The following is a 144,179-nucleotide window of genomic DNA, read 5'->3' on the forward strand; positions in this document are numbered from 1 at the left end:
ATTTGTTAAGACTTGTTTATCCCCTGGGGAAAGAAAAAGATTTGGAATAAAAATAGGAGGTGAAGCAGCGGCTGAAAAGAAGGAAAGTTCAACTCAATGACTTGTCACCCTCATTCTCAGCTGCCTGAGCCTTTCCTCTCTGAGCTATACTGCCTCTGCAGGTATTTTTCCTTTCAAAGGTTTGGCATCGTCCTTGAATTACAACACAGCTTTAAGGGGAGTCCCGTCTACCTGACGATGCGATAGGTCATTCTTGTGGATCTGAGCTCGATGATTGGCAGCCACATTCGTCAGCAGGGCGAAGGTTGGTCTAACCTGTTTGCTCACGTCAGCAAAGCAAGCAACAAGCAGGTAAAGGAGAGGAAGAGAGTCAAAAGAGGCAGGAGGTGAGATGGCTGAGTCTCAATTGATGTGTTTGGACGATAATCACATCAATGTTATCATTAATGAGAAGAATCCCCAATTCTTTTACTGTGAAACACAACGGTTAGCCTTAGAAGAATTCCTGAAGTCTGGAACAACAGATTTTCGCAAGATTATCAAGAAACAAGGAATCAAGGATTTTGTATCTGCCAAGGAAGTGAAGAAAATTTCCAAGAACTGGGAGAGGTATGAGATGGATAAGGCCATGTCGTCCCAAGGTAAGGCTGCAGAGAGTGATGGTTCTCTCACCTACTGGCCCGAACAGAGTGACATCCCGATACCTGATCTGGACCTCGGCTGGACGGAGCATGTGGTCTACCGAGGGATCACCCGGGCCACCGCCTACATGCACCCACCCAAAATCAACGACCCCTTCATCAGGGAGATCGTGCGAAAGATGATCCAAGAGGCGAGAAAGGTGAGTGAAGGGGAAGGGACTTCCCTCCGGACGAAGCCTGCCTTTCTGTAGTGCCATGGGCATGTTGGGGGACTTTGAAGGGCTCTGCATTGGGGCCCGGTTTGTTGTTGTAATATAGCAGTGGGCTTGTGCAGAGGAAGCTGCCACAAACAGCGATTTTATCAAGATTGAGGTCCCCGTGATGCAGGATTGGGGGTGGGGAGGGCTGGCTTCTGGGTACGGAGAAGGATTCTCCTGCTTCCTTCTTGAAAGAGTGAAATCAGGTCTTTGACATCCATCCATAGGGACAGATCTGGCTTTGATTTAATGTCCCAACTGGAAGATGGGACCTCCCACGGTCTCCAATCTCTGACAGTGAGCACTCCCCCAATACTGCCCCCCTGACAGTGCAGAACTCCCATTGTACTCCTCTGGGTACCAGGGAGAGTTCTGCTTCTGCACTGCCTCAGTACTAACACTGGGGTGACTCGTTTCCCCCCCCCCCCCCACCCCCACCACCACTGACACTCCCCCATGTCTCTTGCACATTCCCAAAGGCGTGGCCTTCAAATGCTGAAACAAGGCTGAACCACAGCTGGCATTAGACATTTGGGTTTTTCAGTCGCCCACAATCAGGCAGTGTCCTGAACCCCAGCACATCGTCCTGCCTGGACCTTCATGGTCGCACGCTGGACACTTTCACCATGTCGGTTTCACAAGTTCTCTCAGTCTAAGGTTTCAAGGCTCTGCAACATCTTGCTACCCTCCATGATTGTGAGTCTCAGCTATTGGTGGCTGAAGCCGAATTTTCAGGCCCTCTTTTCCTAATTCTCACTTGCCCTCTTGACTCTCTCCAGTTAAAAAGAACTTTATAGCTATTGGCACAATGAACTTTGCCAAATCTCCCACAGTGGCTCATCGATCAAGTGGGTGGTCTTGGTGGTGCGTTATTATGGAATTTGGGAAATAATCCTGTGGAACAGATTGAACAAAGCAAATCCCATCCAACCCATGTCGGAGACAGTTTGGAATAACATGTTGCCTGCGAAGAAGTGGGGGGAAGGATTGTCACAACCTTAAAACGGATTCTCGAAGGCAAGAAGAATGTCACCCACGTCTCATCCAGGTCCATATGTGACTCCAGTCCCACAGCAACTTTTTAATTATGTAAGTCCCTTGGTTACACTGAACCATGGTGATGAATGTAGCCCACCGGCTTAACAACATAAGAAATAGGAGCAGGAGCCATCCCGCCCATTGGTCATGGCTGATCTGATCATGCACCAATCTCTACTTCCCTGCCTTTTCCCCATATCCCTTAATTCCCCTGCTTTGTAAAAATCTGTCCAACCTTGTCATAAATATATTCACTGAGGTCGCCTCCACTGCTTCAATGGGCAATGAATGCCATAGATTCACCACCCTCTGGGAAAAGCAGTTCCTCCTCATCTCTGTCCTAAATCTACTGCCCTGAATCTTTAGGCTATGACCCCTAGTTTTGGTCTCCCCCCCCCACCGATGGGAACAACTTCCCCACCTCTATCTTATAGATTTACAACATTCTTCTCAAGAGTCACAAAGAACTGGGCAATAAATCTTGCCCTACTTCCCCGTGAGGCCCTGAGAGCAAACAGGATTTGAGGAAAAGTCTACAGATTTTATTTTAAAGGCACTTCCTTATGTGAAGTGAATCGGGCAGTTTTCCGAAGTGATATAAATATTTTGTACAAGAAAAAGACACGTTTACATGCCTGTGCAAGTGTCGAGAAAAGTCGTCATGGTAACCAGAGCTCTAGTGATCTCTGCTGGTTGAGATTGTTGGTCTTAAGACGTTCTTTTAACACACAGCCTGCTGGAACCTGAGGCCGCAGAGCACAAAGCTGGTGGAACTCAGCAGGTCGAGAGGCATCCGTGGGAAAGAAAGACTGGCAGGTGTCTGGCCCGAGACCCCGGCCAATCTATTTTCCCTACTGACCCTGCCAAGTTGTCTTCCGCAACTGGGTTTTGCCTCAGGAATTGAGGAGCCCCGAAATTTGAAGGTGGCGCCACCATACCCATTCCCCCTTCCTCCGAGTGTTCAAAAGGAATGTGGGGAGAATGGATCACTGGAAAATGAACAGGGATTATTTTGATCTGGTGTGGACTTGAGAGGCAAAATATATTATCATAGACATTGAAATCTACAGTACTGAATAGGCCCTTCAGCCCACAATATTGTGCTGACCTAATAACCAACTCTAACAACTGCCTAGCATTTCCCTACTCCATTTCTCTCAGTTCCATGTACCTTTTGAATAGTCTCTTAAAAGATCCTATCGTCCCTGCCTCCACCACCATTGCCAGCAGCACATTCCATGCACCCACCCTTTCTGGGTAAAGAACATCCCCCCTGTACTTATTCCCAAGCACCTTAAAACTATGCCCCCCTCGTGTTAACCATTTCAGCTCCGGGGGAGAAGCCTCTGGCCGTCAACACGATCAATACCTCTTGTCATCTTGCACACTTACCCGTCCCCTTCCTCTGAGCTGATTTGCCAGGCCATTTCAAAGGACATTTATGGGTCAACTATATTAATCAAGGTCTGGAGTCACGTTAAACCCAGTACTGGTACTTGAACATAGCGTCCAGTAACATAGCCAACATGCTCCTGCAGCCCCTCCTGCCCCCTCCCTCCCCACCCCACTCCTCCCTTCCCAGATTTAAAGGGGCCCCTTGATTTCATTTGCTCTCACCTGGATCAGCTCAATGGACCCAAATGGTTGAGTTAGAGCCATGTCTGCTTGGAAAGGAATTACAACCCTTCTAGCTCAGGTCAGGAAGCTATTTGGAGTTACAAAGAACACTAGGTGCAGGAGGAGGTCTTGTTCCCTCAACCCTGCCATCCAATGTGACCATGGTTGATCTGCGGTGCATTCAAGTCCTGCGTGCCATTCCCCCGTAACCCTCACCTTACCAAGCACATGATTTCTAGGCTGGGTCTACCCAAGGGAGAAGAAGTAGATGGGTGACCTTATAAAGGTTTATAAATGAAGAACATGGATGAAGTAAACGCATATTTGTAGTGTATATCTTCGTGGAACTAGAGGGTATCAGTTAAAAGTGAGAGGGCAGTGATTTCAAAAGGATTTGAGGGGCAACTTTTTCACTTAGAGAGTGGTCCGTATCTGGAATGAGTTGATGGGGGAAACTGGGGAAGTTGGCATTATTTCAATGTTCAAAAGATAGGAAGGTTTTGAAGGGTGATTTTGACATACAGCATGATAACAGGCCCTTTCCGCTCACAATCCTATGCCGCCCAATTATAGCTGATTGACCTACAAACCCCTGGTATGTTTTGGGGTGGGGGGAAACCGTAGTACCCAGAGAAAACTCACACAGACACGGGGAGAGCATGCAAACTCCTTACAGGCGGTGCGGGATTCAAACCCCGGCTGCCGGTGCTATAACGGCTTTGCACTGACCGGACCACCCTGTGACGTAGACCAAATTCAAGGAAATGGGGTAGCAGCTCATAGTGGACATTGGACTGAAGGGCTTGTTCCGTGCTGTAAAACCTTATGATAGCGTGAATGAGGCCTTTGGACCCATCAAGTCTGTTGGCTCTCTGAGAGATCTTGACAATCCTGATTATTTCCCTGTAATTTATTGCCTACATTATTTAGCAGCTACCCAGAATGGTCTTACCATCTGTCCACACAAGGTTAGTCCAATATCTTCCCAGCCTGCGCACACTCGGAACGTGGGAGGAAACTGGACCTCCCAAAATCCCCAATTTTGATTTACTTAGAATCTGAATTTATTGAACGTGTCATGAAATTCGTTGTTTTGCAGCAGCGTCACATTTATAGAAACCACCTTACAAAATAAATAAAAATAGTGCAAGATAAAGTCAAAGTCAGGCAGTCCAAGTACTAAAGTTATGGGGAGCGAGCACTTAAAAAAGCAGCGTGATGCTTACCAAAGATTTTTAAATTCATTATACATTTTTAATGCTACCTTTTTTAATGCGACAGGCCAGATGGTGAGTCAGTGGTTGAATGGACCGGGATCGGGGGTGGGGGGGAAGGTAGGGTTGGGTTGGCAGCATCATCAGATCGGGCGGGGGGGGGTGCAGTGTCGGACCAGGGGGGACACCACTGACTGTGATACATTGATCATTCAGGAATCTGATGGCGGAGGGGAAGAAGCTGTCCTTGTGTCGCTGAACGCTTGTCTTGAGGCTCCTATACCTTTTCACTGATGGTAGCAGAGTGAAGAGGGCCTGGCCTGGGTGGTGGGGGTCTTTAAGGATAGAGGCTGCCTTTTTAAGACTTCGCCTCACGTAAATGTCCTCGATGGAGTGAGGTCTGGAGCCTGTGATGTTGCAGGTCGAGTTAACAACTCTCTGGAGTTTATTCTTGCCCTCATTAATTTTCAAACTGCTTTTATGATGTCTACAGTCTGTAAAAGGCTCCTTAGAAATGGAGGCCATCTATTTGTTTGCCACCTCACATATTACCTATGAAATTTGATATGCACTCCGCATGCCAAAGTGCAGGCCACTGATAGGGCAGTTCCTTTCAATGCTTCCTGGAGCAGGATGTAATACACAGAGATGCTGGAGAAACTCAGCAGGCACTTTTAAACTGCAGCAGCCAGATAGACATGCTGGGACCCGGGTGCAATTACTGGGGCAAAGTTGCTTCCAGCACCTTTTAAACTGCAGGGAGATCAACCCATTAAATCACCAACCCGGGGATTTAAGGGGGAATCCCGCCCTCGCGCGATGACACGTTGAATGACGCGCCACGTTCTCACTGGAAGTGACAAATTGAAGTCCAAATGGGGAACGGGAACGATTTTCAGATGCTGGCTAAGAATTCTGCTGCGCTCCCATCCAGCAGGCAACTGTTGTGACCACCGCTGTCGGGAAAAGGCTGCGGTCATTGGAGGAGCGGCAGGATGTAAGCACCGCGCATTTCAGGAGATGCGGCCCGGTGACGCACGCACGCAGGTGCTGACATTACCAGAACAAGCAGGTCGGCCATTTTTGTTTTCAAGGCGCCGGTGGACACGACCTTGGTAAGTTTAACTGGGTTCCCTGACTTCCTCTGAGGTTGGTTAGGGACCCAGTTGGATTTGGACCACAGTGACTGGGTTTCAAGCTGCTGTGAGGTGTTAACTGGCAGGTTATGCAGGAAGTAGAGGGTAGGATCTGGCTACACCCTGACGAAGGGCCTATGAATGCTGTGTGACCTGCTGAATTTCTCCAGCACATTTGTGTACAGCACTCGACCCCCAACGACTGCAGACTTCCCTGGTCATGGATGTCACATGGGCTTGTGGCACCAACTGCTACCTCGGCCTATCGGTTCAATCTTCAAAGACTCCTCTGACACTCAGGGAACTCGATAGGAGAAGGGGTGGGGGCAGTTGGAGGTGTTGGGAGTATTCTTGCTGCAGTGGGGGGATGTATGGTGCCCACTGCAATGTGGTGCCTTGGAATTCCAGTAGCAAAATACAAATGTCTGCAGACAATATGATCGAAGTATAAACCCAACGCTGGAGAAACTCAGCTGACCAAGCAGTATCTCTCGAGCAAGGATAAGGTTTCAAGCACAAAACATTGGGTATGTGTATTTATCAAGTACACTGTTTGACCTGCTGAGTTTCTTTATTTTTTTAATCCTGAATGTCAGGGAGATGCCTGAGGGGGGATGATGGCACCTCATTCATCCAGGCAAACGGGGTCTTTGGGTGCCAGTCACTCCCCTCTGGTCTCAGACCTGCTCCCAGAGTCAAGGTTTTTAAAAGTCACTGTTCCAGGCAGATTTCTGGTTTCCCGGGACTTGGTGGGTGTCAAAGGGAGGTAGAATCACGCAGACACGCTGAAGGAACTCAGCTGGTCTCGCAGCATCTGTCGGAGGTAAAGCTATATTACCAACGTTTTGGGCCTGAGCCCTTCTTCAAGGTACAAGTGAAAAGCAGGAAGGAGTCAGAATAAAAACTGGACCCGGGGGAGGGTGGGGGGGGATGAGTCCAGACCAATATTGGACCTGATAAGAGGAGAGGTGAGAATTGATTTTGGCTCTGTAAAAGGAGAGAGAGAGAGTGAGAGAGAGTGAGAGAGAGAGAGAGAGAGAGAGAGAATGTGACAGGGTAAGAAGATTTTTTACATTAATAATGCCAGTCATATCGCTATATTTTCAGTGGACATTTTACATACACCGTTACCACTTTGTCGTTTTTACACATTGTCTAGAAAAAAATTATTTTCTAACAAGAAGTTTTTTTAACCTTCATAATGCCAGTCAATGTACGTTGTTACATTTGTTCTCTCCACACCCCATTACCACCCTTGTGGTACCTTGTCATTTCTCTCCCCCCCCCACCCGCCCTCGTTAGTAGAGGGGCTTTCCCTTGGTCTTACCCCCTGCAAGACAGTCAGCATCACAGGACGGTGGAGTCGGTGTAACACTCCACCCCACAACCCCCACTGAAATGTGCTTCTTATCTGAATCTTAACCTCTGCGATACACCTCACAGCGACAGAAATAACTACTCATCTCTTCCCTTCCTTCCTCTGCTCTCCTCCCACATTTCCTCTTCGTGGCCTCCTTATCTTCTCTATTACCCACTCACTTCCTGACTGCCCAGCTGCTTCTCTTGCTCTTTCCCATCTCTATCCCTCTCCTTCATTCCTCACTTCGTGTCTTGCCTATAGCACTCTCCCTCCCACGCCCCCCCGTTCCCCTCCCCCTTCAACACTGAAGGCTTAATTTTTCCCCTCCATTTGTTAGTCCCTCCTTTCTGCCCCCATATCTTCCCCTTCCTCCCGCTCCTGCTTTAATCCCCCCTCAGCTTCTCATATCTCCCTCCGCTCTACCTTCTGCTCCCAATTTCTCTTCTCTCCCCTCTTCTCACTCTCAGGCCCCTCCTCTCCCCCACTCCCCGTCTCATCTTCGGAGGGCAGCAGGCGTGGGGGGAGGGAAGCCTTGTGTTTCTGACTTGTGGTCTCCTCTTCGTCGGAAAGACTGGACGATGGCTGGGAGATCGCTTTGTTGAGGACCTCGGCTCTGTCGGCCGCAACAGGTGGATCTCCCAGTGGCCACCCATTCCCTTGCTGACATGCCTGTCCACAGTTTCATGTACTGCCAGACTGAGACCACCTGCAAATTGGAGGAACAGCACCTCATCTTCCAACTGGGCACCTTCCAACTGGGCACCCTCCAACCGTTCGGCATTAATATCGACTTCTCTGGCTTTCGTTAAAATTCCCATCACCTTCCCCCAGTTCTGTCTCTCCCTTCCCTGTTTTCTTTCACACAAACATTATAAGTTCTCACCTCTTATCATAACCAATCTTTGGTCTGGATTCCTCCCCCAGCCGGCACTGTCTGAATTCTGAGACTTACTGAGATTTCCTGTTTCTGGCTCAATCTCCTTGTTCCTTGAAGAAGGCCTCAGACCCGCGATTTATCTTTGCTTTTTATGGACGCTGAAAAGACCAGCTGAGTTCCCCCAGCATTTCAGTGTGTGTTTTCTGGACGCGAGTGACCTGTGCTGTCCCACTGAGTGCAGGTGGTGGCCGTGGTGATGGACGACTTCACGGATCGGAACATCTTCCAGGACCTGCTGGAGGCCAGTTATTGGCGCCAAGTGGCGGTTTACATTGTGCTGGACCATGGCAACCTGCAGTACTTCCTGGAAATGTGCCGTGGGATCGAGCTGAACAAGTTGAAGATCCGAGTGAGTGGTGGTGATGTGGAAGGGGGGGGAGGGAGAGAGGCATAGTGAGGGGTTGGCTCTGGGGAGGAGGAGGGAGGGATTGGGGAGGTAGTGAGGGGATTGTCCTTGGGGAGGAAGAGGAGGGAGGGGATGGTTGGGACATAGTGAGGGGTTGGCCCTGGGGAGGAGGAGGAGGGGGAAGGAGGTAGTGAGGGGATTGTCCTTGGGGAGGAAGAGGAGGGAGGGATTGGGGAGGTAGTGAGGGGATTGTCGGAGAGGAAGAGGAGGGAGGGGATGGAGGGGGCATAGTGAAGGGTTGGCCCTGGGGAGGAGGAGGAGGGGAGGGAGGTAGTGAGGGGATTGTCCTTGGGGAGGGAGGGAAGGGAGGGGATGGATGGGACATAATGAGGGGTTGGCCCTGGGGAGGAGGAGATGGGGGGAGGGAGGTAGTGAGGGGATTGTCCTTGGGGAGGAAGAGGAGGGAGGGGAGTGAGGGGTTTGGCCCTGGGTAGGAGGAGGGAGGGATTGGGGAGGTAATGAAGGGATTGTCGGAGAGGAAGAGGAGGGAGGGGATGGAGGGGGCATAGTGAAGGGTTGGCCCTGGGGAGGAGGTGGAGGGGAGGGAGGTAGTGAGGGGATTGACCTTGAGGAGGGAGGGAAGGGAGTGAGGGGGTTGGCCCTGGGGAGGAGGAGGGAGGGATTGGGGAGGTGAGGGGATTGTCCTTGGGGAGGGAGGAGATGGAGGGGACATAGTGAGGGGTTGGCCCTGGGGAGGATGAGGAGGGGGGAGGGAGGTAGTGAGGGGATTGTCGGGGAGGAAGAGGAGGGAGGGTAGTGAGGGGATTGGCCTTAGGGGAGGGGATGGAGGGGGCATAGAGAGAGGTTGGCCCTGGGGAGGGAGTAGGGTGTAGTGAGGGGTTGGCCCTGCAGATACCTCTTCTCCTTCCCAGACACTTCTACAGACACTGCCTCCGCCTCCTTGTCCTCCATCAGACTTTCCCTCAGGCACCCTCCTCCTCCCCCCAGACCCTCCATCCTCCTCCCTCCCAATCATTCCCACTCCCCTTTGGAAATCCCCCTCCCCACAACGCTCCCCAATAGTGGGTTTAGACAGCAGAAGCCGTGGGGGGCCCTATATCTCTGGTCAAGGCCTGAGACTGGGGAAAGCATTTACCTCCATTATCTATTAGAACCAAGGAACATTACAGCACAGAAACAGGCCTGTCTCGACTGTGCTTTCCCACTGAACTGAACCTAGTGCATAGCCCTCTGTACCCCTTCAACCCTTGTACCTGTTGAAATTCCCCTTAAATGTCAATATTGAAACCTCAGCTGGCAGCTCATTCCACACTCCCACCACTCTCTGTGTGAAGTCGTTCCCCTGAATGTTTCCCTTTAATCGTCCAAAGATCCCAATCCCAATGCACCGAGCTGACCAAGCACGGGGCTTGCCCACAAAGCCTCCTAATGCCTGATTGCCCTCTCAGGCTGATTAGAGGTGGAGCCGATATGCTGGGAGTAAGGGGGACTCAATCCCAGCAGCTCGAGGGAGGTTGCGGTGAAACAGCCTTGACTGTAGCCCTGATGTCTTGCCTTCTGCTGCAGAACATCCGTGTCCGTTCCATTGGAGGAACCGACCTCTACCTGTCCACGGGACGTGTGAAAGGAATTCTAAACCAGAAGTTTATGATTGTGGATGGCGATAAAGCCCTTTCAGGGTCCTACAGGTAAACGGCCCTGAATCCTACCCCACTTACTTCCCCCACTCCGCCAATCATGGCAATCATGGCAAACCAGAGGGCATGGGCTGAGGGTGAAAGAAGAAACATTTGGGGGGAGGGTGGGAGTGTGGAATGAGCTGAGGTGGTGAATGCAGGCTCAACTTTGACATTTTGGACAGGTGTATGGATGGGAGGGGTATGGACTGGGTGCAGGTCAGTGGGACGAGGCAGAGTAATAATAATTGTTCAGCACACACTAGAAAGGCCGAAGGGCCTGTTTCTGTGCGGTAGTGTCCTATGGGTTCTGAAAGTGAGTACAAAGGGAAGCAACGGAGGCCAGTTGGGACCACTGGAAATTGCCCCTTACGTGCCGGTGAGTGGTAGAATATTGTGGGCTGTTGAAGAGAATGTGGGGAAAATAAATCAATGGGGGGGTGAACGAACACAGTGGGCCAAAGGGCCTGTTTGGTTGTTGCATGTCCCTGTAACTATTTGTTTCCATTGTAACAGTGAGAGCATGATTCAGAAATGGGGAATGTTTACTGCTCGTAGAAAGGAGTAGTCATTCCCTTGACAGAGACAGCTCTTTGCAGGGAATCCCAGCGTAGAACAGGGTCATTTAGATTGGCCAAACACCAGTCACACCAAAACAAATATAAAGTATAAACACGATACTGGAGAAACTCAGCTGGTCAAACAGTGCTCTTTATAGAGCAAAGATAAAGATCCAGAACCACCATTTCGGGCTTGAGCCCTTCATCAGGTTTTAAACAAAATGGTAGGGGGAGGGGGCAGGTCCCACAGGTAATAGGTGGGTAAGGGAGGTAGGGCACATCAGAGAATGGGGAGGGGGGAATGGCTCAGAGAATGGAGAGGGAGAAGAGTGGAGAGCTAGAGGGAGGTCAAAAACGTATCAGGGTGGAGGTGGTTGTAGGTCAACTGGGTGTAATTGGCAGCACGGGCTCGTGAGCCATAAGGGCCTGTTAAAAATTAAATTTCCAAAAATGAAACACAAAGGGAAATGGAAGGGAGGGAGAACGGGGAGCCGTCTAGCAGAAACCGGAGAAGTCGATGTTAATGCCATCTGGTTGGAGAGGGCCCAGACAGAAATTGCCCCTCCAATTTACAGGTGGTCTTAGTCTGACAGTGCCCGAGGCCGTGGACAGACATGCGAGCTGGGGAGTGGGACGCAGAATTGAACTGGTTGGCCGCTGGGAGATCCCTATCACTGATGCGGGCAGAGTGAGGTTGCCCAGTGTCTCCCATGTAGAGGGGGTCGCACCAAAGCAAAAGGTATTGGAAACCAGAAGTGTTCCCCACCTCCCAATTTTAGCTGTGAGCCATGAGGTCAACAGACAAGAGGAGAAAGAGGCAAAACATCTCCATTTAAAACAAAATGCTACATGTGCCCAACCCCTGGTGCTTCAACGGAGAGGAGAAGCATTTAGAATGGCAGTGAGTCCAGAAACTGAGACTCAGTGCAAACAGGAGAGGGAGCGAACAATCCATAAAGCGCCCTCCCACCCTGCAGAAGGATCCTACATTGGCCTCATCAGCCCCCTCACATCCCACAAAATGAGAGGGGAAGTAAGTGGTCCCCCATCCTGAGTGACCATCACGTATTTTTAAATTTTCATCTTTAAAAATTTTCAAATTTAGACATTCTGCATGGCAACAGGCCCTTTTGACCCACGAGCTCACGTCGCCCAATTGCACCCAAGTGACCTACATCCCCAGTTCATTTTTAAAGGGTGGAAGAAACCCAGAGCCCCTGGGGAAAACCCACACAGACACGGGAAGAACATGAAAACTCCTTACAGACAGCGCAGGATTCAAACCCACGTCCCGATCACTGGTACTGTAGAGGCGTTGCGCGAACAACTACTCTAACCGCGTTGCACCACACGACAGTGGCTTACCTTTGTGGTTGAATTAACCAAAATGGGGGAAAGTGGTACAGTGGCCAAAGCTCTCCTTAGATCTTGCATTATTGTCCCATTAGGGGAGCCAACAGAGAGACCAGCAAACAGGATTCTGGGGTGATTGAACCATGGGAGCCATGAGGGATAGCGGGCACAGAGGCCGATGCAGTAAAATATTCTTGGACTCGACCGTGTCGGTCGATGCTCGGTTTTATTGGGGGGGGAGGAACAGGGCTGACCACTGGTGGGTGTGGAGATATGTGGCTGGGGGAGTCCTCCAACGTGAATCAGTGTCACGGGATCTTTTTTAGACACCTGAACAGGGAAGTGGGGGCTTTGGTGTATCCTTATCTCTCATTCTCTCTGGCACAATTTTGATTTTAAAAATTCACGTAAAGCCATGTGGTAAAATTAAACTAACAATGGCCATAAACAAAAAAAAAATTATGCAGACACTGTGATTGTAATTTAATACACAAAAATGCAGAAGAAAACTCATCAGGTCACACAGTGCACATGGATACAGGTCGAGTACCCCATATCCGAAACACTTGGGACCAGATGTTTTTCAGAGTTTGGGGTTTTCGGATTTTGGGAGAATGGAACTAAGTAGCTCAGTAGCACCAGCAGAAAACTTATATCAGTGGTTAAACAGCAGCAACAAATAACAGGAGGCTTTTTGAGCGCCGACATGATGCCACAAGTGGAAAATTCACATGAAATAATGTTTAGTGTTTACCAAAAAAAACACAATCTCTGCTTACAAAAGAAGTCCACCTCCCCAATACATCCCCACTGCTGCCACCGGTCCCTGACACCTCCTCACCTCTGCCGCTGGGCCCCGACTCGCTGCCACCCCAACACCTTCCCACAGCCATCATCAGTCCCCAACACCTTCCCACCACCGCCGCTGATTCCCCAACTACAGTCCCCGCTCCTGCCCGGGAGCCCAAGGATGTGGACGGCATCGCACCTGATGTTGAGAGTGGAGTCGCTGTCACCAACTCCGGCTGCACCCGATGATGAAAACTTGGACTCAGCTCCATTTGGCGTCTTCCGGCCAGAAGCAAGAATTTCAATTTTTCTTACTGTTATTGTAATCCAAACGGCGTCAACAGAGTCAGATCTTCACATGGGCAAGTCAAGAGTTGAATGTTTTTCCACTTGTGACATCATGTCAGCGCTAAAATAAATCTTGGTGTTTGGATCTTTTCGCTCTTCGGATCTTCAGATAAGGGGTACTCGACCTATAGCATAGTCGAGCTATAATTAATTAATATAATTAATCCTTCCTGTCCCATAACCCACTATTTTTCTTTCATCCATGTGTCTGTCTAAGAGTCTCTTGTAGATGCCCCTAATGTTTCGGCCTCCACCACCACTCCTGGCAATGCATTCCAGGCCCCCACAACTCTCTGTGTTCAAAAACATACCTGACATCTCTACTAAACTTTCCTCTCTTCACTTTGTACAGATGTCTTCTGATGTTCGCTGTTCCTGCCCTGGGAAACAGGCACTGGTTGTCCACCCTATCTATGTCTTCTAGAATCTTTACCTCTATTAAGTCTCTTCTCATCCTTCTCTGCTCCAAAGAGAAAAGTCCCAGCTCTGCTAACCTTGCCTCACAAGACTTATTTTTCAAAAATATTCAAAGTTCACTCCACTATTTAAAAAGGAGGGAGGCAGCAGAAAGGAAATTATAGATCTGTTCGCCTAACAACAGTGGTTGGAAGTTGTTAAGAGTTGATTGAGGATGGAGTACGTGGAGGTGCGCGACAAGATGGGCCAGAGTCAACATGGTTTCCTTAAGGGAAAACCTTACCTGAAATCTACAATGATTGTTTGAAGGAACCACAAGCGTGGAGCGGATGTTGTATGTTTGGACTTTTAAATGGCCTTTGACGAGGTGTCGCACATGAGGCTGCTTCACAAACCGAGAGCCTGTGGTGGATCGCGCCACTTAGTTCTCAAACTGTCATTCAGAGGTTGGGCTCTCGCGAGACTGGGTGCTCGATGCGCGATGAGGTCGAGGCTGGGCAGTTGTTGTTTTCCTCTCTCGAGACGGCAGGTCGGCTTGCATTTTTGACCGTGGATAACGACATTTGAACTGCTGAATTATTAAAACAATGTTTGACTGAATTGTTAAGCAATTAAACTCAGTGTTTGTACATCCCACAAATGACTAGAAGCCCTAAAAGGAAAGATATTAGTATGGGTAGAGCATTGGCTGATCAACAGGAAACAGAGTGGGAATAAAGGGATCCTTCTCTGGTTGGCGGCTGGTTAGCAGTGGTGTACCACAGGGTCAGTATTGAGGTCAATTTTAGGTTTAGATTGTGCTTTGTGCCTAAGTTTTCAGCTGATACAAAGACAGGTGGAGAGGAGGAAACAAAGAGGCTGCAGAGAGATTAGGAGAACGGGCAGAGATGGCAAATGAAATAGTGTTGGAAAGTGTACAGTCATGCACTTTGGTAGAAGGAATAATAGGGCAGATTATTATTTGCATGGGGAGAAATCTCTAAATTTGCCTGTGCAAAGGGCCTTGGGAGTTCTTGTGCAGGACACTCTAAAGGTTAGCCTCCAGGTTGAGGTGGTGGTGAAGAAGGCAAATTCCTTGAGGAATGGGATACAAGAGCAGGGCCTTCAAAGGGCACTGGTGAGAGCTCACTTGAAGCATGGGGTACAGTTTGGGGCTCCTTATTTAAAGAAGGACGTGTTGGCTTTGGAGAGGGTTCAGAAAAAATTCACAAGAATGATTCCTGGAACGAAGGGAGCATTTTGAAAGTTGAAAGGCCTGGACAGAGGAGATGTGGCAAAGTTGTTTCCCTTGGTAGAGGAGTCAAGGACAAGAGGGCACCACTTCAGGATTGATGGGTTTCCATTTGAAACAGACATGAGGAGGAATTTCTTTAGCTAGAGTGGTGTACCTCTGGAATTTGCTATCATGGGCGGTAGTTGGTCGGTGTATTTAAGGCAGAGATTGATGGTTATCTGAAGAGTCAGGGTATCAAAAGTTATGAGGAGAAGGTAGATTAGGGATGAATGGGATCACTTCATGATGGAATGGGAGGGTAGAAGAGGAAAATGCTGAGAAGTGATAGAGGGAGGGGGGTAGTTCTCTGAATGAGGGGAAGGGATGAGGTGATGTAGGGAAAGAGAGGTTATGGGGAGCGCTAAATGAAAACTGGAGAAGTTGATATTAATGCCGTCCAGATGGAGAGTGCCTAGTCATAGAATGAGGTATTCTTCCTCCAATTTGTGTATTGCACCATTCATAGGAAGTAAAAAGTAACTGTATATGTGTGTACATATGACGTGTGTGTACATGTGATTTGTGTACAAATGATGTGTGTGTATGTGATATGAATATGTGTGCATGTATACATGATGTATGTACAAGTGATGTGTGTGTACATGTGATATAAATGTGTGTGCATGTACATGTGATGTGTGTACATGTGATATGTGATGTGCATATGATGTGTGTACAAGTGATGTGTGTGCATGTGATATGAATATTTGTGCATGTACATATGAAATGTATGTGTACGTATGATGTGTGTATTCATGTGATGTGCAGGTACATTTGATGATTTGATGTGTGTGTGTGTGTGTGTGTGTGTGTGTGTGTGTGTGTGTGTGTGTGTGGTGTGTGTGTGTGTGTGTGTGTGTGTGTGTGTGAGGCACAGGGTCTGCAGGAACCCTCCCTTTCTGAGTGTGGGAAGGTTGGGGTTGGGGGTGCAGGGTGGATCATTCTCCCACTTCCCGCCTACTGACTCCATCCTCTCTCCTCTTCTCTTCCCCGACAGTTTCACCTGGAGCTGTGCACGCCTGCACCGCAGCACATTCACCCTGTTCAGCGGGCAGATCTTGGAGGCGTTTGACATGGAGTTCCGTCAGCTCTACGCCAGCTCGGACGCTGTGAGCTTGGATAGCCTCCTTGGCCTCAGGCCAGATGAGGAGCAGCCCGGCAAAGACTTGAACACCGGCCTCATCTCCACGCCCCAATCCATCGAGCTCGACCGCAAGGTCAACAATCCCAAGTACCTCCTGGTACTGGAGGGGATGCGCCGGGCGGCTTTGGACAACCAGCTGCCAGCCGATGACAAGGCCCCGCAGCGCATCCTGAGGCGCCGGGAGAGCAGAGGGACCATGCGGGGCAGCCGGAGAGAGGACGAGAGCAAGAGCCACCAGGTCGTCCGCGAGTGGCTGCACAAGTACAACGTCAGTGGGATCGACCAGCCAGAGCCTCTGGAGGACCTGGTACCGCCCAGCAGGATGCCCAATGGTGGCAAGGTGGCCAGTAGCAAGTTCAAGTTGCCCGAGTGGGGCTGGGCTGGGTCGAAGAGGGATCGGGTGGATGGAGAGAGCGTGGAAGTGGCCAGACGAGGGGCTGGGGCTGAGGACGCAGTCACTACAGTCCCCAGGAAGAGCATGAAGAGCAAGAGGAAGAGAGATGATCCAGCCAAAGGCAACAGGCAAACGGTGGAGGGAGAGGCTCAGGACAAAGGCAATGCAGGTGATGGGTTCAAACCAGGACCAGCTGCGCAGGTCTTGGGGGGGAGTCAGTGTCAGGGAAGGGGGTCTGTTGGGGGGGGCCAGTTTCAGCAGGACTGTGTTTGGGTTAGTGTTGTGGGGGTCAGTGTCGGGGTGTCAGTCTCAGGAGTCAATGATGGGGGGGGGGGGGTCAGAGTCAAGGGTGTCAGTGTTGGTGGGATCAGTGTCAGGGGGTTTATGGGGGGGTCAAAATATAGAGGTCAATGTCGGGGTCTATGTGGGGTCAGTGTCGGGGTGTCAATGCCTGAGGGGGTCAGTGTTGGGGATCTGTGGGGGGGGTCTGTGTCAGGGGTCAGTGTTGGGGGGCCAGTGGGTGGGTCAGTGTCAGAGAGTCTGGGAGGTCAGTGTTGGGGTGGGCAGTGTTGGGGGTCGGAGTTGGAGGGTCACTGTCTGGTGGGTCAGTATTGGGGGGGTCAGTGTCGGGTGGTCTGTGGTTAGGTTAGTGTTGTGGGGGTCAATGTCGGGGGTTATTGTTAGGAGGGTCAGTGTTGGGGGCCAGTGTCAGGGGTTCTGCGTCGGTGGTCATTGATGGGGGTCAGTGTTGGGGGCCAGTGTCAGGGGGTCTGCGTTGATGGTCAGTGACGGGGAGGGGGGGGTCAGTGTTGTGAGGTGTCTGTGGAGGCGCGGGGGGGGGGGGGGCGATTATTCCCCTTGGCAGCCTGGAACCTGAAGGCATGAACGATGTGTTTCTGCCTAAACCCAACTCTGACCCTGCCCTTTACCTGCTTCTGTCTCCACTTTATTTGTCAGATGTACATTAGAGTAACAAGCCATTTCGGCCCATGAGCCCGTGCCGCCTAATTTACACCCCATTAAACTACACCCCCAGTACGTTTCGAATGGTGGGAGGAAACTGGAGCCCCCGGGAAAAACCCACGCAGACACGAGGAGAACGTACAAACTCCTTACAGACAGCGCGGGATTCGAACCCTGGTCGCTGGCACTGGAACAGCATTGAGTTCACTGTGCCACCCCTCCACCCTAACCCCCACCGGTTGGTCTTCTCTCTCGCCTGTCTCTCTTGCTTTGTCTGCAATCAGTCCTGTTTCAGAGTCTTGACCTGAAACATCAACTTGCCCGTTTTTATTTTTGCCTCCACATATGATGAGTTACACAGCATCCTGTCCTCCTTCGGTTCCCTACCCCGCTACCCCGGTTCCTACCAAGTCCTGGCACCCCCGGACCAGCCTGCAGAGCGACATGCTCTCAGTGTGATGAAGGGGATGACCCACTCACAGGTACCTTGCCGTTGGGCGAGGGCCATCATGTCTCTCCATCTGTCACGATCTCTGACCCTCTGAATTGGAGTTGTTGCCTCCCCCTGTTCTGCTTCGGTGAAGTCTCTGCTTTCGAGCTGAGACCGTGGTCAATATTGATTGTACAAGGGGATAAAACACTGGTGGTTTCCTGTCACTGTCTTCAGTTGCAGTGTCTGTACTGGATGGGTCACCCTGGCCATTGATCAGCAGATTCATCTGCCCAGCGTTTTTAGTTTTACAAACATAAATTGCAATTTGTAGAATCTGCTTGTAAAAACCTTCCACCATCTGCAATCCATGGCATCAGGTGACCCTGATTGGGAGGCTAAACAGGTCCTACACCTTGCCCAAGGGTGACCTGTAGTTTATCGGACGGAAGGAGCACCTTACACCTCCTTTTACTCTGCAAATGCACAGCGCCACCACTGACCCATTCATTCATAAAACTCAAAAGTCTGCAGACACCATGGTTGTAGTAAAAACACAACGCTTTAGAAACTCAGCAGGTCAAACAGCGTCCTTTATATAGCAAAGATACATCGGACTTCAGCCCTTCCATCAAAGTCATATAGTTGCATGGTGAAAAGGACCAGGATTTGAAAACCCCAGCAAAATCTGTTAGTTTGAGATCATTGCTCCTGTAAAGAGCCTTTCTGTTACCTCATTAAAGTGTCTTGTTGTTGTTGCTTTGCTCAGCCTGTACCTCTCCCATTTTACAGGGAAGTTCCAGGATCGGCAAGCCAGCACTTCCATCACCTCCAAGAGCAAAAAGGAGAAATGCCGTGTTTCCTGAGGAGCTGAAGGGAGGGACGTGCTGCACGGAATAAGGCCCTTTGGCCCATCTGGTCTATGCTGACCATTGGCCAGGCATTTGCACGGATCCTATTTTTTATTCCTCCCACATTCCCCTCACATTCCCCACTTGCACCCTGTAACCAGCCGCATGCACCGTCCCAGCAACGTGTTCATCTTTGGGATGGGAGAGGAAAAAGGTGCACCCGGAGGAGGGCTGCGCACTCACAGGCAGGACATGCAAACTCCACACAGACAGCAAAGGATTGAACCCGAGTCTCTGGAACTATAGGAGGTGGAGAAGGGGACACATTTGGGGGAGAGTTCACCGATGGATTTGCTTCTTTAAACTGGAGCACCTGTTTGAATTTTTTCCCTTCTGGATGTCACTGTGTCAGTAGTGACTTAACTCCACTGTGCATCACACGCATATATGTGTTTGTGTGAGTATGTGGAAGTGTGTTTGTGTATGTGTGTGTGCGCATGCACGCATATGTGCTCATGAAGGTGTGGGTGCTTGTATATCTGTGTGTATGTGTATGTGGGTCTGTGTGAGTGTGTGTGCATGTAAGTATATATGAGTGTGTGCATGCGGGAGTGTGTGCATGTGTTTATGTCTGTGTTTGCATATGCACACAAGTGTGTGATTGTGTGCATTAGTCTGCATGCTTGTATGTGTGAGCACAAGTGTGTGTGGTGTGTATGCATGGGCTGTGTGTGTTTGCATGGGTGGAGTTTGCATACATATGTGATATGTGCACATGGAGTGTGTGTGTGTGTGTGCTTGCATGCATGTATGTATTTGAGTGTGTGTCACAAGCGATGAAGGGGTTGCTGTTTTATGGACAACAGCACCCCACTGTGGCCAGGCAAAGTACTGCATGCTTCAAAGAGGGCATTTGAGAAGCTGGTGGGACTCAACAAGTCAACGTCTCGAAGAAAGGGCCCCGTCCAGAAACGTTAACTGTCCTTTTCTCCCACTGGATACTGCCAGACCTGCTGATCCCTTCCAGCCTCTCATTGTTTGCTCAGGGTGGTCCCTCTTGCTTGTCCAGCCTGGGTTGCAGGTGCACGTCCAGACACATGCCACGACGTGACCCTTGGGTTGAGCATGGGGGCAGGGAGAGGGTGGAGCAAAGTTTAGCGAACAGAACGCTTCCTTCTGACACCTCCCCCCCACTTCCGACGTGGACTGCTGGCAAGCAGGCAACACAAGAGTTTTGGATGGGTTTGGGTTTCCAGGGAGGAAGGGGGAGGCTATGTACATAGAGGGGTCTATTTTGAGCAGGTTGGCACCTGGGGTGGTGTATGAGGTACTGGGCAGCTCGGTCAGGGAACGATCACTCAACCAGGACCCATTGAACTAGGACTCGGAGAGAGCCAACACCATTGAGTCTAGGAGTGGTGCGTTGAGAAGAGGTTGACTGTGATCCTCTTGCTTGGGGGGAAAAGTTCACAGCTCAAGGACTTACACCTGCTTGCGTTCCCCATGGAATATGGACCCACAAAAGGCCAGCTTCCAATTCATCACCGACAGTCAGGCACCCCCCCCCCCCACCCAGAAGGAATGGGGTACAAGCAAAGTCGGCACCCTCAAGTGCTGGTTCAGACCCAGCACCAAGAGAACCAGTGAGGCTGCCACAACCAGCACCATGGGTCCTAGGGTGCAGTCGGAGCTAGCACGCACAGCAGCTGGAACACGTCACATTTGCTTTCAGCCAATGGTTACCATCAGTATTTAAATTCAGAGGCTTAAAATCATTAATGACCTCAATCATGGGAATAATTGTCCAAAATTTAAAATTTAGATATACAGCACTGTAACAGACCCTAACGGCCCATGAGCCCATGCCGCCCAATTACACCCAATCAGCCCACAACAGTGGGACAAAACAGGGGTCCCTGGGGGAAATCCACCCAGACACGGGGGAACATACAGACTCTTTGCAGACAGCGTTGGATTCGAACCCTGGTCCCGATTGCTGGTGTTGTAACAGTGTTGAGCTAAATGTGTGGCCTTCGTTGATATTTTTTCTAAATGCTGCTTGCTTGGGTCTGATACGGGATAAAGTTACCCATAGTTAAAGGAGACCCAGGACTGTTACATGAAGTATGTACACTGGATTTGAGTGGTTTTTAGTAAAATTTTAAAAAAACATGACTGTATATATGTCACATAAAGGAGCAACAAATATTTTGTACATTTCTGTAATTTAATTTAGTTTAATAAAGTTTATTCCAAATTAATTTGACTCAAATGATTTGACTTTGGCTGTTTTCATAAGATCACAAGAGTAGGCCCATTGAGTCTGCTCCACCATTTTATCATGAGCTGATCCACCCCCCCCCCCCCCACCCCACTCCCCGTCAGTGGGAAGGAAGCCACATTTCTTGAAGAAAATAGACATATAAGACAGGACCCTACCAAAAATCAAACCACTATCTCTGAACTTATCACTTCCTGTCATCCCCCTGGAGCTGCCTCCAACTTTATTGTTTCCAACCTCACACTGCCCAGATCTGCCTCCAACCCAAGATCCACAAACCTGACTGTCCTGGCAGACCCATCATGTCTGTGTGCTCCTGCCCCACCAAAGTGGTATCAGATCTCCCCAACTCCGTTTTGTCTCCCCCTGGTACAATGCTGCAAGATCCCTCAACTCTTCCTCCATCACATCGATGACTACTTTGTTGCTGCCTTGTGAACCCATGATGAGCTTATTGGCTTCATCCACTCTGCTGCCAACTTCTATCCTGTCCTCAAATTCATTTGGTCCATCTCTAGCAAAACTCTCCCTTTCCTCAATCTCTCTATCTCCATCTCAGGAGACAGGGCCTCGACGGACATCTTCTACAACCCTACCAATCCCCACAGGTACCTCGACTACCTCTTCCCACCCTATCCCCTGTAAGGATTCCATTCCATTCTCTCAATTCCTCCATCTCTGTTCTAACTGTACCCAGGATGAGGACTTCCATGCCAGATCATCAGAGATGTCTTCCTCCTTCAAACAACGTGGCTTTCCTTCTACCCTCATCAACTCGGCCCTCACCCACATATCTTCCATTCCTTCCACATCTGCTCTGGTCCCCTCCACCCTCACATGAAACAAGGACAGGATTCCTTGTCCTCACCTACCACCCCACCAGCACATTCTCCTCCATCATTTCCACAACTACTACATGATCCCCTTCACCAGACACATGTTCCTCTCTCCGCCCCCCCCCCCCCCCCCCCCCCCCCCCCCCCCCCCCCCCCCCCCCCCCCCCCTTCCCCCCCCACAGGGACCACTGCTTCCATGACTCAATTGTACACTCTTTCCTCCCCACCAGATCAAACTCTTGGCGCCTACCCTGTGACCACAGGAGATGCTTCACTTGCACACACACCTCCTCCCTCACCAGCATTCAGGGCGACAAGCAGTCCTTCCAAGTGAAGCAACATTTCATCTGTGAATCTGCAGGGGTTGTCTACTGCATCCGGTGCTCCCATTGTGGTCTCCTCTACATCAGAGACTGGACACAGACTGGGAGATCACGTCGTTGACCACCTTGGCTCTGTCTGCTGCAATAATCTCCCAGTGGCCACCCATTTCAATTCCCCTCCCATTCCCTTGCCGACATGTCTTGTTCATGGTCTCATGCGCTGCCTACAGGGAACGCTGCTGTCAGAGAGCAGCAGCGATCCTCAAGGATCCACACCACCCAGCACACGCTCTGTTCTCGCTGCTGCCCTCAGGAAAGAGGTCTCGGTGCCACAAGACTCGCACCACCAAGTTCAGGAACAGCTGCTCCCCCTCCGCTATCAGACTCCTCAATGACAAATTCAATCAGGGACTCTTACATTTGCACTTCCTTGATTCTTTTTCTCTCTTCATTGCAGTCCATTTGTTTATTTGCTTGCAGGTGTATATTGAGTCCAGTTTTTTTTTGCACTACCAAAAAGCGGGAATTCTGCCTGGCCCACAGAATGAAGAATCACAATCCCATGTGATGTCATGTGCAGCACGGTAACAGGTCCTTTCGGTCCACGAGTCCATGAAGCCCAATTGCACCAAATCTACCTGGAACCCCCAGTGCAATTTGAAGGGTGGGAGGAGACTGGAGCACCCGGAGGAAACCCACGCAGACATGGGAAGAACGTACAAGCTCCTTACAGAGATTGCGGGACTCCAACCCCGGCCGCTGGCGCTGTAACAGCGTTGCGCGAGCCTCTATGCTAATTGTATGGCCCAACCCTGACAATAAATTTCAATCTGAAGGACTCTGTTTGACCTGCTGAGTTTCTCCAGGATTGTGTTTGCATTTGAATTATGTACTCCGATAGATCTATGGTTCGAGCACCGTTCTTGTAAACCAGGGGTTGAAAGTTCGACCCTCACTAGGGTCTCATTTCTGAGGGGCGCTGGACAAAGTGGCAACTCTCTGTGTTCCTTACGGTAGACAAAGTTAAAGAATCTCATGTATGCTATATTCTAAATGTAGTATTATGCAATGATAATGGACAGCCGTTGAAAGATGGGAATTAACCGCCTTTTTAGCTGTTTCACTTAACTGTGTAAATAAAATGAATGCAGGATGGAGGAGGGGGGGGGGTGGGGTTCATTTTCATCCTGTGTGTGATCAGGTGGCAGAGCCGGGCCGGGTTGCTGTACAAAATGTCGCACGGACCTGGCTTTTCTTGGGTCCGTGAGAACGACCCAACTTCAGAGATGCCAATGAAGTGGGATTTCTGTGCCGGGGGGGGGGTTGTGGAGTCTGCATCAATGAGGGACCTGCATTGGAACCCAACATCTGCAGTTGGACCCTCTCTTGGGGAGGGAGGGAGAGTGAGAGTGAGTGTGAGAGAGAGAGAGAAAGATTGATTGCCGTGACGCCTCCCGGCCACCTGGCACCCCCGACGCAGGCAGCCCGGAGCCATCTTATCCCGATTCCCGCTCTGGCCGCAATTACGACACCGCCTGCCTTCTTTACGGCAGCGGGGCGGCTCCGCCCTCCGATTTACGGCAGAGGGGTGGCCCCGCGCTCTGTTTTACGGCGGTCCCCGCCCTCCAATTTACGACAGTCCCCGCCCTCCGGTTTACGGCAGCATCGTGGCGGACATCTTTGCTCCCCTTCCCCAGTGTGCGGATCGGCCGCCATTGGGTCGGTTTGAGTGCGGATACCAGGTAAAGTGGGCGAGCAGGGCGGCTGGGGTTGGCGGCTCCAGGGGGCAGGGAGAGGGTGAGAGAGCGGGTTTCCCCCGGTGTGGGGCGGAGCGGGGCCCGGGTCGGGTCGGGGTGGAGCGGGGCCCGGGTCGGGTCGGGGTGGAGCGGAGCGGGGCCCGGTCCGGGTCGGGTCGGGGTGGAGCGGAGCGGGGCCCGGTCCGGGTCGGGTCGTGGTGGAGCGGAGCGGGGCCCGGCCCGGGTCGGGTCGGGGTGGAGCGGAGCGGGGTCCGGGTCGGGTCGTGGTGGAGCGGAGCGGAGCGGGGCCCGGGTCGGGTCGGGGTGGACGTTCCTGCCCCACTCTCGCCCTTCCTGTGGGAGTAAGGAGCCACTGTGCCCCTGCCCGAGTTAAACCATTCAGACGTATTGTTCCTCCAGTAAAAAAAAACAAAGCTGGAGAAACTCAACAGGTCAAACAGAGCAAAGATAAAGATATAGGAACAATGTCTCCTGCTCAAGGAGACCAGTTACACACAGGTACTCCTCTGACAGGAGGAACATTCAAGATTCTTTTATCGTCATGTAATAAAACAAGATGTGAAATTGTAGCGTAGGCACTACAATGAGTGTGGAAGGAAGGGACACAGATGAGGAGTCAAAATCGAAGATTGCACTGGTATTTCTGCTTATATTGGCCCCTGGCACTGACGTCAGGGGCCTATGTCATCTGATGCCTTATGGAAGGCGAAGGCCAGTGGCTTATGGTCGGTGAACACCCTGAATTGTCGGCCTTCCAAAAAGTAATGGAAATGCCAGGTACAGCACCAACAGCTGCTGGTCAAAAGCCCTATATTTGAGTTCTGGGGGGCGGAGGAGCCTGCTGAAAAAGGCCAGCGGTTGCCGCTGGCCCTCGATGAGCTTCTCCGTGCTGGAAGCGTCGACATTTAGAGAGTAGGTCTCACCAGACTGGGGTGGACCAGGAGGTTGACGTTGGCCCGTGTGTCTTTGGCACTCTGGAATACCCTGGAGGATTCCTTGTCCCAAGCAATGCCTTTTGCCATGCTGGTCATCAGTGCAAAGATGCATGTTGCTGCCGATATGAACCTGTGTTAAAACCTTATCATATTGTCAAATTACTGCTGTCCTTTCACCAAGTGTGGCTTAGAGAAGTGCGGGAGAGGTGTAGCCTCGTGCTGGTTAATTCTGCTCCCCAGGAAGTAGATGGCGTCCAGTCCAAACTGACACTTAACGGGATTGGTCAGCCCGAACTTGTAAAGCTGGGTGCACAGCTGCCTCAGGTGGGTCGGTGTGGTCCTTGAGGCTGCGGTTGGCGATTAACGCAAATGGGAGGGTCCGGCCCACTGTGTCTGTCAGCCGCTGGAAAGTTTGTGCCTCATTCTTTAGACTGAAGGGCATGCAGAGGAATTCAAACCAAAGGGGATTATTATTTACAGTCTTGGGGACGTCCTGGGATTTGGTGGTACCCCTGGATGAGGTCCACCTTGGAGAACACCAGTGAATGGGATATCTGTTGAATTTGATAGTTCCCACATGGTTTCCAACCCCCTGATGATTTGGGGAGAGGCCCAGGGGCTGTCACAGTATCACATAATCTGAAGGTCCATCTTTTTGAACTCCTCCTTCACTTGGCTGAGCTTTTTTGGGAGGGAGTCGGTGTGTAGTGGGGGGCACCCTCGGTCAGTATGTGGTGCTTTACCCTGTGCTTTGGCTCAGCCACGGAGAACTGGCGCCACTATCAAGGGGAACCGCTAGGATCTGGGAGATTTCGTGTCCAAGAGTGTTATAGAGTCTAGGTGGGGGTGGTTAGCTTGGCTTCCCCCAGAGGCAGAGTTTGAAAGGTTTGACATGCACCAACTGCCGTCTCTTGAGGTCAACCAGCAAGCAATGGGCCCGAAGGAAGTCTGCCCCAGGAGGTGTTACTGCTGCAAGGGTAAGGGTCCATGTAAAATGCCTGTTAGCGAAACAAAGGGGGATGGTGCAAGTCCCAAAAGTTCAAATGGAGGAGCTGTTGGCTACTCTCACTGCTGAGCCCTGCTTGTCGTTGCAGGTGTTGAGGCCTGCAGGGGGTAGGAGGCTTATCTCAGATCCTGTGTTGACCAGGAAATGCCTGCCCGACAGTGAGACCAGACGTAGAAGAGGTTATGTGGACCAACCACTGTACCCATCAATGACGGTTAGCCAAGGCATTTCCTGAAAACCCATAGGGTGGGCGGCATCGACAGGAATCCGCACCCCATCGCTGTCCTAGGGTGTTCATTTGCCTTTCTGCTGTCCTTGATCTCACCGGGAGCTGTTCATGGGGTTTTCTGATGTGGTCTACGATGGCGCTGGTATCCTTCGCTCTCCAGAGCATGTCCAGCCAGACGGTGACCCTTTGAGGGTCGCTGAAGTCCTCATCTGTGATTAAGAGCCATATATCCTCGGGCAGCTGTTCCAGGAAAATCTGCTTGAAGAGCAGGCAAGGCTTGTAGCCTTTGGTTAACGTAAGCATCTCGCTCATTAGGGTAGACAGGGCCCTGTCCCCCAATCTGTCCATATGTAGCAATCAGGAGACACAAAAACCCAAAAGTGTGGGTTCGTAGCTCTTTGAGGGCCGCATATTTGCCTTGCTCCAGAAGCTGTCTAGGGAATCTGCGACCCTTGCTGCTGTGTCCTGATTGAGAGTGCTTGTGTCCTAGAGGTAGTGTGTGTTGTCGGCGGTGATGCAGTGAAGCTGAAACTGAATCCTGCTTAAACCGCACATGTGGCTTCGACACCCAGAACATCGGAAGCCTGAGGGAGATCATGTGGATGATCGCTGGCTTCGCTTGATCCGTCATCTTCTGGTCCAACTGCCAGTTGGGTCTGTCGGGGTCACCAATGTAGCATATGTGCCATGATGGGTGTGATGACTTTTACTGACATCACAGTGTCTGAAGACTTTCGTGTTTCAATCTGTTAGCTTTGTACATGGTTTTAAATTAATTTTAAATTTGGTCATTGAGCATGGTAACAGGCTATTTCATCCCACGAGTCAGTGTTGCCCAATTAACCTACATCCCCAGTACATTTTATTTTGAATGGTGGGAGGAAACTGGAGCCCCCGGGGAAAACCCATGCAGTCTGGGAGACAGCGCAGGATTCAAATCTCGGTCCTGATTGCTAGCACTGTAAAGGTATTGTGCTAACAGCTACGTCAGCCATGCCACTTTGGTTATTGAGATGTTAGCAAGTTATTCTGTCCGTTAGCACTGAAGTCCAGAATTCTGCTGCAGCAGACCTGTGCACACCAGTACTATACAGGAGTGTCACAAAGGAACTAAGATTCATCTAGGATTGTATTCCCTTGAGTTCAGAAGAATGAGAGGAGATCTTATAGAAACATATAGGATTATGAAGGGTATGGATAGGATAGATGTAGGAAGGTTTTTTGAGCTGGCCGGGGAAACTAAAACCAGAGGACACAGTCTCAAGATTTGGAGGAGTAGATTTCGGACAGAGATGAGGAAAAATAGTTTTTCACAGAGAGTAGTGAATGTCTGGAATTCTCTAACCAGGGAAGTGGTTGAGACTGCCTCATTAAACAAATTTAAAATTTGGATAGATAAATTTTTACATGATAGAGGAATTAGGGGGTATGGGGAGAAGGCAGGTAGGTGGAGTTAGGTCATAAATTAGATCAGCCATGATAATATTGAATGGCGGAGCAGGCTCGATGGGCCATTTTTGGCCAACTCCTGTTCCTACTTCCTATGTTCCTATGAACAGCGGTCCACTGGTGTTATTGCAGTGACAGACACATTCTCAGCACTACCATAGCCAGTGTCTAGCCCTGGACAGGTTTTGGGCCTGGAAAATGAGACGAGATCCAAGGCCCGAAAACAGATGGCAGTGGGTGGCCAGTGAGAGGTGGCTGGGATGAGCCATCTTGTTCAGGCCTCCACTGTAGCTCCCCTGTTTGCATCTGCTTCCTGGTGAGGTCATGGTGGCTCCTGATAAGGAGTTACGCAACGCAGCTGAAACTGCTGGTGAACCTAGTTTCCAGTCGGTTGGTCACTGCCTAGATGTCATTGATTTCATTAATCGTCTTTGAAATCCTGGACACTAAAGTTTGGGGCAGCATGGCTGGTACCGGTTAGCACAATGCCAGTGATCGGGACCAGACCGGAGTTTGAACCCCACAAGGAGTTTATTGTTCTCCCTGTGTCTGCATGGGTTTCCTCCGACCACTCAAAAAATGTACCGGGGATGTTGGTTATAGGGTGTAAATTGGGCAGCAAGGACTCGTAGGCTGAAATGGTCTGTTACTGTGCTGTATGTCTAAATTTAAAAATTTTTAATTCAATGTATATTTGGTGCACTGTTTCTTCTAAGCCCCACACTTGGGATGGAGGACTTGCTCCCAGTTTTGCAGATTCTGAAGTGGGCAACCAGTCTTTCACACATAGGAAAGGATCTGACTAACTGGGCTTACGGCTTGTATAGTATACGATCTGCAAGTCCTCTCCACTCCTGCTGCATGACCACAATTTTCTCCATGCCATTCCAAATGCACTTTCAGCAAATGTCGGCCTGATATTCACAGGAGTCTGTGAGAATATTGGATTTTTTTTCAGGTAAGTTTTGAGAACATCCTTGAATCTTATTTTGCATCTGTCTGGTAATCTGCTCCCACAACAAGACATAACAAATAGGAGCAGGAGTAGGCTATCTCGCCTCTCAAACCTGCTCCACCATTCAATGAGATCGTGGCTGACCTGATGATTGGCTCATCTCCACCTACCTGCCTTTTCCCCATATCCCTTATCCCCTACTATGTAAAAATCAATCCAACCTTGTCTTACTGAGGTTAGCTGCTGCTGCTTCAATGGGCAGTGAATTCCATAGATTCACCCCCCTCTGGGAAAAACAGTTCCACCTCATCTCCATCCTAAATCTACTACCCTGAATATTGAGGCCTTGTCCCCTAGTTCTAGACTCTCCCAATAAAGCAAACAACTTGCCTACCTCTATCTTAATGCCTTTCATAATTTATACGTTTCTTTTTTTTATAAACTATTTATTCGTTCAAAAAACAAATAATATGACGTATACAGCAATTAAACATGAACTTTTTTTATATATATATATATAAAAAAAAATAATTTATACATTTCTGTAAGATCCCCTCTCATTTTTTTAAATTTCAGTGAGTACAGTCCCAATCTCTCCTCATTCATGGAGCATGACATTCGTCCAAACAATTGTGGCTAAGTCGGGCCTCAATGCTGTGGATGTTAGCTTGGGTGTTCACATTTTTCCAACGAAGAGATAGGATTGGTGGTATCATCTAGTGCAGACCTCTTTCCACTCACATACCACTTTAAGTTTTCTCTATGCCATAGGGATTGCTTAAGGTGGGATGTGGGTAGAAAGAAAAAGTTTGAAAGCTACTGCTTTAATGATCTCTAATTGACTCATTACAATCATGGTTTCATAACCCCAAAGGAAATGGGCCAATGACAATTTTTCTCAAGTAAAATATTTCAGTAACAATTGGGTCTCAAGCAGTCCCTTCTCATGCTTTGAGATACTTGCTGCAGGTAGCCCAAGGCTCAGAAGCATACAGGAGGACAAGGATCCCTGCGTCCCATAGACTATATGATTTTGATCAGGCAATGAATTTGACCATCCAATACCCTTTACCTCAATGGACCAAGAAGAAGTTCATTATAAGGCATGCTATCCAACATTTCTAGGCATTCCAAGAATCAGACTTTTTGTGACCAGATTTGAGCGTAGACAAAATTAATTGGACTAAGGGTCTTGGGAAATTTAAGCCCAAGGTTTTTAACCAGAACTGGGGTTTGGAGAACCTCTTAACAATGCTCTTTTTTAAAATCCATCTTGTCCCTTTTTACCTCCTTGACACCCTTTCACCTTCACTTCTCTGTGCACCCATCCTCCTGTGACCCAGACCTGTCCCCGTCCCCAGGAGCAATTTACAGGAGGAAAATGCAGGAGCACTCGGTGAGCAAGTTTCCCAGGTGCTCGGCATCTTTGTCTCCAGTTCATTAAGTGTTGCTTTGCCCATCTTTGTTGCAGGACTGTAGAAGATGGCACACTTCCTGACTCCGGTGATCCAGGATAATCCTTTCGGATGGGGGCCATGCGCTGTACCAGAGCAATTCAAAGACATGCCCTATCAGCCCTTCAGTAAAGGTGATCGACTGGGAAAGGTGAGTCTGTTCACTTTTATTAAAAAACAATTTAAACATGCTACACAAAAACAGGCCCTTTTGGCCCAAGAGCCTGTACCACCCGATTAACCTACAACTCCCCAGTATGTTTTGAATGGTGGAGGAAACCCACGCAGACATGGGGAAAATGTACAAACTCCTTACAGACAGCGCGGGATTTGAACCCAGGTGGCTGGTGCTGCAATAGTGTTGCGCCAACCATGCTGCCCCCTTGAGGCAATACTATGGATATATGGGTTTCAGAGGGAGTCATTGTGGCTTAGAAGGAGCCTGTTTGTGCAGAGCAATTCAGCCAATCATCTTTTCCTTTATTGATCCATGTTCTCTACACAATAATTCACCTAAGGTGCCATTTAATTTCTTTCTGAACTCATTGATCTTATCTGTTTCCGCTGGTGGAGGGAGGGAATTCTAATCACTGCAGAAAGGAGATGTTCCTTAAATGCCCTTGAATCTCAACATACTCTCTCTGTATCCTTCAGCCTGTGAACTATTAATGAACGGAAAAGGGTTTACTTTTTCTTCACCTGTTATACTCGTGTACATTTCCATCAAATCCTCAATCTCAGCTTCTCCAACCAAAGCTGGAAACTAAAATTTGTTATTCCTGGAACCATGTCCTCTGCGCCCTCTTAAGGGACTTGCACATTCTTCATGAAGCAAGGTGACCAGAATTAAATGCAAAGCTCTACATGTTTCTTTGTAAATGTTCGGCATAACTCCCCAGTTTTATATGGAAAACCCCCTTGCTTTGCTCTTATTATAGTTTTCTATTTAAAGCCAATTCTGGCCATTTAAACCCATACCCTACAATTACATCTAAATTAACCTACAACCCCGTACGTTTTGGATGGTGAGAGGAAACCCCCCACCGCAGACACACGGGGTGAACCTACAAACTCCTTACAGACAGCGGTGGATTTAGAACCCTGGTCGCTGTGGCACTGACCATGCCGTCCCCACCACCCACTACCTTCCCATTCCTGGACCCATTTTCCCTGCATAACAGTTTCATCATGTCTCTATTGCCTCACCCCAAGACATTGCCTCGCACCTCTCTCTATTAAATTCTATTTGCCGCTTGTCCACCCATTCTCGACTTCAGATGAGTTATTTTCTGCACTTCCATCAACAAGCTATGGCTCCCATTCCATAAGCTTCAGTTTTGTTGACCAGCCTTTTATGTGGTACTTTACCAAATGCTTCCTTGAAATCCATCTGGGGAAAAAAATGCCTGTTATCTTGAATTCAAGCAACTGGTTACAGAAGAATACACAGAATATAAATAGGTAAAATTACGAAAGCGGTCAGATCGCCAATCCACGCAATTGGCAAATTTACTTACCTGACATCTACCATTCCCCATAGGTGCCGGAGACAGGTGGTATCGTCTTCTGTGTGACTTTTTAATGCAAATGTTGATTTAGATTATTTGAGTGTCACCTTTTAAGAAAGACATGCTGGATATCCTTAATTCAACCTCTAAAAATAACTTCTTTTCTATAATAATTATTTATAAATCTTTGTTCACTGCCATTGTTAAACTGACTTCTGCTGTTTCTACGTACGTTCTTAAACACCCCTTTGAAGAAAGATGTTACATTTGCCACTTTCTAGTCTTTTGGCACATTCCCAATCAGAGGTTGTGTACAGGATGGGAGTCAGGTTGGGTTTATGGCAAACCCTTCCAGTATCGCCCCCAACTCCCCTTATCCCATGGCAACCTGTGACACAAGCTGCACATTCCAGACAACATTCATTGTCATATAGCCAGCATTTCTTGCTTCTTACCTTGGCTTTAACTGTTACCTCTGTCACCCTCATAAGAAATAGGAGCAGGGGTCGGGCATCCAGCCCTTTGAGCCGGCCCGCCTCTCAATGAGATTGTGGCTGCTCCGATGATCGGCTCATCTCCACCTACCTTTTTGCCATATCCCTTAATTCCCCTACTATGTAAAAAATGTATTCAACCTTGTCTTTTTTTATTTTATTTTTCATTTGCATCAAAACATATACAGTATTTATCCATAACATAAGAATAATAAAAATTACTGCACAAAAAGAATACAGTTTTTATGTATTTTCCAATCTTGTCTTAAATATATTCACAGAGGTGCCTCCACTGCTTTAATGGACAGCAAATTCCAGAGATTTTCCACCCTCTGGGGAAAGGCAGCTCCTCCTTATTTCCGTCCTATATTTACTACCCCGAACCCTGAGGCTATGTTCCCTAGTTCTAGTCTCCCCCACCAATGGGAATATCTCTATTATTTTAATAATTTTATACATTTCTGTAAGATCCCTTCTCATTTGTCTAAATTCCAGTGAGTATAGTCTCTAACGACTCAATCGCTCCTCATAGGCTAACCTCCTCATCTCTGGAATCAACTTGGTGAACTTCTCTGCACCACCTACAAAGCCTGTATATTCTTCTCAAGTAAGGAGTCCAGAACTGCATGCAGGACTCCAGAGGCAGTCTCACCAGTTCCTTGTACAGTTGCAACATAACCTCCCTGCTCTTAATCTAGCAATGAAGGCCAACATTCCATTTGCCTTCACTTTTGTCCACATCTTCTTCAGTAAATTAATGTCCAGATAACCACTGAACTTTTATAAAGTGTTAGCAGTTTCAGGTTAAATGTTGCTCGTTGTAAAAGTTAGCTCCACTTCATTAAAGATTAAAACATCCTTTTTTGTGCTTCTTGATTTGTACACTCCAATTTATGTCGTCTTTTCTCATTCTTCCACCAAAACATGTATTCTTCATCATCTAATTTTATTTGCCACCCATCTGCTTGCTCCACCAGTCTGACTCCTACTCCTTGAAGTCTATAACTGTCCTCCTTCCTCACAGTAAATGCTGGAGTAACTTAGCCGGTCTCTTGAGAGAAGTTAGTGAGGAATTAGCGGCTCTGACAGTGATTTTTCAAATGTCGTTAGAGATGGGTATAGTGCCGGAGGATTGCTAATGTGGTTCCTTTGTTTAAAAAGGGTTCGAGGAGTAAGCCTAGCAATTATAGGTCTGTAAGTTAATGGAAAGCGTTCTTAGAGAAAATATATAAGTGTCTGGAGGGACAGGGTCTGATCAGGGACACTCAACATGGGTTTGTGCGTGGAAGGTCATGTTTGACCAATCTTGTTGAATTTTTGGTGACTAGAAATGTAGATGAAGGGAAAGCAGTGGATGTTGTCTATATGGACTTCAGTAAAGCCTTCGATAAGGTTCCACATGGAAGGTTAGTTAAGAAGGTTCAAGCACTAGGTATTAACTTTGAGGTACTCAAATGGATTCAACAGTGGCTGGAAGGGAGATGCCAGAGAGTCGTAGTAGTAGATAACGGTTTGTCAGGCTGGAGGCTGGTAACAAGCTGAGTGCCTCAGGGTTTGGTATTGGGTCCCTTGCTGTTTGTCATTTGCATTAATGATCTGGACGATGAGCTGGTAAATTGGATAAGTAAATATGCGAATGATACTCAAGTAGGTGGAAATGTGGATAATGAAGGTTTTCAAAGATTGCAAAAGGATTTGGACTGCTTAGAAGAGTGGGCTGAAAGATGGCAGATGGAGTTTTAGTGCTGAGAAATGTGAAGTGCTTCATTTTGGAAGGAATAATTAAAACAGGACATAAGTAGGAGGGTATTGAGGAATGCAGTGGAGCAGAAAGATCTCATGTGAATGAGGTGGTGAAGAAGGCTTTTAGTACGCAGGCCTTTATAAATCAAAGCATAGAATACAGGAGTTGGAGGTGATGTTGGGACTGTTCAAGGCATTGGTGAGGCCAAATTTGGGATAGGCAGTTCTGGTCATTGAATTGTAGGAAGGATATCAACAAGGTAAAGAGATTTACAAAAATGTTACCTGGGTTTCAGAATCTAGATTACAAAGAAAGATTGAGCAGGTTAGGTCTTTATTCCTTGGAGCGTAGAAGATTGGTGGGGGTGGGGGGTGGGATTTAATAAAGGCATTTAAGATTATGAGGGGGATAGATAGAGTTGATGTGTTTAGGCTTTTTCAACTGAGAATAGGAAAGATTGAAACAAGAGGTCATGAGTTGAGAATTAAGGGGCAAAAGTTTAGAAGTAACATGAGGGGGAGCTTCTCCACTCAGAGAGTGGTGGCATATGGAATGAGCATCCAGGAAAAGTAGTGGCGGCAGGGTCCATTTTGTAATTTAAGGAAAAATTGGATAGGTATATGGATGGGAAGGGAATAAGGGTTATGGGCAAGGTGCAGGTAAATTGGACTACAGGAGAGGACTTGGTTCGGTGCAGGCAAGAAGGGCTGAGATTACCTGTTTCCGTGCTGTAATTGTTATGTTATATATTTACTGTATGTGTTTTACAGCAATCACAGCATCTGCAGACTTCTAACACTATGTGCATCCCCATTGTGCACACCTTTTATTCCATCAATTTTGTGTTCTATCACCTGTCCTTCATGGCGCTGACACCAGTTCGAAATATCCATGAAATATGATGTAGAAGATTCCTGGTTTCCATTTACATCAAAGCCATTTTATTTTCCATTTCTCTCTTTGATAGAATTATTCTCCTCTGGAGGGAGGAGAGAGAGACAGTAGCCTGACTCGGGTGGAGGAGATGTATCTAATTGCTCAAATAGAAAGTGTGAACTTTGCTGTGGTTTATAATCCCACTTGCTGGTTGAATGTGAGTGGGCTGACTAATCCAACGAAACTGGTGAATCCCCTGCATAAGACAGAAAATACTGGAAATACTCAGGAGATCAAGTAGCATCTGTGGATACAAGAGAAATTTAATTAATACTTTGGACCAATGAAGTAAGGACTTCAGACTGAATTCCTTTAAATTCTGTGTTAACAGTACAGGCACACAATCCTTTATCTGGACATCTAAAATCTAGAAAGCTCCAAAAACCGACATTTTTTAACTGGTGCTGGTATAGTGGAGGGAGAGAGAGACGGCAGCGCGACTTGGGTGGGTGGGCAGGGCGAGGAGAGAGTCGGCAGCGTGACTCAGATGGGTGGGGGGAGAGAGACGGCAGCACGACTTGGGTGGGTGGGGGAGGAGAGAGAGAGTAGCACGACTCGGGTGGGCGAGGGGGAAAGAAAAGGCAGCACTACTTGGGTGGGCGGGGGAGACACGGCAGCACGACTAAGTTGGGCGGGGGGAGGAAAGAGACAGCAGCGTGACTTGGGTGGGCGGGGAAAGGAAAGACGGCAGCACCACGCGGGCGGGCGGGGAGAGACGGCACCATGACTCAGGTGGGCGGAGGGAAGAGACAGCAGCATGACTCGGGTGGGCGAGGAGGAGAGAGACGGCAGCACGACTCGGTTGGGCGAGGTGGGAGAGAGACGGCAGCGGGACTCAGGTGGGCGAGGGGAGGAAAGAGACGGCAGCGCGACTAGGTTAGGTTGGGGGAGAGAGATGGCAGTGCAACTTGGGTGGGCGGGGGAGGACAGACGACAGTACGACTTGGGTGGGGGGGGAAGAGATGGCAGCGCGACTCAGTTGGGCGGTGGGGGAGAGAGAGAGAGAGATATCGCAGCACAGCTCAGGTGGGTGGGGGGAGAGAGACTCCAGTGCGACTGGAAGGAGGTGAATACGGCAGCACAATTCGGGTGGGCTTAAATCTGGGGCAGCTAGCTTTTGTTCTGAAATCCAGAAAAATCTGAAATTCGGATAAAGGATTGTGTACCTGCACTGATTTTACTAAAATTTGAGTATAGTTGGATACATGAACATGGGGTGAACTGATTTTAGTTTAAATTTCTTGTCTGAACCCTTCCATAACCTTGTTTCTCCCCCCCCCCCCCCAACTATGTTTCAACAATGAATGTTTTCAAAAGTTTATTCCCTCAGAGAAGAAATTCTCCCTGATTTCCCTTTATTTGGAGACCTTGCCTCCCAATTTTATGTTCACCCACCATTTTCAGGGCATCCACCTCAGAAGCCCCCTAAGAAGCATTTGAGTTGCAGTCAGACCACCCCTCGTTCCATAAACCGGCCCAACCTATTCCCTAATTGTTAAAGGACTCCTCCATCCCAGGAATCAGCTTGGTGAACCTTCTCTGAACTCCCTCCACTGCAAGTAAATTCTTTGTAAAATGAGTACAAAGTGCTCCAGGTGTGGTTTCTGCAAAGCCTTCTACCAGTGGTTCTCAGCCTCTTTTCTTTCTCTTCCCCCCCCCCCCCACCCCCCACTCAGATGCCACCTTAAGTAAACCCTTAATAACCACGAACCACCTTTGGCATAGGATGTAGGTGAATGGGGGGAGGGGAAAGAAAATTTGAGAATCACTGCTCTATATAATTGCAGCAAGACCTTCCTACATTTGAACATAGCCCACTTTGCAAAAAAATTCATACAGACTATATAATACTCTGTGTAACTCAGATGTTGAAGAGTTCATTCTAAGCAGGAGGAACAATTTATCTTTGCAGGTTGCTGATTGGACGGGAGCCACCTATCAAGATAAGAGATACACCAGTAAGTGCCAGTGTGTGATATTTCCCTTGCCCAAAGTCTGTTGTCCTTCCTTTCTGGAGCACAGATGCTGGAGAACATTTTATAACTGCTGCATGCCTACATATGTATTCATGTGAGCCCAGGTATTTGAGCTATTTAGAAGACATCACAACAGAATCTTATCGTGACCAGTCTTCCATCTGCCCTCTTTTTAAACAAAACTTAGGTGACTTGATTAGTCAGAGCATCAAAGGTTATAGGGAGACAACCGGGCAGTGAGGCTGAGTGGGGAAAATGGATCAGCTCATGTTTAAATGCCGGGGCAGACACGATAGGCTGAGAGTGTGGGGTGATTAGCAGCGGTCTCCAGGGCCCCTGAGAGAGCCAAGTCCCTGATGGAAACGGTGTCCTTCTGGATATGCTCGTGGCAATGCCTCTGGCCAACAGGTACAGCTTGTCAACTCTTAAAGGAAGGCCCCAGTCACTGTAGATATAACTGGAGAAGCCAAATAGAGCGAAGAGACTGCAGGGCTTTGATGACTGTGGCAGCGGTTATGTCCGAGCAGAGGGTGGCAAACGGGAGTATTCATCAATGATGTTAAGGAAGTTTATGTTACAGTTGGTGGAGGGCAGGGGTCATTTAAAGTCGACACTGAGTTGCTCAAAGGGGTGAGTGGCTTTAATAAATTGTGCCTTGTCTGGCTGGTAGAAGTGCGTCTTGCACTCAGCACAGATCTGACGGCTCTTTGTCATGGTCCCGATCTCATCGATGGGGTACGGCAGGTTGCGCGCTTTAACAAAGTGAAAGAACCTGATGACTCCGGGGTGACAGAAATCATTGTGGGGGTTTTGTAGTTGGTCAATCTGGGCGCTGGCATGTCCCACAGGACAGGGCATCTGTTGGTTCGTTATGTTTCCCTGCTATAGTTATAGGTGGATAATTCTATTCTCCACTGCAGTATTTCATCGTTTTTGATTTCACCCCGCTGATTGTTGAACATGAATGCGACAGCATGTTGATGTTGATCAGTCAGCAAAGTGAATCTCTTACTGGCCATTACTGCACTGCCTCAACAATGGCTTGGGCCTTTAAATGTTGGGGTCCTGCAGGGTACTTGGGGAAAAAAAAAGCACAGGCCTGCCAGCCTGATTAAGGATGGGTGCCAGGGCGAAGTCTGACACATCACTTTCCACCTGAAAAGGGGTGGATTTGTCTACAGCATGCATTGTGACCTTGGCGATGTCAGATTTGATGGGGTTGAAGGCTGCACAAGCCTCCTCTGCCAGAGGGAAGAACGTAGATTTGATTAGAGGGTGGGTGTTGCCCGCATAATTGGGGACCCACTGAGCATAATAGTAGAAGAAACAGGGCTTTCAAGTCGTGTGGAAGGGGAAGCTCCAGGAATGGTCGCATACGGTCTGGGCCAATGACACCATTCTCCACAACACAGCCAAGGGTGGCCATACGAATTGTGTGTAACACGCACTTGGCCTTGTACGTCAGATTAAGAGCTGTCTCGAGAAATTGTTAGAGATTAGCATCATGTTCCTGCAGGTCGTGGCCACAGATGGTGACATTATCAAGATATGTGAAAGTGGCCCGCAACTTGTACTGATCCCCATACAGTCCTTCTCCCGCTGGAAGACTGAGATGCCGTTCGTGACACCAAAGGGGAGCAGTAGGAAGTGTTAGAGGCAGCCATCCACCTTGAACGTTGTATACTGGCAGTTCTCTGGGTGGATAACTGGCGACTTTAGGTTGAGATGACCGACACTGGGCAATTTGGTTGACCATGTCAGTGATTTGCAGAAGGGGGTATGCTTCCAGTTAAGTATATTTATTGATAGCTTGACTGTAGTCATGACCATTTTATTCTTTTCCTTGTTCCTTACTACGTGCACCCTCCAAGGATTGGTCCTGACTTCAATAACTTTTGCCTGGTTGAAGGCCCTTTCCCCAGTGCTGTACCATCTGCTTTTAGTGGCGACGGGTTTGTAGTTGGCGAATAGCGGCGGAGGGGGGACTTTGAGTATGGAGAGCTCACATACTCACTAGTATGGTGAGTGGTTTGGTTGGAGGACATGGACAGCGGGAGGTTGGCTATCAAATTGCTGGTTATGAATGGTAAGGGATGGATGGGTCCCATCAAGTGCAATAGTCACGCTTTTAAGGTGACATTGAAAATCAAGCCCCAACAGTACAGCAACGCAGAGCTGGGACATAACCATCAGTCTAAAGTTGTCATATACAGTACCCCGCACTGTTAAAGTCAAAATACAGAAACCTCGAATGTCCGCTATAAACAACATAGATGCTAGGGAGACCTGGTCTGTGAGGGAGAGGTGCCGCACCGAGTCCGGATGTATAAAACTCTCCGAGCTTCTGCTATTGAACAAGCAAATTGACATGTGGCTGTTTACCTTGATGTCCATCATCGACCTGGTGAGTTGGTACAGACTATCCTGGTTGAGGATAATGGAGGCTAGAGTCAGGGTGCTGTGCATTGCCAAAGTAGAAAGTGGCAGCGTCAAAGATTGTGGCCCCCAGGGCCCTGCACGTAGTGTTGTCAGATCCTGAAGATGGCGGCCCCCATGGATCTCACATGGTGTTGTTGGCCCTGGGTTATAGTGGTGTTATAGATGGCCCCACAATCTGCATGTGGCACTGCTAGGAAGGACTTATTCACTTTGGCCCTTCTTCCCACAGCTGGAGCAGATTGAATCTTTCGCTGGGCAGCGTTTCCTCTGATGCTTGCCCAGGCCTCAGAAATAGCACTTTGGGGGTTCCCGGAATACCACACTTGTGGTCAGGTCGTTACCACAGCCGGTCGAGAGCATCGGGAGGCTTTTGTGGAGCACTGCTGCTGTAATCTGGTTGTTAGAGGGGCGGGGGTTGTGACGTGTCCCAGGATGGGGGTGACCACGAGGTGGCTGCATTTGCGGTCAAGTAGGCCTCCATGTTCTGAAGAGTCACCTCTAGAGCACCTGCCAGCTTGACTGCTCTCCAAAGACTGAGTTCCCATTGCTCCAAAAATCTCTGTTGGATGTAATTCGACCTGATCCCGTGATGTAGGCATCCCAGAACAGGTCCTCTGTATACTCTGCGGTGGATGTGACTTTGCATTTGTAGGCCCTGCTGAGTGCTCGCAGGGCCCGAAGACAACCTCCGGGTTGTTGTTGAGATGCTACTCCTGGTCATGGAGATCACCTGGGTTGGAGTGCAGTACGTGCAGTTTGTTGGTCTCTGATCAGACAGTGGTAGAGGAGGCCTGCAGAAATGCTTGAAAACAGCACAGCCAGAGCGCGAAGCTGGGAGACGCCTCGGGTGATGGAGGGTCGATTCTCAGCTTTTCTGGTTTGAGAATCTGCTCTGTGGTAGAAAACTTCAATCACTCGGGGGACTTGTGGAGAAACCAATAGGCTTTAATTCACTTGAGAACAGAGCATATCCTGACTGGTTGTCCTGCACTGAGTTGCAGGGGGCTGTGGAACAGTCACCTTTATACAGGAGCCTATGGGGAGGGGCCACAGGTGCAACCAGCCAATAGACATGCTTGACCAGATAATTACAGTGGTTTACCAAGAGGGCATTGTTGAATGGATCTTTGCTAAACATCGACCCTGTTCATAACATTAATTTCATTGCTGTGTAGGGGACAACTTGTATACATCTTCTTTGTGGCACTTCCCATACAACATCACGATTACCCTTCAACTGTATTTATCAAAATTATGAGTGTATATGCAAGTAGGCTTTTTCCACCAAGGTTAGGAGAGATTTAAAAAAGGGTTATGGGTTAAAATGGGAAACTTAAAGGAAACCTTAGGGTGAACTTCATTCAGAGAGTGGTTAGTTGCCAGCTGAAGTGGTGAATCCCGATTCAATTTTGACATTTAAGAAAAGTTTGGAGAGGTACGTGGATGGGAGGACTATGGTCCATGTGCACGTCAGTGGGACGATGCTGAATAATAGTTTGGCACAGACAAGAAGTGTGGAAGGCCCTGTGTCTGTGCCGTGCAGTTCTATGGCCTGTGGAGCACTCGGAATGTCCTGGGGTTGAATGACACTAGAAATTAAATTCTTTCCAGAATTCAAAGATAATTCACCATTATTGAAATATTGTCCCTCCCTCTCTTCCCTTCCCTCCCGCAGATAAGTACTCCTCCCAGTTCGGTGGTGGGAGTCAGTATGCCTACTTCCATGAGGAAGATGAGACCAGCTTCCAGCTTGTCGATACTGCTCGCACACAGAAGACTGCGTACCAGAGGAACCGCATGAGATTCGCTCAGGTAAAGTGGCCTTGATGGGGGAGAGGAAGGTTGTCGAAGATTGCATGGTGCAGTACAGTTAGTGTAACCCTGTTACAGCGCCAGCGACTGGGGTTCTAATCCAGCGCTCTCTGTAAGGAATTTGTATGTCTCTCCTGCATAGGTTTCTTCCGTGTGCTCAAAACGTAACAGGGTTGTAGGTCAATTGGGCGGCACAGACTTGTGGGCCAAAAGGGTCTGTTACCTTGCTGTATGTCTAAATTCAAAAAAAGTTAGGAGCTGATGATAGGTCCAGAGATGTCAGACTCCAAAATGGTGGCAAAGTTGTCAAGTTACCAGGCTGGTATCGTGGGGGAGAAACACAAAATGCGGACGTTGGAATCTTGTGAGGAAACGGTGAAAAGCTGGGGGGGACTAGGCATCTAATGGTGTGCTTGAGCTCCACTGGACTTGTGCAGTGTGTTCCTGTGGGCTTGGAGCATTATAGGGTTTAAGTGGCGATCCACTTGCTTCAACACGACAAGGCTGGTTGTTTTGTTCCAAGTCAAACAGTCACCGAGGCAGGCCTTTCAGCCCACTGTCAAGCACCTACGACACTTATCCCATTTATTTATTCATTCCCATCAATGCCCTGCAGATTCTACACACTAGCGACAATCCATAGTGGCCAACTGTACATATTTGGATATGGGATGAATCTGGAGCACAGGGAAACCCACAAAGTCACAGGGAAAAAGTGTAAACTCCATACAGACCGCTCAGAAGGAGCTGTGGGCAACATCTTTACCATTTAAGCCACTGTGTTGCCCATGTAGTAAGCGTGAGGTTAACTGGAAGATTGTGTGTGTGGAAAAGGCTGGATGTCCATCAGTAAAATGGAATTATCCCATGTTGTTCGTTCAATGCAGAACTGACACTTGTTTTAACATTTACAGCAAAGAAACATGAGGCGGGAGAAAGATCGCCGGCAGTTGCTGCAGTTCAACATGCAAACTCTTCCGAAGAGTGCCAAGCAGAAAGAGAGGTGAGCAGACTGTCCACTCGGCATTCCCTGACCACCCATCCCAAATGTTTCAAGCCCCTTGCTTTGGTTCACTCTCTTGCTCTCTTGACTACTGTTTCCTGCACACAGAGGGCGAATTTAGTGCTGTTGGTCTGTCTAACATTTGCATCAATTTCATAGTGGGGGACTAGGATGAAGCAGGACTTCAGATGTTTGGGTCAAGATGAACAACCCCTCAATCTCTTTCAACCTAATAACCTTTTCCCTTGTTAGATAGAACTTGCATTCTCTCCTCAGTTTGGTGAGAAAGGAAGAATAGGTTCGTATGAATTGGGTTGCTAATTAAAGAAACAGTGGCAGTGTGTCACCATAATGTATACTCAGCTCTTTTTGGCTGTTGGATGTTGCATCTGGTAAAATTGATCTCGAAGGTGTCCCCTTCCTGCCGATCTCCAATCCTGCTCGTGGTCCCACCCTGGGGCTGGGGCTGAAAGTAATGGAGTGTTCTCGGCTGGCCATGAGGTGGCGCTGTATAAACCTGGAGGATTCGCTGCTTGACTGCCCCCTTGTGTTTAGTTTCTGAACAAACGTGTGGGAAGGGAAATAAGTTTGGCAGGTTCAAAGAACAGTCTGGGCACAGGAAGGATCTTTATTAAAACATTCATGAGGGGATTGCAACAGGGATAACACACACTAGTACTCTCAATCACACAACACAGACTCATCACTACCAATACTAGCAACTGTTTATACAGACTTCTCACAACCAAGGACCACCCGCCGTCATTGTCTAACGTGGGCATGGCTCAGATGCTATCTACAACACTTGTATACAACGGGCCCGATCCCTATGACACCTTACCAATGACTCCTCCAGCGTTGTCCACAGTACGTGACCTGGAGTGGAGCAAGGTTCTTATTAGGGCTGGAGGAAAAGCTTCTCCACGTGGTGGACTTTATAAGCTGGAGGGTCTGGCCCAGGTAATCAATAGGTGATTAAAGGGGCCAATGGTCATATAGGCAGAGTCTAACCTCCATTGGCAGGTGATGCGACTTCCATCCAGATACTCGCCGGTAGATCACGTGGCAGATGAGATTCTCCACTCGACCACAACCAGAGCTGTTTCCTTGTTCACTAAAATCATCTCAATGCATTGCATACTTGATATCATTTTCAGAGATCGTTTGCGACTGCAGAAGAAATTTCAGAAGCAATTTGGTGTGCGGCAAAAGTGGGACCAGAAAAACCAGGTGATGTTTCAAAATGTACAGATCTATTAGGGAGGGAAAGAAAGTCTGAGATTTAGAAAGAATTTGGGGGTGAATTAGTCCAACCCATTGCTGAGTCAGTCCAACATTTCTGTGGATGCTCGAGAACTCAACAGCAAATAACCAGCCTTTGCTTCCTGCTAACGAGCTGCTTTAACAAATTTTCTGCACATTAAAATGTACGAGCCATCTGTGTACAAGAAGATCATTGTGTAATGACTGGAAAATACAAATAATAATGGGATGGAATAGGTGGGCAAGAGCCTAATTTGTGGACATTTGGTTTCACACCCATGGCCCCTAATTCAAGGCTGACATAATGATTTTTGGAGTTTTATTTATAATACAGTAAAACCCCTGGTATCTGACACCTATGGGGATTGGTAAATGGTGGATTTGTATTTCCCGGTTAATGAGACCTAATGCACCTACATTAAGAATAAATAGTTTAAAAGACAAAAATACTACACTGAACAAACTTCACTTGAATGAATATATAAAGTATTTTTTTTAGTCACATTCTTTGAAATCATTCAACTGTCACCTGCATCTGCAGGTTCCTCCCCCTCCACAGAGCCACCTGAAAGATGAACAATAACATTATAGATCATTAAACCCCTCCCCCCCCTTTCCACAAGTTTAAAGATAAAGCCACTGACCGGTGCAACTCTTACTAAGCGGGGATAAGGAGACACTTTAAGAGAGTCGCCCCAACGGCGAGCGACGTCAACCAGCTCTTCATCCTGGGCGACGCCATTGCTGTTTCACACAACTTTATTCAAACAGCTTCGACAAAGAAAGCCTGACCAAGGCCTTCCTCTGCTGGTTAAATATTGGCTCCCACCTTCACTAAAGGTTAATGAGTTACTTCAGAGAACATTTATTTTCACAGTTTTAAACTTGCGTATTTTTTTTTAACCTATTATTATTTATTTTGATTTTAAAATGTATTTTCCTGGGGTTTTTTTTGCTGGCTCTTGAGGGTGCCAGTTACTTGAATTCCAGATACCAGGGGTCCTACTGTATGTCTATTCTCTTAATCTTCCCTTTCCTCCTTTTTGTCTTGGGTGGGATTGTAACTGGGAGGCCCCGTTCTATAATTAAAGATTCCCACTTTGTCAGGAGGCGGGGTGACTGGGGGATGCAGTGAATTCCCCAGTGCATCCACAGGCTTTCACTTTTAGCTGGGTGGCCAGAGACATTTTATATTTTCTGAAACTGGGCTTCCCAGTTAAGTTGTGCCTAATTTCAACATTTGTTGCTTTTGGTGATTGGGATAACATTGTCCTTGAGAACAAAGCTGAGAGATTTTCCTCCCCCTGCTGTGTTTGAAACCTTTAATCTGATGTGAGTAAATGCACCTCCTTGCGAATCCTGAAATTGTGCTCATTCTCAGACTTAACCCACTCCTCTGACTGTGTCTTGGATCTTAACCTTGGAACGACCTCCGTAATGCTTTAACATTTTCATGGCGGCACGGTTAGCGCAATGCTGTTACAGCGCCAGTGACCTGAGTTTGAATCCGGTGCTGTCTTTACATTCTCCCGTGTCTGTTTTCCCCAGGGGCTCCAGTTTACTCCCACCATTCAAAATGTACCAGGGGTTGTAGGCCAATTGGGTGGAATTGGTCAGCACAGGCTTGTGGTCCGAAAGAGCCTATTACTGATCTGTGTGTCTAAATTTAAATTTAATTTAAAACAAATAACATTTAAAATGCTCCATAGAGCTTTACCTGTGACTAATTATTTGTGATTCCATGATTTTTCATGAGCGTTTGGAATAACGTTCCTTGAACCTTGCAATACTTCTGTCACTTAAAAGGTTCTATGTAGGCAGTAGTTGTTGTAGTCCGGTTTGTTGATGCATTCTTTTTTTGTGACGGATGCAGCTGAAGCCAAGAGATTCTTCCGTCGAGGTGCGTAGTGACTGGGAGGTGAAGGAGGAGATGGACTTCCCACGGCTGATGAAGATGAGATACATGGAAGTGGCCGATCCCAATGACATGTGAGTATTTTTGATGTGAAATTCATTTCCTATCTTTTTTTACTCCCATCAGCCCTGCCCTGATTAAACAAAGCGGACTAGAAAACCTCTCCAGTCCAGAATTATTACTTGCTGACTCGGGCAGATGAAGTTTGCAGTGTAATTCCGACGAACATTGGAATGTCTCTGTAACTCTGAGCTCCAGTCTTATTAGGAACCACGTGATTGCACAGAGCAGCCTGTTGTTGGTGTTTTACCCTGCTGGTAGTTTGGCTGAATTAAATACAACACGGTAGAAGCTCATTCTGACCATGAAATGTGCCGTCTAATTACACCCAGTACATTTTGGAGAGGATTACACACAGGCTGAGGTCATAACCATAACAATGTCCTCTGCACAATCTACAGGTGCACCAAAATTGTTGGCTGCTGCAGCCAAAAAGGCAGCTTGTTAAAAATAAACCAAAATGATCATCCACAGCAGAATCCGGTTTATTGTTGTGAAGATGTGTAACTCAATTTGTTGTTTTTACAGCACAGTGTTGTGCAGAACAAGGTGCAAAATTACAAATACCTATATTTAAGATTTCTTTTAAATAGTGCCAAAAAAAATGAGGTTGTGTCCGTTCAGAAACTTGATGGCGGATGGGGAAGAAGCTGTTTTTATACTGTTGGTTGTGTATCCTGTTTGTCCTTCCTGATGGTAGCAATGAGAAAAAGGCATGGGTGGTGAGGACCTTGATGATGGAGGCTGCTTTTTTGAGGTACCATCTCTTAAAGATGTCCTTAATGGAGTGAAGACAAACGCCCATGATGGTGCTGGCCGAGTTTACAACTCTCTGTAGCCTATTGCTGTCCTGTGCATTTAGAACGGGTGATCTGTCCAGTAGCTGATCTCTGTGGTGCCCTTCTCCTCCTCAGAGAGTGCTGTGGCACGCTGGAGTACTATGACAAGGCCTTTGACCGGATTACCACACGGAATGAGAAACAGCTAAGAAGCATCAAGAGGATTTTCCACACTGTTACTACCACTGATGATCCTGTAATTCGCAAGGTTAGCTCACAGATCAGATGCTGTTCACTGTATCCGGGAGGGAAGGAACATCTCTTAATCTGACAAAGGGCTGCGCAGGATGACACCGCAAGTCTGAGTCCGGCTGTAGACGGGTGGATGAATTCCTCTTGTCAGTCACGCCTGGAGGTTGTGCTGCTGTAGATGACTGGGATTGATTTATAGTGGTAATTGTTTGGAAGGCAGTAGAAGTTGCCTGTCTCAAACCTGGGGTCTCTGGTTGCTGCAGCTTTTGCCACCTTCACAGGTTGTTTGCTGTAGTTTTGAGATTTTTAGTTATCCCCTCATCCACAAATCAGTAGTTTATTGGCTGCTTTTCTGCAGGCCCCTGTTCCCCATCCCAACCATTGAGGAGCAGGAAGGTAGTCATCCCTCTACATCCGGGTTGGGACATGGTGGGAATCAGAAGTACAGGTAGACCCCGACTTACAATGGGATTCAGTTCTGGGACTCGCATTGTAAATTGAAATTGGGCCAAAAAAAACGTGGGATTTTCCTGGGGAAAAAACCCCACGAGATTTGCCGGGAGGAAAGATGCGAGATTTGCCAGGGGATAGAAAAACAGCGAGATTTGCCAGGGTTAAAAACTGAGGTTTGCCGGGGGGGGGGGGGGGGGGGGGGGGGAGGGGAGATGCGAGATTTGCCCAAGAACGTGAGATTTTTCTGAAAAAAGTCAAGATTTGCCAGGAAATATGATTTGGTTGAAATAAAACGTGAAATTTTGCCCAAAAAAACCTAAAGATTTGCCTAAAAGTGAGAGAACAGAACCAATGTAACTAAAATTTTGTATGTTGGGACATCATAAGTAGGGGTCTGTCTGTACTGATGTTCCTGTCCTTTTCTGTGTGCAGTTGAGCAGGAACATTAATCCTAAAATTCTCGGGGTGTGGTATTGGAATTGTCGCCTGCTGCGGTAGTCTAGTGGAGGCTGGGGTGGTTTGTCTGTTGCCATTTGATTGAAGGCAAGTGTGTACTGCCTGCTGTGCAGTTCTGAGCCTGCGTTTGTTTGCAGCTGGCCAAGACTCAGGGAAATGTATTTGCGACTGATGCCATCCTGGCCACACTGATGTGCTGCACCAGATCCGTGTACTCCTGGGATATCATCGTGCAGCGAGTCGGTTCCAAACTCTTCTTCGACAAACGTGACCACTCTGACTTTGGTAAGGCCAACGTGTTGACAGTGCTTCCCCACGTACTGTCTCCCTCAGCCTTTCTTCACATGCCACAATTTAAAACTCTCGTTAAATAGAAATAGAAATTTCCTTTACTTCCTGTGCGTTGATGGGATCTTCTGGTTGGAGTTGAGGTTAAATTGTTACTTTGATCATTCAGACCTCCTCACAGTCAGCGAGACTGCGAATGAACCCCCTCAGGATGAAGGGAATTCTTTCAACTCTCCCCGGAATCTGGCCATGGAGGCCACCTACATCAACCACAACTTCTCCCAGCAATGTCTGAAGATGGTGAGGAAAGGCACGCCTAGTGAGGTAAGTGTCCTTTCCCCAAGCTTGTGCCTTCACTGAGAGCCACCCAGGGCAGCATGTTTAGTGTAGCGGTTGGCGCAACGCTGTTACAGCACCAGTGACTGGGGCTTGAACTCGCCGCTGTCTTGTCAGGAGTTTGTACATCCTCCCCATGTTTGCGTGAGTTTCCTCCGGGTGCTCCCGGTTTCCTCCCACCCTTCAAAACGTACATGGCTTTAGATTAATTGGGGTATTTCGGGCTTGTGGTCCAGAAGGGCCTGTTTCTGTGCTGTACGTCTAAAAACAACTGTTCAGGTCAGAGCTAGTGGGTCTTCAATTCTGACCTAAGAATGTGTGCTGTGGGCTTGGAGTGGATGCAGAAAAGTTTCACTGGACAGATCGCAGGAGTGAGGGAACATCTCTTGTGGGAAAACTCGAGAAGCATCGAAAGCTAAAGGGAAATTTGACATCGGTGTTCTAAATTATTATTTGTTATTAACATACATCAAGATCTGTATCCAGTTGCCAAGGGATTTGCAACTCTGAAAAATGCAGAGGAGAAATGACTCAACCTTCCCATGTAGTGAGTTGTATGTAGAACAGCACAGGCCCTTCAGCCCACGATGTTATGCCAACCTCTGTAAACTTCCTCCGCCACAATCTAATCCTTTCTGACCTCGCACACACAACCCTCTACTTTTCTTACATCCATGTGCCCAATTTGAATGTTCCTTTTGTACCAGCCTTCCACCACCACCAGTCACTTTTGTTTAAAAACTTACATCTCCCTTAAACAGATACCTTCTGGCATTTGCTATTATCGCCCTGGGAAAACAGAGCTGGCTGTCTGCTCTATTCAGGCCCCTCATAATCTTCCACACCTTTATTAAGTCACCCTTCGTGGGTTGTCGCTCCAAAGGGGAAAGTCCTTCTGTCAACCTTGATTCATAAGACATGTCTCCTTTCACGGAGCCAAAATCAATTCCTCGCCTTTCCCCTCGTCATTTTCAACTAACACCTTTTGGCTTTTTCTCTCCAGTCTTTATTCAAATACCTTCCTGCTTTTTTGCTTGTATTCTTGAAGAAGGGCTCAGGCCTGTAATGTCGGTAATATGTCTCTGTTGGGCGCTGCGAGACCGGCTGAGCTCCAGCATTACTACAATCACAGCATCTGCAGACTTTTGTGTTTTATTTCATAATCTAGGTAACATCTCGGTCAATCTCCTCTGCACCCTCTCCAGCGTCATCCTTCCTGTAGTGAGGCAACTACAATTGAACCCAATGCCCCAAGTGCGGTCTAACCAGCGTTTTATAGAGCCGCAACGTTACCTCTGTGATATACTGTCTGAAATAGTGGAGGCAGATTGGGTAAATAACTGAAATACAATTGCATGTCACAAAATAAAAGAAAGTGAAGGCTCTGGCAATTTGAGTGGGGAGAAGGATTAAATGGAGAGCTAGCATGGGAATGAAAGGCTAAATGGTCTCATTTGCTGCAGTGTCATTCTGCGACTGGGATGTGGTTTCAACCTGCTGCTTCTGGGGGAGGATTAATTGGTTAATTATAAGGCATCTACTTGTTTAATAATTCAATGCAGCTTGTATAGTGCTCAAGACATAATAAAACCACCTCCCCACCTCTCTGAAGTCCTGCTGATGTAATCCAGTGGGTTGAGAGTAGCCGTAGTGCCTCACTTGTGAATAGAGGCATTGAAGCTGTAGAGATCGTGATGCTCCCACAGAGCAATGCTGTCAATGTCAGCCTCCCACCCACTTCTCCAACTTCTGGTTAGTGTGCCCGATGACCTGGCCTCCACCGCCCTATGGGCAGAGACTTCCAGAGAATTCGACTAAATTAATTGTAAGAAAGCAGGTGTTTAAGTGTGAGGTGTTAATTAGTTTGTGATGAAGTCGCTTGTAAACTTCAAAGATGTTCATTCCTCCTCTCCACAATCTAATTTGGGGCCGAATGTTAACCCCTGGTCTTCTCTGGGATGGAAGGGATATTATTGGAAACACTTAATACATTAAAAATCTGTGTTATCTGGGACTCACAAAACCGGCAAGAAAATTTATGTAAAATAAATACATTAAAAAAATACTGGTTTAAAATTGGCACACCTTGCCGTTAATTCACCAATCAGGCAACACGCAATCTCAGGCAGCTGGAAAATACATTTAGCAGTCATCTCCAATCCCCATAGATGCCGGATACCTGGGGTCTGACTGTACTGCAGTTAAGTAAAGGTACTGGAGTCCCACAGGTGACAGCAGATGCTGGAACCTGGAGCAATAATATGCTGGAGGAACTTAGAATTGCCAACATTCCCTTCATCAAGACAGTATCAATGTACTGGCTGTCATGAAGCATTGACTAATGACTCCCGAGTTTAAATCCCACTGCTGTGGCAAAGTAATCTACATTCATTTAATGAAATAGGATCAGAGCTGGCTCTCACAGCGGCTGGTTGATGAATTGTTCGTTAGGATCCAGACCTCCGCGAGTATTTGCTGCTGAACACAGACTTTACGGTTTCTTTCTGCTGCAGGGCGTTGAGAAGTACAAGTTCCCAAACCCAAACCCTTTCGTGGAGGATGATGTGGACAAGAATGAGGTGGCTTCGGTGGGATACAGGTAGGGAATGCAGGAACCAGGAGCAGACCAAGTGGCTCCTAGCGCTCAGTCTGTGTACAGCAAAGAAACAGGCCCTTCAGCCCATCACATCTGCGCTGACCTTTTCGTTAATCTGCACTCCTCCCATTTCCCCACAATAAAACTATCCTACGCTGTGCCTATTTAAATTTCTGTCTGATATGGTGATTGTCCGATGCCACCAAGTTCTGAGCCAGCACATTCCAGGTATAACCACTCTGAACAAAACTATTAGATCCCCTCAAACTCCTTCCATTCACCTTAACCCCATGCTCACTTGTTTTTGATATGCCTACTATGGGTCCTGTCCATCCACCCGCCCATCCAAGCTCCTGATGCCTCAAACGACACAGGTACTTACCATAGTCAAAAGTAGTATGCGTGTAATATTTAATCCTATAAATTTTACCCTAAAATTTGGTCCACAAAATAAAACTATTTTCTTCTTTGGCTTGGCTTCGCGGACGAAGATTTATGGAGGGGGTAAAAAGTCCACGTCAGCTGCAGGCTCGTTTGTGGCTGACAAGTCCGATGTGGGACAGGCAGACACGGTTGCAGGGGAAAATTGGTTGGTTGGGGTTGGGTGTTGGGTTTTTCCTCCTTTGCCTTTTGTCAGTGAGGTGGGCTCTGCGGTCTTCTTCAAAGGAGGTTGCTGCCCGCCAAACTGTGAGGCGCCAAGATGCACGGTTTGAGGCGTTATCAGCCCACTGGCGGTGGTCAATGTGGCAGGCACCAAGAGATTTCTTTAGGCAGTCCTTGTACCTTTTCTTTGGTGCACCTCTGTCACGGTGGCCAGTGGAGAGCTCGCCATATAACACGATCTTGGGAAGGCGATGGTCCTCCATTCTGGAGACGTGACCCATCCAGTGCAGCTGGATCTTCAGCAGCGTGGACTCGATGCTGTCGACCTCTGCCATCTCGAGTACTTCGACGTTAGGGATGTAAGCGCTCCAATGGATGTTGAGGATGGAGCGGAGACAACGCTGGTGGAAGCGTTCTAGGAGCCGTAGGTGGTGCCGGTAGAGGACCCATGATTCGGAGCCGAACAGGAGTGTGGGTATGACAACGGCTCTGTATACGCTTATCTTAACACGCGTGTATATGGTATGCCTCTTGCGATTTAATATCTATAAAAGCAGACGCCGTAGCGAGGTAACATTTTGCAACCTCCTCCCAGCAGAGATTTTTCTCCAAATAAATGCTAATGTTACCCTTTTAAATCTTCCAGGTTTGGGACTCATGCTGCCCTTGCCATGTACCAACTGATCTTTTCACTGTGACACCACACTGCATTGTGCTCTTGCTCTTCTGCTTTATCCTGCCCCATGTGTGTTAGAGTTGACTTGCTAGCTAGACTGCTCACATATCCACCCTTCTTATTGAACTGGGTATAATATCACTTAAATAGCAACCAGTTCTGTTGGGTCACCCTCGTTTGCGTCGGGATAAACAAGACCAGCCTCTCCACACTGTCTGATTTTCCATAATTCTGCCTGGCCCGCAGGAAAAAGAAACCCAAAGTGGTATGTGTACCATGCATGTACTCTTGACAATAAACCTGAACTTTGAAGTCGTTCCTCTATGGGTGTACCCCGCTTTACGAATACTCGAATTACAAAAATTTGCTTTTACAAAAAGATTTGAACGAGTTTGCGCTTATACGAAAATAGCCTCCAATCATAGTGAAGTGGGTCTTCGCTTTACACCATTTTGGCTTACAAAAGGTTACATAGGAATGCTCTAGTTTTGTAAAGCGGGGTAGACCTGTACACAATTCTAAAATGTGTGACCCCACCCCTCCCCTATTAATTCTGTAACCGTGGGAACTGACAAGAAAGCTGGCATAGATGGGGTTGAAGAAAGCACCGGAGGTCCGCAGCACAGTTGCCAGCAGAAACAGTTTAGTTATGACTCGGCAACACAGATTTGTTTCCAAATGACTGGTTTACCTTCCCAAAGGAATGTCAGTGAATGGGTCAGGAATACAAACAACTGGACAGCTTTATGCTCATGTTTCCTAATCCCATTTTTATTTCCGGATGTAAAATCCCTGGTATCCATCATCTATGGGGGATTGGTAGATGCTGGATAAGTGAAATTTCCGGTTGCCTGGGGATTGGGGAACTGAAGACTAAAGGGGTGCCAATTTTTAAATTTCTTATTTTTTACCTGTTTATTTTCTGCTATTTTATTTTGCCGGTTACTTGAATTCCGGATAACAAAATATTACTGTATGTAAATTAAAGCCAATTGTGTTCAAATTATGAAACAGGTGGGGTTTGAGCACTGGGTTCTTTGTCTTCAGTAAACTGTAATTCTACTGGGCATCCTTTTAAATGAACCATTTTGGTTCCAGAAGCAACAAACAATCTGCTAGAGTCAGGCAGCATCAGTGAGAGAAAAGTTTCCAGCAGAAGTCATTACAGGTGCAGCAGGCTATCAAGAAGGCAACTGGAATGTTGGCCTTCATTGCCAGCGGAATTGAATTTAGGAGCAGGGAGGTTAAGCTGCAAATTTACCTGTTGAGGCTGCATCAGGAGTACAGCATGCAGTTCTGGTTTCCTTTGAGGAAGAATGTACTGGCTTTGGAGGCGCTGCAAAAGAGGTTCACCAGGTTGATTCCAGGGATGAGGGGGGTTACCCTATGAGGAGAGATTGAGACATCTGGGACTGTACTCACTGGAATTTAGAAGAATGAGAGGGGATCTCATAGAAGCATATAAAAATAATGAGAAGCATAGTTAAGATAAGATAGTAAGTAAGTTGTTCCCATTGGTGGGGGGGGGGGGGACTAGAACTCGGGGACATAGCCTCAAGATTCAGGTGAGTAGATTTAGGACGGAGATGAGGAGGAACTGCTTTTCCCAGAGGGGGGTGAATCTATGGAATTCTCTGCCCATTGAAGCAGTGGAAGTGACCTCAGTGAATATATTTAAGACAAAGTTGGATCAATTTTTTACATAGTCGGGGAATTAAAGGATATGGGGAAAAGGCAGGTAGGTGGAGAAGAGCCGATCATCAGATCAGCCATGATCTCATTGAATGGTGGAGCAGGTTTGACAGGCTCCTATTTGTTGTGTTCTTATTCAGTCCTGATGAAGGTTTCTGATCTGAAACCATTCTCTCTCTCCCACTAATGCTACTCAAGCCTCTTTCCTTCAGCAGATTGATTGTTGCTCCAGATTCCAATGTCTTAGTCTCCCCCGTGTCTCCAGTTTTGGCTTCACGTTTCTATTGCTGCTCCCTCTTGATTCCTGTGACTCTTCCTGCAGGTACCGGAGGTGGAAGCTGGGGGAAGACATTGATCTGATCGTGCGTTGTGAACACGATGGTGTCATGACGGGGGCCAATGGCGAAGTGTCGTTCATCAACATCAAGACGCTGAACGAGTGGGATTCGAGGGTAAGCACCAGAAGCAGCCTGGTCATGAGACTGGAATATAGGTCCCTGGAGACTGATAGTCCATCGATTCCCAGCAGAGAAGATGCACCCCTGTGACTGCAGTGCAAGCTCCCCCCACCCCTTATTGAAAAGATTCCCTTCTTTCAATAACTCCATATAACCATATAACCACTTACAGCACAGAACAGGCCAGTTCGGCCCTACTAGTCCATGCCGTAACAAATCCCCACCCTCCTAGTCCCACTGACCAGCACCCGGTCCATACCCCTCTAGTCCCCTCCTATCCATGTAACGATCCAGTCTTTCCTTAAATGTAACCAATGATCCCGCCTCGACCACGTCTGCCGGAAGCTCATTCCACATCCCCACCACCCTCTGCGTAAAGAAATTTCCCCTCATGTTCCCCTTATAATTTTCCCCCTTCAATCTTAAACCATGTCCTCTAGTTTGAATCTCCCCCTTAATTGAAAAAGCCTATCCACATTTACTCTGTCTGTCCCTTTTAAAATCTTAAACATGGTCCCTATCCTGGGTAGCCTTTGTGAAGTTAAACAGGAATGTCTGCAGACGCTGTGATTATAGTTTAATATACAAAAATGGTGGAGGAAACTTAGCAAGTCATGCAGTGTTCTTTATGGAAAAGATACATAACCAACATTTAGGGGCTGAGCCCTTCGTCAAGGACTGAGCAAAACGCAGGACTGAATAAAACGGTGGGTGGGAGGGGCACAGGTCAGAAGTCAGGCCCTACGTAAAGAATCAGAATTTATTGTTGCAGCGTCACAGTGCAAACATTCATTATAGCCGTCTTATTTTTAAAAATATATAAAATAATAATCGTGCACAAAAATTAAGGCAGTGTCTTTGGTTCATTGATCATTCAGGAATCTGATGGCAGCAGGGAAGAAGCTGTCCTTGTGCCGCTGAATTTTGAGGCCCCTGTACATTTTCCCCAATGGTAGCAGAGTGAAGAGGGCATGTTCTTGGTGGTGGGGAGTCTTTGAGGATAGAGGATGTTTTTCTAAGACACTGCCTTATGTCCTCAATGGAGTGAAGTTTGGTGCCTGTGATGTTGCAGGTCGAGTTAACCTTCTTGCCCTGAGAGTTGGCGCCTCCACAACAGGCAGTGATGCAACCAGCCAGGATGCTCTTCGCGGTCCACCTGTAGAGGTTTACGAGAGTCTTCAGTGACGTATCAAATCTCCTCAAACACTTCACAAAGTATAGCCGCTGGCGAGCCTTCTTTTTGAATGCATCAACGAGGAGACTTCAGGACCGATTCTCACACCATTCAACAAGCTCTCTCCCCTCTGTACACTTCCTCATTTGCCATTTGTGATTCTGCCGACAACTGTGGTGTCATCAGCAAATGTAGATGGCGTCGGAATTGTGTTTGGCCACACGGTCATGGGTATATAATGAGTAGAGCAGTGGGATAAGCCCGCATCCTTGGTGTTGATGATCATTGAAGAGGAGATTGATACTGACTGTGATCTTCCAATGAGAAAATCAAGGATCCAGTTGCCGGAGTGGGTAAGGTTCAGAGGCCTAGAGTTTGTAGCTTCTTGACCAGCACTGAGGGAATAAAAGTGTTGAAGCCCAAGCTGTAGTCAATGAAGAGCAGCCATATGAATGAGCTGCTGTTTTCGAGGTGTCCCAGTGCTGAGTGGAGAGACAGCAATACTGCATCTGCTGTGGAGCGATTGTGACAATAGGTGAATTACAGCGGGTCTTTGCTTAGGTCCGTGTTCATTCTGGCCATGACCAACCTCTCAAAAGGATTTCATCACAGTAGAGGTTAGTGCTACTGGGCGATATTCATTGAGGCAGCTCATACAGCTCTTCTTGGGTACCGGGATGATGGATGCCCTTTTGAAGCTGGTGGGAACCTCTGACTTCAGCAGTGAGAGATTGAAAATGTCCGTGAATACTCCGGCTAGTTGGTTGGCGCAAACTTTCAGTACCTTGCCAAGGCCTGATGCCTTGTGAGGGTTCACCCTCTTGAATTATGTTCTGATGTCGACCCCAGAGACGGTATCACAGGGTCCTCAGCATTTTTGGGTTCTTCTTCTCAAAGTGGGTATAGAAGGTGTTCAGATCATCAGGTAGTGAAGCATCACAGCCATCAAGAGTGTTTGACCTCACTTTGTAATGGCCTGTACTCCCTGCCATAGCTGGCATGTATCTCTCTCTCTCTCTTCTCTCTCTTTTCTCTCTCTCTCTCTCTCTCTCTCTCTCTCTCTCTCTCTTCCTTCCTCCGGAATTGCCACTTTGCTTCAAAGATGGCCTTCCGCAAGTCATACCTGGACTACTTGTAAAGATCGAGATCCCCAGCCTTAAACACCCTTGTTCACACCCTCAGCGGGTTTCGGAGAACATCCAGTATTTGCGCGTGGACACACACTCGTTCACGCAGATCTTGATGAAGTCAGTGACACCTGTTGCATATTCAGTCAAGTTTATGGATGAGTTCTTGAATATGTTCCAGTTCACTGATTCAAAGCAGTCCTGTAGATGCTCCTCCGCCTCCCTCCCACTGGTGAACGCTGCATGGCCTGCTGAATTTATCCAGCACTTTAGTGGATTTAGCCTCCTTTCTGGATGCTTTTGGGGATGGGTGGGGTCATCGCTGCTGTAAGTGAATCTGCTCTGGAGGTTTCACGTTCTCTTACAGAATAGGACTCTGCCCAGCCCATCATTTCTGGTCACCTCCTCACAGGAAGGATGTGGAAGCTGTGGAGAGGCTGGCAGAGGAGATTTACAAAGATGTCTCCAGAATGGAGGACCATCGCCTTCCCAAGATCGTGTTATATGGCGAGCTCTCCACTGGCCACCGTGACAGAGGTGCACCAAAGAAAAGGTACAAGGACTGCCTAAAGAAATCTCTTGGTGCCTGCCACATTGACCACCGCCAGTGGGCTGATACGCCTCAAACCGTGCATCTTGGCGCCTCACAGTTTGGCGGGCAGCAACCTCCTTTGAAGAAGACCGCAGAGCCCACCTCACTGACAAAAGGCAAAGGAGAAAAAACCCAACACCCAATCCCAACCAACCAATTTTCCCCTGCAACCGCTGCAATCGTGTCTGCCTGTCCCGCATCGGACTTGTCAGCCACAAACGAGCCTGCAGCTGACGTGGACTTTTTACCCCCTCCATAAATCTTCGTCCGCGAAGCCAAGCCAAAGAAGAAAGAACCTGGATTAGAAAATATTTCTTATGAGGCAATGTTAGCAGGAGCTGGGGCTTTTCTCCTTGGCGTGAAGAGAGATCTGTAAGATTCTAAGAGCATAGATAAGGTAGACGGCCAGTGTCTTTTTCCCAGGGTAGGAATAGCCAACTCCAGAGGGCATCTGTACAAAGTGAGGGGAGGAAAGTTTAGGGGAGACATCAAGGGTGAGTTGTTTTTTTTTTACACAAGATTCTGGGTGCCTGGAATGCCTTGCCAGGGGTCATGGTGGAGGCTGAAACATTAGGGGTATTTAAGAGACTTAAATGACAAAGACAGTTAAGAGACAGGCACATGGATGAAAGAAAATTAGGTTACAAGGTTGGGGGGGGGGTTACTTTTTTTGTAAGAATATACAGGGTCAGTAAGTTCTATATTCATTCCTATCTGTCCTTTCACCTATACTCTCCCATGTGCTTATCCTTTGACTCTCTTACTACCCACCTTTCGGAGGAGTAATGTACAGGCCCATTTGCAGGATATGGGGGGAAATAAGAGCTCCTGGGAGAAACCCAGACAGTACTCAACACCGACAGCGACCAGGTCAGGACTGAACTCGGGGGAGGGGAGGGGTCACTGTACCTGCTTGTTCGTGCTGATGAGATGCTGAACAGCGCCTAAGAATTAGAAACCCTGCTTGTACCTTCCTCCTTTCCCTTCCATGCCTCCAAACCCATGCTCAAGAGCCCCAGGTACAGAGACGGGTTTATGTATCCCTTGGCAAATCAGACCTGGCCACCTGGTTCAATTTGCCCAATGGTGACGATTGCTGCTGTTTGTGGCTTCAGCTGGGTCTTGAGAAGGAAGGGATGGGGCAGAGGGTGAATTTCCATCTGAGAGACGACCCAAGGTAACTCGTTGCTTTGCATCCTTTTGTGTATTCACACAACACCCCAACCTATTCAATTTGAGTATCGGTGCTTTCAGGAGTTTCTGGTGAAATAAGTGCCAGGGGAGTTGGTAGTTTGAAGAGGGGTCTCTCATAATAGGTCCCTAAGACAGTCTGCACACATACAGGGGTTCTCCTAACTAGGTGCAGATTGGAAATTGAGCCAGTTCGGTGTGAGTGAAATAGTTTATCGCTGCTGTTTCTCCAGCCCCAGGTAGTCCTTTAGCTGAGTATTTTTACTAATTTCTTTAGACATACAGCATGTGGGCTAATTCGGCCCACGAACCTGTGCTGCCCAATTAACCTACAACCCTGGTTTGTTTTAGGGTGGGAGGCCTCCTGGGGAAACCCACTCAGACACGGGGAGAATGTACGAACTCCTTGCAGACAGCGCAGGATTTTAATCCAGTCGCTGGCACTGTAACAACGTTGCAGTAACATCCGCAGTTTAATAAAGCTGTCATCTCATTTTTGTGATTGTTATACGAGGCTTATTGGGGTGTAAAATAATGCTCTGTATATGCACATTGAATTTCTGCTCCTGGGCAGTACTGCAATGGCGTGGACTGGAGACAGAAGCTGGACTCGCAGAGGGGAGCTGTCCTCGCCACCGAGCTGAAGAACAACAGCTACAAGCTGGCACGATGGACCTGCTGTGCGCTGCTGGCTGGGTCGGAATATCTCAAACTAGGGTAAGAATGTTGGGCTTGCGAAGCTGAAGGTGGTGGTGGGGGGGGGGGAGGCGGGGGTGGGGGGGGGGGGTTGAATCCGACTGAATAAAAAGGCAGAGATCTGCAAGGACGTTCAAAGGTGAGAGGGGCCCAGATTCGGGAAGTGAATGGAGATACTGAGTGGTTCTCCTTGGATCAGAAAAGGTTTCTCAGCTCCAGCCACTCAGGTTCGGTCCTGTCTGATGTCTGCACCTTCTCCCTGTGACTGGGTTTTTGCTCAGGTGAAAGTTCAATGCTAGTGCAGGTCAAACACTGTACTTTATGTAACAGGTGCATAACCAACGTTTCACCCTTGAGCCCCTCATCAAAATGTAGGCAGATCCCCAACAAGATGGTGTGGGGGGAGGCGGGGGAAGGAGCAATTCCTACAGGCAGGAGGTAACAAAGTGGGGGGATGGCTCTGTGAATGGAGAGGGAAGAGGGTGGAGAGCTGGAGGAAAGAAGACAGAGAGATGGGGAAGAGAGGGAGAACGGGGAGTGGGCTGGCAGAGACCGGAGAAGTCAATATTAATGCCGTTAGGTTAGAGATGGCCCAGACAGAATATGAGGTGTTGCTCCTTCAGTTTACAGGTGTTCTTGGTTTGGCAGCACGAGGCCATGTTCAGATATATCAGTACAGGAGTGGGGCATAGAACAACACCTCATTTGCTACCTATTAATCCTGCCCAGTGGGACGGTGCTCCTCCCCCGGCCTCTCCCCACCCCCACCATTTTGTTCAGATGCCAGCCCACGTTTTGCTCATAACTTTATGCAAGGGCTTGACCCCGATCGCTGGCGCTGTAAAGGTTGAGTCTGCCACTGTTAGTACCAACTCCTTACAGACTCAAACCCTGGTGCCAATTGAGGCAGATTCATCCTTCACAGCACCAGTGATCAGGACTGGGGTTCAAGTTCTGTGCTGTATGTAAGGAGTTTGTACTAATGTTCCGATCACCGGTGCTGTAAAGGTTAACTACTACACTAACTGTGCCACCCCACAGTATGATTTCTTGTTTTAAACTTTGTTCTACTTTTGATTTGTTTACGTAGGGGGTTCCCTCAGGGGTCAGTTTCTGTTTTCTGGCATTTTCTGTGGTCTGGCAATGGCCAAGTCCTGATATCACAGGATTAGATACTGAACGTGTAGAGGATTTACAATAGAACAAATGAAAACTGACCCAGTTACAGGATGGTCTAATCAAACACTGAGGACTGGCAAATGAAACAGGGGATGTTTGGAAACTGGGTGAATTGTGATTTGTACAGTAAAAACCCTGGTATCCAGCACCTATAGGAATTGGTAGAAGCCGGATAAGTGAATTTTCTGGTTGCTTGAGATTGCCTGATAGGCAAACTAATGGCGAGGGGGCGGTAATTTTAAACCCATATTTTAAAGATATTTTCTGCTTTTTTTTTTTGCTGGTTTCTGAGGCCGCAGGTTGCTTGAATTCCAAATAATGGGTTTTACTGCAGTTTGTTGCCTGTGGGCACAATTTCAATTGGAGCATTGAAAGGGGGATTGGATAAGTATTCAAGAGGAAAATAGTTTGCAAAATGTATGGAATAATTGTGGGATTAAGAGATTACCTGAGGGGAGTTTAGGCCAATTGGCTGATGCTGCTGTCCTGCACCTCTCTGTGAAGCATGTGTCGGATTTGATCCAATTCGACTCCTAAGCCTCACCTGATTGGTTGTTATGACTTCTTCACAGCTCCACTGACTCCAGCATGATTGCAGACCATAAAACATAGGAGCAGAAGTATGCTATTCAGCCCATCGAGTCGGCCCTGCCATTCTCCCCATATCCTTTGATGCCCTGACTAATCAAGAACCTATCAATCTCTGCTTTAAATACACCCACTGACCCGGCCTCCACAACCGCCTGTGGCAACAAATTCCACAGATTTTACACCTTCTGTCTCGTGTCCAGGGTCGGTGCTGAGGAAGTGCTGTTCTCTGAGAGGGGCTGCACTTGGGCGACAAAACTGGGGGAATGTTGTACTTCTTGAGGCTTGATTTTTTTTTAAATGTTTATTTAATTTCACGTATGCAGGAAAGCTTCTATATAATTTCTTGAGGCTCAATCTGACCTTTCGGGTAGATTAAAAAGATCCCATGACCTGATGTTTTACCTCATTCGACGTCGCTGAAACAGATAATCCCATCCACCTCCCTTTCTCCCTTTGCTCTTTGACGTGGTTTATCTTTCTCTGAACTTCCTAATTTCCTTTAAGCTACGAATGTCCAGTTCCAGCATCTCTTTAGGTGGATCATTCTGAGGTTCTGTCTCTTCACTTTTTGTTACAGTTCAAAGCCTCTTAAATCTGACAGAAGCGTGGTCCTGAAGCTGCTGGCCTATGTTGTCCTGCGGCCATGCCTGCTTTGCAGTAAAATGCCTGATGGTGTATGAATAACTGGCCAGGTGGCTCTGTTACGAGCCCAGAGGACCCATAAACCCAGCAGCAGTAGATATTCACCAAGACAAATGGTTACTTAAACAAAAGTTGCTTTTAATTATCTTTATACATGAAAATAGACTCATACTTTAACTTAAGTTAACTAACCTAACTTAACCGCCTTCTAATTCTAAGCAGACATATGCAATGTGTGTGTAAGTTATTTGGTTCACAGTCCAATCTCACTTCTCATTTCTCCAAGTTCACTGGTTGCAGGCAATTCTTATACTGTGCACAGAATTTAACATTTATAAAGTTCACCAGCTTTCATGCTTAAAAGATAAATGGTTTCCGCTCAGGAAGGTTCTTGTCGGTTTTCAGAGAGAGATTTGTTGTTCTAGGGCATCCACAACTGAGGTACTTCCATCAGTCACCTCAGCGTCTTGCTGACGAAACTTGCCCCATCAGGATTCTCCAGATGATAACCTCTTTCTTTCAGGTCACCACAGAGTGCCTTTTTGTATCTCTTATTCCAAGTGAAACATTAGACAGCCAGTCCTCTCCTCTTGCATGAACCACAAGGGCTTTGACCAGGCTTTCTTCCAAAAGGGGGCTTTCCATAAGCTTTCCAGCTTGTCCTGTTCCAATCCCAGCTGCTCTCTGCTGGCTGTAACACTGCAGAACTGACTCTGAGAGAAAGCCTGTTTGACTCTCTCTGCTTGCAAAACTACATGACCCTCTCAGAACAGCAAGTTAGAACGGTTTTTGTAAGGCGAAATGGCAGCGCGTCTGCGGGAGCCCGGCTTTGACTGGGCGTTTACATCAAGGAAAAGGGGGGGGGGGAACTCTCTACCGAGTAAGGTAATCGTATTTTGTCTTAACGCTATTTTTGAAAGAAAAAAAAAGAACAGCAAGTTCTCTTCCAGACGATATGCGGCTCCAGTGAGATCTTTCACTTGTTGCCTTTTATAAACAACAATCCATTAAAGTCTCTTGAGCACTCTTCAAAGCTCTTGAAAAAGCTCTGAGGCCCTAATATGTCTAGCATTAACAGAGCTCCAGTATTTCAAATAAGATCTGTTTTAAAGTATTTGTATATGACCTACTCCAACAAACCTTGCCCCAATTTATCTCCCAAAACGTAGCTATATACTCTGTCACAACACCCTTGTCCTGTGTCTCTGTTTGAAGGTACGTGTCCCGGTTCCATATCAAGGACTCCTCTCGACACGTGGTCCTGGGGACACAGCAGTTCAAGCCTAACGAGTTTGCCAGTCAGATTAACCTCAGCATGGAGAATGCGTGGGGAATCCTGCGCTGCGTCATTGACATCTGCATGAAGCTGGACGAGGGCAAATATCTCATCCTGAAGGATCCCAACAAGGTGAGGTCTCGGGGGTAGCAGAGGGGAAACTGCACACTCACAATAATCTCAGGGTTGGGGAACACGACGACTGCTTCACACAGATTCACTTGAGAGGAGGTTGGCTACTTAGTTGAGAGCTGTTGATGGGGTAGAAGTTTGGAGAAAAGCACAAGGTAATTGAGCCGAATGGGCTTTTTCTCTGCTGTAATGCAACTCTTCCCCCACCCCCGAATTAATTAGAAATTATGCGGAGTTGGACGTAGAAAAGTCCCGTGTGACACATACACCTGAGGATTGAACATAAAGTAGGATTTGGGTGTGATTGTCCACAGTAGGCAGAGCAGAGAGGAGAGCCGAGTTAAATCCTAGCCCCTCGTGGTGCCTTGGTGAAGTCTGACCCTTCCCTCCCACATCCCAGTGTGTAGGTGAGTGGTAGAATCTTGTGGGGTGGGATTAACATGGGGTTAATGTAGCGTGAATGGGTGGCTGATGTTTAGCATGGTCGGACCTAGTGGGACATTTCTGTGCTGAATCTCTCCATGACTACATCTGTTGTGCATTTTGCTGTCAGTTCTCCATATCCTTCTCCACTGGAATTGCTAAGACGTCACGGCCACATACTAGCGCCGGCCTTGAGTAAGTTGCTCATGGCAGCTCTACTCAAAAGGCCCATGTTGGTACGCGGCCCCGACGAGCTCTTTTAAAAAGAAATGGAAATCTGGGGAATCTGGAGCAGGTTCAAGGGACCAGAGCTAAATTTCTTGAGCAGTTAAAAGTATGGGAGTCTTGATGAAAGCTGAAGGGATGGGTGGGCTTTAGTCTCTGGATTGCAGCGAGGAGTGGGTTACTCTCCACAGGTCCATGTGCCTCTTGCCCTGGGGGGGTTCCTTCAGCTGACTATTTGCTGGCAATCACACCCTTCCCCTCTCTGCCCTCCTTCTGCAGCAAGTCATCCGTGTCTACAGCCTGCCCGACGGCACCTTCAGCTCTGAGGAGGAAGAGGACGAGGATGATGAAGAAGATGAGGAGGAGGAGGACGGAGCACAGTGAGGGGGGGTCTTCTCAGTTCAGCAAGCCTTTGATACTCACTGTTGTAGGGTACAGTCGCTCAAAATAAAACTGCAACGCTTTCCACTAACAGATGTTCTCCTGGAGTTGGTGATTTATTCTCTCACTGGGTGCAGTAACTCAACACCAGACCAGAGTATGAGCCTGGGGTCACTGTTCCCTGTGAGGGCATGCAGCTGAGCACAGCTTTGTTCTGTGTGAATTGTCACATGGCCCCCTTTCACTAGGGAGTGCACTTGCACCAATTTCCATCACCAACTCTCCCAGCGAATCCCGTTCTTACAGAGGGGAGAGAATCTGGACCACAGCGGATGACACCAAAATGGCTGTCGATAATATAAATTTTTGTGCAGTTTCAGCAGAAATGTTTTTTTAATCAAAATTATCCCTGTAGTTCCATAGGGAGGTTATGATTAACTTGTACAATGCATTGGTGAGGCCAAATTTGGCATGCTGTGTACAGTTTTGGTCACCAAATTATAGGAAAGATATAAACAAAATAGAGAGAGTACAGAGAAGGTTCACAAAAATGTTGACAGGATTTCAAGGTTTGAGTTACAGGGAAAGGTTGTGCAGACTAGGGCTTTTTTCTCTGGAGTGTAGAAGATTGAGGGGGGACTTGATAGAGGTATTTAAGATTTTAAAGGGGACAGAGAGTAAATGTGGATAGGCTTTTTTCAATTAAGAGTGGGGGAGATTCAAACTAGAGGGCATGGTTTAAGATTGAAGGGGGAAAATTATAAGGGGAACATGAGGGGAAATTTCTTTACACAAAGGGTGGTAGGGATGTGGAATGAGCTTCCGACAGACTTGGTCGAGGCGGGATCATTGGTTACATTTAAGGAAAGACTGGATAGTTACATGGATAGGAGAGGACTGGACCGGGTGCTGGTCAGTGGGACTAGGAGGGTGGGGATTTGTTACGGCATGGACTAGTAGGGCCGAACTGGCCTGTTCTGTGCTGTAAGTGTTATATGGTTATAAGCCCGGCTCACACACATCACTGTGCCTACGAGGTTAAAACTTGATGCTCGTTTATTTTTTTAACTTTCTAGCGCACTCCAGTCCGAGATGTCGTTATTCCCCAATGACAGCAACGCTTTGAATCACGTCTTTCCGTCTGCTCGCGCTCTTGTTGCTGGTGCTTCTATAATTGCTGCTTTTGTCAAATTTTCTCACCACTCTCACCGTTGCATTCATTGATTTACAGTAATTATGATTTACGAGTAACATGAAATACAAAAAAAAAATTACCAAGGATTCTAGATGGGTCTGGTACAGGAGGAGGTTTATTGGGACATATCAGGACTGATTTGCTGGGCACGTCCCACAGCCCTGCTACTTGCAGCACAAGAGGGGAGGAAATCACCCTCTTCCTGCCCCCAACAACCTTTTTCAACTGGCCTCACTCTATATATCCTGCCAATCCCTGCCTTTGCAAATAAAAAATCCTTTCTCCCTTCTCCCCCCCCACCCCCGATACCACCAGGTAAAATTTTGTATTTATTTCAGATTTCCAATGTCTTGTACATACTTCATTCAAAGTGACCAGGAAGCAGTTTTACTACCTCAAATATTTTTTATTGAGAATCACACTTTTACAGTTAAATATTTGCTATCGTCTCAACATACCACAAACAGGCTGCACTGCGAGGGGGACACACAGAGGCAATGATATTTAAAGCCACAAAGGCTTTATACACACCATGAAGTTTATACACAGAATGCTACACTTGTTCGGCAATAAGTTAGTGGTTCGTACAGTGCTCTCTGGCGGCTGGCGTCATTCCAATCTGCACCTGGTGGTGTCAGGGATGGGTGTTTGGAGGTGGTGAGAGAGTTCACACCTCACTGGTACATTCCTGACACCAGGATGGATCACCACCTCCCCCTCACCAGTCAGGTCTTGTGCTCCCCCTGGCTGGCTGAGTCATTCACCACCCCGCCTTCTCTTTCTATAGCACCTTCCCCATCCCTTTCACAAGGTCCCAAGGCTCTGCAACCAATCACGTGGTAACAAAGCAGCGTACATCAAGTGCCCACAGGCAGGAGAATTAGCAATCGGCAGATAATGGGCATTAGTTGAAGCAATGTGGAGAACTCTGCTCCTATCTGACATGACATCCATAGGATATTTTCTCTGCACCTGACAGGGAAAATGCTGTTCTTACACTAGAGCAATCCTGCTGGGAAATTGGCCTCTTGTACACGCGGGAGCCTCTGGAGAGGGGTTAAAAAGCCTCTTGCCTGGGAGATGAGAGCACAAAAGAACCGGGTCAGGGCCAGTGGGTGACTCTTCTCCCCCGCACAGAAGAAGAGGTGAGGCTCAGAACAAATTTATCCAATCCACCTATCTTCCTTGGGGTGGGGGGGGGGGGTGGTGAGTGAGGGTTTCACTGCTGTTTGTCTCCTTGGACCCAGAACTTTGCTCTCATAGTGGCCGACAATGACAGCCTTTAGACCATCTGCCCAAATCCATTTGACACCCCATTTCAGCAGCAGCTCTCACCTCAACCTCCGATGCCCCTTCTCTACCCCTCAGCCTTGTCACCTTAACAGATAAAACATCAGCTGCAGTCTTATTTGCAATGGTTTTCAATGGATTACCTTTTATAAATAGAAGATTCTGATGCCTGCACTCACCAATATTACCTCAGAAAGCCTGGGTCTAGCCCATGTACATGACACAAAAAATGTTTTTTTTTTTAAATACAACAGTAAAATACTATATGAAATACAGATTTATACACTTTTAAGGATCTGTTATTTAAAGTTGCTATTGTTCCTGGTCTGTACACAGAATACTAGGCAATCTGTAGAACGTAGTTAAATAAGACAGCAGATTTAGGCAGGCAGTTTCCACCCTCTTCCCCCCACCCCCAGACCTTGGCATCAAGCCACAATCTTCCAAGTTGTCCTGTTTGTAAGCGGTCTTAAGAGTGCACAGGCTTTGTACCACATAGGGGTCCCAACAACCTGACCATATGCCTACTACAGTAGCTGATTCTCCCTCACCATTGACGGATGACCATTTAGTTCAATGTCTCGCCCCCACGTGATATTGAACACCATGGAATCATGCTCTCAACCTGGTACTAGGTATGAGAGCTTTGATCCATGGGCAACTCTACACTGACTGCCTGACTGCTAGGTTGATGGTTCTAAAGTGGCTGGAACCCTGGACAACTTCCTCTCCATCATAGAGGTCCTACTGTCATTTCCTGCCTGGGTTCAAGTCCACTTTGTTCCCCCACAGCCCAGAAATCATAAGGATGGGATGTCTTCTTCCGATCTGTGCTGGATGGTTTAACCTCTGACCTCGCTTCAGAACACTGGAAGTATCAAAGACCCTGACCAAGGATTAGCTGGATCTTGGGGGGGGGGGGGGGTGGGGGGAGGGGAATGGTTTATCCTCAAAGCTGACAGAGAACCAAGCTGTGATTGAAATGGATGTCACAGCTGACCTTGTGTGGTGCCAGGGCCTGTCCTGGAAAGCCTGGCTTCCAACAGTGTCCCCACTCATACACACAACTGACCACGGGGCACAAAACAGGACCAAGATCGCAAGCCGTCCCGAGAGATGGCTCCCCAATCCTGCACACAGGACAAAGCAGTGATCTGGCCGAGGTGCTTCAGGGGTGAAATAAGACAGAGAGAAAACTACTTCCTCGGGTGTTGGGCTGGAGGAGGGGCAATGTTAAGAATGACAGCAAGGATGATGTCAGGAATCTTGGAGGTCGGGAGAAATCAGGATCTCATCCACACCCTCATCCCCTATATTTCAAAACTAAGACTTTTGTTGGGTAAACAGATTAGGGGCTCTGCACCAGGTGTGTGAATGGAGCCAAGGTGATCTAACAGAGGGGTTGACGACCTTATCTAGACAGCAGCTCTCCTGGAGCAGAACATACAGCCAGGCCATTCCCCGTCAACAGTGGGTGGTGACCAATAGCAAAAGGGTGGTCCCGGAAAGTGGTTTCATCCACAGAGTCTCGAGAGGGTCAACAAACAAAAGAATTCCCTACTGCTCAGGTGCGTCAATTTCTCCATTTGGCACTGCTATCCCCAGAGCCCACTATGGACCCAATTGGAATTCGAGGCCAGATCTGCACCAGGGAAATACCTGGGTCAATAGGGTAATGGGTGTCCCTGACCACTCTCTTGGGAGCTCCTTTGACAGAACAAGCCCATCTGAAATTCAAACAGTGCTGTGGAACTGAGATGCTCCCACCCTCCTATCTCCATGGGATCAGGTGTAGATTCCCACCCAAGTCCTGTAGTCCTCTTTCACCGTTCGCCCACCTTCCACGATGTGGGAGAAAGGCAGGCTGAGCCGCAGTGTAGGGCTGTGCTTCCCTCCCCGCGTTCAGAGGGCTTGGTGACAAAGGGCCAATTCCTTGTCCCTCAATGCTCTGGGCCCTGAAAAGGTGAGGGTTGATGGAGAGTGGGGGCAGAAACTTCCGGGAAGGGCTTTTCCACGAGAAAGAGGCTCTACTTCCATCCCATCCCCACCCAACTGGCCTATTGCAACTCTGTGCTTTTAAAAGAGATAATCTCACTTATTCCCCCACCCCTCACCTCAAAATGCTTTGTGTCTACCTCCCTTGATCAGGGGAGATTCCCAATTTCCACACACACATCCCATTGAAGGTACAAGGGTGTGTGCATGCACGAATGTCTGTGCTACATTTACACGCTGATGCACAAGGGGAGTAGGGGCTGCATGCATCCATTTGGCTCCATTAGCCATCAAGAAAAAGGGCTCGGTAAACAGAGACCCTTAGAGGGAGCTACTGAGAGAGGGGCACAGGTTTTTAAACTGGCTGCCCACTAGCCACAAAGCAATAATCATTATAAATTGTGATAACCATTTCCAACCATCTGCTGTCAGCTGGCCCATCCGATCAGTGCAGGAGGTCAGGAAATCAGAAATTAGTCCGTTTGCCGAGGTCAAAGATTCATAAAGTGCGACTCACAACACAAGGAGATTGGCTGCCCTAACCACTTCAGACACACTGATGGCCCGCACGCAATGGGGCTTCTTCCTGCCTGGATCAAGAGTTGCCCAGTAAAATGTGTATCTGCCCTGTGTGAGGGCCTCGCTTCCTCGAGCTCACTGTGGACCCGCTCAGTAGCCCTGCGACTGGTATCCTTCTGAGCTCGTGCTGTAGGGGCCTGTGGGCAGTGGTTGCTGATAGGGCCCCGGGGGTTCCATCTCATTGCTGGAGACGTACGGTGCATAAGGAACGGAGGCGTCCTGGCTCGGATCGGTGTAGTCTTGGGAGAAAAGGGCAGAGTCGGCTCCAAGTCGGTACCGCTGGTATCCTAGGAATGCCTGGCCAGCCTGTTCAACATGGGGGGGGGGGGGGGGGGGGAAAAGAGGGCATTCAAGGGATGAGGATGGAAGGGGGGTGTGAAGAAGGGCCAAATAGTGGCAGAGTGGGAAAGAGGTAGAGAAAAAAGGGGGGAAGGTGAAGAGGCAGAGAAAAGGGGAGAAGGGAAGGCAGTAAGATAGACAGAGGGTGCGGGAAAGACAGCGTGAGCAAGAGAGAGGACACTACTGTTAGTGTTGTTAAAATACAACCGGAGAGCAAAGCAGTTTGTGTTAGACCAGAGCTTGAAGTTAACAAATTATGAAGCAGCCGACTGGTGCACTCCAGCGGTAAATCTTTCTGCCTTACAGATTACAAAGGTGCAGCGATTGTTACTACAGGATCATGCACGGACTCAGCTGGTAACAGTTGCTGGCATCTCCTCAGGGCACAGGCTCACAGAGTCTGCAGCCCACTGCTCAAGGAAGCAGGAAAAGACATTTGCTTCAACTCCACCGGCCTCTGGACTGGACTGGGCTGGGCTTGGATCGTCTTTACATGGTGTTCACATGATCAAAATCTCACCTGCTTTCAAATCACAGCACTGCTTGCCCGCTCCACATCTCAGCCCCCTGGCTCCAATCTTGGCCCTGTCCCTATATCTCATTCTCCCTCTCTCCTCCCAAATTGCATCAGCTGCTGAGCCTCCAGTTACACAATTCCGTCCCTAAACCTCCCCAGTAAAAAGCATGATGTTGCTGCCAGTCACTGTTAAATGTGAAAGTGGGAAGACAGGCACGACAGAGGGACAGGAACTCGTTTCCCTGTCCCCCATCCCCCCACCAACCTGGATCTCACAACAGTACCAGAATTTATAGTCCATCTCCAACTGCCTCCTGATCAGAGGTAGTTAAGGATCAACTCTGGTCCTGCCATCTCAGAGGGGCTAATCGGGGTATGGGGGTCAGATTCGCATCCCCCAATACCACAGTGGTTCATTGTTATGGAGATGAGCCTTGTTAAGAAATGAAGTCTGGATTATGGATTTAAATTCCGCAGCCAGAGATGGGATTTGAACGTGGGTCCCAGGAAGCTGTGTGATGAAGAACTGCTGCCTCTTGGACCTGGGACCTCTGCCTCTTGGAGGTGGCAAGGCCCTGCAGAAAGGGAAGTTTCCAATCCCCAGTGGGGTTATCCAGAGGAATCTTCTGGGTCCTCACAACAGGTTTCATTCAGAACCTCCCATGGCCAAATGAAGGTACTGAATTGCTGCAGTGCCTCTCTCATCTCTTAGGATCAACCAAAACCTCAACAAGTTGGAAGTTGGATCGTTGCTACAATGTAAGAGATGGAGCCCATCTGTGCACAGCCAATGGGAGGGTGACCAAATTGTTCTGCTTTTTAATTTTATTTTAAAGAATAAATGTTGACACCAGAACCTGCCTCAGCTGCTTTTCATTTAAAATACCCCCTTGGAATGTTTTATATCCAGGTGAGGGGGAATTCTCTACAGTGCAGCACTCCCTCAGTACTGCACTGGAGTTGGACTTGAAGCTACGCTGCTGTCTGAGAGGGGAGAGAGGGCTGGGGGGGTGGGGGGGGGAGGGGCGGGAAGATGATATTGATGCAAGCTCATACCCCAGTACAGGGCAGGAGATGGAGGTGAAGGGGAAAGAGGGGTTATTGATAGGATGAAGGACATCACCAGCTGACCTCTCACTCAACCTTTCCCACACCTGTGTCTCACTGTCAATGTGTTGGTGGTGGTGAGAGAGAGTGTGCACGTGGGAACTACTCGCAAAACCACACTTCCATCTAGTCCATAGAGCACTGGCGATAAATACTGCCTGTCGTCACCCGCATTGGCCTGATCTGGTGGGCGATCGTGGTCCTTCGGAAAGGAGCAGAGATTCCAGGCAAGCTGTCAACTCACACACCCTGTGACCCCCCCCCCCCAACCCCATCCAGAACTTGTGCCAGTGAGTGAAAGCTGGAGGAGAAGGGTGGGTGGGTGAGGAAAGATGGAGTGTAGGGAGCAGTTAAGCAAGAGTGGAGGTTTGCTGTGGTGGGAACAGTTTATTGTATTCTTCAGTGAAGGTGATGTCCTTGAGGCGTTCCATTGCAAACAACACCAGGTAGCCCTGTAATAGGAAGGCGCAGGAACATGCAGCTAAGATCAGGTAGGCAACGCTGCTCCATTGCACAAAGCAGACAGAGTCAATCTTCCAGCAATGGGGGGGGGGGGTGGTTTGTGCTCCCAAGCAGGAGCTTTGTGATGTCATCGGGTGGCGTGGTTAGCGCAATGCTGTTGCAGCGCCAGTGACCCAGGTTCAAATCCGCCACTGCGTGCAAGGAGTTTGCACGTTCTCCCCATGACCGCATGGGTTTCCTCTGGGTGCTCTGGTTTCCTCCCAGCCTCTAAAGTCGTATTGGGTTAGCAAGTTAATTGGACGTATGGCAGCGGACTGGAAGGGCTTATTACTGCGCTGTGTCATCGTAAAAAATTTATCTATGTCTCCTTGGTTTATTTCACTCCTGAGGTGCCACAGACATGTTCTACAGACACTAACCACATTCCAGCATCTCGTCTGTGGAACCAGATGGGGCATTTAACTGCACAACACTGCAACGAAACTCAATTGTGCCGGCATCCCAGAATTCACCTGATTTTCCAGGGAACATGTCATTCCCTGACAAGACTGGATGGATTCACTCCTAGCAGCCGTAGGTTATTCAAGAGCAAAAAAAAAAGCTCTGAAGGGAACTCAGCGGTTTGTGGAGGGGAACGAAAAGCCGATATCGACCCAAAACATCAACTGTCCATCTCGCTCCACGGATGCTGTCTAAACCGCTGAGTTCCTCCAATAGCTCATTCTTTTCTTTGCATCTTGTGGTTGATCATCAGCATGGCTTAGGGGTCTGAAGGGCTTTTGGATTTACCCCCCCCCCTCCCCCTTAAGCAAGCTTTACAAAGAGCTTAAGAGCAATGTCAGCAAAAGAACAAAGCTCTCTCTGCACTATCCCATCAAACACTCCCAGAGCACAGGATCAAAACAGGGTCTCACCAAAGATTCTCAGGAGAAGCAGGGCATAGGTTCGATATGGAATCAAGTTCCCTCTATACTGCCTCATCATGCACTCCCAAAGCCAGGCTCAACATAGAACCATGGAATGCTACAGCACAGAAACAGGCCACTTCAGCCCTTCTGGAATGAGCCGAACCATTTTTTTTTTGCCTAGTCCTACTGACCTGCACCCAGCCATACCCCTCCTATCCATGTATCTGTCCAAATTCTTCTTAAAGTCACAATTTCAGTTGGCAGCTCATTCCACACTGCCACCACTCTGAGTGTGAAGAAGTTCCCCCTAAACTTTTCCCCTTTCACCCTTAACCCATGTCCTCTAGTTTATATCTTACCTCCCCTCACTGGTAAAAGCCGACCTACATTTACTCTGTCTACCCCCCCTCATAATTTCAAAAGTCCTAACCTGGTTAACCTTTCCCTGTAACTCAGTTCCTGAAGACCAGGCAACATCCTAGTAAATCTTCTCTACACTCTTTCCATCTTATCTTTCCTATAGTTAGGTGACCAAAACTGCACACAGTACCCCAAATTTGGCCTCAACATTGTCTTATACAACTTTACCATAACATCCCAACTCCTGTACTCAATACTTTGATTTATGAAGGCCAATAGGCCAAAAGCTCTCTTTATAACCCTGTCTACCTGTGACACCACTTTCAAAGAATTATGTATCTGGATTCCCAGATCCCTCTGTTCCACCACACTCCTCGGTGCCCGACCATTCACCATGTACGTCCCTTCTTGGTTTGTTCTTCCACAATGCAACACATCACTCTTGTCTGCATTAAATTCCATCTGCCATTTATCAGCCCATTTTTACGGCTGGTCCAGATCCCTCTGCAAGTTTTGAAAACCTTCTTCGCTGTCCACAACACCTCCAATCTGCCAGCTTGCTGATCCAATTTCCCGCATTATCAGCCAGATCATTGATATAGATGACAGCAGGCTTCTCCCATCCAGCCATTGTCAAATTCAGTTCACTACTTCACCATAAATATAAACCTTCCTGACTAATCTCCCGTGTGAGACCTTGTCAAAGTCCACAAAGACAATACCCACAGCCATTTCTTCGTCAACTTTCCTGGTAACCTCCTCGAAAAACTCTATAACATGGTTCAATACAGAGTACACTGCCCTGTCACATATTCTCAAGTACAGGTTAGACCACAAGATATAGGAACAAAAATAGGCTATTCAGCCCTTCATTTAATTTTGAACTGATCCATTTTCCAACTTATTCCCACTGCCTGGCCTTCTCCCCATACATAACCTCTGATGCCCTAGCTCATCAAGAACCTATCAATCTCTGCCTTAAATACATCCGATTACCTGGCATCCACAACCACCTATGGCAACAGATTCACTACCCTCTGGCTGAAGAAATCCCTCCACATCTCTAAGCCCTTCAGTCTTGAAGCTGTGCCCTCTTGTCCTGGACTCTCTCCTTTCTACATCTACTCAGTTCACGTCTTTCAACATTTGAAATGTTTCAGTGAGATTCCCTTCATTCTCCTAAATTTCATCGAGTACAGGCTGTCAAACATTCCTCATAGGATAACCTCCTCATGCCTGGAATCATCCTAGCGAATCTCCTCTGAACCCTCTTCAACGTCAGCACCTCCTTTCTTAAATGAGGATCCCCCTAGGAGTTAGTGTAACACCTTTATAGCACAAGCGATTGGGCCCGGACCGGGATTTGAATCCTGGGCTGTTTGTAAGGAGTTTGTACATTCTCTCCGTGTCCGTGTGGGGTTCCTCCAACCCCCTCAAAAACGTACCACAGGTGTAGGTTAATTGGGTGGCATGGGCTTTTGGGCCGAAATGGCCTCCTATTACCATGCTGTATGTCTAAATAAATAAATAAATAAAAGCTGCTCACAGTTCTCCAAGTGAAGTCTCACCAGGGCCTTATAAACCATCAACATCACATCCCTGCTCTTCTATTCGATTCCTCTCAAAATGAATGCCAGCAGTACATTTTCCTTCTTCGCCACTGTCAGCGTTTACCCGCAGGCCGTCCTGTAAGAGGACTCCCAGGTCCCTTTGCCTCTGGGAATTTTCAATTTTCTCCCCATTTCAAAAATAGTCTGCCCGTTGATCTTTTTGAACCACAGTGTAAATAGTCTGACATGACATTTCATCTGCCCATCCTCCTCATCTGTCTCCGTCCTTCCGCAGCCTCCTTGTTTCCTCCACACGACCCGCTCCTCCACCGACCTTCCTGTCATCTGCAAACTTGGCCACAAAGCCGTTCATTCCATCATCCAAATTATGGAACCTAAAAGAAAGTGTCCCCAACACCGACCCCTGTGGGACACCACTAGCAACTGGCAGCCAATCAAAATATGATCCTCGTAGTCCAACTCTCTACTTCCTGCCAATCAGCCAATGCTCTACTCACACTAGTATGTTTCCCGTTATACAACAGCTTCCAATCTTAAGTAGCCTCCCTCTACACTGCCCCATCACACAGTCCCGAGCACTGGGCCAGCACAAGTTAGATATGGAGTAAAGCCTCCTCTACACTGCCCTGTCATACATTCCTGAGCTCTGGGCTAGCACGGGTTAGATATGGAGTAAAGCATCCTCTACACTGCCCTGTCACATGTTCTGAGAGCCAGGATCAGCAAGGATTCTAATTATTTCATATCCCTAGTACTGAGGCACCAACCTACCACTCTGTCCACCCAGGGAGATTCCACTCATGCCCAGATGTTGGAACACTCGATCTGGAGGAACTCCCTTGTGGGGCGAGGAAAAGCAAGACTCTGCAGCCTAGCCTGCAGCTACAGGCTACAGAAGAGACCCAAGCTCGTACGGTTGGTTCTAACACCGGCTCGCTCTACAGACAGGCGCTGGTAGGTGATGGTCTTCCAGTGTCCAGTACCTACCCAGGTGAAGATCGAGAAGAAGGAGAAAGTGATGGCAGCTCGGGCAGCGTCTGCCCCTTCCTTCAGTGGGTTGTCTTCCACCAGATTCGTGACCTGCCACTGGTTGGTGAGGAAGCAGAATCCCACAAACCACAGGAAGGACCAGCAGGCTGCAGAGGGAGGACGACAAAACAAAAACTGTAACTGACCCCGGCACACATTATCATCTGTCCTTCCACTCAGAGAAGGGAAGGATCTCACCTGAAAATCCTATATCCCCCAAGACCACCTTCTTGCGGTCCTTGACGCTGCTGATCTGCGGGAAGTAGGCATCAAGGCCGAGGAAAGCCAGGCACCCAAGGAAGGCCAGCACGCCGATGGTGATGCCATAGTTACAAGCGTTAGCGTTCCGATTGAAGACGCAATGCTCCTCAATCTCGTTCGGTCGGTTCACGTATCCTTCGTTGACAATTGATCCAAAAACGACTATCGAGAAAAGCTGCAGCAGGCGAGAGTGTTGCCCGCAAGAGGCAGGGAGAAGAGAAAGAATGAGAGAGAGAGGGATTAGAATTCAATTTATTCCAACATTTAAATGTGAAGCACTTTCAATGGCAAATAGTCCTAAGGCACTGAACAGGCTACGGGGAAACACAATTTGATGCACAGGGACATGTCGATAAAATACAGATGACCAATACCTTAGCGAAAGAGGCACTTGTTAACCCTCAAGGCTCTGTGTTCCTGTTTTCAGAGATACCAACAAGCCCCCCTGCTCTACTCACTTTACACCTATGACTGTGTGGCTCGAAACAACAATAACACCATCTACAAATTTGTCCACGATTATATGCGTTCAGGAGGGAGATTGGAAACCTGGCTGAATGGGGCACCCACAGCAACCTCTCACTCAATGTCACCAAAACTAAGGAGTTGATTGTTAACTTCAGGAAGGGAAAACCAGAGCGGCTCCCCCTCCACCATCAGACTCCTCAATGACAAACTCAATCAGGGACTCATTTAAGGACTCTTACTTGTGCACTTTACTGGTTTTTTTTCTTCTCTCTGTATTGCATAGTTTGTTTCCATTTCTTTATCTGCTTACATGTGTATATTGAGTACAGTTTTTTTGCACTACCAATAAGTGGTAATTCTGCCTCACCCACAGGATAAAGAATCTTAGGGTTGAATGTGATGTTGTAACTTAATTTTTATTTTAATTTAGACATACAGCACAGTAACAGGCCGATTCAGCCCACGAGTCCGTGTTGCCTAATTTACACTCCATTAACCTACACCCTGGTATGTTTTGAACAGTGGGAGGAAACCAGAGCCCCCTGGAGAAAATCACACAGATACAAGAAGAACGTATAAACTCATTATAGACAGCGTGGGATTCGAACTCAGGTCTGTGTACGTACTCGGACAATAAATCTGAATATACTCAGTGTCCTGGTTTTCAAGGACTACCAGCAAGTGTTTAGACTTGGTGTTCCTCCCCTCCATCTACATCTCCCACTGCCTAAGAACCTAAGAAAAGGCAGCGGACACACTGAAGGATGTGTCACATCCCTTACTCCTCGTCTCATTGGGGACAAAGTTCGAGAGTGTGAAAGCGTTCACTAACAGACATTTACTTCCCAGGTGCCATCAGGCTCCTGGTCAAACCCCACAACAGTGCTCTCAAGCTGCCCTTGCTTGCTACCAATTGAATCAAAACACTATACCAGGCAAATTCTGCTCTTCTATTTTATATGTATGTTCAAAAGAAAAGTAAAAGCACAATGCTGGAGAAACTCATCAGGTCAAACAGTGTTCTTTATATAGCAAAGATACTGAACCAATAAACCAGGCTTGAGCCCTTCATCAAGGTTTAGACAAAATGTCAGCAGGCACCCAAACAAAATAGTAGGGAGGGGCACGGTTCCACGGGCAGGAGGTAATAGGTAGATAAGGGAGGGAGGGCACGCCAGAAAATGAGGAGGGGGAGATGGGGGTGGAGAGCTAGAGGAAAGAAGGCCCTACATCGAAGAGACTGGACACAGACTGAGAGATCACTTCTCTGAGCACCTTTGCTCTGTCCACATCAATGTCTCCCGGTGGCCAACTATTTTTCTTCTGCGCCCCACTCCCGCACTGACGTGGCCTCGGGCACTGTCAAACCAAGGCCACCCATAAATTAGAGGAGCAACACTTAATATTCTGTCTGGGCACTCGCCAACCAAGTGGCATTAATGAGGACTTCAATGTCTTCTGTTTGGGCACCTGCCTACATTCTGCTCATATTCTGATGAAGGGGCTCAAGCCCAAAACATTGCTTCCTCAGGAGTTGGCAGAGGTTCGGTTTGACACCAGAAACCCTGGCAAATTTCTACAGAGATGTGGTGGAAACTGGTGCTGACTGGCTGCATCACAGTCTGGTGTGGGGACACCAATATCCCTGAGTGCAAAGCCTTGCAAAAGGTAGTGGACACAGCCCAGGACATTACAGGCAAAAACTTCCCCACTACTGAACATCTCTGCAGGGTATGGTGCCATCCGAGAGCAGCAGCGATCGTCAAGGACCCACACCACCCGCACTGTTCTCGCTGCTGCCATCAGGAAAGAGGTATCGGTGCCACAAGACTTGCACTACCAGGTTCAGGAACAGCTGCTCCCCCTCCACCACCAGACTCCTCAACAACAAACTCAATCAGGGACCCATTTAAGGACTCTTACTTGTGCACTTTATTGATTTTTCATTCTCTCTGTATTGTACAGTTAGTTTACATCCAATAACTGTGTACATTTTTTTATTTGTTTAAATGTTTATGCTGTGTACAGTTTTTTTTGGCACTACCAATAAGTGCTAATTCTGCCTCGCCCAGGAATAAAAGAATCTCAGGGTTTTATGTAATGTATGTTCTCTGACAATAAATCTGAATCTGAATAAAGATCATTGACCTGTTGAGTTTCTCCAGCAGGTTTTGTGTTTTATTACTATATGTTAGAGTTAACCTGTTAAGACTGCTTGCAGAAGAACCTTTCTCACTGTACTAGGTGATAAAGTGGCAAAAATTTAACCTGGCATCTATATCACGTCTACCACCTTGGTTCTCATCAATATTCATCACAACCTCCTCAAAAATCAGATGTGTGATCCACAACGTCCCATGTGCTGAACCCCCTCACCCCACATCAGTTGCTGCATTTCCAAATGATCGCAGATCCTAACCCCATTGATTTTTACCAACTATCTAGGAGAGGTCCAATACAAACGCAAAATACCACAAAGTCTAAAATTCAGAAATAAAAACAAGCTGGAAATTCTCGCCAGGTTGGGCAGATCAAGTTTTTTTTTTAGCCTGAACCATGATTTCTGCTTTGGTTTTCAGATGCTGGCTTACCTTCTTGTTATTTAGAAGGCAAATATTTATAGAATCTTAAGAGTCTCGATAAAGGGCCCTGCCTTGAAGTTTTTAATTCATTTAGAGATACAGCACCGTAACAGGCCTTTCTGGCCCATGAGCCCGCGCCGCCCAAATACATCATCGGCAGGTGGGAGGAAACCCTTGTAGGTCATGGGGAGAACCTTCCAGAGGCAGATCAAAGCCGGGTCACTGAACGCTGTAAAAGCGTTAGCCAAGGCTAACGTCAACCAATCATTTCTCTCCAGGGCTGCTGTCTGACCCCCCTCCCATCTCCTCTTTCTTCTTCTTCAAAATTCCAGCATTTGCAGTTTTTCATTCTCCGAAAGACTGGGTTTAACAGCCACGTAAGAAAGCAGTTTGCCACCAAGTACACGAGAGTGGTGGTTAAGATGGGCAGATGAGTAGAGGAATATGAATCATGTGGAGCAGAGGTTTAATTTAGCATCAGATTCAGTGCAGGCGGAGGGCCAAAGGGCCTGTTTCTGTCCTGTATCCATGTTCAAAAATTCTGCCTTTCTGGTAGCCCCATAGTTCTTTGCTACCACTCCTGACAGTGAGCTAGAATAACTTCAAGTTGGAGTTTTAAAATTTTTAAATTTTACAACATGGTAACAAGGCCCTCGGGCCCACGCTGCTCAATCACACCCAATTGACCGACAAACTCAGTACGTTTTGAAGGGTGGGAGGAAACCCATGCAGACACGGGGAGACCATACAAACTCCTTACAGATCGTGTGGAATTCAAAACCCGGTCGCTGACATTATAATAGTGTTGGGCCAATCTCATGTTACAGGATCAAGTTCCACCGTTTGAAACCAGTACACAGAGAGGCCTAGTGTCTAACACAAAGAACAAGGGCTAGTCACATGAAACACTCATGTGGGAATTGCCTCAATGTTGCTTTGTCATTCCCTTGGTCTGTGGAGCTCCCAGGCAAACCTCAGGCAGGATCTAAATATAGGTTTGTCTGCTCTATTGCCACTTTGTTCTCTGAGGCAATGCGGAAGGCACGAGGGGAGTGATGAAAGCCGGGAATTTTGCACAGTGTAATTGGTGTGAACCGGGGCGTGAAACTCCTGATGCACATTAATAATCTCACAGATTCTCTCATAGAATGGACGTCACTGACGGAATTATGGTGAGAAGACTCCTTGTATCATCTGATGAAGACACTCCCATGCAAGTTCCTGGATTTAGATCGAGGACACAACTCGATCAAGTAACAGACACTCAACATGGAAACTAAATCAGCCCAAGGTGTAATTTTAAAGAAAACGCCCCAGTTCAACCTTCTACTCATTTGCCCTTTTCAAGATTTAGAATTTCTTTATTGTATATTACAATATTAGTAACGCTATTAGTGTCACCTGGAGCCCCTTACAGTACAAGAGAATGAGAAGCAAAAGAGTCCCTTCAGTCACTGAGGGTCTGAGGATTCACCTCCAGGGCTCCCACAGCCTCTGAAGCTGCACAGAACTCCTGTCCGATCTACTGGCAACCTGAGCTCCTGATCCAAGCCTCCGACGTGATCAGCGCACAAGGACCATAGAGAACACTTCATACCCTCAGCACCCTCTCAAATCTCAGCTCTGATACCAGGATCCTGTGAACCAGTCTCTAGCAGCCCCACAGCCCGGGCAGGATCCCCCCACCCCCCCGCCCCCAGACTGCAAGTCGCCTACAGCCAGTGTGGGTCCAATAGCTGCCAAGCCCCTTGCTTGTTCATGGACCTTCCCTGTAGGGTCGCCTTATCTGCTTCTCCTTAGTGACAGGAAGGTGTGGGGGGGGGGGGGGTGTGTGTGTTTGGGGAGCTCCCGAGGCTGCAGTTCAAACAAGGTGTCATATTTCTCCATCATCTCCCAATGAATGGTTCGAGGGTCTGGCAAACAGATTTTAAAAGCTTGTGCAAAATATATGACGTGCAAACCTTTCGTCTCATCTTGAACCCCAGGTCGGCAATGTACAAACAGAATCAACTGGGATTCTGGGGAGAGGACATTGATAGTGAGCTAGCACAGAACTCATGGACCTTTCTGTACCATGATAATTCTATAACTGCCTGCCAAAGACATTTGAAGATACATATTCTCCTCCACAATCTCCATCAGTATCAGAACACTACAGGGCCATGTTCTTAACCCCATGCTCTACTCACTTTACACCTGTGACTGTATTGCTCAGTACAACAATAAACATTCTCTACAAATTTGCTGATTCTACCACGGTAGTGGGTTGTAGAAAGGGGATGAGTCAGCGTTGAAAACTTGGCTGAATGGTGCACCAACAACAACCTCACACTCAGTCACTCCAACTAAGGAGCTGATTGTTGACTTCAGGAAAGGAAACACAGAGGTGGTCGACAATCCAGTGATCAGAGATGGAGAAGTTGAGCACATTTCAGTTCTTGGGCGTCACTATCTCGGTGGATCTTTACTGGACCCAACACACCAATGACACCGTGAAGAAAGCACGTCGGGGAAGTCACGTGATGGAGTAGTGGCCGGACGGTGAACTCCAGCCCTCTCCAGAAAAGTTGAAAAAATAAAGGAAAGCACAAAGGCACAAAAATAAAAATTAAAGTAAAATGAGTATAAAGGTGGAAAGAAGATGGCGACGAAAAAAGAAAAATCGAAACCAACGGTAAGAAGAGAGGAAGAGAAGACAATGGAAGAAGAAGGAGAAGGCCTTACCTGTTCGAAGAGGCCCGCGGTGGAGAGAGAAGCCCGCTCCCTCAGGTCGGTAGAAAGTGGACTACAAAAATGGGTCGCTGAGCCGAGTAAAAGTGCGCAACCACGCATGCGCGAGGAGTCGCGCATGCGCGATGCGCATGCAAAAAAACACACCGGCGGGAGGGGCGACCAGCTGGGGAGTCGATCTCCACACCCGGCAATGACAGCTACAGAACAGCAGCAGCAAGAGGAGAACATAGAAGACAAAGAAAACAAGAAAGAAGAGAAGAAAAAGAAAACAAAGAAACAACAGATGGTCAACCCAGAGGAAGAAGAAGAGGAAGAGTACAGTAAAATGGAAGAAGAAGGGAAAGGCAAGACAATGGATATACTTTCTCTTATTAAAGAATACATGGATTCATTTAAAGAATGGCAAGCACAAGAATTTAGTGATTTAAGAAGAAGAATAAACAGTACAGAAGAGAAAGTGAATAAAATAGATATGACCATATCAGAAATAGGAAAAAGAATGGACAAGGTGGAAGAACGAGAAGCAGCAGTAGAAATGGAGGTAGAGGACTTAAAAAAGAAATTAGAAGAATCTAATAAAAAAGTTAAAGAGACACAAGAGCTGTTAGCTCAGAAAATAGATATAATGGAAAATTATAACAGAAGAAATAATATAAAGATAGTGGGCCTTAAGGAAGATGAAGAAGGCAAGAATATGAGAGAGTTTATAAAAGATTGGATCCCCAAGATCTTAGGATGTCCAGAACTACAGCAAGAAATGGAGATAGAAAGGGCACATAGAGCATTAGCCTTTAAACCACAACCACAACAAAAGCCAAGATCCATTTTAGTAAAATTCCTAAGATATACTACAAGAGAAAAGATACTGGAGAAAACAATGGAGAAAGTAAGAGAGGACAACAAGCCACTGGAGTACAAAGGGCAAAAAAATTTTATTTATCCAGATATAAGTTTTGAACACCTGAAGAAGAGAAAGGAGTTCAATACAGCAAAGGCGATTTTATGGAAGAAAGGGTATAAATTTATACTAAAGCATCCAGCGGTATTGAAAATATTTATTCCAGGACAGCAAAACAGACTATTCTCGGATCCAGAGGAAGCACGAAAATTTGCAGAACAATTACAAAATAGACTGAAAGATGAAGACGTATAACGAGAGTACAAAAGACTGCGAACTAAAAAGGACACATAAGTTTTGAACTCCTGAAGAAGAGGAAGGAGTTCAATACAGCGAAAACGATCTTATGGAAAAAAGGATAAAAATTTATGTTAAGGTACCCAGCGGTACTTAAAATAATTATTCCAGGGTAACAAAACAGACTATTCTTGGATCCAGAGGAAGCAAGGAAATTTGCAGAACAACTACAAAACAAGCAGAGAGATGAAGATATGTAATAAGAGTAAAAATGACCATGATCTATATGTATGTGTGTAAAGGGGTATATGTGTGTGTATATATAGTGTGCATACATGAATGTATCCGTATTTAGAGGAAAATATATAGAGTATAGACAAGAATTAATAAGGGAGGGAAATGGAATAGAGGGAATAAGGAGGGAATTAAAAGAGTGACCTTTGTTACATATGAAAAGTGAAATCTTTTCTGGGGGGGCTGGGTGGGGAGGAGTTACGGTCACTGCAAAATCAGCTGATGTTTGCGAGTGAATTCGCAAATCCAAATGGAGAGGGGAGATGTGGTTGTCCGACAAGGGATAAAGGACAACTCAGGAGGGGGAGGGGAGATTGGGGTTAAAGAAGTTTTAAATAGGAGAAGAGGGAAAATGTTTGATGTTTTAGAAATGTTGTCTTATAAAGTGTTCAAAACAAGAAAGCAGAAATGGATAAGAAGGAAAAGTAATGATGGAGAAACGGAAAGGGAAGATAAACAAAGTATAAAATTGCTACGCTGAATTATATGACTTTAAATATTAATGGAATACATAACCAAATTAAAAGGAAGAAACTGCTAAATTTACTGAAAAAAGAAAAAATTGATATAGCATTTGTGCAAGAAACACATTTAACTGAATTGGAGCACAAGAAATTAAAGAGAGATTGGGTAGGACACATAACAGCAGCGTCGTATAATTCAAAAGCAAGAGGAGTAGCTATATTAATTAGTAAAAATGTGCCAATTAAAATAGAAGAGGAAATAATAGATCCAGCAGGGAGATATGTAATGATAAAATGTCAGATATATTCGGAGTTTTGGAATCTACTCAATGTATATTCACCTAACGAAGAAGATCAAAAGTTTATGCAAGATATTTTTTTGAAGATAGCAGATACACAAGGGAACATATTAATAGGAGGGGATTTCAACCTGTATTTGGATTCAAATATGGACAAAACTGGGAAAAAAATTAACAGAAAGAACAAAGTAACCAAATTTATAATTAAATCGATGGAAGGAATGCAATTTTTGGATATATGGAGGAAACAACACCCAAAGGAAAAGGAATATTCATATTACTCGGCTAGACATAAAACATACTCAAGAATAGACCTATTTTTGTTATCAGCTCGTATGCAAGATAGAGTAAGAAAAACAGAATGTAAAGCTAGAATATTATCGGACCATTCACCCTTAATATTGACAATAAAGTTAGAGGACATCCCTCCAAGAATGTATAGATGGAGATTAAACTCCATGTTACTCAAAAGGCAGGATTTTAGAGAATTTATTGAAAGACAAATTAAAATGTATTTTGAAATAAATACGGAATCACTGAAAGATAAGTTTATACTATGGGATGCAATGAAAGCGTTCATTAGAGGACAAATAAGTTATGTAACCAAGATGAAGGACTACAATCAGGAAACAGAGCAGTTGGAAAGGGAAATAGTAAATATAGAAAAAGAATTAGCAATGAAGGAAGATACAACTAAAAGAAGAGAATTGGCAGATAAAAAAATAAAATATGAAACACTGCAAACATATAAGGTGGAGAAGAATATAATGAAGAAAAAACAGAAATATTATGAACTAGGGGAAAAAACGCACAAAATTCTAGCATGGCAGCTTAAGACAGAACAAGCTAAGAAAATGGTATTGGCATCAAGGAAAAAAGACAAACAAATCACATATAATCCAAAGGAGATCAAGGAAAACTTTAGAGAATTCTATGAACAATTATACCAAACTGAAAACGAAGGGAAAGAAGGGAAAATAGATGAATTTCTAACTAAAATTGAACTACCAAAACTACAAATAGAGGAACAAAATAAATTAACAGAACCATTTGGAATAGTAGAAATACAAGAGATAATTAAAAAATTACCAAATAATAAGACACCAGGAGAGGATGGATTCCCAATAGAATTCTACAAAACATTTAAAGATTTATTAATTCCTCCCCTCCTGGAAGTAATCAACCAGATTGATAAAACACAAAGCTTACCAGATTCATGTAAAACAGCAATAATTACAGTAATACTAAAGCAAGGGAAAGATCCACTCACACCAGCGTCATATAGACCAATATCTTTACTTAACACAGATTATAAGATAATAGCTAAACTATTAGCAAACAGATTAGCAGAGTATGTACCGAAAATGGTAAATCTAGACCAAACTGGATTTATTAAAAAAAGACGCACAACAGATAATATTTGTAAATTTATTAACTTAATTCATGCAGTAGAAGGGAGTAAAGCGCCAACAGTAGCAGTTGCTCTAGACGCAGAGAAGGCCTTTGACAGAGCAGAATGGAATTATTTATTCAAAGTATTGCAAAAATTCAGTTTACCAGAGAAGTATATTAATTGGATTAAAGCATTATATAAGGGACAATTGGCGAAAGTGATAGTAAATGGATATGTATCAAAACAATTTAACTTAAGTAGGTCAACACGGCAGGGATGCCCACTATCACCTTTATTGTTCGCGTTAGCTATAGAACCACTAGCAGAATTGATAAGAACAGAAAATAATATAAAAGGGATAAAAATAAAAGACAAGGAATATAAATCAGTTTATTTGCAGATGATGTTATAGTATACTTAACAGAACCAGAACTATCAATAAAAGAATTATATAAGAAATTGAAGGAATATGGAGAAGTGTCAGGTTACAAGATCAACGTAAATAAAAGTGAAGCAATGCCTATGAATAATGCGGATTTCTCAAAATTTAAGAAGGAATCACCATTTAGATGGCAAATGCAAGCAATAAGATACCTAGGTATACAAATAAATAAAAATCTCGGCCAACTATATAAACTCAATTATTATCCACTAATGAAAAAATTACAGGACGATTTAGAGCATTGGAAAGATTTACCACTAACACTAATAGGAAGGATAAACTGTATTAAAATGAACATTTTTCCAAGGATATTATACCTATTTCAGGCATTGCCAATACACCTGACAGAGAAATTCTTCAAGGAGTTAAAGAAAATAATAAGGAAATTTTTATGGAAAGGGGGGAAACCGAGGATAGCACTAGATAAATTAACAGAATGGTATAAACAAGGAGGCTTACAACTGCCAAACTTTAAAAATTATTAGAGAGCCGCACAATTAAGATACCTGTCAGATTTTTATCAAACAAGGGAAAAGCCAGATTGGACCAGATTAGAATTAGATAAAATAGGGGAAAAGATACCTGAACACATATTATATAAATGGGATGAAAAATTGGTACAACATAGAAGTTCTCCAGTATTACATCATCTACTCAATATTTGGAAGAAGATTCATGTACAAAGAAATAAAACAAATTATCAATTACCAAAACTAATATTGACGCAAAATAAGTTACTCCCTTTTACAATAGATAACCTTTCCTTTAGAGAATGGGAGAAAAAAGGGATCAAAAGAATAGTAAATTGTTTTTCAGGAAATAGATTCTTATCCTTTGAACAAATGAAAGATAAATGCAATATAACTCAAGATACAGTGCTGGCATATTACCAATTGAGATCCTATTTGAAGGACAAATTAGGAAGCAGTCTGAGGTTACCAGAGAGAAGTAACTTTGAATATGTAATTACAGATACAATGATAATCAAAAGATTTATAACAAATATGTATATTAAACTGCAAGAAAAGGAGAATGAGGAAACAAATGGTAAAACTAAACAAAAATGGGAACAAGATTTAAATATAAAGATAAAAAAGGAAACATGGGAGAAGTTATGTTCTGGAACGATGAGAAATACAATAAATACGAGGTTACATATGATACAATATAACTGGATACACAGGCTATACATTACACCTCAAAAATTAAATAAATGGGACCCAACAGTATCTGATAGATGTTTTCGATGTAAAAAAGAAATGGGAACAACAATTCATGCAATCTGGACATGTGAGAAAGAAGAAAAATTTTGGGAAGATCTAAGCCAAATATTAAATAAAATTACAGAAAACAATATACCAAAGAATCCAGAGATCTTCCTCCTAAGTAACATAAAAAACAAAGAATTTGGAATTGATTTGGAGGATGCACAAAAAAGATTTGTTAAGATAGCTCTAGCCGTAGCAAAAAAAATGTATTATGTCAACCTGGAAATCGGAAGATAATTTGAAAATACAACAATGGTATATAGAAATGAATAAATGTATTCCATTAGAAAAAATAACATATAGTTTAAGAAATAATATTGAAATATTTGAACAAATATGGGAGCCTTACATGAAACACAATAGCGAAAACCTACCGGGGACATTCACTACCTAAATTAATGAAAGGAGAAGGAAATGAAAAGAATAGACTCAGTGGAATTTCTTGTTTATTTTTATTGAATGACAACATTGTTTGACTGGTTTAATGTATCCTAGATTTTGTACTTTAAATGGACGGGAGGGGGAAGGTAGGGAGGGTGGGATGGGAGGAGGGAGGAGGGGGAGAAAATAGCACTGTATATATTTGAAAAGGAAAAAGTATGTATCATGGTTAATGTGGTTTATGGTGTGAAAAATAAAAAAAAAATTTAAAAAAAGAAAGCACGTCAGCGTTTCTACTTCCTCAGGAGTTTGGAGAGGCTTGGTTTGACACCAGAAACCCTGGCAAATATCTACAGAGGAGTGGTGGAAAGTGTGCTGACCAACTGCATCACGGTCTGGTAGTGGAACACCAATACCCCCCCCCCCCGAGTGTAAAGCTCTACAAAAGGTAGTGGACACAGCCCAGGACATTACAGGCAAAACCCACCCCACTATTGAGTACATCTACATGGAATGCTGCCATTGGAGAGCAGCAGCGATCATCCAAGACCCAAACTACCCAGCACACACTTTGTTCTCGCCGCTGCCATCAGGAAAGAGGGAGAGGTACCACCAGACTCGCACCACCAGGTTCAGGAACAGCTGCTGCCCCTCCACCATCAGACTCCTCAACAACAGGGACTCATTTAAGGACTCTTACTCATGCACTTCATTGATTTTCTTTGCTATCTCTGCATTGCAGTTTGTTAATATTCATTAGTTGTTTACAGTTCTTTATTAATTTACATGTTTATGCTGTGTACGGTTTTTTTGCAGTACCAAAAAGTAGTAATTCTGCCTGGTCCGCAAGAAAAGGGATCTCAGGCTTGTATATGATGTATGTATGTATGACAATAAATCTGAAATATTCTACTGAAACAAAAAACTGCAGAGATACCAGTCTATCTCATTACTAAAGACATCAAAACTAAAAAGTTGGGTCTTGGACAACCTTGGACAATCTGGTGAAATCTCAAAGAATCTCAGGGTTGTGTTGTCATGTATGTACTCTGACAATAAATCTGAAATCTTAATTATACAACCTTTCAAGGGATGGTTCAATCAGAGGTAAAAGCTGCATTGTGCAGTGATTGGGAGTAGAACTGCCCTATTATTCATTCGATCTAATCTCATTTATTCACGAAGACACAGCTGTGCACCTTCCAACCATATTAAACAGGTACTGTGACTAGAAAGGATAAAGACCACAGGAGTAGTTAAAATTGTCAGCACAGACCTCCTGATATCAACTTACCAGTTACCTTTCCTAATTTGAACGAGTCATAATTTATTGTCAAGAACAGATCACAAAATTCTTTGTTTTACAGCATCATCACCGTGCAAATGTTTGTATAAGCACCTTACAAAATAATAAAAGCAGTACAAGAATAAGGCAATGTCAATAGCCCCTGTCACAGTTGCAAGTGATCCCACGAATTAATGGCCCATCCACCTTTAAAATGTCTAATGTGAAAGCAAAATCAGCTCAATGCCGGCATCAGATGACGTCATCCCATGCCGGGGATTGACGGCCTTGACTCCTAGTACGATCCCCAGCGTCTACAGGTGCCAGCGTTGCAATCAGGCAAGTGTGAAACAGGTAACTGCATCATGAGATTGAAACAACCCAAGTTTTTGCATGAGTGCAGCAACGTGAAAGAAGATTAAAATGAAGGTATAAACTTTGCTGTGGGAAAGTCACAATGGGGGGGAGAGAGAGAGAGAAATAAATAACAATAAATAGCAATAGTGAACAATTTTTAAACAGCATGGGAAAGTTGTTAGCGCTACAGCGCTCAATTTATAAAGACTGTCAGTAAAAGCAATAGCAGACCTGACTTCCCAGAATGACATGCAGCAGAGAACCCCCCTCCATGAATGCAGCTGGGCATACAGCCCTTCATCTGCTGCATGGTATTCTGGGGTGGCTTCTGGGAAGCCATCGCTCTTCCCCCCCCCCCCCCCCCCCAATGTATTTATAAATTGTGCACTATAACATTACCAACTTTCCCATCCTGTTTAAAAGTTGTCTGCTATCACAATTTATTGTTGGCTCTTTCCCAAGGTCCCTTACAAAGGTTTATATAGGTTGACACAACAGGGTCTGAAGGGCTCATACTGTGATGAAAATAATAATGTTTATGTTATAATTAGGCAGGATTAATTTTGTTCAAATATAAGATCATAATACATTGATCAGGATTTAGGGCAGGTCCACCATCACTCAATGCATCACGAAAAGTCCTAACCCAGGGGTGGCTCCTTGCAAGTGTGTGTGTTAGGAGTGGTCAAGTGTGAAAAGCCAAACCACCATTCCTATCCCAGGACACGGAACAGCCAATTTAGCAGGATGCAAGTGTGAGAGGGGCTTATGGTTCATTGACCACTCAGACATCTATAGCAGTGGGGAAGAAGCGGTCCTTGTGCCCCTGACTGCTCATCTTCAGGCTCCTGTATCTTTCCCCCCTCCCCCCCCAATGGTAGCAGTGTGAAGAGGGCATAGTGGTGGGGGTCTTTGAGGATAGAGGCTGCTTTCTTAAGGCATTACCTCTTGTAGAGGTCCTCGTTGGATTGAAGTCTGGTGCCCGTGATATCGCAGGCCGAGTTAACCCTGTGGTGTTTTTTTCTCTTGTTCTAAGCGTTGGCAGACACTAATGCAACCAGACAGAAGGCTCTCTACAGTACACCTGTAGAAGCTTTTGAGAGTCTTCGGTGAAATACCGAATCTCCTCAAACTATTTTTTTTTTTTTTTTAATTTAATTTTTTTTCCCAAAGGAGATTCACTCTTGCAATTTAAATTTAATTTGATTTAATTCTCTGGATTTGTGCCCTGAACAAGCTTGCTGCCTTTCCAAATCCACATCGATCCTTTCTATGGAGACACAAGAGTCTGTGAATGATGCAGTCTGGAACAAAAAAGAACCACTGCTGCTGGAGGGTCGAGCAGTATCTGTGGAGGCAAAGGAGTTTGTCATCACTTTGGGTTGAGATCCTGTATTAAGAGCCTCGATGCAGGGTCTGGAACCAAAACATCTACCATCCCTCTGCCTCTACAGAGGCATCATGACCTTGTGAATTCCACTACTTTTTGGTCCGACACCCCTTCAAACTCAACTCTAATCTAAATCCAACAACCAAGGGGCTCAAACATCCCCCCACCACCACCACCGAATATTGATCAGGAAATCAACCTCACCTCCTCCAGTATCCAGAAGTAAAACATGAAAGTCTGCAAACACTGTGGTTGAAGTAAAAACACAATGCTGGAGAAACTCAGCAGGTCAAACAGTGTCCCTTATATTGCAATAAGATACATCATCGATGTTTTGGGCTTGAGCCCTTCATCAAGGTATGGAAAAATTTCAGCAGGTGAAGGGGAGGGGGGGGAAAAGGAGCATGGTCCTACAGACAGGAGGGAATAGGTAGAGAAGTGTGGAGGGGTTGAAAAAAGAGAAAACAGCAGCAATCAGGGGGAATGGGAATAAGGGGGGAGAGCTGAAGGAAAGAAGACAAAGGGAAGAGGGGGGAATGGGGAGTAGGCGAGCAGAAACCGGTGAAGTCTATGTTAATGCCATCCGGTTGGAGAGGGCCTACATGGAAAATCAAGTGTTGGACCTGCCCTAAATCCTGATCAATGTATAACCATATAACCATTCACAGAGCGGAAACAGGCCATGTTGGCCTTTCGAGTCCACACCAGTTCACTGATTTTGTGCGCTCTCTTCAGGCATTGGTCCCGGTAGATCTTCATTCAATAACGATGGGCGAATTCAATGCAGGTGGAACTTTGTTTCATCAATATTAATTTTCAACCTCGTTTAGGGCTAAGGAATTTGAAAAATATACTTTTATCATGTCCATTGTTTATTATGGCTATGCTTTGGTAATTCATATGTAAAATTATTCTCTAGTGCTTTTATCCTTTTACTGTCCCATATTCCATAATTGGACTGTACAAATTTATTATTACTGAAAATCAATAAAAATATTTTTAAAAGAATAATTGATCCAGAAACTCATGTCACATTAAAACAAAATAATGATCAAAAATGTCCACAATTTCATTTTAACTATGAGTAGGGACAGCAAAATTAAGGACCAAATCTTTCAGTTGCGAAGCAAAACAAAAAAAATCATAATGTCCATAATTTTCATTTCTCAGATTCTGCAAAGACTGAATGATTAGTCAGCTTATCAATACACATCTTTCAATTAATCTAGGACAGTGATCTTAGTTGATTCTTAACAATCAATCCTAAAATGAAAATAAACTATGTATAGCCGTCACCCATTAACCAAAATATTTGGTTGGATGTATTTATTTCAGGTAACCATCTTACGATTCCAGAAGATTCACTGGAAAGATTACCTATCCCTATTACCTTTCAAAAATGGTGTTCTGCCATCTTCTTGGACAAGTGCCATTCATGTTTGAAGATACCCTTATAGTATATTTGAACAAAATTAATCATGCCTAATTAAGCATAATTATGTTATGAGCCCTTCAGCCCCTGTTGTTGTGTCAACCTATATAAACCTTTATACGGGACCGTGGGAAAGTGCCAGCAATAAATAGCAATAGTGAACGATTTTTTAAACAGGGTGGGAAAGTCGGTAGTGCTATAGTACACAATTGGTGGAATAATGTATGAGGCTATGGACAGACACGTTATCGCCAGAGAAGGGCACAGAATTGAAATGGTTGGTCACTGGGAGATCCCTGTCACTGATGTGGATAGAGTGACGGTGCTCAGCGATCTCTGATGTGGAGGTGGTCACAAAGGGAGCACCGACCAGATACAGTAGATCACTCCCGCAGATACACAAGTGAAGTGTGTGAAGCCCCGAACGGTGGTGAGGGAGGAGTGTGAAGCCCCGAACGGTGGTGAGGGAGGAGTGTGAAGCCCCGAACGGTGGTGAGGGAGGAGTGTGAAGCCCCGAACGGTGGTGAGGGAGGAGTGTGAAGCCCCGAACGGTGGTGAGGGAGGAGTGTGAAGCCCCGAACGGTGGTGAGGGAGGAGTGTGAAGCCCCGAACGGTGGTGAGGGAGGAGTGTGAAGCCCCGAACGGTGGTGAGGGAGGAGTGTGAAGCCCCGAACGGTGGTGAGGGAGGAGTGTGAAGCCCCGAACGGTGGTGAGGGAGGAGTGTGAAGCCCCGAACGGTGGTGAGGGAGGAGTGTGAAGCCCCGAACGGTGGTGAGGGAGGAGTGTGAAGCCCCGAACGGTGGTGAGGGAGGAGTGTGAAGCCCCGAACGGTGGTGAGGGAGGAGTGTGAAGCCCCGAACGGTGGTGAGGGAGGAGTGTGAAGCCCCGAACGGTGGTGAGGGAGGAGTGTGAAGCCCCGAACGGTGGTGAGGGAGGAGTGTGAAGCCCCGAACGGTGGTGAGGGAGGAGTGTGAAGCCCCGAACGGTGGTGAGGGAGGAGTGTGAAGCCCCGAACGGTGGTGAGGGAGGAGTGTGAAGCCCCGAACGGTGGTGAGGGAGGAGTGTGAAGCCCCGAACGGTGGTGAGGGAGGAGTGTGAAGCCCCGAACGGTGGTGAGGGAGGAGTGTGAAGCCCCGAACGGTGGTGAGGGAGGAGTGTGAAGCCCCGAACGGTGGTGAGGGAGGAGTGTGAAGCCCCGAACGGTGGTGAGGGAGGAGTGTGAAGCCCCGAACGGTGGTGAGGGAGGAGTGTGAAGCCCCGAACGGTGGTGAGGGAGGAGTGTGAAGCCCCGAACGGTGGTGAGGGAGGAGTGTGAAGCCCCGAACGGTGGTGAGGGAGGAGTGTGAAGCCCCGAACGGTGGTGAGGGAGGAGTGTGAAGCCCCGAACGGTGGTGAGGGAGGAGTGTGAAGCCCCGAACGGTGGTGAGGGAGGAGTGTGAAGCCCCGAACGGTGGTGAGGGAGGAGTGTGAAGCCCCGAACGGTGGTGAGGGAGGAGTGTGAAGCCCCGAACGGTGGTGAGGGAGGAGTGTGAAGCCCCGAACGGTGGTGAGGGAGGAGTGTGAAGCCCCGAACGGTGGTGAGGGAGGAGTGTGAAGCCCCGAACGGTGGTGAGGGAGGAGTGTGAAGCCCCGAACGGTGGTGAGGGAGGAGTGTGAAGCCCCGAACGGTGGTGAGGGAGGAGTGTGAAGCCCCGAACGGTGGTGAGGGAGGAGTGTGAAGCCCCGAACGGTGGTGAGGGAGGAGTGTGAAGCCCCGAACGGTGGTGAGGGAGGAGTGTGAAGCCCCGAACGGTGGTGAGGGAGGAGTGTGAAGCCCCGAACGGTGGTGAGGGAGGAGTGTGAAGCCCCGAACGGTGGTGAGGGAGGAGTGTGAAGCCCCGAACGGTGGTGAGGGAGGAGTGTGAAGCCCCGAACGGTGGTGAGGGAGGAGTGTGAAGCCCCGAACGGTGGTGAGGGAGGAGTGTGAAGCCCCGAACGGTGGTGAGGGAGGAGTGTGAAGCCCCGAACGGTGGTGAGGGAGGAGTGTGAAGCCCCGAACGGTGGTGAGGGAGGAGTGTGAAGCCCCGAACGGTGGTGAGGGAGGAGTGTGAAGCCCCGAACGGTGGTGAGGGAGGAGTGTGAAGCCCCGAACGGTGGTGAGGGAGGAGTGTGAAGCCCCGAACGGTGGTGAGGGAGGAGTGTGAAGCCCCGAACGGTGGTGAGGGAGGAGTGTGAAGCCCCGAACGGTGGTGAGGGAGGAGTGTGAAGCCCCGAACGGTGGTGAGGGAGGAGTGTGAAGCCCCGAACGGTGGTGAGGGAGGAGTGTGAAGCCCCGAACGGTGGTGAGGGAGGAGTGTGAAGCCCCGAACGGTGGTGAGGGAGGAGTGTGAAGCCCCGAACGGTGGTGAGGGAGGAGTGTGAAGCCCCGAACGGTGGTGAGGGAGGAGTGTGAAGCCCCGAACGGTGGTGAGGGAGGAGTGTGAAGCCCCGAACGGTGGTGAGGGAGGAGTGTGAAGCCCCGAACGGTGGTGAGGGAGGAGTGTGAAGCCCCGAACGGTGGTGAGGGAGGAGTGTGAAGCCCCGAACGGTGGTGAGGGAGGAGTGTGAAGCCCCGAACGGTGGTGAGGGAGGAGTGTGAAGCCCCGAACGGTGGTGAGGGAGGAGTGTGAAGCCCCGAACGGTGGTGAGGGAGGAGTGTGAAGCCCCGAACGGTGGTGAGGGAGGAGTGTGAAGCCCCGAACGGTGGTGAGGGAGGAGTGTGAAGCCCCGAACGGTGGTGAGGGAGGAGTGTGAAGCCCCGAACGGTGGTGAGGGAGGAGTGTGAAGCCCCGAACGGTGGTGAGGGAGGAGTGTGAAGCCCCGAACGGTGGTGAGGGAGGAGTGTGAAGCCCCGAACGGTGGTGAGGGAGGAGTGTGAAGCCCCGAACGGTGGTGAGGGAGGAGTGTGAAGCCCCGAACGGTGGTGAGGGAGGAGTGTGAAGCCCCGAACGGTGGTGAGGGAGGAGTGTGAAGCCCCGAACGGTGGTGAGGGAGGAGTGTGAAGCCCCGAACGGTGGTGAGGGAGGAGTGTGAAGCCCCGAACGGTGGTGAGGGAGGAGTGTGAAGCCCCGAACGGTGGTGAGGGAGGAGTGTGAAGCCCCGAACGGTGGTGAGGGAGGAGTGTGAAGCCCTGAACGGTGGTGAGGGAGGAGTGTGAAGCCCTGAACGGTGGTGAGGGAGGAGTTTGACGCCCTGAATGGTGGTGAGGGTGGAGTTTGAAGCCCTGAATGGTGGTGAGGGAGGAGTTTGAAGCCCTGAATGGTGGTGAGGGTGGAGTTTAAAGCCCTGAATGGTGGTGAGGGAGGAGTTTGAAAGCCCTGAATCCTGAGATCACAAGGGAAGGAGCCAGGGCAGGGCAGGAGTGTTGGTGGGGAGGGACACGTGGACGAGAGAGTCATAGAGGGAGCAGTCAGTCACTACCGGCAGAGGGGGGAGGAGAAAGGAAGATGTGTCTGATGGTGGGATCCTTTTGTAGGTGGCTGAAATTATGGAGGAAAATGGATGCGGAAGCTGCTGGGGTGGTAGGTGAGGACATGGGGAATCTTGTGTGTGTTACATCTGAGGGTAGAGGAGGCCAGTGCAGATGAGTGGAAAATAGAGATGCAGTTAAGGGCTGAGTTGAGGGTGGTAGAGAGAAGTCATGTTTGTGGAAGAAGACGGACATTTCAGAGGATCTGGCCTGGATAGAGAGATCGCTTTGATGAGCATCTTCGCTCTGCCCACATCAGCGACAGGGATCTCCCAGTGGCCAACCATTTCTGTTGACTAGCCAAGAACAAGATGATCTTATTGAAACATACAAGACTCAGAGGAAGCTTGACAGGGTACACAGAACATCACAGCACAGTATAGGCCATTCACCCCTCTATGTTGTACCAATCTATATATTCCTACCAAAAACCTTTCCTACCTCGTAACCCTCCATTTTTCTTTCATCCATGTGCCTCAGAGTGTCTTAAATGCCCCTATTGTTCCAGCCTCCACCACCATCCTTGGCGAGGCATTCCAGCCCCCCACAAAAACTTACCCCTGATGCCTCCCCTAAACTTCCCTCCCTTCACTTTAAGCAAATGTCCTCTAGTGTTTGCTACTCCCACCCTGGGAAAAAGGTGCTGGCCATCCACCTTAACTCTGCTTCTCAGAATCTTGGGCACATTCCTTTGGTAGATGCCACCTCTGGTGGCATTCTAAGGCAGTATCCAGATAAGGGGCTACTCACTAAATATTTAGGAGGAGAAGCAATTTAATCTTCATTTGGAATTCTGGGAGGTCTTCTGCCAAATTATCAAGTATATCCAAGGCTGAAAGATCTCTGTGGAATATTGGGCAATGATTCCTACCATGTGCTGAACCCCCGATTTAAATTCCCTCCATGGCTTTGACTTTTCCCAACTCAATCCACATAGCCCTACAATTGGAGTTAAAATTGGCACACACAATGAAAAGCATACTCGAACCAGACCCAACTCAGTTTAGCCTCACCAGGGATGGGTGAACAATCCTGACTCCACTCAAGCACCTCTGCTCTCAATTGCTCTGAAGGCACAAAGCTGCAGAAGTATCTCCCTGAACCTCTCCAATTCACTGCCCCCCACCCCTCCATGCATCCTTATAATCCATCTGTTTGATGAATGAAAGAATCAGCGGATGTGTTATTGTTCTGTGGTAATAAAATTTACCACAATATCTGTGAGTGAGAGCGAGGGGAAAAAAAATCTAATCCAGGCTATGGAGTAGAATGTTAATGGCCAGTGGTTGGAGAGAAAAGATTCGACAGAAAGCTACAAGCATTGAGGAGAAGGTAGCAATCTCTCAATATCCCCTTAATGTTGTTCAGTCTCTTCTAAAGCACCTTGAGACATGTTGTTATTGTTAAGGTCACTCGATAAATGGAAGCTGTGCAATTTGGTCAAGATTTCCTCAGACTTTAATCTTGTAGTTTCCCCTGGGTAGTCGTTCTGTTCTACAGGACTGTGGAGGAGCTTAGAAAAATAAAGTGAAGGGATTTGAAATCTGTCCTCCCTCTGTTTCATACCAATGTGGATTTGAATGCCACCAGAATCTCTCTCCACCTGCTCATGCGCTGTGGCTCCTACTAACTTGCACAAGAATTGGGTTTGTTAGTTCATTCACCTACTCTCCCCCCACCCTGAGTCACCATCCCCCCAACATCTGAACCTTTCGCTGATCCTTTTGATCAGTGTAACGCCTCAGCTGTTTTCGGGTTTCCCTTTCCCGGTCTCATTAGCCGGAGGTGTCGAGAACAATGAACAGCAAAGAATGAGATGCAAGATCATGAACAATGACAAATGGATCACAGGAGATCCACAACGGGATGTGTGGATTCAATTTTTTTTTAATTTAGACATGCAGCACACTTACAAGCCCTTTCGAACAACGAGCCCGTGCTGCTCAATTACACCCAAATGACGTTCAATCCCTGGTACATTTCAAATGGTGAGAGACAACTGGAGCCCCTGGAGGAAACCCACACAGACATGGGGAGAGCATACAAACTCTTTACAAACAATGCGGGATTTGAACCCAGGTCGCTGGTACTTTAACAGCATTGCACTAACCATGCCACTCTATTTAAAATGGAATGAGCTACAACTTTGGACAAATGAGCAGAGAATGTGCCAAGCAACAGCACTTTCTCTCTCTCTCTCTCCTCCCTCTCATTTTCTAGATTAAGCTCCTCCCCGTTTCATTCCATTGAGGGCATTAATCCTCCTACGGTCCGAACAGAAGAAATGCACACAAACACGCGCGTCTACGCACACTCAAGCGGAGAAAGAAAGTGGTGGGGGAGGGGAAAATGAAAGTCAAGTTCAGATTTATTGTCAGAGTTGTGACATCACATACAACCCCGAGATTCTTTGTCCTGCAGGCGAGGCAGAGTTACCACTTATCACTAGCGCAAAAAATATGTACTCAGAAGATACGTACCCCTGTAAATGTAAACATACTGACTGTGCTTTACAGAGAGAGAAAAACAAATGATAAAGTGCAAAAGAAAAAATCCTTAAATGGGTTTCTGATTGAGTTTGTTGTTGAAGAGTCTGCTGGTGGACAAGAGAAAGGGAGGAGGGAGACAGGGACATATCACTGAAAAAGCTACGAAAAAATGGTAAGAGCGCACCGGATCCTGTCTACAAAAAGGGGCAGAAAGTGCAAGTACGAGGAAGCGATGAAGAACCTTTGTCAAACACTGACTAGGCCCCAACGGTCTCATCTTGAGCATCACGTTCAGGGATACAAAAGCAACTTAACAAGCTATTTCAAGATGAGGGATAAACTGTAAAACTTGCACTGTGCTCCTTGGAGCAGATGCGTCTGTAAGGGGGATCTGACCGGGCGGGAAGGGGGGGGGAAGGAATGGAGGAATTTTGGTGAAATGGTGCGAGCAGATTTACTCGCAGTGTTTAAAAGGGATAAACGTTTCACAAAAAGGAATTTGCAGACCTGTGGCCAGAAGTACGGTGTGTGAGAAAGTGGATGGCTCCCACCAGCATGAATTTGGAAGGCAGAACAGACTCAGTAAATGTTCCAGTGTTTGGGTTCTTCAGTGTCACAGGCAGACAAAGAAACAAATCACCAAAAGCACTGCTAAAGCAGGTATAGATCCTCCACACAGCTGCCAAGGGGCGAGCTTCGCAAGATGTCTCTGTGATCCATTCCTTCACAGCGCAGCCAATGGCCATTAGACCCAGAGGGGTTGAAGGTACAGTCACAGGCCAAAATAAATCACAGGCTAAAATAAAAAAAAAAACAACTTATTTACATGCACTTTATAACAAATATAAATGGATGAAGTAAAACTAATTAAACACGCATTGCATGGAGACCATCACAGTTCAGATTCTGATTGGCTGCCCTCCTTTACATCATCTACTGCAAGTTTGAGCCGCACAATTAAGGTACCTATCAGATTTTTATCAAACAAGGGAAAAACCAGACTGGACGAGACTAGAATTAGATAAAATAGGGGAAAAGATACCTGAACACATATTATATAAATGGGACGAAAAATTGGTACAACATAGAACTTCTCCAGTATTACACCATCTCCTCAATATATGGAAGAAGATTCATGTAGAAAGAAATAAAATAAATTACCAAATACCAAAACTAATATTGACGCAAAATAAGCTACTCCCTTTTACAATAGACAACCTTGCCTTTAGAAAATGGGAAAAAAAAGGGATTAAAAGAATAGAAAATTGTTTTTCAGGAAGTAGATTCTTATCCTTTGAACAAATGAGAGATAAGTACAATATAACTGGAGATACAGCGCTGGCATATTACCAACTGAGATCCTACTTGAAAGATAAATTAGGAAACAACTTGAGTTTACCAGAGGGAAGTAACCTTGAATATGTGATTACAGATACAATGTTAATCAAAAGATTTATAAAAAATATGTATATTAAACTGCAAGAAAAGGAGAATGAGGAAACAAATGGTAAAACTAAACAAAAATGGGAACAAGATTTAAATATAAAGATAAAAAAGGAAACATGGGAGAAGTTATGCTCTGGAACGATGAGAAATACAATAAATACGAGGCTGCGTATGATACAATATAATTGGTTACACAGACTAAACATTACACCGCAAAAGTTAAATAAATGGGACCCAACAGTATCTGATAGATGTTTTCGATGTAAAAAAGAAAGGGGAACAACAATTCATGCAATCTGGACATGTGAGAGAGTAGAAAAATTTTGGGATGATCTCAATCAGATATTAAATAAAATAACAGAAAACAATATACCAAAGAATCCAGAGATCTTTCTCCTAAGTAACATAAAAAATAAAGAATTTGGAATTGACTTGGAAGATGCACAAAAAAGATTTGTCAAGATAGCCCTAGCCGTAGCAAAAAAATGTATTATGTCAACCTGGAAATTGGAAGATAATTTGAAAATACAACAATGGTATATAGAAATGAATAAATGTATTCCATTAGAAAAAATAACATATAGTTTAAGAAATAATATTGAAATATTCGAACAAGTATGGGAGCCTTACATTAAATACAATAGCGAAAACCTACCGGGAACAAACATTACCTAAGTTGATGGAAGGAGAAGAAAAGAAAAGAATGGACTCAGTAGAATTTCTGGTGTATTTCTGTTGAATGACAACATTGTCTAACTGAATTAATGCAACCTAGATTGTATACCTAAAATGGATGAGGGGGGGGGGGGGTGGGGGGGTGGCTTGGGAGGAGGGAGGGGGGAGGGAGAAAAAGTCACTGTAAATGTGTGGAAAAGAAAAAGTGTATATCATGGCTATTGTGATTTATGGTGTGAAAAATAAAAAATTTAAAAAAAAATCTACTGCAAGTTCGATTGGTTGATAGGCCAATAGCTGTCCCCAGTACTATTCAGTTCTGAAACCAAGCAACGATTATTGTGGCCGTTCCTTCTGAACTCTCACTCAGATTTTCCAATCGATTTATTCTCTCCCAAATTTTACAATGTAATTAAACTCAGCCTATACATAACAGTCTTGTGTTTCTAAAGCGAGATCATTCTCGTTCAGCAAGAACCAGTTCCTTTCCTGGAAGACTCTGCGGCACTTAACGCATCACTGTTACAGTGCCAGCGACCCGGGTTCGAATCTGGCGCCGTCTGTAAGGAATTTGTACGTTCTCACCGTGTCTGTGTGGGTTTCCTCCCACCCTTCAAAACGTAAGGGGTTGTAGGATAATTGGTATATATGGGGTGGCAAGGGCTCGTGGGCCGGAAGGTCCTGTTACTATGCTGTATGTCGAAATTAAAAACCAGTGTTTGCAATCACCCATTCCAAAATTCGGCAGAGAAAATGACGGCCATGTTAATCTGGAAATAGCAGCTCCCCTTTTCAGGTGGCAAGTTGTTGTGGTGTAAAAATGTCCTGCCTGCGAGAGGAGTGGAAAAGGATTCAACTGGGACTGTCATTGGGGAATTGAGGAATTAAAGAGCTAGCACAGGTACAACCGGCCAAGTCATCTCCCCCTCCCCCCACTCAGTTAACGACTAAATTAAACAGACAAAGACACAAACAAGTTTTACCCGTTAGTGAGAGTGACTGAATGATTGATGAATCAGTCTTTACAAGTGCAATGTATCTGGAGTTGAAACAACTCCAAGGCAGGATATTGGAGGTGACAGGTCTGGCACAAGGGAGGGAGTGTGGATGGAGATGATAAACAGGAGAAGAAACACAGCATTACACTGAAGTGGGGCTGACATAATTTCAGATAATAGCCACGCACCTCAAACAAGGAAGCTTCTCAAGGTGACAACACACGAGGTTGCAGTGGCCACTTCGGCTGTCCTGCGTAGTATTGTGTGTCTGCATGTTTTGCACCGAGGACTGGAGAACTCTGTTTCATCAGGTTGTACTTGTACAATCAGATGACAAGAAACTTGACCATTATCATCCTGAGATGTTTAGCTGAGCTCTTGCATTATTTTCCTCAAAATAAATGACTATCGATGGTTAGACCAGCATTTATTCTCCATTTCTCAACCTCCTTCCAGCCTGAGAGGCCGGCTGGGCCATTTCAGTAGGCAGTCGAGACAAACACATTGGAAGGTCTGGAGTCACATCTAGGCCCAGCAAGATAGACAAACCTGCAAACAGTGGGGTCCAGTATAACCCGGGTACTGCCTGTGCTACGAACGAGATCCATTCCCAAGTCTGTCTGTCGAACTTGTAGGCAAGTCGGAACAGGTACTTTTAGCATCAGTTAGTCAATTGTCTATCTTAGTATGTAGTAAATATTTTACTTTTCTATGCATAGTGCGTGTTCTTAATAATAGCATTTATTGTCTTCAGGAAGCTTTAATACAGTAGAAATGTCTCATCAATGTCGCACCAGTGCGATACATTCGGTTATATTTGTGGCGAGAAAACGCTTCAGGCTCAAAGACACAGCCTGATTGTATTTATTAAGAAAGCCTATGAGCTCTTCTTTGGTTGTAAAATTTGTGACCAAGACAAACCCTGGGCTCCTCACATTTGTTACACAACATGTGCAGTCAACCAGAGAGCTTGGTGTCAACATCATTATGTGATTAAGCATGTTAAGTTCAATTAAAAAAAAAATTTTAAAATGTTTCTCCACTTCTTAAGTGATACAGCAAATCTGAAATTATCTGTGTTCATCTTGAAGTTGTCTAACAAATCCTCAATGTTGTTTCAGGAAGCAAAATGTGTTGTTCAGACAAGTGTGCTTGAGAAATAGTGAGCAGAGGTTCAGTGGAAGAAGGGTCGGAGGGAAGAGTAGAAATGAGACTGACACCCCCCCCCACCACCACCCCCATGTATAGTCACCATGATTTTGTCCTTTACTGGACCAGAAGGGCTGGGTCTATTTTGACTGGACCAGATTGATTCCTCATGGTGCACCTCAGGGATGGGTACTCAGCCCACTCCTGTTCACACTACTGACCCACAACTGCAATGCCAGATCCAGCCCCAAGAGACACATCAGCAACAACGACAAGTCGCACTACAGAGAAGAGGCGGAAATCTCACGAAATGGTGTGAGTAACAACCAGAGTCTCCATGTGGAGAAGATGAAGGAGATGATCACGTCTTCAGGGGGAAATCACATAAACCATTCTGTCGCAGAGAGAGTGGAGAGCGCCAAGTTCCTTTGAGTTCACTTAACTAGTGACCTATCGTGGACACTCAACATTGCCTCACTCGTCAGGAAGGCGCAACAGCGACTGCATTTCCTGAGAAGACGGAAGTGGGCCAAAGTGACAAGCCACCATCACGGCAACCTTCTATAGGAGCTCTATCAAGAGGGTCCTGGCCGGCTGCTACACAGAGTGTTAGGTTGCTGCAGAGAATTGGATCAGAGATCAATCCACAGGACTACACAAGTGTGCCAGAAAAAGATCACTGGGAATCCCTCTCCCCACCATCGACTTGATCTACCAGGATCATCATCTGAAGAGGGCTCACAAAATCACTGACAACCCCTTCCACCCTGCACACAGCACCTTTCAGCTGCTCCCGTCGGGGAAGAGATCCAGGAGGATCAGAGGCAGCCCCCCGCCAGGCTGAGGAACAGCTTCTTCCCACGGGCGGTGAAGATGCCAAACGACCAAAGGAACGGCTCGCACTGACCCTCTGAGACTCGTAGTCACAAAACAATATTTATTTTTATAGATAAAATAAAGGTCCTGCTTGTCTGTATGTGTGCTATGTCTGGTTGCATGTCTGCATGTTTTGCACCGAGGACGGGAAAACGCTGATTCGCAATCAGACAACAATAAACCTGACAGCAAATTTAAAATAACAAAAGGCGACTGGAGTTTCGGCAGGACCAGCCAACACTGGTTTTAACAGTGTGGCTGTGTAGGGGCTTGTTGTTTACTCAGTGGATAGAGAACCTCCTCAAAGTGTTGTTGACAACTGAAACTAACTGATAGAGAAAGGACTTGGCTCTGAATGGAACAGTGAGCACGCCATACAATTTTATGCTTTAAATTATGGCCTGTGAAATCTCCCTTCATTGACCAGAGTTACGTCTCACAGAGTGTCAACAACAGGTTCCAGCTTAAAACCTCAACCTTTATTCTTCTCCCACAGATAGTGCTTGACCTGCACACTTCCCCCAGCAGATGATCCCCAGAGTTATGCATTTGCTTTCATGGCCTGGATATTTGTGCTCTTGAGATGTTCCTGGTTAGTAATGGGAGGTGGACTCTCATGATCCAGATCTCCGGGGGGGGGGGGGTGCAAACACAACGGCAATAAATATACAAAAATTGATGGAGAAACTCAGCAGGGTCTCTCAGCATCCATAAGGAGGAAAAGATATGTAACCAAGATTTCGGACCCCGAGCCCTTCATCAAAGTACGAGCAAAAAGCAGGTGGGCACCTGAAATAAAAAGGTGAGGGTGGGGTAGGAAGTACAAGCCAACAGCAAGAGGCCATGGTAGGAAGGCAGGAGAGAAAAGTTGAGAATTGATCAGGGAGGGGGTTGGTTCTGAAATTGAAGACAGAGTGACTGGAGAAATGGAGACAATAGCCCCTTTCACTTTGGTGAATCACTAAATTGGCAGTTCAATTAACCATTTTAAAGTACCAAAGGAGCTGTTCACATTGAACAATGTTAAACTGTTCCCTTTCTCATTCAGAGAAAAGGGCACCTATCCTCCAGTCCCTGTCCCGTTCACACTGGGCGAACTGATACACAGATTCAAAATGAATAGCAAAAATGATACTACCTCCCGAGGCAGTTCATCCCCAGGGCTATCTGGCCACCGCGTACTGGCTCGCGAGCCTTCACACTGGCAGATTTGTGGTTAATTACTGGGATAAAGTGCCAGTGTGAGAGGGGCTTAAAAGAATGATGGGGTGGGGCTCAGAGAAACCTGAGAAAACCAATGGCAAGCTGATCACAATCTTTGCCAAATATTACCACCGTCAGCAGTAAACACCATTCAGCACCATTTCCCACATTAATTTCCTCAAGATATTTAGCACTTTTGAAATCTACAATTACCCCACTCAAAAGCCTGTCATTTCTTTCCCCAAGTGGAAATGATTTAGAAAAAAAAATTTAAAAAATGAGGGGAGATGACTTGCTTTGTCAGCGGTCCCCATGTTGCTCTGATTAATCTCGCTATCCTGCTCTCAACCACGGCTCTACAACTCATCCTGGACAATTCCAATTCTACTTTTTTTTTTAAAACTAAAAGTTTCTGCTGAATCAGCTTCTACATACCCCTCGGCTAAATTGTTCCCAACTTGGTCTGTAAAGTATTGATTCCAAATATCACCTCTTTTGGCTGCCAATCATTAAAATTGTGCCCTCTGGTCACTTGTCCGTCTGACAGCTCATTTGGCCTAACTGGCAGCCAATCTTTTGGTCTGACTGAACTGGCAAATCTTTGGCCTTCCACCCACCCATCCCTCCCTCCCCCGTACTAGGACAGTGACAGTAAACCTCTGCACCCTCCAAAAAGCAGCCATTTTTCTTACAAGGTTATCGCTAATGGCAAAACTGCATCTTACTCCTTTGATAACAAAGAACAATGGAGAGAACAACTTCATTCTAAAGATGCCCACTAGAACTCGATTAACATTCTCTACACCTCTAACAGAACTGCATCTGAAGCACAATGACTGGGCTCTGGAAAACAAACCAATGAATCTTTTCTTGTAAACCTAACTGGCTTTGCAAACAATGCAAAAGAGCTTGTGAAGTATGATGCAATACATGCACTGATCATACCTACTTACAATTTATTCACTTGTAAAACATTTTCTCTTTTTTGTAATGAGAGTATCAATGTTTCTTTGAAACATTTCTGGAATATGGCCAAGCTATTTACATGCCTGGAGTCAGACCAATCATTGTTTAACTTCACACAAGCCTGAAGTCCAGCACCTTTAAGTTCAGGAACCATTTTTAAAATCCAACAGCTATCAGGCTCTTGAACCTCTCTGTATAACCCTGACTAGTAACTACTCTGGGATGATAAAAAGATCTGTCTGCACTTATTTTTCCTATCCTTTATATTTATCATCTTTCTGCACTGGAGTAATTTATTATACAGTAGTTCGTGCATCTTGCGTATTACAGTAAAGCAGCTGAGGCCATAGGTGGCACATGGATAGGAAGGCAGGAGAAAAAAGCTGAGAATCGACCAAGGGAGGAAGGTAGGGTAGCTCTGTGAACACAGAGGCGCAGAGAGGGCGGCATGGCATCCGGAATTCAAACAAGCGGCAGCTTCAAGCAAGTGGCAAAAAAAGGAAAATGAATTAACCCTTTGGATTCTATGTTCCTGTTTTCAGGGCCTACAAAGAAGCACAGAAACACAGTGTCTCCATTTTCAGAGACTGACTTTATGCTTAGCCATCAGCTGGTTCATGCTGGTGCCCTACATACAGCTCAGCCTTCAAAACCGTTATTCCCTCAGTGCTGGTTAAGAAGCTACAAGCTCTGGGCCTCTGCATTATCCCCCCACCCCCCTTAAACTGGATCCTGGACTTTCATCAAATGACCACAGTCAGTACAAATTGTAAACATCTCCTTCTCACTGATCATCCACACAGGCGCCCCCCAAGGATGTGCGCTTAACCCACTGATCTACTCGTTGTGCACCCGTGATGTGTGGCCAGGCACAATCCCAGTGCCATCGACACAGTTGTCAGCAGATTCACAAACGATAATGAGGAAGTGTACAGGAGGGAGATGGATCAGCTTGTTGAATGGTGTAGCGACAACAACCTTGCGCTCAATGTCAGCAAAACCAAGGAGATAATGTGGACTTAAGGAGGAAGTCAGGGGAACACTGTCCACAACCTCTTCACTCTGCTACCATTGGGGAAAGGGTACAGGAGCTTAAAGACAAGCACTCAATTGCACAAGGACAGCTTCTTCTCAACTGCCATCAGATTCCTGAATAATCAATGAACCAAAGACCCTGCCTGACTTTTTGTGCATTGTTATTTTTTTATATATTAATGTTGTAAGACGGTTATAATATGAACGTTTGCACGATGCCGCTGCTCCAAGACACCAAATTTCATGACAACAAACCCTGATTCGGATTAATTCTGACATCATTTTTTCTGAGTTCAGCCCAGTCTCCGACCTCCACCTGAAAACCTGTTGCTTCCTCTTTAACCAGAAGCCATTTTACAGAAGATAAGATCACAGGGTCATGAAGTACAGCAACAGCCCTTTCAATTCCTTGAGTCCATCTTGATCCATTACTCTTCTCTCTCTTTGGCTTGGCTTCGCGGACGAAGATTTATGGAGGGGGTAAAAAGTCCACGTCAGCTGCAGGCTCGTTTGTGGCTGACCAGTCCGATGCGGGACAGGCAGACACGATTGCAGCGGTTGCAAGGGAAAATTGGTTGGTTGGGGTTGGGTGTTGGGTTTTTCCTCCTTTGCCTTTTGTCAGTGAGGTGGGCTCTGCGGTCTTCTTCAAAGGAGGCTGCTGCCCGCCAAACTGTGAGGCGCCAAGATGCACGGTTTGAGGCGTTATCAGCCCACTGGCGGTGGTCAATGTGGCAGGCACCAAGAGATTTCTTTAGGCAGTCCATTACACCTTTACATCAATTCCCCTCTTATTCTCTCCACCTTCACATCAACTCCCTCCCCAAACACCCCAATCCTACCACTCACTTACACACTTGGGTCAATTCCCAGTGGCCAAACTGCACATTTTTGGGAAATGGGAAGAAACCAGAGCCATCACATGGAGAACATGCAAACTCCACAAAGACAGCACCAGAGATCAGGATTGAGGCAAGGAGGCTGGAACTCTACCATGCTGCTTAGATTGCAGGTCCCTGTTCTAATACAGTCAGCCCCAGTCAACAAGCACCGCCCATACCCAAGTAAAGCACAGGAGAAATGATCACTGTTCAGGTAGGTGACAGGTAACGCAAGAAAGCAAGTCAGTGTGGCTTTTCCCTCGAGTACCAAATGCCATCTTTTCTGGCGATTTTACAATGGACAGATTCAGATTTATTTCAGAGTACGTACATGACATCACATACAACCCTGAGATTCTTTTTCCTGTGGGCCAGGCAGAATGACCACTTATTGGTAGTGCAAAAAAAATTGTACACAACCTATACACGTAAACAGATCAAGAAATGTAAACAAACTGACTGTGCAATTCAGAGAGGGGGAAAAAATTAATAAAGAGCAGAAGCAAGAGTCCTTAAATGAGTCCGATGGAGTTTATTTGAACTTTAGAACACAACAGCCCTTCTAGACTGTGCTGAATTTTTTTTTTGCCTAGTTGCACTGACCTGCACTCAGCCCATAGCCCTCCATACCACTCCCATCCATGTACCTGCCCAAATTCTTCTTAAATGTTAAAATTGAGCCCACATTCACCACTTCAGCTAGCAGCTCGTTCCACACTCTCAACGCTCTCTGTGTGAAGCAATTCCCCCCCCCCCATGTTCCCTAAACTTTTCCTCTTTCACCCTTAACCCATGTTCTCTGGTTTGTATCTCACCTACCCTCAGAGGAAAAAGCCTATCTACACTTAATCTGCCTATTCCCCTCTTTTTAAACACCTCTATCAAATCTCCCCTCATTCTTCCATGCTCCAGGGAATAAAGTCCTAACCTGTTTAATCTTTCCCTATAACTCAGATCCTGAAGACAAGGCAACATCCTAGTAAATCTTCTCTGCACTCTTTCAATCTTATTGATATCATTCTTATAGTTAGGTGACAAAAACTGCACACAATACTCCAAATTTGGCCTCGCCAATGCCTTCTACAACTTAACTATGACATTCCAGCTCCTTTATGAAGGCCAATATGCCAAAAGCTCTCTCTATAACTCTATCCACCTGTACACCACTTTCAGGGAATTATACATTTGTATTCCCAGATAACTCTGTTCTACCACACTCCTCAGTGACTGACCATTCACCAGGTACATCCTTTCTTGGTTTGTCCTTCCAAAATGGAACACCTCACACTTGTCTGCATTAAATTCCATCTGCCATTTTTACAGCTGGTCTAGGTCCCTCTCCAAACTTTGAAAGCCTTCTTCACGGTCAACAACGCCTCCAAACATGTTTTTTTTTATTTTTTATTTTTCACACCATAAATCACATTAGTCATGATACACACTTTTTCCTTTTCACACATATACAGTGACATTTTCTCCCCCACCTCCCTCCTCCAAACCCACCCCCCCACACCCCCCCCATCCATTTAAGGTATACAATCTAGGATACATTAAACCAGTCAGACAATGTTGTCACTCAACAAAAAAAAAACACCAGAAATTCTACTGAGTCCATTCTTTTCTTTCCTTCTCCTTCCATCAACTTAGGTAATGATTGTCCCCGGTAGGTTTTCGCTATTGTATTTAATGTAAGGCTCCCATATTTGTTCAAATATTTCAATATTATTTCTTAAACTATATGTTATTTTTTCTAATGGAATACATTTATTCATTTCTATATACCATTGTTGTATTTTCAAATTATCTTCCAATTTCCAGGTTGACATAATACATTTTTTTGCTACGGCTAGAGCTATCTTAACAAATCTTTTTTGTGCATCCTCCAAATCAATTCCAAATTCTTTGTTTTTTATGTTACTTAGGAGAAAGATCTCTGGATTCTTTGGTATATTGTTTTCTGTTATTTTATTTAATATCTGGTTGAGATCTTCCCAAAATTTTTCTACTTTCTCACATGTCCAGATTGCATGAATTGTTGTTCCCATTTCTTTTTTTACATCGAAAACATCTATCAGATACTGTTGGGTCCCATTTATTTAACTTTTGAGGTGTAATGTATAGCCTGTGTATCCAGTTATATTGTATCATACGTAGCCTCGTATTTATTGTATTTCTCATCGTTCCAGAACATAATTTCCCCCATGTTTCTTTTTTATCTTTATATTTAAATCTTGTTCCCATTTTTGCTTAGTTTTACCATTTGTTTCCTCATTCTCCTTTTCTTGCAGTTTAATATACATATTTGTTATAAATCTTTTGATTATCATTGTATCTGTAATCACATATTCAAGGTTACTTGTCTCTGGCAAACTCAAACTGCTTCCTAATTTATCCTTCAAGTAGGATCTCAATTGGTAATATGCCAGCACTGTATCTTGAGTTATATTGTACTTATCTTTCATTTGTTCAAAGGATAAGAATCTATTTGCTGAAAAACAATTTTCTATTCTTTTAATCCCTTTTTTTTCCCCATTCTCTAAAGGAAAGGTTATCTATTGTAAAAGGGAGTAACTTGTTTTGCGTCAATATTAGTTTTGGTAATTGATAATTTGTTTTATTTCTTTCTACATGAATCTTCTTCCAAATATTGAGGAGATGATGTAATACTGGAGAACTTCTATGTTGTACCAATTTTTCATCCCATTTATATAATATGTGTTCAGGTATCTTTTCCCCTATTTTATCTAATTCTAATCTCATCCAGTCTGGTTTTTCCCTTGTTTGATAAAAATCTGATAGGTATCTTAATTGTGCGGCTCTATAATAATTTTTAAAGTTATGCAATTGTAAGCCTCCTTGTTTATACCATTCTGTTAATTTATCTAGTGCTATCCTCGGTTTCCCCCCTCTCCATAAAAATTTCCTTATTATTTTCTTTAACTCTTTGAAGAATTTTTCTATCAGTTGTATTGGCAATGCCTGAAATAAGTATAATATCCTTGGAAAAATGTTCATTTTAATACAGTTTATCCTTCCTATTAGTGTTAGTGGTAAATCTTTCCAATGCTCTAAATCGTCCTGTAATTTTTTCATTAGTGGATAATAATTGAGTTTATATAATTGGCCGAGATTTTTGTTTATTTGTACACCTAGGTATCTTATTGCCTGTATTTGCCATCTAAATGGAGATTCCTTCTTAAATTCTGAGAAATCCGCATTATTCATAGGCATTGCTTCACTTTTATTTACGTTTATCTTGTAACCCGACACTTCTCCATATTCCTTCAATTTCTTATACAATTCGTTTATTGATAGTTCTGGTTCTGTTAAGTACACTATAACATCATCCGCAAATAGACTGATTTTATATTCCTTGTCTTTTATTTTTATTCCTTTTATGTTATTATCTATTCTTATCAATTCTGCTAGTGGTTCTATAGCTAGCGCAAACAATAAAGGTGATAGTGGGCATCCCTGCCGCGTTGACCTGCTTAAGTTAAATTGCTTTGATACATGTCCATTTACTGTCACTTTCGCTAACGGTCCCTTATATAATGCTTTAATCCAATTAATATACTTCTCCGGTACACTGAATTTTTGCAATACTTTGAACAAATAATTCCATTCTACTCTGTCAAAGGCCTTCTCTGCATCTAAAGCAACTGCTGCTGTAGGTGCTTTATTTCCTTCTACTGCATTGTATCCCTTGTCGGACAACCACATCTCCCCTCTCCATTTGGGTTTGCGAATTCACTCACAAGCGTCAGCTGATTTTGCAGTGACCGCAACTCCTCCCCACCCAGCCCCCCCAGAAAAGATTTCACTTTTCATATGTAACAAAGGTCACTCTTTTAGTTCCCTCCTTATTCCCTCTATTCCATTTCCTTCCCTTATTAATTCTTGTCTATACTATCTATATTTTCCTCTAAATACGGATACATTCACGTATGCACATTATACATATACACACTTATAACTCTTTACCCACATACATATAAATCTTGGTCATTTTTACTCTCATTACACGTCTTCATCCCTCAGTCTATTTTGTAATTGTTCTGCAAATTTTCGTGCTTCTTCTGGATCCGAGAATAGTCTGTTTTGCTGTCCTGGAATAAATATTTTCAAAACCGCTGGATGCTTTAGTATAAATTTATACCCTTTCTTCCATAAAATCGCCTTTGCTGTATTGAACTCCTTTCTCTTCTTTAGGAGTTCAAAACTTGTATCTGGATAAATGAAGATTCTTTGCCCTTTGTACTCCAGTAGCTTGTTGCCCACTCTTACTTTTTCCATTGTCTTCTCCAGTACCTTTTCTCTTGTAGTATATCTTAGGAATTTTACTAAAATAGATCTTGGTTTTTGTTGTGGTTGTGGTTTAAAGGCCAATGCTCTATGTGCCCTTTCTATTTCCATTTCTTGCTGTAGTTCTGGACATCCTAGGATCCTAGGGATCCAATCTTTTATAAACTCTCTCATATTCTTGCCTTCTTCATCTTCCTTAAGGCCCACTATCTTTATGTTATTTCTTCTGTTATAATATGGCGAGCTCTCCACTGGCCACCGTGACAGAGGTGCACCAAAGAAAAGGTACAAGGACTGCCTAAAGAAATCTCTTGGTGCCTGCCACATTGACCACCGCCAGTGGGCTGATAACGCCTCAAACCGTGCATCTTGGCGCCTCACAGTTTGGCGGGCAGCAACCTCCTTTGAAGAAGACCGCAGAGCCCACCTCACTGACAAAAGGCAAAGGAGGAAAAACCCAAAACCCAACCCCAAACAACCAATTTTCCCCTGCAACCGTGTCTGCCTGTCCCACATCGGACTTGTCAGCCACAAACGAGCCTGCAGCTGACGTGGACTTTTTACCCCCTCCATAAATCTTCGTCCGCAAAGCCAAGCCAAAGAAGAAAGAAGAAAATTTTCCATTATATCTATTTTCTGAGCTAACAGTTCTTGTGTCTCTATAACTTTATTAGATTCCTCCGATTTCTTTTTTAAGTCCTCTACCTCCATTTCTACTGCTGTTTCCCGCTCTTCCATCTTGTCCATTTTCTTACCCATTTCTGTTAAGGTCATATCTATTTTATTCATTTTCTCTTCTGTGTTGTTTATTCTTCTTCTTAAATCATTAAATTCCTGTGTTTGCCATTCTTTAAATGACTCCATGTATTCTTTAATAAGAGAAAGTATATCCTTTATCTTGCCTTTCCCTTCTTCTTCTATTTCACTGTACTCTTCCTCTTCCTCTTCTTCTTCCTCTGGGTTGGCCATCTGTTGTTTCTTTGTTGCCCTTTTCTTCTCTTCTTTCTTGTTTCCATTGTCTTCTGTGTTCTCTTCTTGCTGCAGGTGTTCTGCAGCTGTCGTTGCCGGCTGTGGAGATCGACTCCCCAGCTGGTCGCCCCTCCCACCGGTGTGTTTTTTTGCATGCGCATCGCGCATGCGCGACTCCTCGCGCATGCGTGGTTGCGCACTTTTTCTCGGCTCAGCGAGCCATTTTTGTAGTCCACTTTCTACCGACCTGAGGGAGCGGGTTTCTCTCTCCACCGCGGGCTTCTTCGAACAGGTAAGGCCTTCTTCTTCCTCCGTTGTCTTCTCTTCCTCTCTTCTTACCGTTGATTTCGATTTTTCTTTTTTTGTCGCCATCTTCTTTCCACCTTTATACTCACTTTTCCTTAACTTTTATTTCTGTGCCTTTGTGTTTTCCTTTGTTTTTTCCGACTTTTCTGGAGAGGGCTGGAGTTCACCGTCCGGCCACTACTCCATCACGTGACTCCCCCACCTCCAAACATGTTGAGGAGGCTGATGGCAGAGGGGTAGCAGCTGTTCCTGAACCTGGTGGTGGAGGGGGAGTAGCTGTTCCTGAACCTGGTGGTGCGAGTCCCAATGTTAACAGTGTGCTTCCAAGACATGCACCTAGATGTTCATTCACACAATTATGTATGGACACCCCGTTTACATTCCTATGGGCTGCATAGATTAGAGCGCATGTCAGCGGACCTGTAAACCTACCTTGCTGACCAGAGGTGGGTCTTACTGACCACACTAGACCTGCCGCCACTCTAAGGCTCAGTACTCATGAGGAAGCACAGTGGAGCAAGGAGAAAAGATCTGCAGTGAGGTCCAGGGAGCATGTAGCCTCTTGCAAGTTGAGAAAATATCTTCACTTTCATTGCATCGTGCAGTTAATTTGAAGATTCTTTTCTCAGATCAATTATTCTTCTGGTTGCCATTCTTATAAACAAGCAAACTAGGGCAAGGGTCCTAGGGTCCATTCAGACCCTCCTATCTGTTCCACCATTCATAGCTGATTGGATTGTCAATGCAACTCCATAGTCCCAGCTACCATGGTAACCTTTCATAAGTGCTTATCTGCCTCAGCCTTCAATATATTCAAAGTGAAACAAACACTCAGATTAACAAACTTTTTTCTAAAAACTGACAAATGTACTTGAATTAAAATAAACATTTCAGGACTGTAAATTCTAGAAAAAGTGGATACATTTTTGATAACAGTTGGCAAATCTCCAATGAGGAAGTGTACAGGAGGGAGATAGAGTGGCATGACATCAACAACCTTGCACTCAACCCAGGAGATGATTGTGACCTGCAGGAGGCAGCCAGGGGAACATGGCCCAGTCCTCATCAAGGGCTCAGTGGTGGAGAAAGTCAAGAATTTCAAACTCCTGAGTGTCAACATCTCCAAGGATCTGTCCAGGAGCCTCCATGTTGATGCAATCATGAATTAAGCTCGCCAGCAGCTATACTTTGTGGAGTTTGAGGAGATTAGGTATGTCACCAAAAACTGCCTCAGAGGTACCATGGAGAGCAATCAGGCTGGTTGCACCAGTGTCTGGTATGGAGACACCTAGGGCAAGAAAAAAAAACTCCAGAGGGTTGTTAACTAAGCCCGCAACATCACAGGCACCAGACCACTCCACTGAGTACATCTACAAGAGGCAGAGTCTCAAAAAAGCAGCCTCTTTCCTCAAGGACCCCAACTACCCAGCCCACGTTCTCTTCACCTGCTACCATCAGGAAAGAGGTATAGGAGCCCAAAGACGAGCACACAAAGGTATAAGGGCAGCTTCTTCCCCGCTGCCATCAGATTCCTAAATAACCAATGAACCACAGACACGGCCTCTCTAACTTTTTCTTGCAATATTTTTATTTTGTAAGGAGGTTTATAGAAATGTTTCCACTGTGATGCTTCCACAAAACTATGAATTTCATGATACATTCATAACAATGAATTTTGATTCTGAACTACCAAATGGGTATAATCAGACAATGACCCAAGTTACCTCATTTCAGGTTCAGCTTCCTTCCTGTGGGCTGTGTCTAAAATATTATCAATATTCCAGATATCACATGAGATTCTGAAGAACAGAGGGGTTAATTTAAACCACAAACATCAAATGTATGCATTATGCGGGCTGGATAAGAAATAGGAGTACCTCATAAATAAGGTCAACGAACCTGCTTTAATAGTAATCTAGCAGATTCCAACTGGTAAAGTATGCTTTCAGTGTACAAGAGAAACGTACAATGTACAATGGCTGATATATTGGTTGTTAATTAACACAGAATACTAAATTAAATCCAAGTCAAACAGGCAGCTATCTATCTCGTTTCACTGCGAGGGGATATTGCTTCACTATTAAACAAGCATCCCTGCGTTCATTCCTATCAGGTCAAACTATCCCTTAAACCTGCACCCTTTTCCTCTCAAGTTATGGCTGCATCCCTTCTCTGACCATAACCCCACCAATCAAAAAACAGAAACTTCCTGTCACTTTTCTCAGCCTCATTTAAGCACCTGTCCCCACACACAAGCAGGGCCAGAATTAACCCACCCCCCCTCCCACCAGCAGGGACAGAATTAACCCACCCCCCCTCCCTCCAGCAGGGACAGAATTAACCCACCCCCCCTCCCTCCAGCAGGGACAGAATTAAACCCTCTCCCACCAGCAGGGACAGAATTAAACCCTCTCCCACCAGCAGGGACAGAATTAAACCCTCTCCCACCAGCAGGGACAGAATTAAACCCTCTCCCACCAGCAGGGACAGAATTAAACCCTCTCCCACCAGCAGGGACAGAATTAAACCCTCTCCCACCAGCAGGGACAGAATTAAACCCTCTCCCACCAGCAGGGACAGAATTAAACCCTCTCCCACCAGCAGGGACAGAATTAAACCCTCTCCCACCAGCAGGGCCAGAATTAAACGCTCTCCCACCAGCAGGGCCAGAATTAACCGCTCTCCCACCAGCAGGGCCAGAATTAACCGCTCTCCCACCAGCAGGGCCAGAATTAACCGCTCTCCCACCAGCAGGGCCAGAATTAACCGCTCTCCCACCAGCAGGGCCAGAATTAACCGCCCTCCCTTCTCCCACCAGCAGAGCCAGAATTAACTCCCTCTCTCCCACCAGCAGGGCCAGAATTACCCACCCCACAAAGATGACCGCTTTTCCCAGCCTCTACACCTGCCATAACCCCTTCTCTCAGCAACACAGCCATCTTTAATCCAATGACTCTCCCTCACACCCACTCCCCCTCCTCTCCCCCGCCCCCTCCCTCCGGCCCCCCTTCCCCCTCCCCTCCTCCCCCCTCCCCCCCCTCCCCCCTTCCCCCTCCCCCCCCTCCCCCTTCCCCCTCCCCCCCCTCCCCCCTTCCCCCTCCCCCCCCTCCCCCCCCTCCCCCCTCCCCCCCCTCCCCCCCCTCCCCCCTCCCCCCTTCCCCCTCCCCCCCCTTCCCCCCTTCCCCCTCCCCCCCTTCCCCTTCCCCCCTCCCCCCCTTCCCCCCTCTTCCCCCTCTCCTCACCCCCGGCACCCCTCCCCCTCAGCCCCTCTTCCCCACCCCCCCCCCGCCTGACCCACCCATTGCCCTTCACCGATTTCATCCCATCTTATCCCCCCAGCTCCCCCCCCCTTCATTTGCCCCTCCCCCCCCCCGGCCGGGTCCGCGTCCGCGTCCACTCACCCAGCTGACGGCCCGAAGGAGGGTCTGCGGCTGCCTGGCGAAGGTGAGCGGGTCGAAGGCACCGCCAGCCTTGCCGGCTCCGTAGGCGGCTGCTGCAGTCTCCATCTTCCTCTCGCCCGTCCTCGCGGCGCTGGGGGGGCGCGGGCGCGGGTGCGGGCCGCGGGGGCGCGCGCACGCTAGCCGCCGGGTCCCAGCCGTGGGCACGGAGCAGATGGGGAAAGGTGGGGGGGGGGGGGGAGACACAATTGGAAAGGCAATCCATGCAGGATTATTAAATAACCCCTAATTGTTATGTTGCAACGAGATAAACCTTCAATAAAATGCAAATGAGCTCAAATGGTCATCAACCTCCACTAAAATGTGACCATAGGGTTTAATCTTCAGATATCCTTGCATCTAAAATGCTCCACTTGATCATAATCCTGGCCATATTTTAAAATGGGTACATGAAGGAGTCCTGAACGATTATTACAGTGCAAAATCAAAAGCATGCAAAATAATCTTGATATTGCACACTGTAATCGTGTTAAATTCCAACTGGTTTAATTCCTGGGGTCAATGGATGATTTCCATTTTTTTAAACCCTTGGTAAATAACGTGACTCTGACTGAGCAAATGGAATGTCTATTAAAAATTGTGCATGTTAAACAGTCATTTAAATACATTAAGCATTTCATTGTACATTCATCAAGATCCCTGAAGAACATTTGCAATTTTAAGGAAAATGATACTTATGTGATTTGGTAAATAAGTTGAAAATATAATAAAGAAGTCAGGCACTGAATCTATTAATCAATGAAATATGGGGAATAATGTGCTTTGGTGAATAGCTGATAACTGAAAAGAGAAATTGGATCTATATAAATGATCTGCATTTTCTTCAGACTCACAAGCCTATGATATTTTATGGAAAAAAATACACTGCATGTGCATTTTCTGACATTCCAAAGTGATTTACAGCGAAGCCACAAGTCGTCGTGCAGGGAGATCCCTTGGGCATCTTGACTTGCCCAGGGCAAAAGAGGTGGTGAAATCAGTTTTGGGGAAAAGATTCAGTCGGGAGTAAAGTCCACAGTCACCGTGGTAGAAGTGAGAAACTCAGCAGGTCAAGGAGTGTCCTTTTTGTAGCAAAGGTAAAGACGTTTCGGGCTTGAGCCCTCCATCAAGGTATGGAAAAATTTTGGCCGGCCTCCAAACAAAAGCGTGGTGGGGTGGGGGGGGGGGGAAAGGTTTGATCTCCGAGGCAAGAGGTGATAGGTGGAGAATGGAGAGAGGGGACAGCAGCAATTATGGGGAGGAGGAATGGCTGGGGGAAGGGAAGTAGGAGAACTGGAAAGGGGAACGGAAGTGGGAGGGAGGAGGAGTGCAGGTTAGGAGAAACCAGAAAAGTGGATGTTAAGGCCATACGGCTGGAGAGTGCCCAGATGGAAAATCAGGTGTTGTTCCTGCAATTTTTGGTGAGACAGTACACGAAGTCATGGACAGGCATGTGAGCATGGGAGTGGGATGCAGAACTGAAATGGTTGGTCACTGGGAGGGCTCTGTCACTGGTGCAGACTGAGCGAAAGTGCTCAGCTTCAATACTAGAGAAACTCAGTCGGTAAAACAATGTCCTTTATTTAGCAGAGATAAAGATACATAAATGAGCCCTTCATCAAGGTAGCAATCAGCCAATCATCTTCATCAATCAGCCATGGAAGAGAATAAGGTTAGATTTATTTCTGGGAACAATGAGTGTTGAATATATATTGGCAGGTTTACTAAGGTTCAAGCCCTCTCTTTGTTAATCCCCACACCAAACAAAAATTCTGGGGATCATTTTCATCCACTAGACAACAGCAGAGAAGTCTTTGCTGTCAGAGGGACGACTTTCAATAGCACAGCACTGGTTTGTTACCACACTGGGATGTTCAGTCAAGAATTTTGTGCTTCTGATTCCTCATGGAACAGAGGCTAAGAGTCATCTGATTGAGAGCTGGAAGGATTTTGAACTGAACCATTGGGAAACCCTTGGAATCCATGGAGCTCAAAGATCAATCAGGATTGACAGGCAGATTACTCTAGTTTAGCCTGAATTACCCCAGTGGCACAAAGAAGCAACAGGATTGAAAAAAAATTTAGACATGCAGCATGGTAACAGGACATTTTGGTCCACGAGTCTGTGCCGTGGACCAAACATATCATTGGTATGTTTCAAACGGTGGGAGGAAACCAGAGCCCCGGGGAAAACCCACGCAGACACGGGGAGAATGTACCAACTCCTTACAGATGGCGCAGGATTCAAACCCTGGTCCTGATTGCTGGCGCTGTGAAGGCGTTGTGCTAACCGCTACGCCAACCGTGTCATTCCCAGACTCAACAGGGAGATAATCCAACATTTCATGTGTGTGAGTGAGATAAGTGTGCCAATGTCAAGTTTATGTCTGTAACATTATGCCTTCAAGCTAACTGCATTGTGCCCATGTATGAGTGGTCTTAGCTGTGGCATAGCTGAGGTATTAGCTGATGAGATTTCAGATTTATTGTTGGAGAACATACATGACATCACATACAACCCTGAGATGCTTTTTTCTGTGGGCGAGGCAGAATGACCACTTATGGGTAGTGCAAAATAAACTGTACACAGCATACACATGTTAACAAATAAAGAAATGGAAATAAACTGACCAAGAAATGCAGAAAGATGAAAAAAAAAGTGCAAAATTAAGTCCTTCAATTAGTTTGTTGTTGAGGGGTCTGGTGATGGAGGGGGAGCAGTTGTTCCTGAACCTTGTGATGCAATAGTTCCATTTTGGAAAAAAAATACTACATTAGCAGCAGCATAGAACTTGCTAGAAGACAGTTCAATGATCTAGACAAGTGGTTACTTTTTCTTTCCACTCACATACCACCTGAAGTAATCCCTTACAGAGCACCGATGGCATGGGGATTACTATGTGAGTGGAAATAAAAAGTTTGGAAACCACTGGGTTAGATCCAGTGACAACAAAGGAGAAATGAGAAGTGAGAAGTTGTATGACTTGGAGGGAAATCTACAAGCAGGGTGGCTCTGCTGACCTTGCCTTATCAGGTAGGTCAGTCTGTTGAGCCATGGTTGAAGATTCGCAGCATTGCACTGTGTAGATTGCTAACAAGCGAGCAGGTAATCAGCAGAAAACTGCCTGGTCCCAGCAGATAATGCTAATTTTTAATGGTCATTTTACCAAAGATGATGGCCCTTTCATATCTCCAAGTCAGGGTCAACCTTGAGAAGAAGTGGGAAGTCTGTTTTGGGGCATAAGGCAAATGAATAATGGCATCAAACTCAAAAGTCTGCAGATGCTGTGATTGTAGTGAAAACACACAGAAATTCCGGGGGAATTGGCCAGTCTCACAGCGGCCACAGGAGCTTAAAAAAATATATCACCGACATTCCAGACCTGAGCCTTTCTTCAAGGCATAAGCAAAGAACAGGAAGGCATCAGAATAAAGACAGAAGACTGGCTAGAGGAGGAGTTCAGACCAAAAAAAAGGTGTTCATTAGATGTGATGAGGAGAGGAGAGAATTGATTTTGGCTCTGTGAAAGGAGACAGAGGGAAAAAGGGAAAAGAGAGAGAGAGAGAGAGAGAGAGACAGACAGACAGACAGACAGACAGACAGAGCTGGGGGAAAGGCAATGGAGAAGAAGAGGGAGGTGTTTTCACAAAAACCAGTCACTATTAATACCATCCAGTTAGAGGATATTTTTCCTCCAATTTGAGGGTGGTCTCATTCCGGCAGTGCATGAGTCCATGAACAGACATATCAGCCAGGGAATGGGGTGGGGAATTGAAATGGGCGGCCACTGGGAGGTACATGCTATTGCGGCAGACAGAGCCAAGGTACTCAACAAAGCGATCTGCCAGTCTGCGCCCAGTCTGGCATCAAAAAGAAAGAACATGCTCAGAAGAGGAAGTGGGAGACTGACCACAGAACAAGCTCAGAGAGTGGCTCTGTTATTGTAGTGGATAGTGTAACGCCTTTAGAGTGCCAACGATTGAGACCAGGATTTGAACCCTGCACTGTCTGTAAGGAGTTTGTACGTTCTCCCTGTGTCTGTGTGGGTTTTCCCCAGGGGGTCCAGTTTCCTCCCATCGTTCGAAATGTACTGGGGGTGTAGGTTAATGCGGTGTAAATTGGGCAGCACGGACTCATGGGACGAAATGGCCTGTTGCCGTGCTATAGGTCTAAATTTATCTTTTAAATGTATAGAATGTTTGAGTTATATGACTGCATCAGAGGGGATGTTGGATCAGCCTGTAAGGGAGAAGGAAACGAGATGAAGGATGAGAGGGGCGCTAGTGGAGTATAAGTGGTAGCATGAACTGGTCAAGCAGCACCTTGACATCCTCAGGAGTTTGCAGAGGTTTAGTATGACAGAAACCCTGGCAAATTTCTACAGATGTGTAGTGGAAAGTGTGCTGAGCTGACCAGCTGCATCAAGGTCTGGCATGGAGTCACCAATACCCCTGAGCGTAAAGTCCTCCAAAAGGTAGTGGCCACAGCCCAGGACATCACAGGCAACACCCTTAACACCATCAAAAACATCTACAGGGAACAGTATTTACTTAGGAAACTGGCATGGTGTACAAGGAAGGAAGGAAAACAAGCAGTGGTGGCATAGAACATATAGAGATTAAAGAGGAGGAGGTGCTTGCTGCCTTTACAGTGAATAAAGGTAGATATATCCCCTGGGCCTGACATGATATTCCCTTGGACCTTGAGGGTGATTAGTATAGAAATTGCAGGGGCCCTGAAGAACTATTTAAAATGTCCTTATCCATGGGTGAGGTGCCAGAGGATTGGAGAAGAGCTCATGCTGTTCCGTTGTTTAAAAAAGGCTCCAAAAATAAACCAAGAAATTACAGGCCGGTGAGCCTGACGTCAGTAGTGGGTAAATTATTGGAGGGTGTTCTGAGAGATCGGATATACGTATTTGGACAGCCAAGGGCTGATTAAGGACAGTCAATATGGCTTTGTGCTTAGTAGGTCGTATTTAACGAATCTTATAGACTTTATTAAAGCCTTTGACAAAGTCCCACATGGGAGGTTAATTCAAAAGATTCAGACATTAGGTATCCATGGAGAGGTTGTAAACTGGATTCAAAATTGGCTGAATGGGAGAAGGCAGAGAGTATTGGTGGACCATTGTTGTTTGTTGTCTATATCAGTGATCTGAGTGATAATGTGGAAAATTGGATCAGGATGTTTGCTGATGACATTAAGTTTCGAAGCGTCGTGAATAGCGATGAAGGCTTTCAAAGCTTGCAGAGGGATCTGGACCAACTGGGAGAATGGGCCAGAAAATGGCAGATGGAACTTAATGCAGACAAGTGTGAGGCGCTGCATTTTGGAAGGACAAACCAAGGTAGGACATACATAGAAAATGTTAGAGCACTGAGGAACGAAGGTATCTGGGAATACAGAGACATAATTTCCTGAAAGTGTCAACACAGGTAGACAAGGTTGTAAAGAAAGCTTTTGGCATCTTGGCCTTCATAAATCAAAGTATTGAGTACAGGAGTTGGGATGTTATGGTGAGGTTGTATAAGACATTGGTGAGGCCAAATGTGGAGTATTGTGTGCAGTTCTGGTCGCCAAACTACAGGAAGGATATCAGTAAGATTACAAGATTTACTAGGATATTGCTGGTTCTTCAGGAGTTGAGTTACAGGGAAAGATTAAACAGGTTTGGACTTTAATCCTTGGAGTGTAATAGAATGAGGGGAGATTTGATAGAGGATTACAAAATTATGCGGGGTATAGACAGAGTAAATGCGAGTAGGCTCTTTCCACTTAGATTAGGAGAAATAAATACAAAAGGACATGGTAAGGGGAAAGTTTAGGAGGAACATTAGGGGGAACTTCACTCAGAGAGTGGTGAGAGTTTGGAACAAGTTTCCATCCGATGTGGTAAATGCAGGTTCACTTTAAGTTTTAAGAATAAATTGGATAGATACATGGATGGGAGAGGTCAGTGGGACTAGAGCAGTGGTTCCCATCCTGTTTTGGGCTGTCATCCCCTTGGCCTCCAGGCCATATCCCGATTGCCCTCCCCTTATATAATGGCGCTGGGTGGGAGGTGGGGTAGTGGCAGCGCTGAGTTGGATGGGGGGGTAGTGGTGGTGGAGTGGGGGTAGTGGTGGTGCTGAACAGTGGTTAATGGCGCCAGTACAACATTGCAGCCACTGAGACCAGCTCTCACAAGAACACCTTGTCGCTGTTTATTTTGCTCACTACTGCCACCCTGAGCCTGCCCAGAAAATTTCTGCACCGGCTTCTTCATTAAACTTTGCAGCAAACTGAATAATTACAAGACTGAAGATTCAGATCACCCCCCCTTTTCCCCGCCCCCTTGGATCTTTCCGCTGCTCACAGAGGGGCGGCAGCACTCACTTTTGTCATCACTAGACTAGAGGAATTATATTTCGGCACAGATTAGAAGGGCCGAATGGCCTGTTTTCTGTCCTGTAGTTTTCTATGGAACACTGCCCTTGGAGGGCAGCAGAGATCATCAAGGATCCATGCCACCCGGCACACACTCTATCCTCGCTACTGCCATCAGGAAAGAGGTATCGGTGCCACAAGACTCGCACCACCAGGTTCAGGAACAGCTGCTCCCCATCCACCATCAGACTCCTCAACAACACACTCAGTCAGGGACTCATTTAAGGACTCTTACTTGTGCAGTTTATCAATTTTTTTTCTCTCTATATTGCACAGTTTGTTTACATTTTTTTATTTGTTTACATGTGTATGTTGAGACCAGTTTTTTTTGCACTACCAATAAGTGGTAATTCTGCCTGGCCTGCAGTAAAAAAGGAATCTCAGGGTTGTATGTGATGTCATGTACATACTCTGACAATAAATCTGAAATCATTTGCATCTATGCTGTATATACTATGAAATCCCATGCAAGAATCAAATTATAATGACTTGGACACATGCAGACTACTCAAATTTTCTGAACTCCCCGATAACGTAATCCCTCAGACAAGGACACATCTATGGTCCAATTAGTTTAATTGTCTGTGAAAATATGCGTTTGTTCATAGGAATCTGCTTGGCGTCACAGTGCAGAGAGCAAGGAACTGTAAGGTAATGTGTTATTTCTGCTGCAGTGCAATGTGACATTGCAACTCAGCTCAAGGCAGGCACTCAGCTGTCCCCAAGCACGCCTCAGTCTGCAGACCTTTGGGTTTTAAGTCACGAGGCTGTTGGTTCAGGTCCTGCTCTTGTGTATCCTGGCGCAGCAGAGAGAATGTGACTGCATTTATATCTGAAGTCAAACTGAAGATCCGCCAGCCCTTCCAGGCTGGATTTAAAATAAGAGCTTTGGAGTTTGCCCTGAAACAAAAGTTATTCCTTAACCAATATTTCATGAAATAGTAATAGAACAGTACAACAAAGTACAAGCCCTTCGGCCCTCGATGTTGTGCCAACCTAGATATTCCTACTAAAAAGTACTAACCCCTTCCTACATCGTAACCCTCTATTTCTCTTCCGTCTTTGTGCCTCTCTAAGAGTCTCTTAAATGCCCCTAATGTTCCAGCCTCCACCACCACCCCCAGCAAGGCATTCCAGGCCCCCACAACACTGAAAAAAACTTCCCCTAAACATTCTTCCCTTCACTTTGTCCAGATATTGACTAGTGTTTGCTGTTCCTGCACTGGGAAAAAGGTACTGACAGACACTGCAGATGCTTGAACTATCTAGTGGGTCACACGACACCTTTTAAGGGAGGACAGCGTTAATGTTTCTGATCATTTTTTTTAAATGTTCTGAGGTAAAAACACAGAAATGCTGGAGGAACTCAGCAGATCTCGAAGTGTCCATAAGAGGTAATCATAGGAGGTTTGTTTCCTCTGGTGGGAGAGCCTAGGACAAGAGGGCTCAACTTCAGGATTGAAGGGCATTGGCCTAGAACGGAGCTGTGGAGGGATTTCTTCAACCATAGGGTGGTAAATCTGTTGAACTTGTCACCACAGGTAGTTGTGGAGGCCAGGTCATTTAACCCTTTGGACCCCATGTTTCTGTTTTCAGGGACTACCAACAAGTGCATATACTTCATGTCCTCGTTTTCAGCAATAGGTTTTATACCCAACTACCAGCTGATTTGTACTGGTGTTCGTACTGTAGTTTATGCCTAGGCCCAGTCCGGAGTATAAATTATGAAAGGTTAAAAATGTCCGGAATCCAAAGGGTTGTTAGAGAATGTTAGGTTCTTGATTAGCCAGGACATCAAAGGTTATGAGGAGAAGACTGGGCAGTGGGGCTGAGGGGGGGAAATGGATCTGCTCATGAAATGGGTGGTTGGACTCAATGGGCTGAATAGCCTATTTCTGCTCCAATGCCTTATGGGCTTCAAGGGCTCAGGCCTGGAACATCAGTCATATATCTTTACCCGCTATGAACGCTGCCAGACCTGCTGAGTTCATCCAGCATTTCTGCGTTTTTACTACAATGACAGAATCTGCAGACTTTCGTGTTTCACTCAGTGATCTGAACTGAGTTTTGAATGCTTTCAGAACATAGAACAGGTCAGCACCGGAACAGGCCCTATGAGCCATAATGTCTGTGCCAACCAATACACTCCCCTCCATTCCCTGTACGTGTCTATCTAAATGCCTCTTAGATGTCACGACCGGATCTGTTTTCATTACCTCCCTCAGAAGTGCGGTCAAAACGCCTATCTCTATGTGCAAAGAAAAACTTTCCCTCTCTCACCTTAAAGCTGAGGTCTCCAATACCACAGACAAATCATCTTCAACCTAACTATCCACCTGTGACTGGTGATATGCCTCAGAGATCGGTGCTGGAAACAGTGTTGTTTGTTGTCTGTATCAATGATCTGGATGTTAATGTTAATTGGATCAGGAAGTTTGCAGATTGGAGGCATTGTGGACAGTGAAGAAGGTTTTCAAAGTTTGTAGAGGGATCTGGATCAGCTGGAAAAATGGGCTGAAAAAATGGCAGATGGAACTTAATAGAGACAAGTGTGAGAAGTTGCATTTTGGAAGGACAAACCAAGAAAGGACATACTCAGTAAATGGTCAGGCACCGGGGAGTGTGGTAGAACAGAGGGATCTGGGAATACTGAGACATAATTCCCTGAAAGTGGAGTCACAGGTGGATAGGGTTATAAAGAGAGCTGTTGGCATATTGGCTTTCATAAATCATTGAATATAGGAGCTGAAATGTCATAGTAAAGTTGTATAAGATATTGGTGAGGCCAAATGTGGAGTATTGCGTGCGGTTTTGGTCACTTAACTACAGCAATAAGATAGAAAGATTGCAGAGAAGATTTACTAGGATGTTGTCCAGACTTCAGGAACTGAATTACAAGGAAAGATTAAACAGGTTAAGACTTTATTCCCTGGAACACACTGTGTTGAGGGTAGGTAAGATACAAACCAGAGGATGTGAGTTAAGAGTGAAAGGGGAAAATTTTAGGGGGAACATTTGAGGGAACTTCTTCTCTCAGAGGGTGGTAGGAGTGTGGAACGAGCTGCCAGCTGAGGTGGTGAATGTGGGCTCAATTTTAACATTTAAGAGGAATTTGGACAGGTACATGGATGGGAGAGGTATGGAGGGCTATGGACTGGGTGCAGCTCAGTGGGTCTGGGCAAAAGAAAATGGTTCAGCATAGACTAGAAGGGCCGAAGGGGCCTGCTTCTGTATTGTAATGAGCTATGCTACCCTTCCATACTGGTGGGGGTCAAGGGGGAAAGTACAATGGCTAATCAATCTACCCACATATTTTGGATGAGGGAGGGAATGGGAACTCCTGGGGGAGAAGTCGGAGGAAGATGGTGAGAATGGAACAGGGGGTACTGGACAGGAGGAGAGTGGAAATGTTGTGATTAAATGGAATTAGGAAATTTCTATTTGTGTTTCTGGGTTGGGGAGGAGTCTTGGTGCAGCAGGTAGTTCTGCCGCCTCTGAGCTTCAACAAAACTGGTTTGAACCTGACTTCCAGCACTGTCAGTGTGGAGTTTTCATGTTCTCCTTGGGACTCTGCTGGTTTCCCCCTTGCACTCCGGTTTCCTCCCACATCTCCAAAGATGTAAAGTTATTTGACAAATTATCACTGAAGATGTTACCCAATATCACTGGAGAATTGTCACTGAAGAAGATAGTCTCTCCTCACCCCCACCCCCCCTCCCCAACCATCAACGTGGTCTAACGGGATCGTGGTCTGAAGAGGGCGCACAAAATAATTGAGGGCGCCTTCCACCCCTGCACACGGCATCTTTCAGCTGCTCCCGTCGGGGAAGAGATACAGGAAGATCAGAGCCAGCATCACCAGGCTGAGGAACAGCTTCTTGCCACAGGCAGTGAGAATGCTGAAGAGCAAAAGGAACTGCTCGCACTGACTATCCTGGGACTCTCATATGTACAATACAATATGAATTTATTTATATGTATATATGAATACTTGTCCTGCATATGTATTGTTTGTCTGCACGTGTGTAATGTCTGGTTGTGTGTCTGCATGTTTTGCACCAAGCACCGGAGAAAGTGTTTCGTCGAGTTATACTCATACAAACAGATGACAATAAACTTGACTTGACAATAGGAAAGTTAGGGTGGAGTTGATGGGCATGTGAAAGGTTAACACCACTGAGCAGTGGTTCTCAGCCTTTTCTTTTCCACTTACATCCCACTTTAAGTAATCCCTATGCCGTCAATGCTCTGTGATTATTAAGGGATTGCTTAAGGTGGTATGTGGGTGGAAAGAAAAGTTTGAAAACCATTGTTTCGGTCATACCTAATTGACTTGTTATGTGCACGGTTTCAGAACTCCAAAGGAAATAGGCCAATTACCATTTTTCTCAAGCAAAATATTTCAGTTATAATTGTGTCTCGAGCAGTTATTCTCAACCTTTCCACTCACATCTCACCTTAAGCAATCCCTTACTTATCACAGAGCACCGATGACCTAGGGATTACTTAACGTGGGATGTGAGTGAAAAGAAAGAGGTTGAGAACCATTGGGTTACAGGGAGAAGAAAGGTATATTGGGATTGCTCTGAGAGCTGGTGTGGATTTGATGGGCTGAATGTTCATTTTTGTCACTAAAGAGATGGGAAAAGATCTAGTTATCACATTCCTCTTTGTGAGAGGTTACTGTGCAGACATTAGCTGCTGTGTTTCTAACATCACATGAATTCCCGCACTTCAACCATGATTCATTGTCTGTGAAGAGTTTTCAGATGGTCTTGAAATCCAACTTTGCTGGTCCCATTTCAAAACCCTCACATAGCCAGCCATTGAAGCCCAATTATGCAGTATGGTTGCATTAAAAAGAAGAACTTGGAGTTATTAAGAGAACAAAACAAGCATCTGAAGATATGGGAATAATTTGAAACAGCAAGCGGCAGAAGGAGATAAAGGGACAGTTGACTCTCAAGTCAAGTTTATTGTCATCTGATTGCACAAGTACAACCCGACGAAACAGCGTTCTCCGATCCTTGGTGCAGACACACAACCAGACATAACACACATACAGACAAACAATACATACGCAGGTCAAGTATTCCTACGTACGAATAAATAAATAAATATTGCTCCCTCTCCTGACAATGATCATGTTGATGGGGGGGGGGGGGGGGGGGAGTGGGGGAAAGAATCCAGTATTGTTGTCTGTCACTCTGTGGATTGACTAGCAATCCATTGAATGGTGGAGCTGGGTTGAAATGCTGAATGGTCTTCTCCTGCTCCTGTGTTTTGATTTTCTGTGATTCGGTGAAAGAGATTAGAAGTATTCTAAAGAGGGAGAGAGAGAGAGAGGCAGGGATGTTCAGAGAGGGAACTCCAGAGCATCAAGCCTGGGCTGTTGGGGATGGGGGGTGGGGGAGCTTCCAGGGGCAGATGGATTAAATTTAGGAATGGTCAAGAGGACAGAATTAGAGGGATGCATCGACCTCAGTTAAACTGGAGGTCTGCTGACACCGGGGTCGAGCGCAATACATCAACATGCCGGAGAAACTCAGCGGGTCATGCAGCGTCTGTGGGACGTGAAGGGTAAGCAACGACTCAGGTCAGGTCTCAGTGGAGACGAGAAGGTTAAATCAAAACAATTGTGGGCGCTGTAAATCAGAACTGAAATCAGAAAATGTTGGAAACACTCAGGAAGTCAGATTGAATTACTGCTTCTCACAGCATCTCTGTTCAGTCTGCAGGAGTGGCCCTGAGCTTTCTCTTGCCCATCACTCTGTCCCACTTCCAGTGTGGCCTACCTATCCGTGGGCTGCCCAGTTCCAGTATGATCCTTTCATGTTCCGTCTGGGTGTGCTGCAACCTTTGGGATTCAATGTCAAATTGAACAATTTCAGATCACTTGTGCCTCCTGTTTGTACCCAGACCGGCCAGTTCTGCTGCAAGCCGACCCCATTGTCGAGCATAAGGAGAAATGTAAACAAAAAGAAAATGCAAACAAACAGCAATACAGAAAATAAATAATATGCAAAGTTGTAGCTCTATTGATCATCCACATCAGACAGAGAGTTGTGATCAAAAGGCTTTAATCACCTTCAGTCATCAACACGTTTCACATGTTGCTGGCCCAGGGAGGGGTTTGGGTGTTAAAAGACTTCATAAAGATTTTCGGGAGGAAGAAGTCACAGGTTCAGGGGGGTGGGCCAGCTTATACAATACATACATACATACAGTGGTTGCACCACAAAAGTAAGGGTCCTTAAAAGAGTCCCTGATTGAGCTTGTCGCTGAGGATGGTGGAGGGGTAGCAGCTGTTCCCGAACCTGGTGGTGCGAGTCTTGTGGCACCGATACCTCTTTCCTGTTGGCAGTAGTGAGGACAGAGTGTGCGCCGGGTGGTACGGATCCTTGATGATCTCTGCTGCTCTCCAATGGCGACGTTCCCTGTAGATGCTCTCGATGATGGGGAGGATTTTGCCTGTGATGTCCTGGGCTGTGTCCACTACCTTCTGCACTGTCCCATTTTCGTTCAATGGAAAGTTCTTCAACCTGAAGCATTAACCCTCTTTGTCTTTCTTTATAGCACAAAAGGAGACCATTTGATTCGTCATCTCTCCCAGCTCTCAGAAGTCCTCACTTATTTCTCTGTAACCTATTCCATCACACAAATTGCCATCAACTTTACCCTGGTTCTCCCAGCACCCAGCTGCACAACGGCTAATTAACAACAACCAACACCCTTTAAGATGTAGAAGGAAGCCATGCATCCAAGAATAGGATTGAATGTTTTTATCTTCACATGTACTGAAGATACAAGAATAATATATACAGTAAAAATCCTGGTATCGGGAATTCAAGAACCAGCAGCCTCAAGCAACCAGCAAAAAAATGAGGAAAATAAATTTGAAAATTAAAATAAATAATAAAATAAAAGGTAAAAATATGTACATTTCCCTGAAGTAACACGTAAACCTTTGGTGAAGATGGGAGCAAATATTCAGCCTTGGTCGGGCTTTGCTTGTAGCAGCTGTTTGAATAAAGTTGTGTTAAACAGCAATGACTTCGCCCAGGATGAAGAGCTGGTTGATGCCACTCGCCGTTGGGATAACTCTCTTAAAGTGTCTCCTTATCCCTGCCTAGTAAGAGTTGCCCCAGTTAGATGTTTTATCTGTAAACTTTGGAGGGTGGGGGGGGGGGTGGTATTGGTGTTAATTATCTATAATGTTATTGTTCGTGTTTTGGGCAGCTCTGTGGAGGGGGAGGAACCTGCAGATGCAGCAATGGTTAAATGTTTTCAAAGAATGTGACTGAAAGTAAAGTAAAATACTTTTAGGTTTATATATTCATGCAAGTGAATTTTGTTCAGTGTAAGTACAGTGTGGTATTTTTGTCTTTTAAATTGTTTATCCTTAATGTAGGTGCATTAGTTAGGCAATGGAAAAGTTAAGTCTCAAGCAACTGGAAAATACACTTATCCGGCATCTACCAATCCCCATAGGTGTCGGATACCACGGGTTATATTGTCTATGTAAATATTGGTAATAAGCAGCAATATTGGATATAAACATAAATCTGGTGTCCCCGAACACAGGGTTTAGATATGCATAATGCTAAATGTCAGGTCAGGAAAGAATTAGGCTTGGGTTTGCTGCCCTCCACAGACAAATAGTTTTAAATTTATTTTTAATTTTAACAATACAGCACACAAGTGCCCATTCTGGCCATTGAAACCCATGCTGCCCAATCACACCTAATTAACAGAATATTTTCGGAGGGTGGGAGGAAACTGGAACACCTGGCGGGAACCCACGCAAGTCACGGGGAGAACGTTTGGACTCCTTACGGACATCGCCAGGTCGCCGGCGCTGTAATAGCAATGTTCTCCCCCCCCCCCTTACTTGCTGGACTCACACAGGGAACATGAAGTTGCCTCGTCCCTCGTATCATGGAGTGAGTGGATTTGGGACGATCAGCCTCTCGAGTCTCCTCTGTCATGAATAAATGGATAATGGCATAAAATTGAAACCAAATTCCAGTCATTCCGGAGGGGTTCCAAATTGTGGGAGGGAGTGTTGGAGTATAACGAGACTTCACCACTGTTGACACTAATCTATGCCACACTTTTGATGTCAAGATACAAAAATACTGGAGGAATCAGCGTTGATAGAATGTTTCAGGCCTCAAGTTATGAGTGAAGGAACACCAGTAATCTATCTTTACCTCCTATGGACTGTGCGACCGGCTGAATCTATCCAGCATTTCTGTGTTTTGACTGCAATCACAGTGTTTAGTTTTTTGCAACCTTTTTGAGCAGGAAAGAATCTACAGATCCATTCCCAGTCTCTTCCTGATGGTGGAGGTATTTCATTAATTTTACACCATTCCTTGAATTTTTATTCAATCTATAATTGAATCCGATTGGATTTCTTCATGAATAAAACAATAGCTCTTCCCTTTTCATCAGTCAAGTGAAAGTCAAGCATATCCCAAACCGAAGATTGTGTCCAGTGGTGGTGTAATACTGTATATTGGGCTTGTCATGTGGTGTAGGTGTGATTTCCGATTAAGTGAAAGTGACCTTTCAACCTCCAATGACAAATGAAGATATAATAATTATATTTCAAATGGGAATTGGATGATTGCAAGCATATTTAAGATGGATTGAGTTGTAATTGTTGCTTGGCTAAATCCCTTGTCAAAATCCATTTATTTTAACGTTGCCTCTAAATGGTCGTTCTGAATAATTTTAAACTGATTGCATTTTTAATGTCATAGTATCATTGAATTATAGAACCAATCAGCTGGAGGACAGACCCATCAGCCCACTGAGTTCCCTTTACTGATCCTATACTGATCCCTAAATCTGCAGACACCGTGGTTAGGAGTAAAAACACAATGGTCAAACCGTGTACTTTATGTAGCAAAGATAAAGATACACAACTAACGTTTCGGGCTTGAGCCCTTCATCAAGGTTTGAGCAAAATGTAGGCAGGCACCCAAACTAAATGGTGCAGGGGAGGGGCTGGAGAGGAGGACAGACCCACAGGCAGGAAGTAATAGGTGGATAAGGGAAGGAGGACACACCAGCAAACGGGGGGAGGGGGTGATGGCTGTATGAATAGAGAGGGAAAAGCTGGAGGTTAGAGGGAAAGGGAAGGGAAGGAAAACAGAGAGTAGTCTAGCAGAAGTCAATGTTAATGCCATCCAGTCGGAGAGTGCCCAGGTTGAAAATCAAGTGTTGTTCCATCAATTTACGGGTGGTCTCGGTGGGGTAGTGCATGGAGTACCTGAGCATGGGGGGTGGGGTGCAAGATCGAAGTGGTTGGCCACTGGGAGATCCCTGTCACCGATGCGGATGGAGCAAAGGTGCTCAGCGAAACAATCTCCCAGACTGCACCCAATTTCCCGATGTAGAGAAGGCCATAAAAGGGGCACCAGATGGAGGTGATAGCCCTCCATACCTCTCTCATCCATGTACCTGTCCAAATTCTTCTTAAATATTAAAGTTGAGCCCGCATTCACCACTTCAGCTGGCAGCTCGTTTCACTCCCCCACCACTCTCTGTGAGTAGAAGTTTCCCCTAATGATCTCCCTAAACTTTTCCCCTTTTACTCTTTTTTTAAAAAATTTTTATTTTTCACACCATAAATCACATTAGCCATGATACACACTTTTTCTTTTTCACACATATACAGTGACTTTTTCTCCCCCCCCCCTCCTCCCAAGCCACCCCCCCAACCCCCCCCTCCCATCCATTCTAGGTATATAATCTAGGCTACATTAAACCAGTCAGACAATGCCGTCATTCAACGAAAATACACCAGAAATTCTACTGAGTCCATTCTTTTCTTTCCTTCTCCTTCCATCAACTTAGGTAATGCTTGTCCCCGGTAGGTTTTCGCTGTTGTATTTAATGTAAGGCTCCCATATTTGTTCGAATATTTCAATATTATTTCTTAAACTATATGTTATTTTTTCTAATGGAATACATTTATTCATTTCTATATACCATTGTTGTATTTTCAAATTATCTTCCAATTTCCAGGTTGACATAATACATTTTTTTGCTACGGCTAGAGCTATCTTAACAAATCTTTTTTGTGCATTCTCCAAATCAATTCCAAATTCTTTGTTTTTTATGTTACTTAGGAGAAAGATCTCTGGATTCTTTGGTATATTGTTTTCTGTTATTTTATTTAATATCTGATTGAGATCTTCCCAAAATTTTTCTACTTTCTCACATGTCCAGATTGCATGAATTGTTGTTCCCATTTCTTTTTTACATCGAAAACATCTATCAGATACTGTTGGGTCCCATTTATTTAACTTTTGAGGTGTAATGTATAGTCTGTGTAACCAGTTATATTGTATCATACGTAGCCTCGTATTTATTGTATTTCTCATCGTTCCAGAACATAATTTCTCCCATGTTTCCTTTTTTATCTTTATATTTAAATCTTGTTCCCATTTTTGTTTAGTTTTACCATTTGTTTCCTCATTCTCCTTTTCTTGCAGTTTAATATACATATTTGTTATAAATCTTTTGATTAACATTGTATCTGTAATCACATATTCAAGGTTACTTCCCTCTGGCAAACTCAAATTGCTTCCTAATTTATCCTTCAAGTAGGATCTCAGTTGGTAATATGCCAGCGCTGTATCTCCAGTTATATTGTACTTATCTCTCATTTGTTCAAAGGATAAGAATCTACTTCCTGAAAAACAATTTTCTATTCTTTTAATCCCTTTTTTTCCCATTCTCTAAAGGAAAGGTTATCTATTGTAAAAGGGAGTAACTTATTTTGCGTCAATATTAGTTTTGGTAATTGATAATTTGTTTTATTTCTTTCTACATGAATCTTCTTCCAAATATTGAGGAGATGATGTAATACTGGAGAAGTTCTATGTTGTACCAATTTTTCATCCCATTTATATAATATGTGTTCAGGTATCTTTTCCCCTATTTTATCTAATTCTAATCTCGTCCAGTCTGGTTTTTCCCTTGTTTGATAAAAATCTGATAGGTATCTTAATTGTGCGGCTCTATAATAATTTTTAAAGTTTGGCAATTGTAAGCCTCCTTGTTTATACCATTCTGTTAATTTATCTAGTGCTATCCTCGGTTTCCCCCCTCTCCATAAAAATTTCCTTATTATTTTCTTTAACTCTTTGAAGAATTTTTCTGTCAGTTGTATTGGCAATGCCTGAAATAAGTATAATATCCTTGGAAAAAAGTTCATTTTAATACAGTTTATCCTTCCTATTAGTGTTAGTGGTAAATCTTTCCAATGCTCTAAATCATCCTGTAATTTTTTCATTAGTGGATAATAATTGAGTTTATATAATTGGCCGAGATTTTTGTGTATTTGTACACCTAGGTATCTTATTGCCTGCATTTGCCATCTAAATGGAGATTCCTTCATAAATTTTGAGAAATCCGCATTATTCATAGGCATTGCTTCACTTTTATTTACGTTTATCTTGTAACCCGACACTTCATATTCCTTCAATTTCTTATATAATTCTTTTATTGATAGTTCTGGTTCTGTTAAGTACACTATAACATCATCCGCAAATAGACTGATTTTATATTCCTTGTCTTTTATTTTTATTCCTTTATATTATTATCTATTCTTATCAATTCTGCTAGTGGTTCTATAGCTAACACAAACAATAAAGGTGATAGTGGGCATCCCTGCCGCGTTGACCTGCTTAGGTTAAATTGCTTTGATACATGTCCATTTACTGTCACTTTTGCTAACGGTCCCTTATATAATGCTTTAATCCAATTAATATACTTCTCCGGTAAACTGAATTTTTGCAATACTTTGAACAAATAATTCCATTCTACTCTGTCAAAGGCCTTCTCTGCGTCTAAAGCAACTGCTACTGCAGGTGCTTTATTTCCTTCTACTGCATGAATTAAGTTAATAAATTTACAAATATTGTCTGTTGTGCGTCTTTTTTTGATAAATCCAGTTTGGTCTAAATTTACCATTTTCGGTACCTGCTCTGCTAATCTGTTTGCTAATAGTTTAGCTATTATCTTATAATCTGTGTTTAGCAAAGATATTGGTCTATATGACGCTGGTGAGAGTGGATCTTTCCCTTGTTTTAGTATCAATGTGGTAAGCTTTGTGTTTCATCAATCTGGTTGATTACATCCAGGAGGGGCGGAATTAATAAGTCTTTAAATGTTTTGTAGAATTCTATTGGAAATCCATCCTCTCCTGGTGTCTTATTATTTGGTAATTTTTTAATTATCTCTTGTATTTCTACTGTTCCAAATGGTTCTGTTAATTTATTTTGTTCCTCTATTTGTAGCTTTGGTAGTTCAATTTTAGTCAAAAATTCAACTATTTTCCCTTCTTTCCCTTCGTTTTCAGTTCGGTATAATTGTTCATAGAATTCTCTAAAGTTTTCCTTAATTTCTTTTGGATTATATGTAATTTGTTTGTCTTTTTTCCTTGATGCCAATACCATTTTCTTAGCTTGTTCTGTCTTAAGCTGCCATGCTAGGATTTTGTGCGTTTTTTCACCCAGTTCATAATATTTCTGTTTTGTCTTCATTATATTCTTCTCTACCTTATATGTTTGTAATGTTTCATATTTTATTTTTTTATCCGCCAATTCTCTTCTTTTAGTTGTATCTTCCTTCATTGCTAATTTTTTTTCTATATTTACTATTTCCCTTTCCAACTGCTCTGTTTCCTGATTATAGTCCTTCTTCATCTTGGTTACATAACTTATTATTTGCCCTCTAATGAATGCTTTCATTGCATCCCATAGTATAAACTTATCTTCCACTGATTCCGTATTTATTTCAAAATACATTTTTAATTGTTTTTCAATAAATTCTCTAAAATCCTGCCTTTTAAGTAGCATGGGGTTTAATCTCCATCTATACATTCTTGGAGGAATGTCCTCTAGCTTTACTGTCAATATTAAGGGTGAATGGTCCGATAGTATTCTAGCTTTATATTCTGTTTTTCTTACTCTATCTTGCATACTAGCTGATAACAAAAATAGGTCTATTCTTGAGTATGTTTTATGTCTAGCCGAGTAATATGAATATTCCTTTTCTTTTGGGTTTTGTTTCCTCCATATATCCAAAAGTTGCATTTCTAGCATTGATTTAATTATAAATTTGGTTACTTTGTTCTTTCTGTTAATTTTTTTCCCAGTTTTATCCATATTTGAATCCAAATTAAGGTTGAAATCCCCTCCTATTAGTATGTTCCCTTGCGTATTAGCTACCTTCAAAAAGATATCTTGCATAAACTTTTGATCTTCTTCGTTAGGTGAATATACATTAAGTAGATTTCAAAACTCCGAATATATCTGACATTTTATCATTACATATCTCCCTGCTGAATCTATTATTTCCTCTTCTATTTTAAATGGCACATTTTTACTAATTAATATAGCCACTCCTCTTGCTTTTGAATTATACGATGCTGCTGTTACATGTCCTACCCAATCTCTCTTTAATTTCTTGTGCTCCAATGCAGTTAAGTGTGTTTCTTGGACAAATGCTATATCAATTTTTTCTTTTTTCAGTAAATTTAGTAGTTTCTTCCTTTTAATTTGGTTATGTATTCCATTAATATTTAAAGTCATATAATTCAACATAGCCATTTTATACTTTGTTTATCTTCCCTTTCCGTTTTTCCATCATTACCTTTCCTCCTTTTCCATTTCTGTTTTCTTATTTTAAACCCTTTATAAGACAACATTCCTAAAACATCAAACATTTTCCTTATTCTCCTATTTATACCTTCTTTAGCCCCAATCTCCCCTTCCCCTCCTGAGTTGTCCTTTATCCCTTGTCGGACAACCACATCTCCCCTCTCCATTTGGGTTTGCGAATTCACTCGCAAGCGTCAGCTGATTTTGCAGTGACCACAACTCCTCCCCACCCAGCCCCCACTAGAAAAGATTTCACTTTTCATATGTAACAAAGGTCACTCTTTTAATTCCCTCCTTATTCTCTCTATTCCATTACCTTCCCTTATTAATTCTTGTCTATACTATCTATATTTTCCTCTAAATACAGATACATTCACGTATGCACATTATACCTATACACTCTTATACCTCTTTACCCACATACATATCAATCGTGATCATTTTTACTCTCATTACACGTCTTCATCCCTCAGTCTATTTTGTAATTGTTCTGCAAATTTTCGTGCTTCTTCTGGATCCGAGAATAATCTGTTTTGTTGTCCTGGAATAAATATTTTCAATACAGCTGGATGCTTTAGTATAAATTTATAACCTTTCTTCCATAAAATCGCCTTGGGTGTATTGAACTCCTTTCTCTTCTTTAGGAGTTCAAAACTTATATCTGGGTAAATGAAGATTTTTTGCCCTTTATACTCCAGTGGCTTGTTGCCCTCTCTTGCTTTTTCCATTGTCTTCTCCAGTACCTTTTCTCTTGTAGTATATCTTAGGAATTTTACTACAATAGATCTTAGTTTTTGTTGTGGTTGTGGTTTAGAGGCCAATGCTCTATGTGCCCTTTCTATTTCCATTTCTTGCTGTAGTTCTGGACATCCTAGGATCCTAGGGATCCAATCTTTTATAAACTCTCTCATATTCTTGCCTTCTTCATCTTCCTTAAGGCCCACTATCTTTATGTTATTTCTTCTGTTATAATTTTCCATTATATCTATTTTTTGAGCTAACAGTTCTTGTGTCTCTATAACTTTTTTATTAGATTCCTCTAATTTCTTTTTTAAGTACTCTACCTCCATTTCTGCTGCTACTGCCCGCTCTTCCATCTAGTCCATTTTCTTTCCCATTTCTGTTAAGGTCATATCTATTTTATTCATTTTCTCTTCTGTGTTGTTTATTCTTCTTCTTAAATCATTAAATTCCTGTGTTTGCCATTCTTTAAATGACTCCATGTATCCTTTAATAAGAGAAAGTAAAACCTTTATCTTGCCTTTTCCTTCTTCTTCTATTTCACTGTACTCTTCCTCTTCCTCTTCTTCTTCCTCTGGGTTGGCCATCTGTTGTTTCTTTGTTGCCCTTTTCTTCTCTTCTTTCTTGTTTCCATTGTCTTCTATGTTCTCCTCTTGCTGCTGCTGTTCTGTAGCTGTCATTGCCGGCTGTGGAGATCGACTCCCCAGCTGGTCGCCCCTCCCGTCGGTGTGTTTTTTTGCATGCGCATCGCGCATGCGCGACTCCTCACGCATGCGTGGTTGCGCACTTTTACTCGGCTCAGCGAGCCATTTTTGTAGTCCACTTTCTACCGACCTGAGGGAGCGGGTTTCTCTCTCCACCGCGGGCCTCTTCGAACAGGTAAGGCCTTCTCCTTCTTCCTCCGTTGTCTTCTCTTCCTCTCTTCTTACCGTTGATTTCGATTTTTCTTTTTTTGTCGCCATCTTCTTTCCACCTTTATACTCACTTTTCAGTGCCTTTGTGTTTTCCTTTGTTTTTCCCGACTTTTCTGGAGAGGGCTGGAGTTCACCGTCCGGCCACTACTCCATCACGTGACTCCTCCCCTCCCCTTTTACTCTTAACCCACGTCCTCTGGTTTGTATCTCACCTGCCCTCAGTAGAGAAAGCCTACTTGCATTTACTCTGTCTATACTCCTCATAATTTTGTATACCTCTATCAAATCTCCCCTCATTCTTCTACACTCCAGGATAACTTTTCCCTGTAACTCAGTTCCTGAAGTCCAAGCAACATCTTAGTAAATCTTCTCTGCACTCTTTCTATCTTATTGATATCTTTCCTGTAGTTAGGTCACCAAAACTGCACACAATATTGCAAATATGGCCTCACCAATGTCTTTTACAACTTTACCACAACATCCCAGCTCCTGTACACAATACTTTGATTTTTAAAGGCCAATAATCCAAAAGCTCTCTTTCCAACCCGATGCCACTTTCAGGGAATTATGTTTCTGTATTCCCAGGTCCCTCTGTCCTACTGCACTCCTACTATTTACCATGTATTTCCCACCTTGGTTTGTCCTTCTAAAATGCAGCACCTCACACTTGTGTGGCTTAAATTCCATCTGGCATTTTGCAGCCCATTTTCACAGCTGATCCAGATCCCTCTGCAAGATTTGAAAGCCTTCTTCGCTGTCCACATTGGTTACAATATTTGTGCCATCTGTAAATTTGCCACATTATCATCCAGATCATTGACATAGATGACAAACAACGATGGTCCCAGCCCTGATCCCTGAGGCCCACCACTAGTCAAAGGCCTCCAGTCTGAGAAGCAATCATCTTCTACCACTCTGTGGCGTCTCCCGTATAGCAAATCCAGTTTAGTACTTCACTATGAATACTTAGCACCTGTACCATCCTGATTAACTTCCCATGTGGGACCTTGTCAAAAGCCTTACTAAAGTCCATGCAGGCAACATCGAGAGCCTTGTCTTCATCATTTTCCAGGTAACCTCCTCAAAAACTCTATCACATCCTGCCATGCACAAAGCCATACTGACCTATCTCTAATCAGTCCCTGGCTATCTAAATACTTAACATATTCAATTTATTAGAACACCTTCCAATAATTTACCATCTACTGATGTCAGGCTCCCAGTTTACAATTTCTTGGGTTACTTTTTGAAACAACAAAACAACATGAGCTACCCTCCAATCCTCCGGCACCTCACCTGTGACTAAGGACATTTTAAATATTTCTGCCCTGGCCCCTGCAAATTCTGCACTAGTCTCCCTCAAGGTCTGAGGGAATATCTTGTTGGACCTGGGGGACTTATCCATCTTAAGACAGCAAGCACTCCCTCCTCTTTAATCTGTATAGGTTCCATGACCTCACTGCTGGTTTTCCTTACTTCCCTCAACTGTGCCAGTTTCTTGAGTAAATATTGTGGCAAAATCCCATTTAAGATCTCCCCCATCACTTCTGGGTTCATACTCTGATCTTCCAGGGGACCAATTTTGTCCCAACACCATCCTTTTGCTCTTAATATACGCTTTGGTTGAATCCTTCAGAATTTCCATCACATTGTCTGCCATAGCAACCTCCTACCTTCTTTAAACCCATCCAATTTCCATCTTGAGTTTTCTCTTGAATATTCTATGCTGTGCAGGTATCTAATTTGCTGTGTGTTGCCTGTATCCTCTATACTCCTCTCTCTTCTTGTTAACAAGATCCCCAATATCACTTGAAAACCAAGGTTCTGTTAACTTTGCCTTTAACCCTGACAGGAACATATAAATATTGTATACTCAAAATTTCACCACTGAAGGCCTTCCACTTACTAAACACATCCTTGCTAGAAAACAACGTCCCAATCCACGCTTTCTAGATCCTTTCTCAGATCCTCAAAATTGGCCTTGTTACAATTTTGAATCTCAACCCGAGGACCAGACCTATCCATATCCATATTTAAGTTGAAACTAATGGCATTATGTTCACTGGACCCAAAATATACTTCTGACACCTGTCCTATCTCGTTTTCTAATAGGAGATCCAGTATCCATTCTTTCTAGTTGGTAACTCTACAAATTGAATTAGAAAACTTCACTGAATGCATTTGACAAACTCCAAGCCATCCAGCCCTTTTACAGTCTGGGAGTTCCATTAATATGTTAAACTCTCCTACTATCATGCCTTTACGTTTCCTGCAGCTGCCTGCTATGTCTTTACAGATTTGCTCCTCTAATTCTCGCTGACTATGAGTGTGGTCATATCTTTTCTGTTTCTCTGCTCCACCATTCGGCCTCAGTAGATGAGCTCTATGGTCTGTGTGAACGCAGCCGTGATAATTTCCCTGACGAGAAATGCCACTCCTCCCCCTTTCATCACCCTGCTCTGTTGCATCTGAAGCAACGGAAGCCCGAAACATTGAGCTGCCAGTCCTGCAATTGTTTCATTAATGGCCATAATGTCATACTTCCACGTGCCAATCCACGCTCTATGCTCGTCTGCCTTTCCTGCAACACTCCTTGCATTGAAATAGATGTACCTGAGAACATTTCCACCATGTACAACCCATTGATTTTCAACTTTACATGCAATCTTTACATCATCTTTTCCCTCCTCCACTCCTCTATCTGCCCTGGCACTCTTGTTCCCCACCCCTGCAAATCTAATTTAAACCTGTGGAATAGCTCTGGCAAACCTTCCCACAAGGATATTAGTCTCCCTCCAGTCCCATCGGAACAGGTCCCACCTTCCCTGGGAGAGAGCCCATGATCCAGAAACTTGAAGCCCTCCCTCCAGCTCCGTGTCTTCAGCCGCATGCTAAGCTGCATTATCCTCCTATTTCTCACCCCACTCGCACGTGGCATTGGTAGAGATCCTGAGATCACTACCCTGGAGGTCCTTCAGCCTAGTGCATAATTCCCTGAACTCTCCTTGCAAGATCTCTTCACCTTTCCCACTCACATCATTGGACCCTATATGGACCATGACACCTGGCCGCTCACTCTCCCTCCTGAGAAAGCCGTGAACTCGATCTGAGATATCTCAATCCCTGGCACCAGGGAGGCATCGTACCACCTGGGATACTCGATCTCTTTCACAGAACCTCTCATCTGTTCCCCCTAACTATGGAATCCTCTATCACTGCAACTCACCTCCATTCCTTAGCCACAGGACCAGACTCCATGCCAGAGACTTGATCTCCGTGGTTTGTCCCTGGTAGGTCGTTTCCACCCCCCACCCCCCTATCAGTATCCAAAATGGTACACGTTATCAAGGGGAATGGCCACAGGGGTGCTCTGCACTGCCTGTCTGGTCCCTTTCCCTATCCTAATTGTCACCCATCTAGCCTCCTTCTGTCTCCTAGGTGTGATAGTGTCCCTGTAACTCCTGTCTATCAGCCCCTCTGCCTCCTGAATGATCCAGAGTTCATCCAACCCCAGCTCCAATTCCTTAACTCGGCTTGTCAGGAGCTGCAGCTGGATGCACTTCTCGCAGGAGTAGTGTTGGCTTCCCTGACTCTCTACATTCTGTAAAAGGAGCATGTGCCTCCCCTGGCTCCCATTACCACTGTCTATTGAAGGAGCAAAGAGTTAGTAAAAACTGGCCTCAACTCCTGCATGTTCTGCCCACCATGTACAACCCTTGGATTTCTAACTTTCCCTCCTCCACTCCACTATCTGCTCTGGCCCTCTGGTTCCCCTCCCCCTGCAAATCTAGTTTAAATCCACCAGAGCAGCACTAGCAAACCTTCACGCAAGGATATTAGTCCCCCTCTAGTTCAGATGCAAACCGTCCCATCGGAACAGATCCCACCTTCCCTGGAAAAGAGACCAATGATCCAGAAACCTGAAGCCTTCCCTCACGGACCCAACCCTCAAGTTCCCACTCCTACACTGGGCCACTCCCACACTGGCTGCTCTATTCTGTCCCTGCTTTACTTTGACTTGCTCTCACTCCTGTGTAGCTTTCTCGCTCTTGATTGGCCCACTGTGAATGCCAAGGCTTTCGACATCATACCGAACCTCCACAAACTTCTGAGGAATTTGAGGCCATTGGTGTGTTGGGTCAAGGAAGTGTCATCCAAAATAGCGACTCCCAGGAATTTAAATCTGCTCACCCTCTCCACCTCCGATCCCCCAGTGATCACTGGATCGTCCACCTCTGGTTTTCCCTTCCTTAAGTCAATAATCAGCTCCTTGGTTTTGGTGACATTGAGTGTGAGGTTGTTGTTGGTGCATCATACAGCCAAGTTTTCACTCTCCCTCCCATACATTGATTCGTCACCCCTTTTTATACAACCCACTACCAAGTAGATTATGTTATTGTCATACTGAGCCATACAGTCATAGCAAGTAGAGCAGGGGGCTAAGATCGCAGCCCTGTGGTGCTTTGGTACTGATGAAGATTGTTTTAAATTTTTTAAATTTAGACATACAGCACGATAACAGGCCCTTTTGGCCCACATGCCCATGCAGCTCAATTAACCCTATTAATCTACAACCCCTGCTATGTTTCCAATGGTGGGAGGAAACCAGAGCCCCTGGGGACACAGGGAAAACGTGCAAACTCCTTACAGACAGCCTGGGATTTGAACCCAGGTCCCAATCGTTGGCGCTGTAATGGTGTTGCGTAAACTACTACGCCAACCATGCCACCCTGGGGGAGATTTTTCTTACCAACCTTCACTGATTGTGGATTGGAGGTGAGGAAACCAGAATCCAATTACATGCCATCCTATGGGACATGGGGTGCGCAGTGGCTCCTCCTGTTCTGGTATCAAACCAGGCGTAGAAGGCCCTGAGTTCAAAAGGGAGTGAGGCTTTGCTGTCCCCTAATGTACTGGATTTTGGTTTGTAGTAGGTTATGTCATTAAGGACCTGGCACAGCTGTAGAGTGTTCTTTGTTGGTTCCATTTTCATTCAGATTCTCCACTTTGCCCGGGAGATGGCTTTCCAAAGGTCATACCTGCTCCTTGTGCGGTGTTCTGGATCTCTGGACTTGAATGCCTGTGATCTGTCCCTCAGCAGGTTCTGGATTCCATTGTTCATCCAGGGCTTCCCATTAGGGAAAGCCCTGAACGATTTGGTGGGGACACACTCGTCCACAGCTGTGTTGATGTACTACCAATCAACCACAATCAAACAAAGGATCATGATTAATAGGCTTTAAATCACCTTAAAAGTGTCAGCACAGCTGCTGGCCTGGTTCCAAGTAAGAAACTGAGGGAGGGGTTTGGGCGTAACAGCCATAAAGGAGGAATCACAGGTTCAGAGCCCATACAGTACATACATACATCTATACACATAGTGGTAGCCCCACAGTTGATAAAGACTGCAGTTTTCAGTCAGGGTTAGGATATTACAGGGAATATAGTTGATATGGATCACAGATCTACTATATAAGTTAGAAATCTTAGACAGGCAGACATGGAACAGGCACCGTGGAGACACTGACGCATCCAATGGACTGAATGTCACATGAGACATTAAACAAAGACACTCTCTTCCCTCTCAGATAGGCATAAATAAATCCCACGGCATTGTAGAAAGAGCAGTTGGCTTCTTTCTTGCGTCCTGGTCAATTTAAATGATAAATTTGATAAATGCCAAAGGACATAATATGTTTGCATCATGGAAGCAAATTAGCTGCTGTGATTCCCATAGACCCAATGCTTCAAAGTTCCTCGATGGAATATTCTGGTCAGAATAATTCCTCTGTGAACATTGGCTTCATTTATTCATATTTTATTTTTAATTCATGCTGCAACATTGTTGGATTCTCTTAAATAACACTTAACAAGGAACCATTATTATATGAACAAATTCTTAAAAGAATAAGTTAATCAAATATAAATGCTCCGGGCCTTTATGCTGGCTACAGTTGATTAAATATTTCCATGTGCAGCAATAACATCAGAGGGGAGCTGGCCGCTAGCATTGAGAGAGGGCCAGAGAGCAGCAGGGAGTTAAATTGAAATCTGTAGACGCAACCATTAATCTGATCTGCTTCACTGATTATGCTGTTCCAGTGATGTACACATATATTAATTTATGTGCCTGCTTTATCAGCCCGGATCACTCCTTGGAGCCTGAGGGAAGAGACTGTAATTGAAGAGGGTTGAAATTAGCAGTGCCTGAAATCTGTCAGTTTGCCGGGACGGATTCAATTCTGGATGCTGCATCTCTGGAAGACGTGATGGTGCAAGTTCTCTTCAAAGCACAAACGTGTTGAAAGGGCAGTTAAGAAGGCCTGTGGGATGTTGGGCTTCATTAATAGGGGGATTGATTTCAAGAGTCAAGAGGTCGTGTTGCATCTCTACAAATCTCTAGTGAGACCACACTTGCCGTACTGTGTTCAGTTCTAGTCACCTTGTTACAGGAAGGATGTGGAAGCAATGGAGAGGGTGCAGAAGAGGTTTACCAAGATGTTGTCTGGATTGGAAAGTAAGTCTTATGAGGCAAGGTTAGCAGAGTTGGGACTTCTCTTTGGAGCAGAGAAGGATAAGAGGTAACTTTATTACGCCTACAAGATTATGAGATAGGGTGGAGAGCCAGTGCCTTTTTCCCAGGGCAGGAATAGCAAATACCAGAGGACATCCGTACAAAGTGAAGGGAGGGAAGTTCAGGGGTACGTTTTTTATGCAGAGAGTTGTGGGGGCCTGGAACGCCTCGCCAGGGGCATTTAAGAGAGGGTTATGGCCAGGTCCCTAACTGAGACCGTGTCCTCCCGCTCATCCGGTACTCGATATAGGCATGTTGGTTCGCATGTAACAGCATTACCCGGTTGACTAGGGAATCGTTTTTTGAGTAGCGGACATGACGTCTCAGCAGGACAGGTGCAGGGACTGTCAGCCAAGCCGGTGTGGTCGTTCCCAACTCCGACTTGCATAGGACAAGAACATACGTTCGTGCAGGATAGCGTTGATGGCAGTGCATAACAGGGACCTGATGGAGTGTAGGGCATTTGGGAGGATGTCCTGCCAGTGAGTGGTGGGGAGGCCCTTGGTCCGGAGGGAAAGCGTGACCGCTTTCCAGACGGTGACATTCTCCCTTTTGACCTGCCTGTTACCGCGCAGGTTGTAGCTAGTGGTCCTGCTCGAAGCAATACAGTGCTCCAGAAGGTACTGCCGCAGCTCACCACTCATAAACGAGGACCCTTGGTCACTGTGGATGTAACTGGGGTACCCGAAAATGGTGAAAATGCTGTGCAGTGCGTTTATGACTGA

General features: G+C 45.7%; 3 protein-coding genes across 5 annotated transcripts; 2 read left to right on the top strand and 1 right to left on the bottom strand.

Annotated features, from left to right (window-relative positions):
• The first annotated feature begins 356 nt into the window (after nucleotides 1–356).
• LOC138748825 (protein FAM83F-like) lies at nucleotides 357–20,980 on the top strand. The gene is made up of 5 exons (XM_069909626.1): nucleotides 357–841; nucleotides 8,382–8,549; nucleotides 10,134–10,255; nucleotides 15,981–16,690; nucleotides 18,707–20,980. The coding sequence occupies exons 1-5, from the start codon at nucleotides 392–394 to the stop codon at nucleotides 18,778–18,780; spliced, it is 1,524 nt and encodes a 507-aa protein (XP_069765727.1). The 5' UTR covers nucleotides 357–391; the 3' UTR covers nucleotides 18,781–20,980.
• A 2,857-nt stretch (nucleotides 20,981–23,837) lies between these two features.
• On the top strand, nucleotides 23,838–63,449 carry eif3d (eukaryotic translation initiation factor 3, subunit D). The gene is made up of 15 exons (XM_069908644.1): nucleotides 23,838–23,947; nucleotides 30,008–30,141; nucleotides 36,585–36,630; nucleotides 40,763–40,899; nucleotides 41,814–41,902; nucleotides 43,060–43,132; nucleotides 45,039–45,154; nucleotides 46,055–46,187; nucleotides 47,218–47,365; nucleotides 47,538–47,692; nucleotides 50,218–50,303; nucleotides 53,594–53,723; nucleotides 58,388–58,530; nucleotides 62,137–62,329; nucleotides 63,257–63,449. Exons 2-15 carry the CDS (start codon nucleotides 30,019–30,021, stop codon nucleotides 63,359–63,361), a joined length of 1,677 nt encoding a protein of 558 aa, XP_069764745.1. The 5' UTR covers nucleotides 23,838–23,947; nucleotides 30,008–30,018; the 3' UTR covers nucleotides 63,362–63,449.
• On the bottom strand, nucleotides 32,135–115,232 carry LOC138748436 (synaptogyrin-1-like). Of its 3 annotated transcripts, none has more exons than XM_069908646.1 (4): nucleotides 115,078–115,232; nucleotides 74,909–75,146; nucleotides 74,669–74,817; nucleotides 32,135–34,916 (listed from the first exon to the last, which is right to left on the bottom strand). In XM_069908646.1, exons 1-4 carry the CDS (start codon nucleotides 115,180–115,182, stop codon nucleotides 34,767–34,769), a joined length of 642 nt encoding a protein of 213 aa, XP_069764747.1. In that variant the 5' UTR covers nucleotides 115,183–115,232; the 3' UTR covers nucleotides 32,135–34,766. The 3 variants fall into 3 exon arrangements, with proteins under 3 accessions (XP_069764747.1, XP_069764746.1, XP_069764748.1); XM_069908645.1 differs by lacking the exon at nucleotides 32,135–34,916 and adding an exon at nucleotides 64,939–68,723 and having other exon boundaries at nucleotides 115,078–115,231; XM_069908647.1 differs by lacking the exon at nucleotides 32,135–34,916 and adding an exon at nucleotides 68,742–70,832.
• Between the last annotated feature and the right edge of the window lie 28,947 nt (nucleotides 115,233–144,179).

The sequence above is a fragment of the Narcine bancroftii genome, chromosome 13 (assembly GCF_036971445.1).
Source record: "Narcine bancroftii isolate sNarBan1 chromosome 13, sNarBan1.hap1, whole genome shotgun sequence".
NCBI classification, from domain to species: Eukaryota; Metazoa; Chordata; class Chondrichthyes; order Torpediniformes; family Narcinidae; genus Narcine; species Narcine bancroftii.

Coding starts and splice junctions, on each gene's coding strand:
- LOC138748436 (XM_069908645.1), bottom strand. CDS start 115,182: ATGGAGACTGCAGCAGCCGCCTACGGAGCCGGCAAGGCTGGCGGTGCC. Junction 75,147..115,077: donor TCCTTCGGGCCGTCAGCTGG/GTGAGTGGACGC, acceptor CGCCTGCTGCAG/CTTTTCTCGATAGTCGTTTT. Junction 68,724..74,668: donor TCTTCTCGATCTTCACCTGG/GTAGGTACTGGA, acceptor CATGTTGAACAG/GCTGGCCAGGCATTCCTAGG.
- eif3d (XM_069908644.1), top strand. CDS start 30,019: ATGGCACACTTCCTGACTCCGGTGATCCAGGATAATCCTTTCGGATGG. Junction 46,188..47,217: donor ATGATCCTGTAATTCGCAAG/GTTAGCTCACAG, acceptor GTTTGTTTGCAG/CTGGCCAAGACTCAGGGAAA. Junction 50,304..53,593: donor GTGGCTTCGGTGGGATACAG/GTAGGGAATGCA, acceptor CTCTTCCTGCAG/GTACCGGAGGTGGAAGCTGG.
- LOC138748825 (XM_069909626.1), top strand. CDS start 392: ATGGCTGAGTCTCAATTGATGTGTTTGGACGATAATCACATCAATGTT. Junction 8,550..10,133: donor TGAACAAGTTGAAGATCCGA/GTGAGTGGTGGT, acceptor CTTCTGCTGCAG/AACATCCGTGTCCGTTCCAT. Junction 10,256..15,980: donor GCCCTTTCAGGGTCCTACAG/GTAAACGGCCCT, acceptor CTTCCCCGACAG/TTTCACCTGGAGCTGTGCAC.